General features: G+C 45.8%; 3 protein-coding genes across 3 annotated transcripts; all 3 read left to right on the top strand.

The window, feature by feature from the left end:
• The first annotated feature begins 623 nt into the window (after positions 1-623).
• LOC142558082 (uncharacterized) lies at positions 624-6,450 on the top strand. The gene is made up of 4 exons (XM_075670242.1): positions 624-735; positions 2,391-2,743; positions 3,774-3,976; positions 6,138-6,450. The coding sequence occupies exons 1-4, from the start codon at positions 654-656 to the stop codon at positions 6,412-6,414; spliced, it is 915 nt and encodes a 304-aa protein (XP_075526357.1). The 5' UTR covers positions 624-653; the 3' UTR covers positions 6,415-6,450.
• A 16,470-nt stretch (positions 6,451-22,920) lies between these two features.
• LOC142558081 (uncharacterized) lies at positions 22,921-49,707 on the top strand. The gene is made up of 4 exons (XM_075670241.1): positions 22,921-23,099; positions 42,141-42,325; positions 45,713-45,909; positions 49,242-49,707. The coding sequence occupies exons 1-4, from the start codon at positions 22,964-22,966 to the stop codon at positions 49,558-49,560; spliced, it is 837 nt and encodes a 278-aa protein (XP_075526356.1). The 5' UTR covers positions 22,921-22,963; the 3' UTR covers positions 49,561-49,707.
• Positions 49,708-64,406: 14,699 nt separating this feature from the next.
• Positions 64,407-82,689, top strand: LOC142558080 (uncharacterized). Its single transcript, XM_075670240.1, has 4 exons — positions 64,407-64,862; positions 66,274-66,353; positions 75,082-75,278; positions 82,301-82,689. Exons 1-4 carry the CDS (start codon positions 64,640-64,642, stop codon positions 82,617-82,619), a joined length of 819 nt encoding a protein of 272 aa, XP_075526355.1. The 5' UTR covers positions 64,407-64,639; the 3' UTR covers positions 82,620-82,689.
• Positions 82,690-121,896: the final 39,207 nt, after the last annotated feature.

Below are 121,896 nucleotides of genomic sequence, written 5' to 3'. Positions count from 1 at the left end.
CCGCGAGACCCACGCTGTCAGACAGAGTTCGACGCAGTGGTAAGGTAGCAATTAAAGCTTATGCGGGAAACTAGCGGTCGTGCTCATTAGAGATATAACGAAGTTGCACCGTTCTGGTAGCCGTAAATCCATCTAAGGTTTTGTCCTATCCGATGATAAACACAGGAGATACGACACAGAACTTCCGTTTGTTGCCCGCTTTACTTCAACAACTCTTGAAGGCCGATTTGTCCCGCCTAGTGTTTTGTTCGAAAGTTTGACCCCGCCGGCCTAAGCCGAACGCTACTATAACGAGAACTGTATACGGACAACACAACGAACAGTGATGTTCAGAGGCGGAGCAGTACAGCAGTTGAATGCTTTCGATGTTCTAACTGTCTGAACCTTGGGCTTCAGTTCTTCGCCCGATTGCACCGAACTATTGACAATGGGCCATTCGAAGGCGGCTCAGGTACGTCCCAGTTCGCTCTGCCGCAACCACCGTCGCTCATTTTCTTTCCTTTTTTCTTTTGTAAGAAATACAAGAAACGGGATGTAAAGAGTGGGTGGAAAGAAGGTTATGAAGCGGAGAGACAAGAAAGAAGAGGAAAGAAAGCGAAAGAATCCCGCATTCCCAACCGCGCTAGTAAAATTCACACTCTTGAGCCACAAGCATGCCGGTGCCAGGACTTCCAACATGGCTGTCTACTCTGACTTTCTGTGGTGCTGTTGCCATTTTGCAATCCCAAGTATCTGGTAAGAGTTTATCGACGCAAAGAAGGCTGACAGCTTTCGAACAGCAGAACTATAATCGCCTGAACCGCTCAGTGCGTTGTTTCAGCACTTGTCCGCAGGGGCAATTTGTTGCTGTATTAAAACGGTAGCCCCCATGTTGTCATTATAGAATAGTAATGCGTCCGTTGCATTTGCAAGAATAACAATAATAATTTATTAGTCTGGATTTATTCATGCGTTCCTCGAAGTAATGTATTTGTGGTCAAGATACTTCGTTCCTTTCTCACTTGCTCCTTTCTTTTGCTCATGAAAACTGACAAGGGGTGCCCATAACGTAAAGCTATTCCAAACTTTTCGATTACAATTCTGCAATCAGAGCTCCGCGATTGGTCAAAAACTTTTTTGAACCACCCCTACTTCGCCTCTCTCTCAAGCGACGTCACAAAAACAGCGATGACTCCTCATCTGATATGACGCGTACACACTGACTATGCATCATTGGACCGAACTAAAAAAATATAGTTATTTCTGATTCGAGGGCTTTTTCGTAATTAGCCCTCGGCTATTGGTCAAAAGTTTTCGGGCTGCAACCACTTCACCTGCCTGTCAAATCGCGAAAACTCACGCGTCAAAGTGACGTGTACGCGTTAAAGATGCATTAATATGCCGAACAAAACTGAATTTTTCTCTGATGGCCGCAGGCTGCCTGGTTCCGAAAGGAATAAAAGATGGCTGCTGCCGATCGCCCAGGCACTGTCTACTCGCATCTGCCGGAGAACATGGGTTTATTTGCGTACAATAAAACTTTTTGCGTGGCCATGTAACGTTTTCGAGCACTTTCGGCACGTTTACGACATCGTTCTGCCAACTCTAGTTTGCCGAGGATCCGGTTTAGCATCATTCCTAAGCTTCCTTTGGATGCCGTCGCGATTTGCAACCAGCCACCGCAAGCTCAGTAAGGGAAAGCGTAGCAACCGCAGACGCCGGCACCACCCTCGTCATCCGCTTATCGATTTTCACTGCCCTGGCTCGGCCCCATCGAATTCCTCTCCACTTAAGTATGCTCCTCGCCTCTTGTGAGCCAATTAGATGAGACCAGCTGCTCACTGCAGGCAATGTTAGTCGCTTTTAAAGTAATGAAAAATGACCGCCTTTAAACAAAGGAGTGCGTTTGAATGGTCTGTTAGGACAACCCTGCGGGTAACCACCTGATGCTTGCGTCGGCGGTTACACAAATTTGGCGTCCGGAGATTGGAATAAAATCATCTTGGAATAGTTTTGCGTTGTAGGGCCCTAGGACCGTCTATAGAATTTGAACAAACAAGGGGCTAAGGAACAGATGTGCCTAGTAGCTCAGCGCTTTCCCGAAACATAATGCACCTTTCGTAGTTCACAATTTGTCTTGATTTTAAATACAGATCCTGGCAACTCGTTGAATACAATCCGGATGTAACGCTGTCTTAGTGCCTTGGCCGTTGCAAGTGCGAAATCTTGGACGATCGTAACACGGTATTTGTCGTAAGGACACATATTTCATGGTATGAATTCTGTAATCCTTATTCTTAAACTATTAAAAACCATGTTGTTTGTAGAGGGCGTCAAAGAAAGAGCTAAACCGGAACCTGAAAATAGGCTTTCGGACGTAAGATGTAGCGAATATATTTTCTGTCTTTCAGCCAACAGCGTGCGGCTCCCCATCAGCTCCTCTGCCAGCGCGAACGACAAATCATCAGATGGACAACTGAAGCAAAGAAACCTGGCTATCAAGACAACCTTCGGCAACACGGGATCATCTATTATAAGTATAGGCAGCGCACCACGGGAATTCCCGTTACTGCCAGGCTCGGGCATTAAACCATCTGTATACGGCACGGGTTCTACTGTAATACAAACGGGTGGGCTACCGCAAGGGCCAGTTATTCCCACCGGGATCAAAGGAGATCAAACCATTATACAATCGGATGCCTTTCGAAAGATATTCTGGCAACAGCCTGGCATCAGCCCCATCGGCACCAACATAGGAATGCAGGTATATCCTCACGTTTCATTACTTTCCATACTCTCGTTCTTAAGATACGGAAAACATGCGAAGCTTCAAAATTATAGCTTCGGCTTTAATGACCTGTACTGTAACATGCCAGTCATGGTGCTCTCTTTGAGACATCTAAGTTACGAGCTTTGCAGGCTAACCACCGTTGTAAACGATAATTCAGCAAATTATCTTGCGGTACTTTATCCTGTCACCGTTCGGACTCCAAGCCTCTTCACACATATGTATGTCACTTCCTTCGGTACGTGGGATGCGTCATGCGTTGTAACTCGTTTTCCTTTTTGGTTTTCGTCTTCCGTTGCAATCGTTGAATCACTTGACGTCACAAGTGCTTACGTACGACTCTTACACTTACTTCTTACGTCGTCGCTTTGGTTTACTTACTTGGTTAACGAATTGCGAAGTACTTCCAAAATGCGCATTTTGTAGTCGATCAATTTGGCACAAGGAATCGTTTGCTGTCACTGTCGCCTACAAAACATGAAGCCTGTGCTTCCACCCCTACTACGAATGAGTTCACGAATCAATTATTCAATGAAGCAATCAATCAATTATTCAAACAATCATTCACTCTCTCAGCAATACCTTACTACACGGCGTAAAATAATATCTAACGCCATTGGCCAAAGTCAGCACGGATATAAGGCGAATGCTTGAAGATGAGCCCAGGTTAGTCTACTAGCACGCAAAAAACACAAGGACAGTAGAAAAGACGCCGACAAAGCGCTTTGTCTGCGTTTTTTTCAACCGTCTCTGTGTTTTTATGCACTGATGGGCTAACATGGGGCGCGCCAAGAAACCCAAACTAAGATTAATTCAAATGAGCCCAAATTCACCACTAACCCTACCAGGCCTCTATCTCGCATTTTAGCGGTTTTGCCAAAGAATTGTTGAACAGTTAAACCGCTTATCTAGTCGCCTGGCTGAATGCCTTGCTTGAGCTCGTGGAATAACGCATTTGAAGTACGTTCCGGTAATCTGTGTGACCAATCGGCGATCTGAGCGACAGATACTGCGCGGAGAGGCTCCGATGATCCGCATCATCGAGACGAAGATTAACGAAGGACGTGAGATGGAGCGAAACCTGACGGCCATCCGCATCGCCATCCTCCGAGAGCTGTCGGACGCCAAGGGCATTGGAGTCATCCGGCGCTACCAGATCAAGAGGCGACTGCGAGAGCTCGACATGCGCCTCAACGAACTACACAGAAAGTGAGTCTCAATGGGAAGCCTAAGGCTGGCGCGCAATCATTACCCTCGTTCAGGATTTGAAACTACGGGAAAAAAATATTGGTGAATCTCACGCATATGTTGGAATCGGTGACAAGGGAAGCCTTATTTGATGTTTACTGAATGATGTGACTTCTATTTCTTCAATTTCAATGTAGCTCAACCCTCCTCGCTCAATGAAAGCTCTTGTGAGATTTTGTTCACTTAACTTCTTTCATCACACTGGCCTACTTACATAGCCCACTTATTTTTCACTTCTTTGTGTACGACTTTAACTTCTTCAGACTTATGGAGCTCGTTGCTCCTCGCTTAATGCATGCTCTAGTGAAATGTTGTGCCTCTTATTCTTTTCTACCTACTCCGGTTTTGTTGTCCCCTCCTCCACTTGCCTCTTGTTCTACTTGTCTATTCGTGCAGACGCTCAGGGGTCGAAGTTGTTGCATAATGGGCAAGAAAGCTGCAGGCAGCTTCCGCAACGCATGGGGAGAGGAGAAAAAGAAAGTTTCGCTTTAAAAGACAGGCAGAGAGAAGGAAAGGCAGCGACGTCAGCGTGAGGCCTTGACCTGTTGGATACAGATACTCACATGGGCTAGGTCCCATGGAGTTAAGTTCAGACTCCGGGGCCGAATTCAGAAAGCTTTTCGTACGTGAGCTTTCCGCGCAATTGGCAGGCCACCAGTGCTAACGTTGGGCGTGTCCCAATTCTGGCCAGCATCGGAGACAGTCTACGCACACAGCCATGGGGACAGCTTCGAGCCCTAGTAATGGAACGCGTCTGGGACCGTTTGGAAGGCGATGAAGAAAAATAAAGCCCTCTGAGACGTGACGTCAACTCGCGGCGACAAGAAAAAGTTAAGAAAAATGTGCATCGTTTATTTTATTTAAATTATTTTGTGCAAAACGGGACGTTACCTACGTTAAGCGCACAAAAAAGCGTGGCAATGTTTTCTTGTACGCAGACAACCTCCCCGTCGAGTTTGTAAGCTTCTGTCTCAGCCGCCATCTTGTTTGGGCAGCAACGTAGTCTGCATCGTTTTTGACTTCAATGCCAGTTTCGCGAAGCTGTCTTCTTTCAGAATCAGAAGGAGATTTAGGATGACCGCTGTCCGCTAATGCGTCTGCATTACCGTCCACGGCGAGCATAGGAACACAGGCATTATGTCAAACGTCGCGATAAGCTGGCATCTGTTCGTAAGAAGAGCTTTAGTGTAAGGACGTTATCGTGAGTACAGATTCTGGTGTTTTCTCGAGTTTGTAATCTACATTTAACTCTTATATTGCTTTATATAGACGCACTTACTCAGTTATGAAGGAAATGACTTAGTATTGCGTCCTTCATTGCGCTATCGCAAGTGACAGCATTCTTAGAATCTCTCCAGTAAATACTTCTGCATCACCTCGATCACTGCACTTCACCGAGCTCGTATTCCCCCAAAAAATCACTCAGGCTAGAGTTGTTCGTAAGACCGAATTCCACCCAACCCTGAAGCTGGAGATATGATTATCGAACACGGCTGCCCAATGGAAAGAGCACTTACCGAAGAAAAGCTTTGTGAATTTGGCGCCTGATTCCAGACTGACGCCACCCTACATGAGGTCAGGATGCTCCATTCCCCCCAAAATAAATAAATAAATGAATAAATAAATAAATAGTGCCTGTCACTACTGTGATTTCAGCAAGTCATACTAGTGGTGTTACTTGTTCGTATATAACAGCTAGTACAATGTATACTAATTCCCCATAATATTAACTGCTTATTATCTGCTAAGACTGTTAACAGGAGCTACTATTACCAGTTACCACCGCTGCTCTTAATGCGAACACTGACAGAAGCGGCAAATTATATTGACTTCTATCGCTTGTGCCATTAAGTCTTTCTACTCCCTGTACTGCCAGCACTCCTATACTTATACCTATGCTGCCCACTAGTTGTGATTGGATACTTAATTAGTTTCAGCTCGCCTATGCTTCTCAGAAAGGAGGGGACAGGAACAGAGAGATCGAGGATAGCGTTTTTCTTTTTATACAGAAACACGAGCTATTCAGCGGTCAGGCAAAATTTACCAATGTTGAGGCGAAGGCCACGCAGTTCGTTCGGTTTGTCATTCGGAGACACGGAAACGCAAATCTCTTCCGGCGCAGGAACCAGGAGGCCGAGCAGAAGTTCCGGGCGTTCATCGGCGGCGTCGCATCGGGCAAGATTCGCGACAGACGGCAAGCGCGATCCATCCTGGACAACATCTACCACTTCTGCGGAACGGTGGTCGCAAAGCTCGTCTTCGTCTGCCGGGGACTCGCCGGAGGACTCATCAACCTGTGCAAGGGCATCATCTTGGGCCTGGCCAACGTGATCCACGGAATTCTGGGCCTGAAGCTGCGTCCTCTAGAAGCCGGCGTCAACGTGGTCGCTGGAATCTAGTCAGCCCCGTCGTGGTAGCAATAAACTTACGTTCGTCGCAAGTAAGCGCGGTTGCTCTGTGTCGTTGTACGTTGCTTCGCTTCCTTTCCAGGTACTGGAAATCACGTCGAATCGACTTACAGACATTTCAATTTGAAAATCATGTAAACCCGATGTGCAAGCGCCTGCATTAAGTCTGTGTGTCGGCTCTGGCACGTATACAGGTCTCCTCGTAGGAAAAGCTACGCATATATTGGGGAAGTATATCCAATGCGGTAGCTCCGATTTCGAGCGTCAGGTCGATGGCACATCCGCGTTTGTGCTGGCGCCAAAGCCCTTGCCTAGTGCACAGGAAAGTATGCCACCTGCCACAAGCCCCATTGTTTAGGAAATTATGTAACACTTTAAAAGAGTTTGTTAGACCTGACTTCGGCAGATTAGAAGTCTTTGTGGAGAGAAGAGTGCGTTAGGCTTGTTTCTATCGCTGTATTGAAGATGGCTAATACACTCGACGTGCGCTGCCGATCAGGCAATGATCAGTATCCAGAGCGATCGATCGATCGATCAATCAATCAATCAATCAATCAATCAATCAATCAATCAATCAATCAATCAATCAATCAATCAATCAATCAATCAATCAATCAATCAATCAATCAACTATTTGTCGTTAGACCTATAAAATTCTTGAGGACACCTCCGTGAGGAAATAAAAGAAAAGTGCATAATGCTTGGATGAGATGATCAGATTATGAGTACATAGTACGTGCCATGTCCTGCGATTTATTCTATCAATTTCAAAAGAAAACATTCAACTCATCGTTCATTTATTGTCGGATCTCGTCACAAGGTCGCAATTTATGGTCCACATCATTCAATAAGAATTGGCCATCTTCTCTTGCCTCGTTATTCAGAAAACAAAAAAGAGAGGACAAATAAAAACACGCATCGAATGCCCAGTTAGTTATTAATTAAGCTAAGTGCATGCAAGTGATTCGTGGAATATTTTTGCTCCCTGTCACTGATGCCTGTCAGTCCCTCTCAGCCGCTGAGTCACTGTGGCATTACCGGCAAACGACTAGTGCTTATGACGTGGCTAGTAAATTCACAGGCATAAGGTGCCGTCGCCCTACTCAAACATATATAACTTGTTATCACTGCCTATGCGTTTCGCCCTGCGGTGGACATGAAATAGGCGGACGTTAACGATGATATTGATGACAACATTGATTAAGTAATAATTATGACGTTATCTACGACTAAGAGACTCCACGCATGGTATTTTCAAGCATTAACGAATGATGGCTACTTTGACGATCACCTTATTTGACGTTAAATATTAAAAAAAAAAGATCAAGCAAAACCGAAGAGTAAATTTGTGCTCTACATGCTGCAATCGACAACCCCCAGAGAAGTGAAGTTAAACAATTTGTTTACAGTTCTGAAAATGCATGAGTCATCAGAATTTTCATGGCACTGGAGCTAAAGGCGAAATATCGTAAGCCTAAAATCTAATTAAAAATTTAAATATCGGGGTTTTACGTGCCGAAACTACGATCTGATTATGAGGCACGCCGTAGCGGGGAACTCCGACAACCTGGGGTTCTTTAACGTGCACCTAAATCTAAGTACACGGGTGTTTTCACTTTTCGGCACCATCGAAATGAGGCCGACGTGGCCGGGATTCGATCCCGCGACCTTGTGCTTTACAGCGCAACGCGATAGCCACTAAGCAACCACGGTGGGTACGGCTAAAATCTTCAGCATAATACTAAAGCTCGTATCTCTCTATCATGCGCCTGTTCGGGCTCTTATAGCAAACACGAGCATTACGGTAGAACACCTGAATCTTCGATTATGTTTAAGTGCTGAGAAAAACAGAACTCCTTTCTCCTATGCCTAAAGGTCAACATGGCGTTCAATATTGAGAAAGAGGAGATAGACGACGACGACGACGACGACGACGACGACGACGACGACAACAACAACAACAACAACAACAACAACAACAACAACAACAACAACAACAACAACAACAACAACAACAACAACAACAACAACAACAACAACAACAACAGGCAGCGCCCCGGGATTCGGTTTACACGAAGATTTGCAACGACGTTGCAGCACAGTGCTTATGACCCCATCCGCTGCGTACTTAGCGTGATCTAACCAGAGCAAGTGTCTCAGCCTTTCTTTTTCATTTACCGAGAATCCTGAGATGGGAACCGGTAAGCGGATGAAAAAAGGAAAGCACGAAGAGAAAGCGACCAGTCTAAGTGTTTGCCAGAAAGGAAAGCCTTTCTTTTTCAGTCGCATTGTTTGCTTGCGTCATTCTGCGCTTTGGATGTCGGCGGCGCGAACTTGGCGGCTGACGAAGTATCGAAGAGGCCGATCAAGCGAGCACGTAACGAACTGGAGCTCACGCGCGACGTGCCCCTTTGTCATCTGAAAGCTCTACCCAGACTGATACCGTTGCGCGCGTTGTTAGCGTGGCAGCTACAGAAACACAGCGCGCGCACCATCACTCATGTCCCGCACTCGGGCATTTCCCAAAAATACGCTGCGACGCGTTACGTCTAACAAGCTGCCAGATTCCGGACACTTACTGTCACTGATTATTGTGCGAACTTGGATAAAGCTGTAGGCTGGACGTGAATAAAGCAATGCGTCGAGTGCGAACGATATGCCACATTACTTATCGTTAGGACATTGAAAATGTCCGCAAAAAAGTCATTGACTTCGAACACAGATCATTATTGATCATTACAGTAAGGAAGCGATATGCAATGATTGCAAACGTTAGAAATAAGTAAACTACTTTTAAAACAATAAAGTGTTTCATGAATACAAGGAGTAAGAATGTGCGATGTATGAAAACGTTCGCGAGGAGTCACTGACTTCTAAAGCAATAAATTTTTAAGGGATACAAGAAGGAAGGGATATGTAATAAATTTGTACAGAAAAAAATAAGCGGTTGGGAAAACAATCCTGGAACAATTGGTTTTCCTTTGATAACATGTTGACAACGAAGCAGTCAGATCACTACCTTCGAGAGAGAGACAGATGGTTACCACGGTGACCGCGCACTACGTCAGCTGAGAATCGCTGATTGCTGTAGTCAGGAAATAAAGGTAGGATAAAATTTAATTGTATATTTAAACGACCTCCTATGAAAATGTGGCTGCTGTGGCCGGGACTCGAACCTTCGACCACGTGCTCAGCTGCGGGACGTCATAGCAACTGAACCTGGCTGAGCCACCGCGACGCGAACAGGAAGGAAAAGTCCTGTTAGCATTCAAGCATTTCTAAAATGGCAATGTACACGAATCCATTGTGGAATGCGTGACGACTTGCGTGAAGTTAGGAACGCTGACGTATGGGCTCCGTATTAACTTGAACCACGCGTGATTCTTTTAAAGCGCTGTCCACGACACAGTACGCGATGTACTCTTCAAGTCCTCCTATCAAAATGTGGCTGCTGTGGCCGGGACTCAAACCCTCGACCACGTGCTCAGCTGCGGGACGTCATAGCAACTGAGCCTGGCTGAGCCACCACGACGCGAACAGGAAGGAAAAGTCCTGTTAGCGTTCAAGCATTTCTAAAATGGCAGTGTACACGAATTCATCGTGGAATGCAAAAAAAAGGCACGCTCTCATGTGGTGGTGCTCCTTAAATGTTTACTAGGTCCACTTGCGATGATTTAGAAAACAGCTAACATTTAATTTAATATATTTCCTGTAGTAGGGGCAATTTTCGTGAAATGGAACGTGCCGGAAGTGAAGATGTTCAGTAAAATGTTTTCGCTTTAAACCAATCATTAGCAGTGCCGTAATAATTCTTGAATAGGCAAATGGAGATGTTGTACGGCTCCGAGGATAGAAAAGTCTAGAAAAACTGTACCTGTAGTGTTCAGCGCAACACAGGTACCGGTTTCCTTGAGCATTCATTCTTTGTTTAACTCAGAGGTGCTCGCCTAACAGACACGGTAGCATTTGGCTGTGGTCATTCAATTTTAAATGTTTGTGAAGCAACGCAAAGAGACAGTTCGTTTGTGGTATCTTATCGTGTTTCCTCAAAAAAGCTTCCTCAGCAGATGGCACACTAATATTTTTGGTCGAGTTAACCCAGTTTTTGTATATCTAGTCTCTTTCTCGCAGAAGCTCTAAAAGAAAGAAACTGCGGTTTGTGTAGTCATCGTACATAAGTTCTGTGCGAAAAAAAATTTAAAGTTTTGAGCTATGGTACATGACTTCTGCCCGAGTCAATATTAAGAGCTTTTTTGCCCAGAAAGAAAGTTCTGGCCGCAAAGAACTGTGTAAATAACCACGACATCGTTGTGCCTCTTGAGAAGCTGCTTTCCATCAAAGGGCAGGCAACCTTGCTCTGTAAATTTGTGGTCACGCGTACAACAGTGCAAGAGTCCCCTAGACTGAGGTGACGCTCAGCTCTGGCGGCACCCAGAGCGCTCTAGATACGTTGTACTGGCTTCACCATAGGCGTCTGCGGATTTATAGAGGCACACGTACCCAGTGCCACTGGGTATGTTCTCTTGGGTCCCTGGGTATGTGCCCATATATATTTCCGGGCGTGTTGTTTTAATGTTGCTGGGATTTTTCGAAATCGGCTGTGGCATCTAGCGCAGATCTACTTATTGAGCTGGAATACTCGAAGAGGTATACATTACGTACACTGGAAATTAGCACGCACAAGTACTATTTAAAAAAATTCACTATTTAAATGTTTTACAAATTACTGCAGCGAACATATTGCGAACACGAACTGAAGGCAGTGATTTCACAACGCACATTCACTTGGAAAGAATTGCTGAACTAGCTCCACTTTTGAGATGAGCGCAGTCGAAGTCACTGCAAAGATGAGCTGTTGATCCGCTTACATTTTCACCAAAACGTGTCTTTATTCTTTCAGGCTCAAAAGTTATTGGAGCACTAATGCACTTCGTTGCAAGCTTTGGGAACGCTTATCTCGAAACTGGTGTCAGCCTCAGAATTTGTTCCAAGTGAATATGACTTTCAACGCCACCGGCTACAATTAATGAATTGCAATATGTGGCGTAAAGTTAGCAGTCAGATATCCACCACATTTCTTTTGCGAAAATAGTGACTCTGAAGTAATGTGATTCATCAAGTGGAATTCTGCTTCTTGTCGAGGGCGGTTTTTAAAAATTCTGTTAATGACATAAAACACACCTTGCAGATGGCGCAATTGTTGCAAACGTGTCCTCTCAAGCTGGGGATCGGGCAGAAGGACCAGTGTGCCTAGGGTAAGTTGGATAATTGAAGCAGCAATAGAAGCCGAATTCCCCGTGAAATGACGAACACAAGAGGGAAATTCGTTGACGGCACTGAGTTTGCAAGCGTCAGTTAAAATTCGGTCTTTGGACACCACGTGTCCAAGTATTGTTGCTATTGTCCAAATATTGCTTGGCTCAAAACCATTTCGAACCTCGGTCTGGGTAGTCACTTTCACCAATATGTCGAAGCCTTTCTCAGTGGAAGAATGGCCAGGCTCAAGGCTGGGGACCTAACATCAAATACAATGAAGCTAGGTAACCGAGGCACACCCCAAGGAGCGGTCATCTCGCCCACTCTTTTCTATATCTCCGTGATAGGTGTCGCCAGAAGACTCGAAGACATCGAAGGCATAGTATACACCATTTAGGCGGATGACGTCACGATATGGTGTACTGCAGGCAGCGACGGAGAGACCGAACAAAGATTGAAGAGTACTTCATCCAAATGGGGACTCAGATGCTCGCCGAAGAAATCAGAGCGCCTACTATACCGACCTAAGAGACGAGGCCGCAAACCCAGGGGATTGCTTCCTGCTGGGGAGAACGACATAACGCTCTATACCAGGAGCGGAAGCGTCATCCCAAGGGTGGACTCCATGCGTGTCCTGGGCTTGGTGATAGAAGTCAACGGGTCCAATAATCAAACGATTCCACGTATCGCTAGGAAAGTAGACAACGCAATCAGGCTCATCAAAAGAGTAACTAACCGCCGACATAGGCTTGGAGAAGACAACGTCGTCAGACTAGTTCACGCCTATTGTGCTATGCCACTTCGCCTACGTAGCAGCCATGCATGAGTGGCTGAGATCCGAAAGAAACAAACTCAATGCATTGTTAAGGAAGGTAATCAAGGTAGCTTATGGGCTACCTAGGTACACGGAAACTGAAATACTCATGCAACTAGGGCTGCGCAGTACACTGGAGGAAATAGCCGAGGCACAAGAAAGAGCCCAGTTCTTCAGACTCACCATCACGCGATCAGGAAGAAGATTCTCAAAAGGATTGGTATACCAATTACAGCACTGCATAATAACTATACAGAAATTCCCATAGATCTGCGGAAGAATACCAGAGTCATGTCTGTTCCAAGGAATGTTCACCCCATTCATAATGTGGGCAGAAGGCAAGCCAGAACCAAAGACCTACTAGAGAAAGCTAAAATCAGCCTAAAGAAAGCTCGTTCGCCGACGCGGCTTTCATGTCAAATAGACGATCTTTTACAGTGGTTCTTCTGAACGGCAAAGGTGAAGTCGTCAACTCGTCTTCCACGTACACCACACAATCACTTTAATAATAATAATCACAATCGCACAATCAATAATAATAATAATAATAATAATAATAATAATAATAATAATAATAATAATAATAATAATAATAATAATAATAATAATAATAATAATAATACAAAATACCTCCCACATCAACACTGATGGTGCTAATGGGGGAGGTAGAGAGAAAAAAAACCTAGGGTCTGCTTGACTAACTCTCTCCTCCCCGAACGAAAACACATTTTGTTTCTTTGATTTTCTGCATCAGCGAAACATACATAAACAAAGATAAAAGATAAAAAAGCAAAAAATCACATAGCAAATAAGAAATGAATACACTTCAGGGGATAATGTTGCTGTTGGAATACGTAATTTGAGAGGGCATAGATTGAGATACACAAATCAATGAAAGCAATGCGTGAATAGCACATATAGCATAGCCATCCGTAATACAAACGTCCATACGTGTAGAATAACTACTGAGGATTACAGTAAGGAGAAGAAATAATGAAAACAAAGGCTTGAGGATTTTCAGTAATACTCGAGATGAAACATCGTATCTCTTTTTTGTCATGTGAACCGGGTCTAGGTTATTATAGAGGCATAAATGTAGCAGTACAGGTGAAGTGCGCTTTATCATTCGTTCCCCATATGTTGTTCTGGAAGAGTACATGTACCACGCGTCAGAGTTTCTGGTTATGTGTGTGTTTTATTTTTTTTGCGTAGAAGTGCTACTTCTTTAAGATCAGATGCATTTTTTTCTTCAATTCAATACTGGGACATTATGCGGTAATTGTAACTGCAAAATACCTGTATTACGTGTGTTCTTTTCAAGAGTGATGATGAAGGGTGGTCATTTGTGGCATTGTATATATTTTGTAACATTTTTTCTGAAGTATATGAAGCTTCTTTACATTTGACAGCGTCGTATTGCCCCATATAAAGTGACAGCAACTTAAATGAAGATAAAAAATCTATTATATAGAACAAGCTTAACTTTAGTGGGCAACATGTGCCTGTTGGTGTAATTTAAACCAATGATGCTAGATAATTTCTTTGTTATGTGCTCAATATGTAAATCCTATGTCACGTTTTCCCTGAAGAAGACATAATGTCTTAAAAGAGCTTACGATCTCCGTTTTTTTTTCATCGTGAAGCATGATCGCGTGATTGATGCGCAACATTTTTATTTTTAGGACGATGAACAGCAGCCTTCGTTTTACTCGTGTTACTATTTAAAGCGTTCTACTGGGACTGTATATGAAGGCGCATAAGTGTGGTGTTACGTGTGGTAATTAGCTCTGAGGCAGTTGGCGCTGAAAATAATGATTTCGTATCATCTGCACATATAACACTTTGGTTCAGTTTCAGTATGCATAAGATCATATAAGTAGATATTAAAGAGAAAACACCGAGAATGCTCTCCTGGCGCACTCCAGATAGAACTTATATAATATTTGAGGAATGTCCATGTATATCCACATATTGCTGCCCGCTACCTAGATACCTGTAGTTTTGTAAGAGTGTCAAGCTATTCCCTCGGAACCTATAAGTCTCAAGTTTTATAAAAGCAATATGTGGTTGAGTAGGTCAAAAGCCTTTCTAAAATTGCTCATCCTTCTTTGTTGTTATATCACTTTTGCTAGCGATATCAAATGTACCCGATTCCCTTTGACAACCCTTAATCCATAAGTCTTCCTTTCGGTGTTGCATCTTGTGTGCCTTCATCGTGAATAAAATATGGCCTCTGGTGTGGTATCGCATTTTATAGCAGGCATGATTACTGGCCGAATTTCATGAAGAGAGGCGGTCACGCACTTGAGTTCCATGTGCATTTTCGGGTGGATGCACAGCTCTGCGGATTTATGGATGGATGGATGTTGAGTGTCCCCTTTGGAACGGGGCGGGGGGTTGCGGCACCAAGCTCTTGCTATTATTTTGCCTATTGTCCAACCTAGGTTAAAAAAGAGAAAAATAAAGGTACTATAAACTCCCCACAACCAAATTTTCTGACCCCCTATTGCGAACTTTGCTTTTGTACGTCTCCGTTTTTTTTGTCGTTTCCCTACTTTTCTTCAACCAAGCTTCCAATCGCCTCTTATAACTAATATCTATTGCAGACATGTTTACTTTTCCCCTGCTCTCGCTGAACGCAAGGGCTTCAAGGAGGCCAGTGGTGCTTAGGCTTCGGCTACTGCAGCGCCTCACGCGGCAGAAGTGGCGGAATTTGGTGCTTAAGACGTCAGCAGCAGCGCCATTTCTGTACCAGTCGAGGTGGTTGATGTCTCTACAGGTGCAGCAGCGTGGGATGGCCTGAACCTGTTGTGTGCTGTCGCTGAAGTCCACGTAGAAGCTAGATCAGTGATTGAACTTTATAAGAAAATGACCATTAGCAGAAACACCTGACTACATTTTGTCAGCAGAAAATTTTCAAGTAAAGCTTTCTTTGCCTCTTTCTGAGATTTGACATGAGCCTACGGTTTCTTGCCTGATATGTTCGTGGATGTATGTATGAAGCTTACATTTGCCCTGAATGGTAGTACTAGTTAACGGGCTTATATAAACTGTATGTTAACCTACAAGATAGTGCGAGGAAGTGGATGTCTGTTCTCTGTAATAAAACATTGTTTCGTGCATAACACATTAACATGTAATGTAGGCCTGTAGGCATATCTAAAGGACACTAATTTTAATAAAGTAACGCATTGTATTCAAAGACTTCCTCCAGGTCCTCTATTTTCGAGGATTTAGCAATTCGGTATGCGCCCATTCTTGGCTAGTTGTCCAGGATGAGTATGTGCCACTGTTACACAAGTGGTATAAAAACCTTAAATGTATTTAAAATTAAGTGGCAACGTGGCACAAGAGATATATAAATTGTGTTGTTTGTGGCGCATAAATATAACTGTTGCACGATATCAAACATTGCATAGGATGAAAGTAAACAATCGCACGCAATGCCATTAGTTCTACAGCATTTATTAACCACTCCGTTAAAGGTTCACTTCATATATACTCCAGCATTTGCATTTCGATATGCATTAGTCTTTCAGAATCTTTGTTTAAGGTTCTAATTTCTGTCATATCTAAAAATATAGAGTCGATTACTCCGATAGTGATTTTAGTACCTTGCTGACTACTTGAACTGTGAAGCGCATTTCAACACAATGAGGGTACCTTGTTAACTACTTAATCTTCTGAATTGTCCTTGTATATAAACAGAAGCAATTCGCAGTCTTTGTAGAAGCTGAAAAAGAATTACGATCATGACACTAAAACGCATCTTCTGCATACGAAAGCTATGGCTCTATGACTAGAATACAACGATATAGGAATAGTACATGAACCGTTGGACTGAAAATTTTTTACCCTAGTTACCCTTGCAAGATTTGACACATAACTAATATTTTTACTACATGTCAAAGTCTATAGTACTCCAGTTGCCACTAAGTGTTATAGTTATGACAGCAGCAGTTCCCTAACACAACATGAAATTCCTCTTAGGAAATTCAAACAACGAAGACGAGCAGTGCAACCACAAGCTGTCGCCTGTCAACGCGGAGAACCCACCACGAGACACGTGACTGCAAGGTGCAACACACTGTTAACGTCGCCAGTAAGCACCGTGGTCCAGACCATCGGGCAAGCTATTTTGCGGGTCACGAAAGCGTTTCAAGGTGTACTACTGTTCTTGAGGACTTATGTAATGTAAGTAAGGTGGTGTTCGCCTTGCTCTTGAGTGTGTTTCCGGTCTCGACTGAGCGCAAATGGGACTTGCCTAAAAAAGACCGGCTGCAGCTGTTCCTCATGAAATTAAAACTTGGCATCAACTACTCATCTCGGCCTACTCTGTTCATCATTAGTGAAATGTCAGCCTCATAGCATTTCAAAATTGTCCTCAGAACCTTGGCATTTGCTACAGAGCAATGCACTTTTTGTCCTCCACTCAAGAGTTATTCTGGCTACCATGCCTATCTGTATTAGGGCACATTATTCGGACAGCACAATGACAAGCGACTGCACAGAAATCTGCACTGAGCAGCCACCAACTGTTCAGCAGCAGAGGACTATTTACTTGTAATACAAAGGCGGGTATACTTTGACATTCATTGTTGGGGTTGCACTCGGTGGGATGATTTGTTTGCACTCAGATGCATATGGGGGAAGGGTATCCTACACAGACGTTACTGTCGATACTGGTTTCCTTGATGTCGATGAGGCTGGTGATGAAATACTTAAGACGGGATTTCCCGGAATCCGCAGAGTTATGGGTGGACGAAATGCAGTGCTTGTCATGCCCCTATTTTCGCAAGACCCCCAGTTCAGTGCTCAAGATATCAGGGACACATGCAATATTGCGCAAGTGCGAATTCATGTGGAGAGAATAATCCAGGGAATTAAAGTTCATAACATCTTAAACAGCAGGGTGCCAACTGAAATGATACCACTCATGACGAACGTGGTTCACATGTGCTCTGTGCTGACGAGCCTTCAACCTCCAATCATTAAATTCAAGTAAATCGCTGAGAATCGGATGATTTAGCGTAGCAACTGCCTCTTTCAGCAAATCATTTTTGTCGATATCTGCAAGGTGGGGGAAGGTTAACAATAGAGAAAATTTTTAATCCGCCAGGTAGTAGCATGACACAAAATTGAAGAGTCATGGGGGTTTCTCAGAAAGAGCTTTCCATAACGAAAAATTCTTCCTAGTCTGGGGATCGAATTCACAACGCCTTTCTCAAGCAGTCAATTTTTTATCAGCTGAATAAGAAGCCAACAGATTGTAGAGAACAGCCGAATTAATAGACAAATCAAAACACAGGTACATTGAATATGGCCCACTTCATGTCGACAGAATATACTCATGGTGAGGCCTATTAAATGAAAAAAGTTCAGTCGCGAAACCACAACCATTTTCCTTTAACTGCTAAGCTTTCTAAAAAAACTATGTGGTTTTTTTCTATAGCTTTCTGTACTGTTGGGTGGCCGGCAGTTTTCTACTTTCAACCATGATCAATAACCTAGTTTTATATCTACTGCAGTACGAAGGCCTCTCCCAGCTATCTTCAATTATCCCTCTCTTGCACTAGTTGATTCGAAGTTGTCCATGCAAATTTTAAATCTTCTCCCCACCTCCTAACTCTCCGCCGTCCTCGTCTGCGCTGTAACTCTAATTTCTGCAACTCTTACAGTCCACCGCATATCGGTCCTATGCACTACTTGGCCAGCACACATTCATTTTTTTCTGTCTCTTTGCGGTATGCCTGGCATTTTTTTTTGTTCCATCACTAGCCATCACTTCAGTTGTTGTGGGTTGTTTCTGTACTGTCATCCTCGTGCGTAGCTTTACAGCGTAGGCTGTCATTGGATCATTCCAATAGCCGTTTCGGTTGGCGGCGGTGTACGCCACCACCGGCGTCCGTCGTAGCTATTGACAGGAATGACAGAAAAACAAATTGGCCGACGATTACGCTTCTTGGTAATGCGATATTTGAGCGCAGCTGCTGCCTTACTACAACAACAGGCAACCGCATACAGAACACGCCGTGCCAAAAGGAGGCGGTTCTGCGTTTCGGATTGGGAGCACACACCGCAATCCGCAGCTATGGAGCCGCCGCTCCGGCGACGCGCTATCGCGCCATATCTAAGTGGGTCACCACCGCGGAGAGGGGGGGGAGATTAGCAATAATTATTTAATGTTTCTTCCGAGATAGGATGAGGAAACGGGTGGAGAACAGGGGTACTGAGTAAAGGTCACACACTCATTCACTCACAAACTGGCCTCAATGTGGCCGCACAAGGTTGCAGTGGGAAGTAGAAGTAAGGGGACAAAACTCTATGTCTTTCGAGTCCCCAAAGCGCACTGCGCCAGGTAAGGCGAGGTATAGGGCAAGAGTGGAGGCGGGAGGAGGACAGCCAGGTGCAAGCACTGCCAGAGGCGACAAATGCCACTGAGGGACGCACCCTGCAAACGGGGAAGTGAGAGACACGGCTGAGAGCCATACAGCCACGCGACGGGGAGATGGAGGAGCGGAGAGCTGTGGATCACGCGCGAGGCGGCAAGAAGCGCCCGCCGCCGGCACCGCGGCAGTGCCGCAACAGCGGGAGAAGGGACGGCGAGGGCGGAGTGGACGGTAGCGGCGAGAGTCACCGCAACGACGGCGCTGCGTGGAGGAAGGGGGCGAGAGGATAGGCGAGAACACGTGATCCGGCTTTGGAGGACAAGGGGAGAGCAAGACTCACGGCGCGCGCGAGAGATGGAAGCAGGAGCGCGCGCAGCTAGAGCAGCTCGCGAATGATGACCTTGGTTACGGCGAGGCCGACGGCGACGCGAAACGCGGGAACGGGCGCCAAAGAGCTGCTCTCTAAAATTACCCACTTCCCGCCGGGATCGAACACGGGCACTCTGCGTTGGAGTCAGCTACTCTATCATCACGCGGCGCCAGCGCTTACTAGCTGCCGCGAAAACATTCCCTATACATGCGTCCTAACGCACGAGGAGCCACACAATGTGAGATGCGCACTGCGTCGCGTCAATACACGCGCACTTTGCATTGCAGTTGGATATTATTGTACCAAGTGGCATGCCATGTAGCAGTTCCATAGTCAGCGGTACAAGGTAGACAGGGAAGTTATGAGAAAGAAAAACAAGTTTAAGGAGACGTATACAACAATGCTAGAGGGAAAAGTGTGTACATCATACCTGATAAACGCATGTAGGCTGGGTGACTATTTGTCACCTCCCGGTTTCAAGAGTGAAGCGATAATAATAATAATAATAATAATAATAATAATAATAATAATAATAATAATAATAATAATAATAATAATAATAATAATAATAATAATAATAATAATAATCAAAAGAAGCAGCAGCGTCGTATGGGACGTCTGCCCCACGTAGTCTCGATAGCCGGATTTACTCTTCGGTACACGTTATGGTGCCTCCTCGCAAGGTACGAACCGCTGCTGAGGAAGCGAATCGTCGAGCTACGCGTGCGGCTGCAACCAGGAAACGCTGGGCTCAGCAGACCGCTGTGCACAGAGCAGAGCAAAGCCTCAGCTCGGCGTCAATGCCGGGCGCACAGTTCATGCGCTTGGAACTGACGCAAGGGGACTTCGCCTGCGAAGACCATCTGGCGCATGCTGCCAGAAATAGAGCTTCTATGGAGCCGCTCCTCCAGCTTAGGCTGTGACTGTGCTGCACGCGCCACGCAGGCTTGTGCCCCCTTTTTTCCCTAGTCACTGAAGCGCCAATGGTGATTTTAACCGTAGGAATTAGGTCTGAGTTACAGTATCCGGATGTGCGTCTGAAGACGCCCATGAAAGGTCCCTGTTGTGCACTGTTGAATGAGCGGCTAGAGACCATCAGCCACGGTGGTTTGACGGAGTGATATGGAAGGGCATAGCCTGATGTTATGTGGGGTAGATGGCAGCGGAATGCACTTGTGAAACTGTTGTCCGGCCGCTCATGTAGAACCGACGTCAATGGATGGCAATGGTGTCGTGTCAGTAAGCGTAAATACACACGAAGTGGTTCGTGGGACAGGTATATCGATAATGGATATACACGGGCTTCCTCAATTGTGCCTTTGTTGGAGGCACGCCGTGGCAACCCGAGGCATATTTTGAGTGCCTGCGCTTGAACGCTCTGTAATGTCCGTAAGCAGGAAATGGTCAAGTTTGAGAGTATCGGAAGGCTGTATCAAATGTAGCCTACGAAAAGAGACTGATAAAGTATTAGTAATGAGCCTTCCGTGGGGCCCCATTTCATGCCTGCCACGAAGCGAAGAACATGGCAAAACAGATTAAGTTTTTGCTTCAACATATTAACATGCCTCGACCATGACATGATATGACCATGACCTACGAGAACACAATTTTGAATGTATGAGTGACACTAGCACAAAAAAGAATCGAGTCACTATGCCTAAATGCTCACAGATTAATCGTTGTTTATCTCGACAACCACTGAAGAATTATTACGCTAAAAGAAGACTGAAATTTAGGCGATTTGGTATAGGTTATACTAACAACGGCTATTTTGTAGCACTTTTCCTTGTTTACTGCTTGGTGCCTAAGACACCATGATGAATTCCTACCCCCATGAGTGGACGTAAACATTTAGCTTATTGGACAGGGAATCAACTCTTTAGTATTGGTAGAGTTCTAGTTTCTAAACGTGTGTAGTTAACGTGAATGTAAGTCAAGGCTCTGAATCTGGTAATGCATTCTTGAATAACGTTCATTACAGCGACGTGCTTCATATTATTTGCAAGATGAAGAAAACGGTATTGAATAAACAGTATGGTTTAAAGCGCCTGCATTATCTTCGTTGTCTTTTTATTTTGTTCTCCTGCCATCGATGGAAGAAAGCATGTATTTGTTAAATATACTAAGACCCATGCACCCGTCGTCACAACTCTTGCTACGCTATGGTTCTGAACGACGTTTCTGAAACCCCGGAGCGCAAGGGAGATGAAACTTGTTCCTTTTTCTGTGAGCTGTGAAAAGCAACTGTAATATAGTAGGAGTTCGCGCTTAGCAGCGAAACTATATGTCACGTTTTCTTGCCCTGTTTACGGCCAATGCGTCGACTCTTCTTTCTCATGCTACCCACATGGAATGTACTCGCTCGCGTGGCCACGTCAAGTGACAGCCAGACTGAACACAACTCGACCCTGACTGACACGTATGCGCAATTTGGCGTGGAAGGAGACTGCCGACGCGGTGGCGAAAATAATTACGGAAAATATGCTACGCAGGACAGTAGTTTTGCGTAATCTGACGTCAGGCTAAGTCGCAAGCTATGCAGCTTGTATACTGTCGGTAAGCGTAGCACAGATGGTTTTAGTAGTCGTCAGACGTCGCATGCTCTCGAGCCCCTAAAACAGTGTGAGTCTCAGGGAAAATACGTGTAGCGCGCGACCAAGTTGTTCAATCGGACCTCAAGCCCGAAGTTGCTGGGTTCTTTACAAACTGCAGATTTCTGCCGTACCCAACTTAACGTACCGCGCCTTCGAGAAAGATTAAGGGGGCTGCGTGGATCTGGGAAATCCGCAGAAGCTGGAGGAGAAACGGAAGTTTATTGCGCTGTTGTCGTATCGCAAGGAATTCCGCATACTCGTGAGTTTCGGAAAAGCACGCTTGTTCGCGAACTGGAAACTTTATTTAGTTGCTGCGGCTGTGTCATGAAATGGTCCTGAGGGGTGTCACAACTCACTGACACAACAGCGTCACGACATGATAAAGGTGCGTGCGGAAGGCGCAGCTAGCCAGCAAAACACCGGGAACCTCGTCATCAATCTGACTGCCGATGGCAACATTTGTCTTATCGTATGGGGCGTTGTCTACAAACCCCGTGTGTGCTCGTTTGCTGGAGTCTCAAGCTGACGCTCTTGAATCTCGATGCTGCCCGTGTCGTAGCCACGGTGCGTGAGTAGGCGTCAATGATTTTCCGCGGCCAAACGTAGTTCCTTGGCGATTTATATCTGAGTAGATCAGAAACAAAGACGTCTATATATCTCGTGCGTGACCCGATTGCGCAACGTTGACGGAAAGGGGGAGGGGGGAGGGCAGAGTGGACCTTTAGTGTTTTCTGGGCTCCTGTGGCTCGCGGTGTGAAAACGTGAAAATTTGGTGAGATGAACGGCGCAGGAAGGTAACGAGGTCGACGGTCCACAGTTTCGTGATTGGACCCCGCAGAAAGCCCCCGAACCTTTCTGCTTGCTGATGAAGGGCAGACGCGTTAACCGCCTCGTTTCCCTCTTCGACTACGTACACTGAAAAAAAAGAAAATAGGTAAGAGTGCACGGTTAAACTCATTTTTCAGTCTCCTGCCAATCGATTCCTAACTGAATGCAGCACAAGAACAGAACATGATCAGGCAAAAAAAATATAAGCTCGGCGGAAGTACAATACGGACGTCACGAAGGGAGCAACGGGCAGACGCGTTCAGCCGGGTGGTTCCCTAGACAGCTGACGATGCATTCGCCGCGTGGATGGCTGTTGCTACTTGTGCTGCTGTTGTCAATATGCTTCAGCCTCAGCGAAGCACGCTCCTACCCACTTCAATCCGCGGAGACCGAAGACGAACCAGACGACTTCGGCCTGGAGGACGGTACGCATGCTTAGGAATGCTAGGCTTGATGCTGCATGGAGAGTTATGCTCGAACAGCATGATTGCCTCATCAGGTTAGGGCTGTGATACTTCTCTGTGAGGAATCAGTATGTGAAATTTGAAGTTTGAAAATAGGTTGGCACAAAAGAAACAGTCCCATCAGTAGGGCGAGCGCGTGCCGGAAGGGTCGGTGCTGCCACTGTTCGAACCTAATGGGAAGTTGCTTGATCTACTTGTTGGTTCGACTGTTTGTACTACATTTCGAGTGCTTTTTACGGACATGTGTTTCGTACTTTATCTTGGCGACTGTACTGAAGCCCATCCCAGCAGTGCTTCCAGAAGGCCGACACATCAAAGGGACTGCCAAATTTCTTTAAAGAAGAATAAATATAAATAACAAATATTAGGTTAGTCCTTTCAGACAAAACAATATAAATTTGACTAGTTAGACTATACTAAATTAAATTTTTGAAATCTAGAACAGCAGAGACGTGCCAGGGGCGCATGTTTGGCATTCGAAAATGAAAGGACGAAGTACGTATAGCGACGCCAATTTGATGTTCTCGCACCACTGCTCAGTAATTCTAAGAGAAGCCATTGGTTCATTATTCTAATGACATTGCATTGTTTTGGAAAAGAAACCAATCAGGCAACTGATTCTTTTGGCGTTGGGATTTTCCCGACAGTAAAGAACAGCAGTTTTGTGAGCTCTACGAAATCACCGTGCCCTCTCTGTGCAATTATTTGGGAGAGAAATTAGAATAAAAGATAACTTTCTATTGACGTTTCTTCAACAATAAGCAGTTCTTCTATGTTAAAGGTAACGACAAACAGCTTTCAAACAGAAATAACCCAATTGAAGTCCGTTTCATGAAGAGATTGGCGAAGACCTGGACTAAAGTCGAGTATTAAGAACACACATTCATTGCTAAGGAAGTAGGAAACATGCTATCTTGAATTTCGCCTGCTGAGAAAATTCATTGTGAAGCACCTCAGCGCAATGTCTCCCAGTACGTAGTCCCTGTGTAATACCCGTAAGAGAACTGACATCACCAGTTCCAGGCGTGCAAATGAGAACTAAAGCTAAAAACATATCTTCCCTAGACCTGGAGTGAGCTCAAGTAGTGTATGCATGCTGCACTATTCCCGCACTGTAGAAAACTAAGGCAGTTGCGTCAACTAATTAATCTTTTCTGGCTTGCGTTTTAACCATGCCAGTTGTGAAATTACGTGTCCTGGTTTTTTGGGGGATGACATTGCTCGCTCTTGTAGTATCGGACATACTCTTGTCTTCGTGAGAGTTTTCATTTGAGAGAACCTTTAGATGGCAGCAAATTGTAGTTTAGAGGTAAGTAGCACTACAACCAATGAAGTCAACACCATTGAAGTGTTGGTATGTAAGCGTTCGCAACATTCCACCTACCAGAATATTTGGCGACAGCTTGGTGTAATGCTAGGTATATCTACATTTAAAACGAACCCTCTGATTTCGGCATTTGGCGAGACGAGATAAGAGCTCTATGATAGAATGTGGGCAGCGTAGATACGTTCTTTATAGCAAGATGAAACGAGAAAAAAAAGTGCCAACGTCAGGAGCCGAAACTTGTAAAATAGCATGGAATCATGACAAGAGGCTAAGCACTCCAGAACCAGCAATGCAACGAAAATGACAGACGTTACGTCAAGAGAGAAAGGAAAAGGAGACAGTTGGTAAGAGAAAATGCGCAAGTATATATTAAGAGAAATAAGAGTAGCTTATTCATGTGATGCACAGGATAAATGAACAGTGAATGCCCTCGCACACCTTCTTCAGTATTACAGATTTTCCTAACCTGATTCGTTACACATGTTTTATGCCCTAAGTAGCCCACTGTCTCGCGTTTGGAGAAGCCGCTCTAGAATATTTCCTTTTTACCGCGAAGCATTCTGCAAGTCAAACCAACTTTTGGGGTGTATCTCGCTGCTTTCATGGGTCAACGAACAGGCAACTACCGCCATCTGCAGTTAAAGATGGGAAGTTGCTGATGCTTCGGTTGGCGGCCGCTCGTGAAACGATGGGTAGAGAACCAGCCAAGTGCGTTGTACGAGCGGTGTCACGCACCACCTTCACGCGTGGCACGACGTGAACTGTAATGTTTGCTTTGGCGGCATCGCATTCGTCGCGTGCTACTGCGCGTGAACTATGGTATGTCTGAAGGTTTAGATGGGTTAGTCGATCACTCGGCAAGGAAAAAATTTCGTTCGTTCTTTCGTTCGTGCATCCGTCAGTTTGTTCATTCGTTCGTTCGTTCGCGTCCTAAGACGCTATTGGTGCCAAGCTAAGAATTACAAAGAAGTTTCACCCGCAAAACACAGTGCACCTTACTTTCACTTCTGAAATAGAGCCGATCCAGCTGGGGGCCGCTCACCAGCTTAATCCCCTTACTCTGAAATTGAAAATTGTGGGATAATTGTACTATAAAAGTTCGTTGTTCCAAGCTAAAATATTATCTTTGGTTCCGCGATATTAGGATCACCCGTAAAATTTGCACTAAGCAATCATGTTTCGTACCAAAACCAGTGACACAGAGAAATTTGTACCAAAAAGAAAGCAGCTGTATTAAACATACCACTTGGAGTCACGGAAATAAGATAACCTTATTGTTGTATATAATTTTTGTCTAATGGTGAATGGGCTCGTGCTCGCTAGGCTATATTTCAGACGTGAAAAATAGGTGCACTGCGCTTTTGAGGATGGAGCTTGTTTCTAATTCTTATGTTGTTACTGACTAACCGTCATTATGAAAACGACAAAGTGCCTGTCGGGCCGCTAGGGCCCGACCAGCTCGATCTGAGTTGGCGTCTCGTAAATAACGATTCGCACAATACTTCGCATTCATCATCGTCAGCCTAATTTATGTGCCCTCAGGACGTAGGCCTCTCCCTGCAATCTCCAAGTACCTCTGTCCTGCTCCAACCGATTCCGAATTGTGCCTGCGAATTTCCTAATTTCATAAGAACACCGAGTATTCTGCCATCCTCGACTGCGCTTCTCTTTTCTTGACCCCCATTCTGTAACACTAATGGTCCACCAGTTATCTAACCTACGCATTACATGATCTGCCCAGCTCCATTTTTTTCTCTTTATGTCAGTTATAATATTGGCTATTCCCGTTTGCTCTCTGAGCCACGCCACTCTCTGCTGTCTCTTAACGTTATGCCTAGCATTCTTCGTTCCATCGCTCTTTGCGCGGTCCTTAACTTGTTCTCGAGCTTCTTTGTCAATCTCTAAGTTTACCCCATATGTTAGCACCGGTAGAATGCATTGATAGTACACCTTTCTTTTCAATGATAGTGGTAAGCTTCCAGTAACGATCTGACAAAGTATGCATATTCACTCCAACCCATTCTTATTCTGTAAATTTCCTTATGATCAGGGTCCCCTGTGAGTAATTAACCTAGGTAAATGTAATCCTTCACAGACTCTAGAGGCTGACTGGCGATCCTGAACTCTTGTTTCCTTGCCAGTCTATTGATCATTATCTTTGTCTTTTGCATATTAATCTTGAAATATACTGTTACACTCTCTCTGGTGAGGTCCTCACTCATTTGTGGTAACCCGTTTCCAGTGTTGCTGAACAGGACAATGCCATCTGAAAACCGAAGGTTGCTGAGATATTCGGCGTCGATCCTTACTTCTAAGCCTTTCCAGTTTAATAGTTTGAATAGTTCCAAGCACGCAGTGAGCAGCATTGAAGAGATTGTGTCTCTTTGCTAACCCCTTTCTTTATAGGCATCTTCCTATTTTTCTTGCGTAGAATTAAAGCAGCTGTGGAATCTCTGTAGATGTTTTCCAATATATGTACATAAACCTTCTCTACTCTTTGATTACGTAATCTCTCCATGACTACTGGGATCTCTACTTAAACAAATGTATTTTCGTATTCTGTGAAAGCCATACAGAGAGGCTGATTGGACTCTGCAGATTTCGGTATTACCTAGTTGATGATATGGATGTGAGCCATTATACAGTATCCCTTCTTGAAGCTACCCTGTTATCTTGATTGACTGAAGTCAATTGTTGCCCTTATTCTAGCGGAATTTATCTTGGTGAATAATTTATACAATACTGGAAGGAAGATAATGGGTCTATAATTTTTCAATTCTTTGACGTCTTTCTTTTTGTGTACTAGTATAATGTTGGAATTCTTCAATTTCTTTGGGACGCTTGAAGTCAGGAGACATTTTGTATAAAGGGCTGCCAACTTTTAAAGCATGATGTCCCATTCATCTTTGATTAGATAGACTATTACTCCATTTTCTCCTGCCGCTATTCCCTGTTTCATGTCCTGTCGTACCCTCCTAATTTTATACATAGTTATAGAAGTCCCTGTAACCTGTTCATTACTGCTTCGAAAGGAGGTATCGTGGCTGCTCTGGATACTGTACAGGTCAGTATAGATTAGATAGGATTCGATACCCTGTTTCGATGGCGCGTACCCATTGCAGGGAATCGGCCAAGAGTTGGATGGTATTAGGAAGATGTTGGTATTACAAAAACTGGTAAAAGTGTCAGGAAACGGCTAAAAATAATGTTTGAAGAACTTAAGAAAAACGTCTTGAAACAACTATGAATTCCTCCACGGATGAGCAGACATCCCTGTGGTAGTTGTCAAAAGAGGAGGCTCCTAGAGGAAGTACATTTAAAATGGAGAAATTTGAACCAAGTTGTGTGAACGTTGGTTCTAAGATGATTTTGCTTAAAGCGGGAAAACGGCGACATAATAAGAAAAAAAAACGCTCGATGGTTTCATCTACTGCACAGAATGGGCACAATGGGCAGGGTGCCAGACCAGACCTGTGACGATAACAGTTTAATAATGGTGTTCTGCAGCGTAACCGGGTAAAAAAATACTTCAGTTGTTCTGGTGTGAAAGGAATTTTTGTGCCTAAGGAATAGTAGGTGCCGATATTCTGAAAAAATTTCTATCACTGCATTCAAAAAGCCTAGAGCAATTGCATATCTCCTGAATCTAGTATAGTTAGGTAAGCTGATACCGGAAGTAATGATAGTATAGAGCCACTGAGGGCCGCTCTCGCGAGACTGTCAGCCATCTCGTTCATGTATAATCCCCTATGGCCAGCCACCGAAAGTAATCTGATTGAATTTATGTGGTGAGGCACAAGAAATTTAAGTGTACGTAAAAGGCTTGCACCATTATTTGTTGTGAGCGATGTACATAAAGATAAAGAATGGGTTATTATGAGAACCGTCGGTATTGATGTATTTAGCCTACGTAAGGCTAACACTTTAGCTAGAAATTGGGCCAGAAATACGGATAAGTAGTCCGAAATCCTAATTGAGAATGACCAGTCTAGAGCAGGAGCGAAAACGCAAATTCCACATTTTTCGCCACGCTGTGAGGCGTCTGTTGCGATGACCGTATTTAGACCTAAACTCAATAAATGATCTGGCAATAGTCCATTTATTATATCTTGAGAGAGAAATTTTGCATTGTTAGGGCAGATGTCATCATAGATGGTTTGTAGACTGTCTGGAACATCACAAGTAGGTGGCACTTCCCAAATACATACATTTAATGGGTTAATCAATGTTTGTACAAATACCACCTGTGGCGTATGAAACCGAGGCCAGTGTACTCAGAAAAACAATGTAGGCTTCGAAATTAATATGTTTCACAATCTTCTAGTAAGGCGTTCGTGCCTATTTACGAATGTTTGCACCGTCAGCAACCGAAATCTGCAGAATATTGAGGGCAAAGTGTAACTTCTTGATGCAACACATCATTAATCACAAGTTTCGGTAATCTGCAGCACAATCGCAGGTCTTCCCACTCAATCACAACATGGGGGCGTAATTTATAAGCTGGCGCAGCAAGAAAGAGCACACATTCAAATTCTAAAATGGGCCGCACATACATTTTATAAATCATTAGTAGTGGGTCTCTCGACATCTCCTACCGACTGTTGCATAGCTTACGTAGCATGCCAACTGCTCTCGCTCCTTTTTTAACTATATGGTCAATATGGGGCCAAGCCAACTTAGGAAGCCGTCATAAACTACACCTAAGTACTTCACTGACTCCACTTGAGGTATAGTCTCGAGAGGGCAGGATAGCGATATACTAACGCGATTGTTAAGGGGGCAAACAAATATCGAGTAGTTTCTCAGGTTAAGTGAAGGGCGAATATTGTTTATCCAGCTTTCTATGGCGTGGAGATAGCCCTGTAGTCGATAATATAGGGAGTGAATATCACTGTCTGAACCATAGAGAGCAATATCGTCTGCGTATACACATATGTTTGTACATCTGGATGCCGAGGAATGGAACTCTTTAGAACGTTAAATAATAATAGAGAAGTGACAGCTCCTTCAGGAACACGTCGTGATTGATTATGTATGCTCGAAGAAAAGCCTCTTAGAGAAGAGTAGAATTACCTCCCATTTAAAAATTCACATATCTAATCTACAAGGTAATTTGGAAACTCTAGATTTAATAATACTTATTTTTTTATAGACACTGCAATCGCATATTTTGGAATTTTAGCAGGGTGGGAAAAACAATCAAATACGCAATACAACAAAGCAAAGTGCAAGTAAAAGAAAGCAGTGCCAGGTCGAAGCAAAGAATATTCAGAGCAAACACTTATTTAAGAAGGGAAGCAAACTAAGAGTGCGATGGTTACAAAACGTCATTGTCACTAAGGTTATTCCAATCAATCACTGTTCTAGGAAAAAGTAAAACTTAAAACAGTTGTTGCTCGGCAGAAATGGAGTTAGTGCTAAAGCATGCTTCTGCCTAGTCGAATATCTGGGTTGAGAAGGTGATTATTTCGGAAAGATCGGTTTTAAAGCGTCTTTTAATTAGTTGAGATAACAACTTCAGTTGGCTGAGGTGATTTCTTTGACTGATTGATGGCACGCTAGCTCTTGTTATTAAATCAGTAACTGAAGTTCTGTTAAAGCAGTTATGTATAAACCTTACCCCCCTTGTCTGCCTTATTAGTATTAGATTTAGTGTAAGGGTGCCGGATAATAGCAGCGCAATCTAGAGTACGAAGAACAATTGATTTGTAGGCAAGAAGACGAACTAAGAAAATCGAAAGTTTCAGAGCACGCCTGAGAAAGAACAGCTTGAAGTTTGCAGTTGCAGTTACGCAGCCAATGTGTTTAGTCCAGCTCAGGTCGCTGGTAATCAAGAATCCGAGGTATTTATAAGCATTCACGTCAGATAGATGGGTACCATTAAGACTGTATACACATTTCAAAGGATTTAGTAAATGTGTGGTTGTCATGGAAACGGTTTTCTGAGAGAGCGAGAGAGAGAATCAACTTTTATACTGAGCCCTTAGTAAAGGTTGGTGCGCGCTGGCACCAGATGGGGTGGAACCTTCTTCTCAGGTCCCATATGCGTCCAACAGTTCCTGGCCCCTAGCCGCCAAGTGAATTGACATTTGCAAAGATGCACACCAAGCAGTAATATTTTGAAGAGCCCTGTTTAAGAGACATCGATCGGTTCTGTTATCAACCCCAGAATAAATCACAGAATCGTCAGCATAAAGGTTGATTTTACCAGGAATATTGCTAACAATATCATTAATTAATATCAGGAAAAGGAGAGGACCAAACACCGACCCCTGGGGAATACCAGAATCTACAGTTAAAGTGTCAGAACAGTGTTCGTTGTAGATTGCGTAGCGTTTCCTATTGGTAAGATACTCTCTGAAACCTTTATATATATATATATATATATATATATATATATATATATATATATATATATATATATATATATATATATATATATAGGCTTTGCAGATGTCTAGTATGACAATAGCACCTATCTGTCTTTGACGCCGTGCTAATTTTATTCTATTTTCTAAGTCCACGTGAGCATGCCAGTTTCAACATGATCTTCGGAATCCAATTTGGCAGGAATTAAGCAAGTCTTTGGTCTCTTCAAATTTAAGGATAGTGGTATATAGTATCTTTCAATTAATTTCACCAAGTTTGAGGTCAGCGCGATTGATCTATTGTTATCTATTGTACATCCTTCCCCATGATTTTTAAGAACAGGAATTATTTTAGCAATTTTCTATGCAGACGGAATCCATGAAAATCTGATTCAGTGATTTATAATAGCTAAAAGGACCCCAGGAGCTTCCTTAAATAAAATTTTGATCACGGGAGAAGTTACGCCATCTGCGCCGCGAGCTGAATCTGGCAGTCGCTCCACGATTTAAGCCAATTCTAACATGGTAATTTCTATAAAATCATCTGATGTCCTTCGTAAGCTGGAGCAATGTGGTAGAACTGAAGAAACTCTAATTTCTAATCCCTTCGCGATTCCTTCTAGCGAATGTTTCATTTCATTAGTACTTAAAACTATGGAGTCTATATTAATTGGATGCGGAAGAGCTTTCCTACTGCGGAAGAAACTGAACAAAGCGCGTTTATTCTTATTGTTAGATAGGAAGTCAAAATGCTTGCAGTTGTATTCGTCTTTGGCTGTTGAAACTGTATGTTTTAAGACGGCTCGAAAGAACTTATAATCGCTCCAATTTCTGTGGTTCTAGTTATGTTATAATTTTTTACAAGCGGCTTTTCTCTTTCGATAATCACGAGCGCATTCTTCATTCCACCAAGGGCTGTATGAGTTACTGTTATTTAGACGAATGTCAAATTAAGACTTGTTGCGAGAACTTTCCAAAGCGGAACAGATAATCAGTTTTTTTTTTCAGTGTACGCGTCAGCATAAAATTCTTCCACTTCTTTTACTATATCTTCGAAATTGTGATATTACCCTGCTTGTTTTTAGTACATCTATCTTGGCTTGTCTTATGCCAAGGTTTCTTCTCACAGATTTCATGCTGCGTCCGTTTTTTCCTGCTTCCCCAGTCGCACTCACGCTATAATTTCGAATACCCCTCTTACATATACCTAATTCGAAGATGGAAAGTACAGTTTAGTTTGCCCCTTTCTTCTTCTTTGTTTGTTCAGCTACCTTTACATCACTTTAACCAATTTCCAGAATACATGGTAGCCAGCCATTGGCCTCGGTGACCGACCACCTAATTTCTTCCTATATCTCCCCCCTTATTAAGCATATATTGGCAGAACCAGTCTACGCACAGAACGAAATCCCGCAGCGTCAACATTAGTTCAAAGTTCAATGGCCGCACGACCAAATGAGATTATTGTATCCCACGAAATAAGAGCGCTTTAGAACATGGTCATGCTTACAAAACAGCATCGTCGTTTTCCAGTGAGGCATACTTAATTCCAATATCGGTTTGTGTGCCTTTCAGTACAAGCTATTCAATTTCTCTGCTTTCATTATTAAGGCGAAAGCTTTAAGTGGCTAATACCCCCGATTGTCTGGAAAACGTGGCCTGCGGTACGGAAAGTCGTGTGGGCTCGCCTCGTGAAGACACGTGCTCGCGCCACTGAGCGCGCGTTCGTCGGTCGTCGTGTTCTTCCACAGCTGACACCGATGCCGCTAATCATGCAAAAATAAAGAAAAGGCAACATAGATAAAGGTAATTCAGGCACTCGAGCCACTACCTAGGTGGCAGTCGCACCCTCGAGCTCATGTGGAAGTCGAACCCACGACCTTTGGTGTTAAGGCGTAGTTAAGGCAGATAATTTATATAGACTTCATTAAGGCACTTTAACCCTCGACCTTTGGTGGGAGTCGAACCCATGACCTTTGGTGTTAATTAGGGCGAAGTTTATCAGAGCACAATCAATAAGAGTAGCTTCAAGTAAGACATTCGAAACCGCGAGCTGTGGTGGGACAAGAGAAGTAGTAAGTAACAAGGCCTTCTCGCTATGCACGAGGTAGCGGGATCGAATCTGGCCCATGGCGGCAGCACTTCAATGGGGCCGAAATGCGAAACCTCCGTGCACTTAGACTTAGGTGCCTTAAAGAACTCCATGTGGTCCTAATTCCCGGCATCCTCCATTTCCCCATTATGGCGTGCCTCATAATCAGATCGTAGTTTTGACACATAAAACCCCATGAGTTAATTTTTTAAAGCTTAACAACAACGCATTTGAATGAAAATGTCACGAAATTTAATGAATGTCTTTTGAGCGTGGAGGCTTTCGCCTTCACCCTCTTTGGCGTATGCAAATGTGGCTGATTTTTTTCCCTTTACGCAGCAACAGCTTCTATTCTAGTGTTCAGATTCGGCTTGTTTGGCTCGGCACATTTAGAAGCTTTAACAGCAGAAGCGATGGCGCTCGCTATTCTGCTCCACCGTATCTCTTTCGCATTTAACTTGAAAACAGTTGTCTCGTTACGTAAACGCACGCAGCCAACCCCCGTTTATTCAGCACTGTTGCTAGGTAAAAAATTTATTTGAATTATCCGGCGTTTGAAAAACTCATGAGCCATTCCACTCTGTGAAGGTGGATGACCAGCGAAGCTGTTTAGCACACGGCTCAGAGGCGACATTGAATGTTGAACAAAGGTGCGAACTTATTTATTGTCCTGATCGGTGGTCATCGTTACGATAGGTTTGCACACACGTTCTCACATCACCTCTGTTTTTAAGTGCGTCCGTCACGTAAGACAGTGAATGGCTCATACCCCTTTAAGCAATGCTTCATGCCACCGTAAATATATAAACACTCAGTGCCCTCCCACTCTGTGAAGAAGGATGAGTAGCGAAGCTGTGTATGTGGGCCCCTTAATGACGAACTGCACCTCCGCCGCGGGTCGGCCCGACATTGCGCTATCTTCGGGATCGGTCCACGTATGGGGAGCTTTTTGGGCCTACCGGCTCTCCCGTAATTGAGAGTAGATGTAACCGTGAAATAACAACCGACAAAGCAGAGTGGTTGGAGGTGACACTAGCCACATTCTTAAAATGGGTGTTGTGCATGTTCGCAACAGCACGCCATACTGTGCACTCGTCTATACGGACGCTGCCCTGCTAGAACAATAATACTGGCTGAAGGCAACATGACAGGCAGCGAAAGACACCAGACAGACCGTGCGCATTGCCCAGCTAGAGGCGCCTGAAAGAGGCGCACCCAAACGTCTCAGCAAATCTCGATTCCTGCTTCGTGATCTGGACGCCAGAGGTCACATGTTGGGCCGCCTCTGAGCAAACAGCCGACTATACGGAGCGTTCGTTGGCCAAGGCAGCTGCGTGACGTAATGTTATTAACATTTTCCCCTCCTCCACGAAAACTAAGCAGTCACAGACGCTTCCAGCGCCACGCCGTACCGCACGTCGGCGAGCGCAGTAGATCCGTAGCAAATTGCATTGCCCAGAATTGATCTGTACGGTGCCCTGTATGTCTTTAAAACGCCGCCCTATTGGTAATTGCAAATAAAGCTTCAGCGCACTAGATGTTACAGCTTCAATGATATTGTCACGAAAGATTAGAAAGAACGCGGAAGCAATATTTTTTTTTGTAACTTGTTGGAGTGTAGCTAGGGTATGCAATATGGTCCTGTACAAAGGGTGAGAGGATCTTGTTTGTCCTCGACGAGGATGCGCAAGCCGTTGCGGGGATTAACTGATGATGATGATAGCATAGAGAAAGTCAACGAGCGGACTCTCCCAAAGAGCCCATATGTCGGAATGACTGTAGCGCACCAAGCGGAAGGAATTAACACTTTCCGGTTTCGGTTCTCGGCGTGTGCGTTTTGAACGCCAGCGAGTACATGCCACGGCGGCTCCGCTGATCGGCGCGGCATTTTTATGCGAAGCATATTAACGTAGGTTTCGGGCCTTCGCGCGACGCCCGGCGGTGGCCACCATTGACCCTGAAGTGGGGTCACGTGGCATGACGTCCCGTGATGACGTCACACAGGCTGCAGATGGGGCCTCATATCGCGCTGTCGGTCGCCTCCCGGCGGTGGCCACCATTGACCTTCAAGTGACCTTCAAGTAGGTCACGTGACATGACGTCACGTGATGACGTCACACCGGCTGCAGATGGGGCCTCATATCGCGCCGTCGATCGCCTCCCGGCGGTGGCCACCATTGACCCTGAAGTGAGATCACATGATGTGACGTCACGTGATGACGTCACACCGGCTGCAGATGGGGCCTCATATTGCGCCGTCGGACGTCGCCCGGCGGAGGCCTCCACGCTTCGGTTCGCGCCGCGGCGGCGCCACCATCGCTGCATCACGTGATATGTGACGTCACGCCAGGGATGAAGCGGCACGCGCCCGCCGTCGCGTCAGTCTCTGTGCCCGCAACCGCGCCAGCGTCTTTGCGCCGGGCGTGTATGCGGTCAAGATGCCTCCAAACGCTAAGGATACGCTAAGGTTAAGCCCAGTGGATGGTTCGCATCCACTGGGCTTAACCTCGATAAGCCTCCAATTTTTTTTTTCGCTTCTACTGCTGAACCACGTGCGGCCTTGGCGCGGAATCGCTTCGTTTAGTAAAAATGATTGCGAACGATTTTACAAGCCTCCACTGAATCTGTCACGTGCAATTTCACAAAGTAAACGCAAGGCGTTTTCTGGAATGAAATGTTTATTTTGCTCTGTATAAATGCTCGTTCCGGGCTTGTGCATTCATCTAAAGTTGTGGCACAAGGTAAGCAGCAGTCGTTGCTGTACGAAGCTACATCGGATGCCAGCAACTGAAAAAAAAAGTAAATTACAAACAAGCATGTATGATTTTGGTATATTGATGAAACTGGAATATTGCGTGTAGTGGCGAAACATGAGTAAGTGGGGAATGAGCGGCATTACAGATGAATTCATTTTTACATACATTTCGTAGCATATAGACTCCTCCCAAACAATGCCATCAAATATAAAGGAAACATCCAATTTTCAAGCATCCCTCCCTTCGCGTGAACACTTCAAGAGAACAAATACACGGGTGACTGCGCCTTTCCAAAACAACTTGGCCGCAGTCGACGCGATGGTACGCCAAGTACACAGAGGTGGCTACAACACAGGCTCTCAGCCAGTCCATGTTACATGCTCGCAGAATGCCTTCGAGTCGCACTCAAGATAAATTAGTGGGTGCAAAGCCTGTTTTCAGTCGCTCAGAAAACGGAGATGTCAAGTTCTTGAGCTCCTCGGCGTTATCTTATACGCGTCCTGCTGGCGCAAGCAAGACACTCCCGTGTTATCACTCTCGGCAAATCGCTCGTCGCGTGTACGACAAGCGTGAGTACCGAAATAAGGTATATGTTGTTGCGGGGCCATAAAAAAGCGTCACAAACTTGTCCCACTAAAATTCAGTACACGCAAAACTCACCCCGGACGGTTTGCTTTTTTGCGAACAGCTTCACAACCCCAGTCGCGGCTAGCATGCCTCGAAAGTATCCCAAAAAGTGACGGAATGAATTTCGATAATTTTTGAAGTCAGAAAATGCGTCACGAACTTGTCCCAGTAAGATTCTGCGCACGTGAAACTGCGGCACACAGCCGAGCTGCCTTTCGCTAAATGTATCACTACGCCGAGCACGTAGGCCACTTTGCTTGAAAAGTACCCCAAAAAGTAACGAAATCAGTAACAATAATGTCCGGGGTCAGAGAAAGCGCCAAAAATTGTCCGCCTAAGATTCAGAACACGCGAAACTGCGTCACACGGCCTAAGCGCTTTTCGTCACAAAGCCAGGCGCGGCGAGCGTGCCCCAAAACTACCTATATAAGTTATAATAATGCTTGGGCTCAGAGAATGCGTCGCAAACATCTCCCAGTACGAGTCCTTAACTCGAGTTACCTAGGCCCGAACGCCGGAGTTGTTTTTCGATAACTGCGTGACTAAATAGGTTCAGTTTTGTGCAGTAAGCCTAAATGTGCTTGAAGTGCGTCGCAGACTGCCGAATGAAATTCCTTACCTTGCTGTAGTCCAGTAGTGCAGCGGTGCCGTGTCGAAATGCAGACGGAACGCAAGAGAACGCCGGGAGCCCGACAAACGGCCTACACCCAAAAGGGACTGGTCGCCGAGCAGGCGAGATTCCCATGCGCAGCCGGCCTCGATCGCTTTGGTTGCATGTGTGGCGAATGACGCACGCATATGGCGCGTCTGGCGCCAGCTTCTTCCTAGGTGACGCAAGAAAAATAGGTGGCGAAGTATAAGTTCATTTACACGCAAAACGTTTTAGTTTTAGCGGGAAAGAATAAAAAATAGAAAACGTTGTCTATAAGTTCATTTCACATTCTTTTTTTTTTCCGATGTTCGCGTCACCTAACGGATAGGGTTCACACTAGGCGTGACGTGTTTCCTGTTGCCAGTTTTCGCCGAGTGTCCCCTCTTGTTGACTTTCTTTCTCTATGACGATAGTTCCCTCTTGGCTGCTCTAGGTACTGTATAGGTCAGCATAAAAGTCATCCGCTTCTTTTACGACATCTTAGAAATTGCTGATGATATTATTACCCTGCGTGTTTTTCAGTGCACCCATCTTGGCTTGTCTTATGCCAAGTTTTCTCCTCACTGATTTCATGCTGCGTCCATTTTTTACTGTTTCCTCAGTCTTTCTCACGTTATAATTTCGGATATCCCTTTTACATAACCTTAAGCAATGAGCGGCCACTGAGCCAGCTGTGGAAGGAGACGACGAGGACGAACGCGTGAGCCGTGGCACAAGCGCGTCCGCGCAGTTGCTCTGAGGTGCGCCAATGAGCTAGTTCACGGGTTGTTCCTGGAATAAACAAATGTCGTAACCATATACAGCTTCGCTGTTATGTGTTAAATGATTTCACTATTACTCGGCAGCAGGTGAGCCTCCAGCATCAGTAGCATGATTCCCCCAACTTCAACAGCAGACACCTACACTGCACCGTGAGCAAAAATCGTGCATCTTATGTGAGAATTCTTAAACTTCGAGCGATGGCAGTAGCAAAACAGTTACTACCGAATATTGATTGCAATTATCTCTAACACTTAAGACATGCTTGCGTGCCGTCCTTGATTTGTTGTGAGTGTCTAACCGCCTTCATGGGCCGATCCCGGATATGGTACAGTCTAAGACAGCGGTACAAACGGTACAGTGGTACCGTACCATTTTGAGGGGGTACTAGTGGCAGCGGTGGTGCCAGTAGTACCAGTGCTAAGGGAAGCGTCGTTCTCCTGTTATAGCTAGCGTTTTGAGACACCGCGCCTCTGACCGCAGACGCTACACGAGGTTCTGAACTGGGCCTTGAGCAAGATCAAGGTACCATTTGGCCCCTGCGTACGGGTAAGGTAAGGTGTTAAGGGTAGCGCCTCGCATACCACACAGTGCAACGTAGTCCCGCAAAAAAGAAAAATATACCTCCCAAGGCATATTCTAAACGAATTTTTACATATCACCTGTGGTTGGTTCTCCATTGATCTATAATTGAATCACGAATATGTATCTCTTCCTTCTATCCTTGTTGATTACATTTTTCTTTTGTATTCTGCTATTTATGGTTTTGTCTTATTTAAGCGTGAGAAGCTTTCTTGAGATTCTTTATTCGTCAGTCCTTTATGCATGTACAAGGTGGTTTTTTTAGTTGGAAAGTAATTTTGATAACTGAACAATCCTTCCCCGACCGGAAAACGGGGGTAAGTGAAGCTTGTCCTGCGTGCACCAGACCTTCGCCATGGTTAAGTAACCCACAGGTTACGGTGCCGGATTGCTTCGGCCTCCCCTGTCTCAGCTTGGGATCTTCTCATTGGTGTCGGATTGCCTGTGCTCGGGCGGATCTAACGCGTGGATCGGCGCTCCTACGGCGAGCCCTTTCACGGACGAGTTCTCGCCGCCACTCGCCTAAGGCTTTTCGTTCCTCGAGGGAACGCACAACGCGTGGCAGTCCCATCCGTTTTGCGAGACTGAACGAAAATGAAGTCGGAGGCAGCGCGCGCGGAACCCTATCCTGCCCTTTCCCTCCCCGGCGGAAGCGAAACGGTTCTGATTGGTTGCGCGTGTGGCGTGAGCGCGCGCCTATGCAGCTGGAATCCTTGCTACTGATTCACGCTCCGGCGTCGGCACAGCTGTCAACTCATCAAACCGCGCTTTCCCGCAGGTGCTTTGCTCCTGGAACAACTGTTTTTTTGCGTGACCAGACAACGCCACTTGTGAGCCAATACAAGCTTCTATTGAGAATTCGCATGGAACAAATAGCGGAATCTGACCTGTTAGGGACGTTAGCGAAAGAGGAGGACATCACGTGCATAGCATAACTCAATGAACAGATGGGTAATTAGGAAGTGTTATTAATATCTTAATGGCTCATCTTAGGGCACAAATTGAAACTCGAAAATTGGAGCCGAAGAGTAGAGAATTGCCGCCTGATTACAAAAAATCCCCATAGAAGCTCCAGTTTCGAGATACCTATCGGCAAAATCTGCTGTAAAACACATTAACATCCAAAGAGGGCTCTTCCAAAATACTAAATGGACGTTTTTCAGCAACTGCAAACTCAAACACAAACTCATCATAAAATACGCTTATAGGACGGATAAATAGAAAGATGTTGCTAGTTTTAAGATATATGTTGAACAGCTGTTACTGCATTATTGTTCGGCTTTATGGTGGAACTGAAAAATCCGTCCTAAAGCGAACAAATAATATTTTCGCGACTCCTTACTTACCTCTGTGGACGTCGGCGTTCAGGTAATTTCTTGCTCTAAGAAATCAACCTTAAACGGCGGAACGACGATTTCAGTCCAATGCGAATAAAAAAATTAATAATTGTTTGAGCAAGAAGAATTCGAAATCCCGAAGGTAACGCCGGAAGAAGTAAAGAAAGCCTTAGGAGATATGCAAAGGGGGAAGGAAGCTGGGGAGGATCAGGTAACAGCAGATTTGTTGAAGGATGGTGGACAGATTGTTCTAGAGAAACTGGCCACCCTGTATACGCAATGCCTCATGACCTCGAGCGTACCGGAATCTTGGAAGAACGCTAACCTAATACTAATCCATAAGAAAGGGGACGCCAAAGACTTGAAAAATTATAGACCGATCAGCTTACTGTCCGTTGTCTACAAAGTATTTACTAAGGTAATTGCAAATAGAATCAGGAACACCTTAGACTTCTGTCAACCAAAGGACCAGGCAGGATTCCGTAAAGGCTACTCAACAATAGACCATATTCACACTATCAATCAAGTGATAGAGAAATGTGCAGAATATAACCAACCCTTATATATAGCTTTCATTGATTACGAGAAAGCGTTTGATTTAGTCGAAACCTCAGCAGTCATGGAGGCATTACGAAATCAGGGTGTAGATGAGCCATATGTAAAAATACTGGAAGATATCTGTAGCGGCTCCACAGCCACCGTAGTCCTCCATAAAGCAAGCAACAAAATCACAATAAAGAAAGGCGTCAGGCAGGGAGATATGATATCTCCAATGCTATTCACAGCGTGTTTACAGGAGGTATTCAGAGACCTGGATTGGGAAGAATTGGGGATAAAAGTTAATGGAGAATACGTTAGTAACTTGCGATTCGCTGATGATATTGCCTTGCTTAGTAACTCAGGGGACCAATTGCAATGCATGCTCACTGACCTGGAGAGGCAAAGCAGAAGAGTGGGTCTAAAAATTAATATGCAGAAAACTAAAGTAATGCTTAACAGTCTCGGGAGAGAACAGCAATTTACAATAGGCAGCAAGGCACTGGAAGTCGTAAGGGAATACATCTACTTAGGGCAGGTAGTGACGGCGGATCCGGATCATGCGACGGAAATAATCAGAAGAATAAGAATGGGCTGGAGTGCGTTTGGCAGGCATTTCCAAATCATGAACAGCAGGTTGCCGTTATCCCTCAAGAGAAAAGTATATAATAGCTGTGTGTTACCAGTACTCACCTACGGGGCAGAAACCTGGAGGCTTACGAAAAGGGTTCTACTCAAATTGAGGACGACACAACGAGCTATGGAAAGAAGAATGATAGGTGTAACGTTAAGGGATAAGAAAAGAGCAGATTGGGTGAGGGAACAAACGCGAGTTAATAACATCTTAGTTGAAATCAAGAAAAAGAAATGGGCATGGGCAGGACTTGTAATGAGGAGGGAAGATAACCGATGGTCATTAAGGGTTACGGACTGGATCCCAAGGGAAGGGAAGCGTAGCAGGGGGCGGCAGAAAGTTAGGTGGGCGGATGAGATTAAGAAGTTTGCAGGGACGGCATGGCCACAACTAGTACATGACCGGGGTTGTTGGAGAAGTATGGGAGAGGCCTTTGCCCTGCAGTGGGCGTAACCAGGCTGATGATGATGATGATGATGATGATGATGATGAGCAAGAAAAGCACAGCAGCTGACGTAGTAGACATGTGCATATCCCTACTGTGTTCATTGTGCTTGCACTTTGTAGAGCACACACTAACGTTGATAAGATGGACACCGACTAGGAAGGAAAACAAAGTGACACGAACAATTGCAAACTACCAACTGGTGGTTCGTAGTTGGTAGTAATTGTGCTTCTTCGTGCCAATTTGTGCCTTCCTTCCTAGTCAGTGTCCCTCTTGTTCCCGTTAGTGTGTGCTATACATAGTGCCTGCACTATGAACGTACACAGAGTAGCCCAATTTATTGCTTTTCGTGTTTCGCGATATTGCCATTGTTTTAGTTTGTTTTGAGTGTTGTACCAAGCGTGCGAGCATAAAGACCCTCGAGATCGTTCGTGGGTGCCTCAATAAACACAATGATGAATCATTGTCTTATCAATGACATATGTATAGAGATACAGAAGCATAGATAAAGGAACAACGGGAAGGGACGGGCTGGCACTTGCCGCCAGAAGGGGCACATGGGATGCTTGCTTCTTTAAAAGGATGGCATAGTGGTTTAAAAAGAGAGGCGGAAAGGAGCGATAAGGTAGAAAAAAAAAGAGGGCATGCCTTCAACAACAAAAAAATGAGACTGACAGAGATGCAGGGTGACGTGTTGAACATTCCAGCAAACAATCCATTCATTCATTCATAATGTAATAGTAGACGATTTCCTGCTTATTTGGAATTAGCCCATGTTTGACGTCCCACATTCTGTGACGATAGGTATTTATGCATAGCCTATGCGGACGCCACTCGCATCATAGTAGTGTTATTTCAACTGAACTTTACTACTTTAAATTTACAGAGGTCGACGAACCATCAGAGGAAACAGTAGAGCCGAGGATGGATGAGGAAGAAACGGAAGAAAATGGAATCGAAGAAGATGAAGTGGAAGATGACGGAACAGACGAAGAGAAAAGGGAGGAGAGAACGGGAGAAAAGGCTCACGGGAGAGCTCGGGGGCGACTAACCGTTCGACGTGGTGAGACGGTGCGTGTAGGCTAGGCTGCCTCGGTGCCATCTGATCGGGTCACACTTGCCATAACGATTTTACGAACTAAACAGCTTATCAAGTCAAATGAAACAATGCCTGGTTTATGTGCAGTGCGGCAAAACTATACACGACCTCATTAGATGCAAAAGCTAGTGATGAAACTTGTAGCACGTCTTCCGCGAGACTTCTTCAGCGTGAATGAAGTCGTGTAGGGCATAATTTATTTTGCGTAGGTTCAAGCAATCCAAAATCGATACATTGAGGACGGGAGTATAAGAAAAACAGTGCAAATAGAGACATGTGCAGCTTTGTCAAAGACAAGTGCACAGCTTTGTAAAAGGCGATGTGGGCCATACTTGATGTGTAAGTTTTAGGAGGTCAATAGGCTTTCGGTGCGTAATGTTGACGGTGGTGGCACGACTATTTCAAAAATGAGTCGCTGATAAGAAAGTGAGTGTTGAATCGTTGTCACATCACGAATTGCATTCACTCAGCATTGAGTCAATGCAAGTCTCGGGATACGCCGGTGCGTGCAAGGACTCACTTCTTCGAGGACTGAAAAATAGACGCACACGTTACTATGTGTAAAACTGCAATATCAGCATAAACGTGACAAAACAGAAAGAAAGAAGGTATTAACACCTGCAAAAGTGTGTTGTCGCACTTGAGCAGGAGGCGCACATTTCTTCAAATGTGGCCGGCACACCCTTGACGAAAGTTTGTAGCGGTTTTTTCTTTTGGGTGCGGCGAGTTTCCATTTATGGGAATATACAGTATGGATCGCAGCCCCGACGTGGGAATTTGCATTCTAGATGAGATTAAGTGTCAGAAAAAGTGCAATTTGAGCAAGCTATGTACGGTAGAGCAGATGACTCAATAGAACGGGTGCCAATGGAAGGACAACTTGGTTGATGGCAGCGTAGGATTAAGTGGAGGGGCAGAATTGTGAAACTTGCAGGCACAGGATGGAAAAGAGTCAGCTAACGCAAGGCAAGGATGATTAGAGATCGCCTTCGACTTGCAAGCGGACGTAACGAGCTGATGCAGCTGATGCTGCTATTTTGGTTGATTCGGGTGTCACCGAAAAACTTAGAGACAGAAAGAGATGGAGAGAGCTTTTAGTAGAAAAAATTGTGTTGGTGCATCGCTGCCTACACGCCACTTCTACAGTAGAATGGTCAATAAGGAAACAACAACAACAATAACAACAACAACAACAACAACTATATGTGTTGAACTTGCGATCTTGTCGCTACTGCTAGCTAGGAAGGCACATATTTACTACAGAACCTGTAGTGCTGGACGTTAATATCAGAAAAATATTTTTGATAAGTAGTTCAACCACTACATTGAGAGGGGGCGAGAGAGAAAGCCCATTTTCTCAAGGGAGGAAAACAAGAAATTCAAATATTCGCACAGTTTCGATAATCAACGCCAGGACCCATCAAGTGTAGCAACATTGGTCGAGCTTCTCCCTGCTCAATGCGGACATCGTATTCGGTCGGTCGTTTAGAGAAGACACACATTCAAGAAATAATTGCTAAAGCCATTAGAGAGCACCGATATCGTCGGAGGCGGGATATACAGTTTATGTGCACCAGCATGCGAGAAAGAGAGAGTGGTATTCTGTAATGAATGTTGGAAATACTTGAAGGGTTATGTGTTGATCATGCTACTGCTGATGAAAAAGGGTAACACGTGGGCTGGCACAGAAACACCGTGCTCTGGTGCCCACACAGTGGCAGCAAACTAGAGAGTTTGGTCGAGTACAGTACTGCGGTGGAAGGCTAAGAGCACCACCATCGCACGCGAAGCACTTCCGGCGTTACTCCCGCACCGGACCTCCGTAGCGAAACCTTCGTGATCTAACCTGGTCTAAAGCAGATTTTAGATCAATTCTCGAAGCCGCAAAGGGCGCGCAAATATAGATAACATGGTCTAGATCGCTAAACTGGTTGAAGACAGTAACCCGTGGTGATTGCGTCGATTGTAGTTTGAACCAGTAGCATGTGTAGTTATTTTGTATAAGCGGTACTCTATCAAGTACGAGCAAGGGTGCAAGCAAGACGTACGTCCTCCTAACACCGCAAGACATATCAATGACACCTTTAAAAGTTGGTTTTTTACTATCGACTACTATGCTATAAATATGAAAATAATGTTTTGTTTATTACTCTATTTAAATGTTAAAGGCAACATCTTTATATACGTGGATAAAATTACGATATACCGTGTGTCTCAGCTAACGCTTATGAAGCTGTTCAACGCATGAAAAATATCTAAAAAGTGCAGTGGAATTTGCAATTAAAGGACCTACGGTGTTCGGTTTTCAGAAGTGCGTTGACGGAACACCGTAGGTATTAAAATCGTGTATAGCACTGTGTGTTCTAAATATAATTGCGATATAAATTATGACACTCCAGACTCGCGGCGAGAACACATCGCCGCGAGCCGCGTGCTGTATCTGCGAGTGAAAGCACGCGAGGGGAGCCGTCAACCACGGCTCAGTCAGGCGCGCGCGAGGAAGGAAGGCGGAGAGGAAATGAGCCGTCTTCCGTCGCGCCAGAGGCCGTGGGGAGATGGGCGGGTAGAAGAAGGAGGGGGGAGGGGCGACGTTGTGCTCCAGCAGGAGCTGCGTATTTCGCGACCGTGGGGAAGGGGAACTGACGATCGCGACTGAACTTCGCGCGCGAAAAAGGAAGGAAAGCGGGGAGGCAGCGCGAGAGGGAGGAGGTGGGACGGCTTATGCTCTGCCACGAACAGCGAACTTTGCGCGGGCGCACGGTCGCGCGCGCCATATCTTGAAAGCGATTTGCAGACGTCTCATACCCTTGTGCGTGCTGTGTTCTAGCCGCTCAGTTTGCGTTGAAATGATAGACAGCACGATAGAGAGAACACTAATAACCTCTTCGAACCACAGAGCATCCTAAAAGGTTACTCGAGGAAACTCTGGCACTGGTGTTTAGGATAGCTAAAGGTGTGGCTGTTGAGCCACCATGGCAATGATGAAGAATGCATGGAATGCACTTCGTCCGTCTAACTTCAAATGGCTTTGTGACATTGCAAATTGATATGTTTCAACAGAATATTACGTTACAAATGAAACAATTACGCGTGTGTGCGGAGATTAATTGCATTTGCTGCGTCTAGCAAACTATGACAGCTCGGAAATTTAGAAAGAGAGAGCGTAATAAATAATGACACAAGAACGGTTGAACCGACAAGAACGACGAATGGACAAATGCATGCACTAACCATAATTTCCATGGTAGCTGAAGTTTCGCAGCGCCAGAGTCCTCTATTGCATTTTTTTCTAGCAACTTTATATAGCTTGAACCACGCGCACGAGCAGTAACAGATGTAATGCGGCGCGGCCGGCGCAGATATTGCGTGCGCAGCGTCACCTGATCCACGAGTTCGAGGTTCACATCCAGCTGGGTCGACAGTTCGAGCAAAACCTGACCAGCATGCGAGAGCTGATCACCACCGAGATGGAGAAGAGCCACACCCGACGCGAGATGCTCGACTTCCAAAAGAAGATCGCCAAGATTGACAAAATTCTCACTGAAGTGAAAACCAGGTATTATTGTTGTTTATTAGCTGCAGCAGTAGAGGAAGTCTGGCTACTGAAAAAAAGTCGGCTATCTCTAAACTAGGTGACAAAAAAAGCAAGACTAAAGAAGAGAGTAGTGCCGATAAATATTTGAAAATCGTTCACAAGGAATTTACATTACCTGCTAAGAGCATGACATAAAGCTGCAAATATATTCATATCGTGCGTGATGGAGAGTAAGCGCACGACCAATATTTAGGGGCTACTCATGGTGAAAATTGGATATCACAGCAAAGCTCACGAGAAGTCGAAAGGTTAAATGCAACAAAATTAGATAACGAAGAAAGATCACATGCAGCCCAGCACTAGTGTGGCCTTTTCCTTTCCCTATCTCTCTTTTTGATGTGATCGTTGTAGTGTGAGCAACGCCGTCCCAGGCAACCAAAATCAATGTAAGACTCTCGATTGCTTGCTATACATTCTAAAACCGAGCCTTAATTTCCAGCAGAGGCCATGGCTTGAGCGGTTGTAGCGGTTAGCGCTTGCACGCGACTTGCTGCTCCGTTTCAAGGCCCGTACAGCTCGCTACTGAGCTACCAAACGAATTGAATGCCTTCCGTATTAAGAAATATGGGAGAAAGTGTGTTTGCAGCTGTACGTGAAGGGTGCATTGCCGCGTAGATTTGGGCCATTGTCGCAGTTGTGGCTGCGGATGGGCCAGCCGAATCCGCGTTTGCAGCGCCCAGTGAGACTAAAGACTTAAAGGGGGATGGTAGGCAATATTTCTGAAAAAAAAGCACTCTTCTTCAAGCGTACTTGAAACTTGCAAAAGGTTATGTTGCTTTAGCAATTGAGCAACAGGCTTCGCAATAGAGTTTAGCTTTTCAGGGTTGTGAATATTCGCCGGAAATGACATTGCATTGACAGTGATTTCGTTTCTTGCCGTTCAAATTACCAAACGTTTTCAATACTAACAATACTTTCATGTACGTGTGCTACACTCACAAGGCACAGGTGCATCGTTTTCATCAAATATGAAAAAACAAGAAATGAGCACATTCTCCGTCAATAACATGGTCAGCCAGTGCACATGAGGCCGAGACCCATGAAGGCCGTGGAAGTCTCACTCGATTGCTCAAACGCAAACAACGAAACGAAAAAAAAAGAAGCTTGAATTAATTGCCAGGAAGAATATTAAATGAAGTGTCAGGAAAGAAATTCAGGAAATTATGTCCATGAAGTAATTTAAGATATATGGTTCACACCGAAGGCATAAACTTAGTTTACGAAAATCACTGTTCACAAATTGAACAGCATCTCCAGAACTAAAGCTTTTGAGTGCCAGATTTTTCTAAATTATTGTAATGTGTTTATTGCATCTACAAAGCTAAAACAATCATATTACTTACAGAACATTCTTATGAACATAAATTCGCTTGGCATATTGCTGTCATATTGAGACGTAAATGCTGAAAAATTTCTTTTGAAAAACATTCCAAAGTGAATGTCGTAACCCTATAGTTCAGTCAAAAGCCCCCATACTGCAAAATATCTCACAGAATTTTAAACGCTCTCATTGCATTATGTTTTGTTTAACTGTTCCTTAACCGAAGTGTACAGACAGAAATACACATAAAGGCTTACAATTTCAAATCGTCAAAATACTGTCGATAACAGAGGCGAAGACAAAGACGTTGTAGTGGGGCTGGGTCAGAGTCTCTACTGTCAGACTGAAAGACCTGCTAAAACCTGTGTGCCCATTGCAGTCTTGCCTAGTCAAGTGCTAGCCATTTACTGCTGAGTAAATACTTCCCGTAACACTATGTTTAAGCAAAAATTATCGATAAAGCGAAATTCTGTTACTAAACAAATAAATATCTTGAGAACTTTCCAACGAGAGGAAGCTGAGCAAATTACAAAAATATCTTGATGCACAGTATGTCTCTACCATCCATCCTGAAGGATTACAAAAAGTCACGCATTCACTAATGATTTAGAAAGCCCCTTCAGTGGCGAATTATGATGCACTGCTGATATATGTGCTAATGTTACACATCTTCTCCCCTAAGATGGGAGAAATTCCATTGAGAAAGACTCAATCTGATGAACTCAATGCATCGTTCTCGCCGGCGATTTTTTCTTTGGAAATCGAAGGGATCGTAGGTGCCTCGGCTTAGGTTACATCCAACCGCAAAATTTTGTGGAACACGAGACCTCAGAAAAAGCTGTATATCTTCGCAGCCTCACAACGCAACCTAGTATTCGCATTTACAGCCTCTACCACTACATGTGAACAACATTGTGATGTTCACTTTTACTGACTATACTGTCACTGGCTTCTCCGAGATTGAACGTTTTTTGAGATCCCGTGGTCCGAAAACTTTCATGGTTGACTGTACAAAATGTGTCCAGTGCTTTGTAAAACACATTATTCGGTGGGAAGCTGCTGCGTTCTTATTTACTCTCCCGAAATGAGTTCCTAAAAGCAGAGAATACAATTACGCTAGCTTACTGCCACATCTCTTACAATTTATTAGAAACACCCTGCAGACATGAGAATACAGCGAACTATTCTTTTTCAAGATCTGTGCGCTCTGTGCCAGAATTGTCATCATATATGATTTGGTTTTTTAACTTTATGGCCATCGCATAAATTTACCCACCCGGGCGTAATCAGGACAACCGCCTAGCACGATACAACGTACATTCCACCGTCGTGCGGGATCGAACTGGAACGATGAAAGGGCTTTAAAGGAGGCCAAAAAGTGAGAAATACCTTTCCTACTCGGCACTGATAAAGGTGGCGACAAATGCAGTGCGAACATCTGTCATCTATACTACAATTAGAATAGTAATCTTACTGCTACTGGCTTTCGGTTCACATATGAACCACCCGCTGTTGTGGCGACTGCCTTTAGGTCTTAGTACAAGCGGTAGTGGAAAAGTTGATGAAGTAGCTCAAACGTATTGACAATGTCCAGATGCGAAGCAACCACAACTGAAAAGAACCGATGCGATGTGCATTCACATATGCCCGACTTTACATGTACGGGAAAAGATAGGCCAGCCGGGATGGCCTCAAAGTGGTTTCTTCGGCTCTCAAAGGAATGTCTGAGCTATGCAGACTTGTGAAGGTTTCAGCCTTTTGCCGAAATGTGTGTGCTGTAAAACTTGAGTTCACCTTATACTGCCTTACGCTGTGGTTGTGGTTCGTAAAAACACCTTGCCTCTCGGGGAAGCACAATTTTATACGCACAGGGACAGACAGGTCATGACCCTATCAGCTGTAAACAGAGCTCCACAATCATTTGCAGCAAGTAACTCTAATAATGAGTTTCTCTTTTTTTTCTGTGTGAAAGGACGGACGAGTCGGAAATGCGGTTCCGGAAGCTCCTGAAGCGAATCCTGTCCGGTGACATCCGTTCCGAGCGAAGGTGTCACAGCCTGCTTCACGGCCTGTCGTCGGCATATCGCACGTCACTGCATGGCCTGGCCCGCAAGTCGGCCAGTTCACTACGTAGCATCGTGCGCGGGATGTCCGGTGCACTGGCCCGCCTGGGCGTGGGTATACTCGACGTCTTCAAGCTCAAGTTCGAGCCGTTCAAGTTAGCCATCGACACAATTACAAATCGAAGGCGGCTCCGGAGACCCTTCGGCAGTGTTGTGTTCGGTCGCTGAAGAAGAAAGTAAAGGTCGAAAGCGAGAATAACAAAAGAAAAAGAGTACACTTCTTCGCACCGGGCACCTGTGCACGAGCATAAATAAAAAAATACGCATTTGCAGGTGCGCCCGTGCTGTTTATGTGTTCTCCCCCTCTGTCCCCGTCTTTATAAGTGGTCGATATGATATGCAGTAAACACCAACTAGGCCAAAGTGAAGTTATTCTGGTGCGGGTTTATATTTCTGCACTTCCGGTGGAAACATCCCCGCTCATGTGCATAAATCGAACCTGGCATACTACTACTCGGATGCTGAGCTTGCGTAACGAAAGAACAAAAATGTAAGAACTAAAAGTAGAAGTAGCGCTGGTTTATCACTTCGTTGTTGAGAAAATAAATGAAACAAAAAATACAATCGAAAATAGGCGTACTCATAAATTTTATGAGTTTCGACAAACATATATGAAAGTGCTCATCCAGAGAACCGACTTGTCCTCACATTTTGAGTAAGAGCCCACGAAATAGTGATCAAGTGAACTCGAAACGAACGACAACTATCACTGCCTAAATGACGTCAGTGAACAAGATATCGGGTCGAGATGGTCTTTGCTAATGGTGACTTGACATCTTGCACACCTGCATTCGTTGTTTCAGCTAAGTTTCTGCGGCTTCTGCCAATTATATTTTTCTGAACTCTGAGCAACGTTGAGAACTTGCACTAGCAAAGACAAAAGATTGTCTCGTCACTGTATGTTTTATTTTAACATACCCTCGCTACAGTAAAAGCCTGTAGAGAACTGCACAGGCCTGACTTTTTGGCTCGGACCCGGCTCGGGCCCGTCGTCTGAGGCCCGAACTCAAGATGGAACCGCGGGTCCACGCCCAGGCCCGCATCGGCACCGCGCTTGCACGACCGGGCCCGGCTCGACCTGATCTGATGCGTCAAAAAGACTCAGTGTGGGCAATGACAAACATGTAATAGCTTACGTAGTATATTACACTAAATATGCAGTGAGAATAAGGTATCGTAAATTAAAACTTCGTTTCAACCGAGCAAGTGCGCAGCAAGCATGAAAAAGCTGGTGAAAGCGAAAGCTAGGGTGAACATCTCTTGTAGGGCATCTTGTACAAAACTGCTGTGTGAACTTTACGCTGGAAACACAATGCTTTTTATACACATTTGGGTAAGGTTTTTTTTTTCATTGATATATATTTATAACAAAGAGCTTAAGATGATGCTGTGAACGAGAAGAAGAGAAACCGAGGGGCCTGTTTTTTTGTTGATAACAACCACACGAAGCCAACGGACAATGAAGACTAGAAAAGCAAAGGGTGAGTTATTTGTATTTTTAATTGAAGTATAGAAACTTAAAATTAAAGGGAAATGAAAGTGGAAGATGAAGCAACTTGGCACCGGTGATAGCCGAACCCACAGCCTCCACATCACGCATGTGTTGCACGACAAATAGTGCTGTGGCAGGGGCTGTAAATACAATATTCTGTTTTTATATATCTTTAACCCTGGGGAGTTTCAGCCATCGCCACTCAAGCCTTTGTTGTGTTACCTGTACACCAAACGAGAGGATCGGAAATTTCAAAAGCCTATATTACAAATTAACCCCAAAAATGATAAAGAAGGCCATGATCGTGAACAGTATGATCGAGCTATCACAATGTGATCTGGGAATCGCAGCTAACAGCATTTTCTCCTTTTATATTTGAAATTAAAAACAGCAAATTTCGTAAGCATCACACAGGGTTACACGCGCGTGGGTGGGGAATAAGCTTCCACACCGAACCTGCCCAGTCGACAACGAACGTTTCCTGAATAAATTTGAGGACCACGGGGAATACTGCGAAAGCGGTTAGGATGCTGGCTATCAATGTGCACAGCAACGACAACTAAGAAATATTCAAAGTGCACATTCAGGAAAATTACTCACTCGAGGGTGGATTGTGAGTCGGAGCACACTTTTTCCCCCCTTACTTTTACCGAAGATTGTGAACAGGTGTGCATTCGTTCTCAGAACACGTTTAGTTGAACGTTTCAATAATTTTGTGGTGCTAAAAGGACGTTTTGTGCGAAACACAGGTTGCAGAAGTTAAGGGCTCTTGGACACTTCATCTCAAGCAAGTAAAAAAAACTATCAGTACCTTTCTCACCGGTTTGCGCCAAGTCATTGAGCGCGTCATGTGGTTCACAGTGGGCTATGGAAGTCAACGTGCTACTATATGCACATGGTGACACCAGTGGTGAAGTTGAATTGGAATGACATATCTTTTACAGCGTAAGCTGTTATGGGCTATGCGCTTATTCAATAGCCTTTTCAATTGGCGATGGCGTCTGTCGCCACCGTTGCCATTGTCTGTTGACCGTAGCAGCTATCGTTGGGAAAGAGAAAAAAGGCACAGTTACCGCCGGGATCGAAGCCAGAACGGCTGCACGGGATTCAGCTACTCTACTACATTAAGCCACGCCAGCGCTTGCTAGCCTGCAGCTGGAAAATGTACTATGAACGCGTCCTGGCGCGCGAGAAGACAATGTGACATGCGCAGCACGTAGTGTCGATACGTGCACATTTGGTGGCGCGTTTTGCATATTATTAGATCAGGTAGAACTCTACGTAGCAGATGTACAGGCAGCGACACAAAGTAAATACGTAGTTAGACAAGATTTGAGGAAGAAAAAAAAAAGTTTAGGGAGATGTATACAAGAATGATAAAATACATTAAGGTGTACCTAGTTATATCAAGCTGGCTTTGAAACGCGGTGGTGACACCACCGCGTTTCAAAGGGGATGCCAATAAATGATCATTATTCATTGCCATCGCACCGTGCCAATTGTCTTACGATGCGAGATGCGTGCTGCGCAGCGTCGATATGTGCACACTTTGCATTGCAGTTGTACATTATTACAGGATGTGGTACGCCATGCAGCAGATGCATAGGCAGCGGTGCAAGGTAGAGAAGTCTTGGGAAAGAGAGAGTTAACATTGTGAGCACCAGCAGTTTAGTCGGCTGGGCCTAGGCCTCCCACAACGGGACGTCGAGGTCTTGCCTCTTCGTAGGCCTGCTGGGTCGCCCAGAGTTGGTCGTCGAGATGGGAGCTGCGCAGGGCGGCGTGCCATCTCTACGAGAGGGTCGCGGGATTAAGGTCTGGGTATTGATGTTTGCACTCCCATAGCATGCGGGGGAGTGTTACTGATTTTTACAGACCTTGCACGTCTGGCTCGGGTAGATGTCGGGGTATATGGTGTCACAGCGTGTGAGGAAGGGGTATGTATTGGTCTGTCACAGGCGAAAGGTGGTTGCCTGTGCTCTGTTTAACTTGCGGTGAGGGGTGGGGAAGGTTCTTCTCGCGAGGTAAAATGACTTCACAAGGTCACTGTATCTTGTAAAGCGGTCGCGTCCTGCGGGTGCGCCTGCACCGTCTCCGGAACGGTTGACTAGTCCTCGTGCTACGGAGTGTGTAAGAGGAAAAAAAGATTATGAATATGTATATATAGCGTTGTAATTAAAAGCATCTATGGCATACCTTGACTAATTCAAGCAGGCTAGGTGACTGTTCGTCACCGACCCGTTTCAAAGGGAATGCCATTAAATAATAATCCTCAGCATAACAATCGCATCGTGCCCTTTGACACGTGATGTGACATGCGCGCTAAGTAACGTTGATACGTACAAACTTTACATTGCAGTTCTGTTACATTCCACCAGATGTCCCGACGTGTAGCAGTTGCAGGTAGCAGGTGCATGCTGCATGTAGCGGCACCTGGTTAACTCAAGCAGGCTAGGCGACTGTTTCCATTCCGTTTCAAAGCAGATGCCAATAAACAATCATCATCATCATCATAATCATCATCGTCATCATCAGCATTAACAACAACATCAACATACCGTGCCACGGGTCAAGGGATGTGACATGTGCGCCACTTAGTCTGCATACCTGTCTTTATTCTTCCCCACACGTTACGGCGCCTCCTTTTTCGCAAGATATGAACCGCTGCTGGGGAAGCGAATCGTAGACCTACGCGTGCGGCTGCAACCAGGCAACATCGGGTTCAGTAGGCCGCTGTGCAGAGAGCAGCACAAGCCGCAGCCCACCGTCGAAGCCGGGCGGACAGATCAGATTGTTCTTGTGAAAACTACGGGAAGAGACCCTGTGGGGCGTGGTGCCGAAAATGCAGCTCCTACGGAGCCGCTCCCCAGCTTACGCTGTGACTATGATGCATGCACCACGCAGTCCTGTAACTTTCGTTTTATTTCCTACCCTGGCTTTCGCTTTCTATCGCGCGCTTCGTTTAAGTTGTTTGAGCTATTGGTAGTTTTATAGAGCAGCTGCCAATCTACAGTGAATCATAGTGCTTCAGCCAGTCATAGTTCTTCAGTCGATTGTTCTTTGCAGCGTTGCATCAGGGGATCGGCGCAATATTATAGGCAACATGTCTTGCGCTGTTTCATGCCATATCGGAAGGAACAAAGATTTGCAGGTGCATGGGGAGCAATGACAATAACAACAAAGCATTTATTGGGGGGACGGCGTGCGCCACTCATGAAGTGAAAAGAGACAACTACTTTGTCCTCTTCTCTTCTTTCTGCCTTTCACATCTTACTACTAGCTTCGCTCACATTGTTTAACCTTTGTGCGGATTTGCATATAAACTGAAACACTGGAGAGCTTGGCGTCAACATGTAATAGCAGCTAGAGGCCGTGATGTCCTCCAATGATGCTCAATTATTCCCACTGGATGTGTTGGTGGAGTGGTCAACTCGAATGTGTACCGGAGTGGCTATACAGGGTTGAAACTCTCTGGACTAAAAGAATTTTAAATGACGCCACGCCTGTGGGGTAGACGCTCGCAATGTACAATGTCATTCATTTAACATCTTCCTTTGTGTTTCACACCGGATATATAATGGAAGTGTAAGAAGTCAAAAACCGGCAATAAAGAAAAACAGAAGTAGAATGGTCGAGAGCTGACAGTTCTGACTCGAAATCAGTAAGTCCACGATTCTAATCTAGGCTGGGCGGCTTTCTTTTTCTTAGCTTTATCTTTTAGAAATGTCACGGGAAACACTTCGGTATTCCTTCGGTTGACGTCCGAATGACTAGGACAGTGATAGAATAAAATATACCGCTGTAAAAATAAAACGTAGTGTATATTTAGGCAAGAAACACATTGAGAGAATGATGCAGTTATAAAAAAATCACCCTTTCAAGTGGGTGTATTAGTTCGCCTGAACACGCTTTTCTGTAGGTGTAAGGGGGTTTGTAAACATGAGAAAACATCCTTAGGGTGCAATGTTCTTTAGTGCGAGGTGCAATGAAGAAAAAGCGGAAAAACGGCGTCATTGCAATAAAGTAAAGAGGTGACTTGCGTTCCGTCCAGACGAAACAGTTTGGTGCAGGTTGCATTTCACCGGGACGTAATCAAACTGCCTACTTAGCGTTTCCGTCCTGACGGAAGGTGGTTGTCGTTCCGTCCGAACACGTAATAGACGTCAACAGCTGATATAGTTCCGTCTACAGGGGACTTCAAGAAACTTCACGGGTTATCTTTCAAGTTGAACACCTGCCTCACATCCAAGTTGTGCGCCAACGCTCTCCCCACCACGGTGAAGTCCTCTATACAACGCCACCTCGGCTCCTTCGCGTACGATTGCCAACGGCCGCGCACTTTCCACTGAGCGTTGTGCTCTCAGTGGAAGCATGTGACGTGATTCGAGTGCACTTCGCCCGGCATCCATGTCGCTAATTTTTCACTCGATCGGGAGCCTATACAGAGGTCAATCAGCAGCCATGAACCCATGCGTTGGCAACGGTCAAAACTCACTAGAATCAGCTATGTAATTTTTCTTCTTTAACGATATGTTTTATTGAATTTCCCCTTTATATTCTATTACTCTGCATCTTTCCCATGGTTGCAAGGCTGTTCAATTGTCCGCATAGTTGCAATGCCAGCTGTCTTCATTTTCTCACTTCACCTTTTTTAAACCACTGCAGTCACTCTCGCCATCATTAGGACAATGGTAAACAGGCGAACAAAGTAGGCATTGAACAATAAAAATCGTAACGACTGGCAGGTATGTTGCAGTTTAACTATTTTCTAGTGACTGAAGAGTTGGCCACCAAGCGCCACTGAATATCTTGCGCTTTGCAATACCCCCATGCATGCCAAGTGGAAAGCCTTTTCTTTCTTTCTTCGCAGTGATGTTGGCCTGATAGCTTAGATGTCTACTCGGACTGCCCAATGACAACTCTTTGCCGACAAAAGCGAACTGGAAATCATGCCCATGTGATAAAATGTGGGCTGACAAACACTTTTTGAGAATTCCATTTCGCACCATGTGGTTCTTCTATCTGCAACATGCATGAGCGGGGAATCAATTATCACAATTGCCTATCACAATTACATTTTTTTTCCTGTGGTATGCATTGTCATGTAGCAGCTATGAACATGAGTCGAAATTTCGGTGAAGCACAGGTGCAATATGCTGCAATTTGGCTCGGGGAGCACGCTTAATTGTGAGTCATAGATGCATCCGAGGGCAGCAAGAAAAGCATGATGACAGACGGCAGGAAGATGAAATCACCAAAAATTTTAATGACACATTTGCATGTTACAATGGACACTCAATGGATATCATGCAAAACAGAAGCATACAGCTGATCATATGAAGGAGAGCTATACGGGACAGCATTAAGAGAAACATGCCGCTGTGAAAGTCTTATGGCGCGCACTTAAAAGCTATTTCAATATTTTTTTATATAGTTCCTTACTACTATCGCAGCTTACTTTATCATGACAACTGTGGCATAAAATTGATTCAAATATGTTTGAATGCAAGGACTCTTTTGTATAATTATGAGCATGATCAAGTTATTAGGTAGGTCTAATAAAAGAATGACTGTACTGTGGCCATTTTCACCAATTACAAAGTAGAAAACACGCACTTCAAACAAATATTTTAATGAAATAGTTGAATTGAGTATCATACACAAGGTAAACCACCCGTTGCAAGCATTAAAAGAGGTAATCATAGTAATAATAGCAACTCACATGCAGCACCTTCAGAGCAAAATGTCACTGGAGTAATCGAACACTGCTGCAATTAAACAAAGCGAGACTGGGCATACCCTATAGCCCCATATCACGTCAAATTTCTTAATTTTCTTACAACTGTTATATTATGCCTGCCTATGCACAATGTACAACACATGCATGCCATCACAAATATCGCACTGGAATGCCGACCCTTTTACTTCAATGCCAACAAAAATATCGATTGCAGTGTCTTCAGTTTTAAAGGTATTGCGCAATCATATAAAGCCAACACACAATGAAGCCAAGGAAAATATAGGGGAAGCTGACGATGCTTGAGATTGAAATGGAAAAAATAGCGAGGAAAATGGAAATGATCGGCAAAAATATAACTTGCCGGCGGTTGTCGGCTCGCTCCCACTGGTAGCAAGTTAACTTTTTGTCCACTCTCATTTCCCTTTTTCCTCATTATTATCTACACTTCGATGTCAAACACAGATTCACCTATACTTTCTTTGGCTTCACTGTCTGTCAGCTTCATAGAGTTGTGAGTAAAAGCATGAACTCTCTGGTATCCATTCTTATGCTTTGCATAGGCATCCAAGTACTCCAGAGTACAAAGTGTTGCCTATGACTAGGAGTGTTTGCATGTGTTTTCTACAGTGATTCAAACCATCCAGAGTTCGAAATATCATATATTGCTTAGAGTGATCACATATTCTGTACAGTCATTCAAACACTCCAGACTGCAAAATATCACATTGCAAGGAGTGTGTGCACATGCTTTGCACGGACATTGAATCACTCCACCTTGCAAAATATCACATATGACGGAGTATGCGCACGTTTTACACAATCATTCATGCATTCCAGAGTGAAAAATATCACATATGGCTAGGACTAAGAACATATATTTTTTCAGTCATTCTAACACGCCAAAATGCAAAATTGAGTTATCAACCACAACGAAATTTCAGGTTATGAATGACAACTATCACGAAATATCGGTACACAGCAACATGCACTAGAAACAAAGCACTTATCAGCAAGAAAGTGAATATCACTGACGGAGGAGCTGCGGCACCATAGGATGGTTCACTCTGTTATGGCTTATGGGAAGACATGTAGGTGACATTTGTTTTTCTTTAAACTAATTTTTGTTACTTCACTAATGATCCATCACATGTACGGATATGAAATGCGGACTTGAAAGATACCAGACTTCTGTCCATATTGGGTTTTGAAAAATATTGATAGTAGTGACATGCACTAGGTCTATTTCTGACGTGCCTTGCTGTTTCCAAGAAAATTTCATGTGAGATAGTCAACATTGTTCCCGAACTGCATATATTAGAGTTCAGGCACGAAGTCAATGATTTTGGGCAAGAAAAACAAGCAGAAAAGAAACTAGAAAAAGACAAAATGCACTCAAGCTGTCTGCTTGCAATTCGATTCGCCTTTTGCAGAACCACATATCGGTACTTTTACATGCACTTGCTTTACCATTCTAACAGGCCTGGTTGTATCATCAAAGACACGCCTCAAAGATAACTTCAGGGGCGCCAATCGAGTAGTTTTTGCACGTGTTGCATTTCCCCTTTATGCTGTTATTTTCAGTCTGATAACATGTTCTACGTCTGACCAACCATCTGCGGTAAAGAGTTCCCTCACAACTTTAATGTCCTCATGGCTCTGCACTATAGATTCTGGAAGCCTCAGTTGAATTGCTTTCACTTTGTCTTCGCCTGAAAACACTACAATATTATCACCATAGTAACCAGCAGGTAAAAAAGTAACAAACTGGACACAGAATGTGTGAATAATCAACAGACGACAGTTACGAGTTCATAAGAGGAGGGGGGGGTAGTCCATGAAAAAACTGGAGCCTTTTTTTCTTGACCAACTTGAACCTTTAACTTGCAAGTAAGAAGTTCTTTAAAGAAAATTAAGCAAAAATAAAATTTCAGTCAGTCAGTGCGATTTCTTTGTCGAAGGCAGATTTCCCCTTTCTGTCTACAATTAGCCATACCAGCATCATCCTCTGTTTCTCTTACATACCCACATCAACAAAAGATTTCGGAACCCTCTTCTTTCATGGACCTTGCAAGGTGGCCGCGTCATCTTATGCTATTTGGAAGGATGATGCTGTGAAGGCTCAACTGTGTCGTGGTTGTTAATGAAGGACAATTGACTGCTGAGACTGTCGAAACAGGGTTTACTGTGACTATCATGGTCTCTTCTGCGGCCTTTGGCGATGACGGCACCTGACTGGAAACCATTTCCAAGAGCAACTGGCGGCAACTGTTCATGCAGCTTGGAGATTACGGGCTTTTTGCGAATAGGCTCTACCACTTCAGCGTACTCTAAGGTAATTTGTTTTACGTCACTCATCCGTGCATCCACACTTGTGAGATGTCAAGTGCGGAGACAGTCATTTCATTACTGCTTTGCAGTCTTCGACAATTTTTCTGTGCATTGCCAACACACTTATCACCTTTCTATTTCTTGATCGTCGCTTTTAAAGTTTCCGCACGATCGAACCATCCGCCATTCGTATCCTTCGACGCTAGCTTGGTCAAATACTTGCATAATAAAAATTCAGGCTTATATTTCCGCTATTGGGTCAGAGGCCTAGGCTATTTAGTAGCTGTTATCCCTGACATCGCTGGCATGTCTCTTCTAGGCTCCTGTGCTGCAAACAATCGGTGGTTACTGTGATAGTAGCCTCTGCTCCATCTCTGGCTGTATAATCATTCTTCACAAAGGTGAACGTTTTCAGGTCTTCGCACAGCTAGAATGTGCCGGCAGGGCAGCAGCGTAGAGATCCAGAAAGAGCATGTGCAACTCGACATAGTTTTAGCTGTTTCGTCAGAGCTCGCCTGGCATTTTCGAAGACCTGGGCTGTCTCCTTTGATGAATGCTGACCTTGAAAGCTCGTCTAGCTTTTTACGCGTGAATATGTATAAGCAATCAGGCAGCGTTGGTAAAACTACAGAGGTTCCTTCACTTCCAAATCTGCGAGGCGTTTGTAGACTAAATTGGCTGCCAAGTGGTCCCGCTCTTGTGTGTAAAATGCTGAGCACACTGAACTGTGCTGGCAGAAACTGCTCAAGGCAGCAGTAACGTTGGACAACATTCTTGAGTTTTGCATTCAGGTTCACAATGTGGCTTTTTGTTGCTTTATTAAAGCTATCAAACATGAACTGCGGCCCCTTGTGCCAATAATTCCCAGTGTATCGCCAGTTTTTGATATAGTATCCCACTAGACGACCAGGCGCTGCGGGATCAAGCTGTTATTCTACATTATTAAAGTCTTCCTCCGACTCTACACATATACTCCTTTGGAGATATTGTAGAGTTTGCTCACGCTGTGCTGCAGAGATTGCATTTCGAGGAAGTGATTTCACACCAGAATATTGTTAACTTGTTAAAAACACATCATTATACATTTGCCTGAGGGCTTTCTTTAGCACAAATCTTTCCAGCAAGTCATTATGAGCCATGATACATCTAGTTTCCGTCCAAGATGGATTGAGGTCGTGGAACTTCTGTATCAATCACTCCAAGCGGTTTTCACATTCTATTACGAGAATGGTGATGCATCCAACTTCTGTCGAGCCATTTTTGTCTTCATGCTGCACAGCGTACACAGCTGGTGGAAAGTCCAGAAGCCTGTATGTATCATCGGATCTCCAGAATTCTGGATAAGCAGCTACTATATTCCTCAATTACTGACTACAAACTAAGAGGCCCTAGAACTTGTTCTCGTCGTCCACAAGGATGTGGCAGTCAGAACCTGCACTTAAATTCAACAAATAGCTTTACGGCACATTAAACGCTATGCCATTTAAATATAAGACCTTATTTTCCAATTAATATAAGCATAATAAATCACTTTACACCTAACGAAGTAAGTTATATTTGACGCTGTTAAACAAGTGATAAGCACGTCTATCTTTTTGAATATATTTCCACTCTTCTCTGCAGATAATTTTCGGTTGCTACTTTGAAGGAAATGGCCACATTGCTTAGGTCCTTGAGCAGCATAATCATCCCATCCTCTGTCTGAATCTATCGTTTGACATGTTTTTTCTTCATTTTCATCTCCAGAAGTTTCTTGATCTCATAATTTTCATTACCGGGCAGTGCAAAGCCGAGAGTTATTCATATGAGGCCTGGAAAATATATAAGATCTAGTGAATTCACACCTTGAAACCAGAATGAGGGTCTTCTGTAAGCTTGTGCAGATCCATGAATTTGTGTGATTGTCATCACTTATAATTGATCCTGAAGGCTGACTAACTAATATTAATGATCGGAAACATAAAGCAAGACTTTTTTGTGGGCTAATACGCACCTGTAACACGGGGTCATTGTGCTCTGTTTGGCTGGACATAACCTCCATATGATTTGCATCAGCAGAAACGCAATAGTTGAAATAGGTCGAACATCTAGCAGCAAGGGTCCTACAGCATAATGAAGTAAGAGTTTGTAACCAACTCGCATAGCAACACATTTACTTAAGAGTTTCCAGTGCTATGAGCAGAACATCCATTATCAATATCAGCTCTGAAAGGGGCACCCAATCCCCAAATATTTCTTACGGGCCATCATTTCAACTCCTCATAACACCATGGGACTTCCAAGTGATGGTGTGCCCTCTTGCACTGCAAAGAAAAATGACTCATGCTCTGTCACCCCCTAAAAGGAAAGAAAGAACCCGAATTGAAGTTGCAATGAATAAATAAGAAACAGCCTGTAGAGAATTAGTTGCGTATTTCGGGCAAACTGTTCAACGCTAAAGCAGATTTATCACAGTGCCCTGCTGATCTACCATTAGTTAGCTTTCGCGCCCCCAAAGTTAAGAGACACAAACCATCGGGCGTAGAAGAGAACGCGAAAGACCTACAAAAGAGTTCTGGTTTTTGGATCTGCGAACCGGCTTGGGGATATTGTTTCTAAAATTCCATATTAGCGTCTCTGCCCCCTTCCAGCTAAGACGCGCAAGGTACAGCGCGACACGATGTGAAAAGCTGGCACGTGGCCAAGAACAACCCGACTAGCGCTGCGATTTCTACAATAATGGGAGAAAATAAATACGATACTTACTTGCCTTCTCGTTCGCCTTCATGGCGACCGTTAAAGGTCCGGCCGCTTTTGATGCAGTGGTAATGTACCTTGTAAACAGCGATGTTTTCATTGACGTAGCGCTTTATGCAGTCACCAAACATGCCTGTCAATTGCAGTGTGCTACGGAATGCTAGCCACGTCGATAAAACAACCGTATCAAACACGGGAAGGTTCAAATTGTATCAACAGCGTATTTTACTATCACTTTCTTACTTTTTGGAAAGAGTTTGCAAACGAAAAAGAACTGAAACGTCAAACGACCCTTATTTCGTGTCTTGGATTTCTCACTTAAGCTTCTCACCGAATGCCTTGCATCTACGCTCAAGGCTCGCAGATGTTAGAAGGTCCGACCTAGGCCCCTCAATGGACGGGTCTGTGCCCGACACGGACCCACAACTGCTATCCTGGATTTATCCCGAGCCTGCCGAAAAGCGCTTTTCCAGTCCCAGCTCATCCGGGGTTCTAGTACGATGCACCATTTACAAGAAAATTGGAAAGAAAAATATTGAAAGTGATAGCAAGATTTAGCTTTGTGCAAAAACTTCTTACACAGTGTTCTAAGAATATGCGGTGGCACCTTTACAACAAAAAATATTTAATGCTGGTAGATACTTGCATCATCGAAGCTAGCACGTCGCCAGCCGCTTATGAGAGGTTTGCTTCGACATTCATATGCAGAAGTTTCGCAATCAGGAAAGAACATACAGAAATAAAATAGAAAGACAACGTAGGCCAGTTCCACTGGCCATAGCAACAAAACACAACCTCTGGCCGCACAACCTCTGACTACATATGCGAGTTGAAGGATCCTAAACCATGCAACCATATTTAAGGACGGATTTTAAGAAACGGACGGCTTTGGGAAGAGGCTAATGTTCCCGCTCAAGAAACCCAACAGTTCGACCCTTTTTCCCTCACATATCGCGTAAAGATTCCCATCTAAGAGAACCTTAGATTTAGATGCACGTTAAAGAGCCCCAAGTGGGCCAAATTTCTGGAGTCCCTCACTACGGCACCTCTCATAGTCATATAGTGGTTTTGGCATGGAAAATTCCTTAATTTACTTCTTAAGCTTACTGACTATGAATGGTCGCGGTGCGCAGTAGGACTGAATGGTGTTAAAGTGAACAAGATTTCAAAAACGTCTTGTAGGTGATAACTGTTTCGCAGCAATGACCTACGTCTGATGTCCTTTCTGAAGCCATATTTTAACGAAAAATTAGTAGGATTTGTTACATGCCGAAGGGAAATGAAATTTAACAAGTTATTGTTTCCATTGAAGTGTTTTACGAGCTTTATAAACGCGAACAATTATTTTCAATGGAAAGACAAATTTTTGCCAAATTGCTTTGTACTGAGGTAGATCCGGATTTTGAGGCGCATGTACATGGCAATTTTTGACTTTATTGCACTGGAAACTGCGTAATATGATCATCTTGTTATGAAAAATAAACTAAATTTTCGTAAAAGACACTTTGATTGAATATTGGTGTCACTTAACTTTTGTCTTGTCGTGCAGCAAAAAGAAAGTAAGTAGTCGATGTATCTTCGACCTCGATGTCGCCAAGGAACCAATTTATCCCGTAATAAGAAAGAAGATATAGGTAGAAGAAGCACAATTTTAACATAATTGCGAACAAGCCAGAGCTGCGTTCTAGCCATAGTTAGACTGATCTACTATGCATTCTCATTATGTCGTATGTTCTAAACGCCTTGTAGTCATGTACGTGGGAAAGCTTCCTTAAGTATGTCGTAATTTTACGCACACGTGAAAACAGCCAAAGTTTTATAATGTAACAATAGTCCATCTTGCAAAGTGCTCATGTACCAGTCATATGAAGAGAAACTTTAATAAAAAAGATGATTTTTGTTTGATGAAAGGGCGTTCTCATTCACGAAGTATAAAAGTGATCTGCGAAAGCAGTATAACACTTACGCGGTTAGGCAGCAAGTGTAGTTGTGCAAGAACGTGGTGTATGCATACTTTGACATATGCAGGTCTTCATCTTTATCTTTTTTTTGTTGAACACCCGTACGTTTGATGCAACTGCCACATTAGAAGAACCATTACTCATTCTTAAAGCTAGAGTTGTGCAATGACGCCCCGGAATAGTCTATCGACAGAAGGCGACCTGACACGTAAATGAGTTTGGTTCCATTATCGCCCACTTGCTTCGTTTCGCTTCATAGAGACCCCCGAAGCGAGCGCCTCGGCGCACACAATACAGCGCGTGCAGTCTAACTGAGTCTGCATGCCTAACCCATAAACCACGCGCAGAAGCTCTTTCAGGCGACAAGCGGCAGATTCATGGCGTGAGTCGCCTGTCAAGCGCCGATCCCCTTCGCCCACGGCTAACCACCATCGTCGGCACTACCCTTGGAGTCGGAGTCTCTCATGCAGGGTTTCGCAATTACCCAGATTGTGCGTTTGTATGGCCGCCTTATTTGCGTTCTGAGGAGGCCGCTTCCAGAGTTCGGGCGGCTCTGCAAGACGTGAACAGGAAGTGTCGGTAACCTTCCGCTATAAGATGCAGTCCATTGTCGCGCAAATTGCCGTTGACGCGAGCGGAATCAACACGCCAGTCATGAGGGGTCGCACGACCATACTTTGCCGTCTCATTTATTCGCGTTTCGTCGGTTATATAGGGCAGCCGCCCATTCTGAAAGTGGACAAAATGGAGCGCGAGCTGTTTTCGGAGAACCACGCCCGACTATACCGCCTCGAATCTGCTGATTGAACAATGCGGATGTTGTGCTTCTTTGTGAGTGTTTGTGCATGCGCCGGTGCTTGAACACTGCTCCTTCGATGACAAAATAGCGCGGTGCTTGGCGAACGAAGCTCTTATCATTGTGTCCATCCCATTGGTTTGCTCACATCAGTCAGCCCAACATGAAGTTAGCACGCCAAGAAAATAGGAAAAAGAATGCGTTTACCAGAATTACAGCACCATCGTTGCCAAGGAACAGTGCGGCGACAGTCCGAACCTGAAACTGTGTACGCGCACCGCGTGGCTTCCGCCTTGGACAAGAAAGAAATGGACTCCTGGTCCATCTGGACGCTGCTGCTTCTGTTGGCTCTTTTCTGCGACATCAACAACGCTTTCTTCCTTCCTTTCTTCGGCGGCCCTCTCACTTCTCCGAATAATGGTAGGCAAACGCTGGAGTGACGTTGAAACATGTTGCCATTTACCAACAGCCACTGACTTTGCTACAAAAAACATTGAATGGAACCGGGTTAGTTGTAGCCATATGAAGGAAACAGCTAGTCAATGAAGCCTACAAAAGCATGAAAGAAATTGACTGTTGACTTTAATTGAAAGGAAACACTATTTATTGGCTTATGTTTATTAAACTGAAGAAATAACAGTAATCTTTCTTGTGCTAAGTTTACAAAAATGAAAAAAAATAAGAATGATTGGCGCAACCATTTTTGTAGAGATGATTGGCGACGTTATTGCGATTAGCAATTTATCTTACGATTGATGTGTAATTAGTGATGATACGTTTTATATGTTTTGGTGATTATTAAGAGGAGCGGCACCTATTCAGCCGCAAATACCCAATGACCCAAGTTGGCGTCAAAGACGATAACTGAAGAGCGGAAGATACCGAGGGGCCTATGCTGGCGTGAAGGGAAAATGGTTTGATCAGGAGGAGATAGATACCGCAAAAAGTGCATGAAGTATTCCGAGAGTGGTATTCGCATTCATATTTCTTCAATTCAATTACACACAACATGTATATTCTCTCTTGGGACTCGTTGTCTGCCTGCTTTAAATGAATATATCTAACAAAGAAACCGAGAGCACTATGGTCCACCTAATCTGGTCAGAGTACCTGGACCAGAGAGAACTCTGGCGCAACGATCACTCAACTGACGTGAAAATGATGGTTAGTACATTGAATTGTGCTTATCTTCGTGTTCGTGGCTTCGGACATTCTTGTGGCGTTGCCCGTTACGCTTCATCTCTCTGAATTTCCAAGCAAAGATACCTTTTTTTTTGCTAAACACAGCAAGCCAATTAGTCTCGGCATACACGCGCAATCATTGTGAATTGTGCTGTTTATAACGCGATATATTGTTTAAAATTAGCAATAAGAAAGTCACAAAGCCGTTTGATACCAAAAAGAGGACGCATAGGAAAATTCACGTGCTTTCCAGCAATTCTGTGCGGGCGGAAGGGCGGACAGTTAGTAGACGATAGAGTCAGAGTTCCCTCTAATAATTGCTTGCGTGAAAAAGTTATCAGAAGGCAGGTCGGCGGCTCTGTGAAGTACTAGAGACTCTTGCTGTTCAATCAAATGTACAATAACGTAAAAGTAATTTTAGACAAGAAGTTTACGTAAGTAACGTAATTTTCTAACTAAAACTTAGGCAACCTGATTGCGGGCAGGTTGCTAAATGGTGAAGAATGTGCACGGTTCTGTTGTCCCTTATTCATTCAACAGTTGGCATAAAGTCGTTTGTACACGTATATCCGATTTCTTTCCTTGTGCACTCTCTCGTCGCACCTTACAAAAGAATGTGCCACCTCACCGCAAAGCCTTCAAATTGCAGGAGACGATGAAGGTTTTTACCCGGTGGAGATAGGAGATTCGCCAACGTATCCTGACGTGACTCTGCCGCCTGGCGTGGAGGTAGGTTAACGCTTTTTAATCTGGATACTTTCCAATTACCGATGGTCGTGAGTATCAGAAGTTTAAAGGACAGCAACGATTACTGCTTTAATTATAGCTCCGTTACTTCAAAACCTCTTTTAAGGCGCGCGAACCTCTGCGAACGTGACGACGGAACAAATCACAGCAGAACGCAATGAACTGACTGCATTCTGTCGCGAAGCGAAAGACACAAGCGCAGGCACATTCGCGGGTATCGTTCACGTACTTTAGATGTACCCACTTACAAATACACCCTTAGTTTTTCTTCGAATAAAGCCGAGTTACTAGGACATAGTATTTCGGTTTTTTTTCCTGAAGATCTCCAATAATCTTATAATTGAGTATCATTTGCAGCCTAAATATATAAATAACTTATGATCTGCCTATTTCTTCTTGGTTTCTTTTGTCCACTGCACGATGAAGGCCTCTCCCAGCGATTACTAAGCTCCCCTGTTTTGCGCTAGCTGATTACAGTTTGCGCCTGCAAATTTTTTAATTTCAACACCCCACCTAGTTTTCCGCCGTCCTGGATTGTGCTTCGCTTGCCTTGAAACCCATTATATAACTTTAATGGTCCAATAGTTATCTACCGTACGTACTACACGGGCTGCCCAGCTCTAGTTTTCTTTCTCTGTCACCTAAAACTGTCAACTATAATATTGGCTATCCATTTTTGCTCTTTGTTCCACACCGCTCTCTTCGTGTGTGTCAACGTTACGGCTAACACGTTTCGTTAAATCGGTCTTTGCATGGTCGTTAATTTGTTCTCGAGTTTTTTTTTTAACCTCCAAGGCTCTACCCCATATGTTAACATCCGTAGAATGCAGTCATTGTACACTTTTCCTTGCAAGGGCAGTGGTAAGTTCCCACTCAAGCCTTTACAATGCCTGCCGTATGGACTACGACTCATTTTTATTCTTCTGTAAATTTTCTTCACATGGTCCGGGTCACCTGTGAGTTATTTGCCTAGATAAACGTACACCTGTAAAGGATATACAGTCTGACTGGCGATCACGAATTCTAGTTTTATTGCCAGCCTGTTGAACATTATATTTGTCGTCTGCATATTAATCTTCGAACCCCACTCTTCCACTTTCTCGGTTAAGGTCCTCAATCATTGATGAAAACTGCAGAACACGAGGAGTTTTAGAACGCGGAAGGCAAGGGCTCGTGCCAGTGCTATCTTTGGCAGTTGAATTAATAAATTCCATCCGACAGGCGTCAGCCTCTGTGTACAACATAATTTTGGTGCCTTGAAACCCGGGAGAAGGCTGGCATCCTATACCGACGATGGATCTACTGCGACGCCGCAAAGACGTACTTCGAGCGACTGCTACAAGACTCATCTTGTTCGTCACCGAAGCGCTACAAGCCAAGCATCCTTCGCCGTCCGACCTTAAAGTTATTTTGAGTGACTTGCAGGACAAGAACTCGCCGTTTGCAGCGCTTAACGAAAAGATTGTCAGCCTCATGAAGGAAGGGGGCGAGTATGAGGCGGAAGCCACCGTAGCCCGAGCACCACGGCAAGATCCGCGATAACATGAGCCTGGTCTGCTTCCTTTTGAATTCTTATGCAAGGGCTGCAGATAGCGAGACGCATACCGTTGTGCGCGAATGTTGTGCGCGAGCCTTGGAGACCCAAGGTGTCTTCACTCAAGGAAGTTGCCGAAAACCGACACGCGAGTTGCTCCACCGAAACTACAGGTACCCTTGTTTGCTGAGTTTCGTATGTGGTAGGGTTCCGGGAAACATTTTGAGGCCACCATCCATGATAACCGCGAGCTGTGGGACATAGAGACGTTATCGTATTTAAGCTCAAACTTAACCGGAACAGACAAACGTGCAACTCAAGGTGTGCGCCTGGCGGAAGTGAACTACGCGTTAGCGGTGAAAATGCCCTTGGATCGTCCTAGTCCGATCACTGACAACCAATCCACAGTTTGCTTGCCATAGCGCCCGTGGTCGCCCTTCTTATCGCAGCTGCGAGAACTCTACGAAAAGGCGCCCTTTCGCACGAGCTGCCTCGATCAATCAATCAATCAATCAATCAATAATTCAATCAATCAATCAATCAATCAATCAATCAATCAATCAATCAATCAATCAATCAATCAATCAAAAGAACGTTTGTTATTTACAAAGGTGGTAATGCGGTGTTGAATATACAAAAGGAGGTCCCATAGCTCAAGGCTGTAAGGGGACCTCCTGTTTTGAGGTGCCTACCTTACCTAGCATAAGTGCCTCGGTGCCTGGCCTAGCTGCGTGGCCTAAGTCTCTAGCCTAGCGTCAGAATTCGCGGTTCTCGAAGATATCAGCATTCTCTACCGTCAACGCATGGAGGAAACTGAGACCAACGACTAGGCTACTCCGAGGTTGCGGCGGCATGAGGAAGTGGAAAGGTGATGAATTTCTTGCAGGGGTAAGTCAAGAGCAGAGAAGAGAACCGGGCCTCCCGTTCAAGCTTCCGTTCAAGAAAGTGCCACGCGCAACACAGCATGGCTTAAGTGCAAGTACTGCTCGAAATGTCATCTTTCAGCACTTTGCGCGATATGAAAACAAGACAGCCAGCACCCATCTACCGAGAGCAGTGATACATTTGTGAACCACGACATAACAAAAAGTGACAAGTTGCCAGTGACAAGTGCTCCAGCCAGCAGTTCTACACGTCTGCACTTGTCCTGATGTAAACGGCCACAGCGTGGGCTTCTGAAAACCGCAATTTTGAGTTTGTTCGATAATTGCTTGACATCGGCAGGGAGCAAATATTCATTCGACGCAACCTGGGCACAAGGTTCGACCTTTCTTCCTTCCGGACAGAAGATCTCTCTGTGCGGACGTTTGGAAGTTCTAAGTGTTCCCGCTATTACAATTGTCGAAGTGTGAGGCTCGAACTACACAGTCTGTTCGATTCCCCCGACATCATGGTAGATGAGTTTCAGGTACCGGAAGTCTGCGCCATGATGACTCCGGCCATCGGACACGATCTCCTCGCATAGTTGCGGGAACGCAAGATGCTTATCGCAGGTATGCATCGGCCGGGCGATGGGCCGGTACCGACAATCAGTGCGCTTATAGGATCAGGCTACTATTGGCGTAATGTTACTGGAAGAAAAGATTGATTAAGCAGCGACCTATGCGCAGTCGAGACGATCTTCGGTTGGCTGCTGCAAAGCGTCTATGCATTAAGGCCTGCCAATGACTTGCCTAATTGGAACGACTCCAGTACGTCTGCCCTATTCATACCGTGTGAGCTGAACGGGCAAGACGCATATGATAGTGCTGACCCGACGGAGATGTGGCGGCTCGGTGCAATACGGATCACCGACTCTCAGGATACCGCCAATGTTTGTGGCGCAGTTCACACAGTATGTGCACAAGTAACCTGGATGTACGTGGTTCATGCTATGATAAGACACCAGGGTCGATTGACTAGCACAAACAGAAGTGTCGCCGAAAACCGGCTCAGACGCCTTCTTCAGCGCTTCGAAGGACAGCGGGTGCTTCCGCCGCAGGTACGATCGCACCATCAGTCAGTGCTTCAAAGCAGGTCACGCAGAACGGGAGACACCTCTCTAGAGCCCGGAGCGACGGTTCGACCTTCGCACCATGCAGTCGTTCGTCGAGAAGCTATTACTTCGAAGATACGCGCAGTGTTTGACGCCTCCTCTCACGAGCGTGGCGAGTCATCGTTCAACGCTATGTTGGACAAAGGGGTGAAACTTGGTGCCGAGTAATTGCAATTGCTTGCACAGTTCAGGATGAACACAATTATTCTGACAGCAGATATCCGGAAGGCTTTCTTTCACATTTATATTTGACAAGAAGATCGCGACACTCTCCGCGATACCAACTAGCTGACGAAGAGGGTACAATACCTTCTGTCGTGGAATGGCGAATGACTCGTGTGCCCAGCGTCATCTAGTCCTTTCCTTCTATGTGTTACTGTGCAGCATCGCTTCGGAATGTGGAAAAAGACTCAGCCAATAATAGTTACAGGCCTAGAGACGTCATTCTACGTGGACGACTTCGTCATATGTGTTTCCGCGGAAAAACAGCCCCTCGAAATCTACCACGCTGCAGTGGTTACTTTAGCAGATGGAAGTATGGAGGTGAGAATGTAGTTCTCCAACGCCAGCCTTCTTCATCGTCAGTTCCTGAAAGACAACACTTCTCTCGAAAACACTGGGGATGTCAGAGCAACAACAAAGTTGCTTGGCTTAGTATGGGGCCGCAACGCTGACAACATCGTGCTTACTACCAAAGCCGTTTCCGCGTACGTCTCTGCACAGTAAGCCACGAAACGCACCATTCTGCAGTCATTTGCATGACTTACGATCCGTTAGGCCTCATGGCTCCGTACGCCATTCAAGAGGAATTATTCTTCCAGCAACTGTGGCGAATGAACTCACCGTGGGACGAGCCATTACAGAAAGACGTCGAGAAACAGTGGACATCCGAACGGTAGTTCGGATGTCCACTGTTCACGTAGCGTCATTTGTTCCACTCTGCAAGGGATTACACCGTTTGAACTTCACCTGCTCTGCGATGCAAGCCCACTGGTATACGTGTGCCACCGTCTACAGGCCTTACTAGATCAAAGGAGAAAAGCTTAAGTTTCAGATGCTCATGAGCAAGTGGAGGGTCCCACCGCCGAAAACTACCTCCACAACTAGAGCTGCTTGCGTGCTTGTTGGCTGCAGATTATGGAAATACCTAGGAGGAATTCCAGAAATATCCAGCAGTTGCGGTGTTTTAGAGCGACTCATTGATAGCCCTACATTGGATTGCTGCTGACCTTAAACGATCCGATACTTTGGTGAGAAACTGTTCTCGAAACACAACGTGTTACTTCGGAGTATTCTTGGAAGCACTGTGTAGGCAACAACAATCCAGCAGACTTGCTCATGCGTGCAGCAGCATCCATGTCATTCACGCGCAAGCCACTGTGGTGCACCCCTCCTACATGGTTGTCAGACTCTCATTTGCAATGGTCTGCGAAGATTTGTTCTGATCTTTGACCAGAGGCAGCTCCTTCACCGGATGTCCTTTCAAGCGAGACTAGTAAAGTGTACTGTAGTGGAAGTAGTGGCCTCCCGCTGTAGTATCACCCACTGTGCCCCCACACGAGCTAATACTTGAGGTTGAAAGCTTTGGGCGCACCTCTCAATTACACCGATTACACTTGGATCATTAGGTTTCGTCGGAAATCTTCGCAGAACAAGCAGTCTTTTACAGGACCACTGATAGCGTCAGAGGTGCACCAGGCGGAGGTGCATTGGTTGAGACTTGTCCAACCAATGGAAGGACAACCAGTTTCCAACACATCCAGTGTGTGACGTTACAAGCGTTTCTCGACCGTGACAGACTACTTTGTGTAGGAGGGTCAACTGCAGCAGCTTCACGGCCGATACGAATTGAAACATGCGATCTTGCGTCCTGCAGATCACCCATGCACCGACCTCTTGGCTGATGTAGTCCACGTGCGACTATTACGTGGAGGAGTTTAACTCACCCTCCTGGATCTTCGGAAATGCTTTTGAATTCTCAAGGGACGTCCTACAGTGAAGCGCGTTCTAAAAGCGTGCTTAGCATGCCGCTGACGGCGCCTACTCTCGCGGTTGATACTGTAGCACCCCAGTCAAAGGAAAGAATCACTGAAGCAACATCGTATGAAGTGGTGAAAATTGACTTCTGTGGCTCACTCTATTGCCGTGCTGAATTACCCACGACTGTAAAAGTACACAATGTTGCTTGTGCTGTGACGAGGGCAGTATGCGTGGAGTTGACCGCATATTTGACAGCTCAAGAATTTTTACTCGCCTTCAGGCGCTTTTCAATAGGACGTGGAATTCCTGTCATCGTGCAATCCGACAACGCGAAAGCATACCGTTGCAGAGCCAAGTATTTTTATGCTCTGCTTTGGAAGACAACGTTCAGGACTGTGCCATCTCTCGGCGAATCCAATGGCGCTTCATTGTTGAATGCGACCCTGGTGAGGAGGCTTTTGGGAGCGCGTAACCGGCACAATTGGATGCACCAAAGCATTGCCTGGGAGGGAGCAGCTTACGTTACAACGAGCTATTCACCATGCTTGCTTAAGCTGAAGTGGCAGTTAAGGGTCGTGCACTGGCTTGCTTGGAGGATGACGTCATATCCACAGACGTTCTTACTCCCTCGCCCTTCATAGTCGGCAAGCGTCTCGCCACTTTGCCAGCAGAACGGGAAAACCTTGACCTTTGTGCCGCTGCTCCTGACATTCGACGACGAGTTCGGCATCGGTGACAGCTGCTTCGGAGGCTTTGGAAGAGGTGGAAGAAAGAATACCTTCTGTTCTTTCGTGCTGCTCACCACAGCAAGCCTATGCCATTATAGGAGTTAAAGCCAGAGGACCTTCTCATCATCGATGACATAAACGCACCGCCTCTGACCTAGAAAATGTACGGTGTCGTTAGGCGTTTCCAAGAAGATACAGTATTGCACGGTTCTTCTTCGTACTGCTGTCAAACGGCCAGCAAGTCCGGCGCCCTATACAAAGGCTCTACCGCCTGGAGCGCACACATGCAACTCGGCCGCGGGTTGTGACAAAAACTGAAGAAGACGAAGAGGTTGAAAACGCGGGAGGCGATGGCTAGTGCCAACGCCTTCTTGGGCAGTTCAATTAATACTATACCGCATGTGGCGGATGTCAGTCCTTGTCCTTGCCAGTTGTTGTAATTCGTCCCCAGTGTTGCGAAACCGGACAATGTGATCTGCAAACCAAAGGTTGCTGAGATAGTCATCACTGTTGATCCTCACTCCTAAGCCTTCCCGGTCTAATAGATTGAATACTTGTAAGCACGCACTGCTTACAAGTATTCAATCTTAAATGTTCAATGCTTACAAGGCAAGTGTAAGCATTGGAGAGATTATGTCTACTTGCCCCACCCCTTTCTCGATAGGCGATTTTCAACTTTCCTTGTGGAGAATGAAGGTAGCTGTGGAATCTTTGTACATATTTCCCAAGATATCCACGTATGCCTCCTGTACTCCTTGATTACGCAATACGTCTATGACTGCTGGTATCGCTACTGAAATAAATGCCTTTTCATAGTCTATAAAAACCATATGGAGAGGGTGATTGTATTCCACAGATTTATCAATTAGCTGATTGATGATGCCAGTGTGGTCCATTGTAGAAAATCCCTTCCTGAAGCCATCCTGTTTTCTTGATTGATTGAAGTCAAGTGTTGCCCTGTTTCTATAGGAAATTATTTTGGTGAAAATGTACAATGCTAAAAGCAAGCTAATGGACTTATAATTCTTCCCTTCTTTACCTTTTTCCTTCTTATGAATTGGTATAATGTTTACATCCTACCAGCTTTCTGGTACACTTGAAGCCGCAGTCGAGTATAAAACTTCACAAGTACGCTGCGTCAACTCTTTATTGTCGCGCTCTCAATACGCCTCCCCCTTCTCTTCCTATTCCCCATTATAGGCCTTCGCGCCATCCCTTAATAAATACATTTTGTCATCATCATTGTCATCATCATCATCATCAGCCTGGTTACGCCCACTGCAGGGCAAAGGCCTCTCCCATACTTCTCCAACTACCCCGGTCATGTACCATCATTGTCGCGATGTCGCAAAAAACTTACTATAAACTTGCCACCACTTATCTTTCACTTTTACGTGGTCATCTGGACTGTCATGGGTGTGCTTTATGTTCAGGGAATTCTGTCTAAGTAGGAGCACCAGGACTTGTACACTGAAACTTCTAGTACGCTCGCATGACATTTCGCATAGAGGTAAAATTGTGAATTCATTTATTTAAGTAGCACGTGTGCATGCAGTAATAGCAGTTTCGTCTGCAAAAAATCTTGCGTGCGTATTGTCCGGAGCGAGGTCACTCAGAAAATGCAGATTTTGCTGCAATGGAACAGTGGTGCCATCTCTTGATGCCACGGTAGCGAAGACAGATGGCAGCATCGTGCCTTTGAAGTGAAATCGACATTTTTAAAGAGACGTCGTCGTAGACGACTAGCTGTTCAAATCTATCGCGGACAAACCATGAAATTGATGCACGCCAACGGGGTATATATCGGGGTATATATATATCTACCGCAAAATTTTAAACGCTCTGCATAACTGGAGCGGCAACGAGCGTGAAAAGGCAATTCGAAAAGTAATGTATACGTGGCACTCCTGTTTAGGCAAAATTCGGTAGAACAACAATACTTGGCATCTTTTGTACTGTTACAGAGTTCGAGCGACAGTTTATTTTGATACTTTTTAGGAATATTATTGCGCACGTTGCGTACGTGAACGGGAGGCGGAGGGTTATGTTTATGGGTATTTGTGTGCATAATTCAGTATACTTATTCCTTTTTTACCGGTAGCCGCGGCTCTGTAACACGTAATAATAAATGTGTTGTAACACAAAACGTCGCACGTGCGAAAAATAAAGATAGAAGTAGTCTAAATATAATAAACGACGTCTGAATATAGTTTCAAACACGCTAGAGCACGGAGACGGAAAAAGGCTAGGACAAGGTGCACCTACATGCTCCATCGAGTCCCAAACAACTGTGCTTTCTTTAAGACAGTACAATTCGACAAAATTACAACGGATTTAATGGAAGTGGGTGTTACTGTTTTAATATGTCTTGTTTTTCACTGCTTGAACTGGTGACGTGGCTATAACAGAGACACGTGCCCGCTGTCGACGCAGATTCTGCGACTACAGCGACCCCTCATCCATAAGATTGAGGTGGAGATCACCACTGGCCGGGAGATTCAGCGTAACCTGACGAGCATGCGCGAGCTCCTGGTTGTGGAGCTGGAGAGAACAAGCAGCATGCCAGAACGGATAGAAATCCAGCACAGGATCAGCAGGATCGACCTACTTCTCACTCAAGTGCGCACCAGGTACGGAATTTTTTTTTGTGGAAACGCGCGAAAACACGCCATAAATATAGGACAATGAAAGTGTATGTTTACTGGAAATTTTGATACACCCATCGATCCATCTGTCCTATCTATCTATCTATCAGTCCTATCTATCTATCTATCTATCTATCTATCTATCTATCTATCTATCTATCTATCTATCTATCTATCTATCTATCTATCTATCTATCTATCTATCTATCTATCTATCTATCTATCAGTCCTATCTATCTATCTATCAGTCCTATCTATCTATCTATCTATCTATCTATCTATCTATCTATCTATCTATCTATCTATCTATCTATCTATCTATCTATCTATCTATCTATCTATCTATCAGTCCTATCTATCTATCTATCTATCTATCTATCTATCTATCTATCTATCTATCTATCTGTCTGTCTGTCTGTCTGTCTGTCTGTCTGTCTGTCTGTCTGTCTGTCTGTCTGTCTGTCTGTCTGTCTGTATCTATCTATCTATCTATCTATCTATCTATCTATCTATCTATCTATCTATCTATCTATCTATCTATCTATCTATCTATCTATCTATCTATCTATCTATCTACACACACACACACACACACACACCCACACCCACACCCACAAACACACACACACACACACACACACACACACACACACACACACACACACACACACACACACACACACACACACACACACACACACACACACACACACACGCAAACAGGAAACCCCATTTGTGATGACGCAAAAAAGTGCAATAATCTGCCGTCGTCAAAACGAAGAGATCGAGGTAAATCGGAAATGTTTCAAGTCGAAAAAGAGCGACAACAAGTTTTGTTCGCTAGAAAGAGAATATGGCATTTATGAGGGCCCTTGAGAAGACACTTAAATAGGACCGACTGGCGCTGCGTTGTCATAAGGAAGCTCACTCGACTGCATGCCATGAGCAATCTCTGACGTAAAGCCTGACATATGGTAGAAGGAAAGGTTTGTTGACGGGAGACGTCATGCTCACGACGCGAATTTCTAACGTGCGTCGGGAGGTTGTTCGTGCTTGTGTCCAACAGAATGGCGCATAGCGTAGGGTTGCTCGGATATTTATCGAAGCTGCCCTGTCCTGCTTTGCATCTCGGTTCGAAGCAATAAAGCCAAGCCAGTGGCGGGAGTCAGGGTAAAGCACATGCGCAAACAATAGAACACGCTGGGGTTGACATAGCCGTGATTCGAGTAGGCGCAGAAAACGGGAAGGTGGGGTAAAATAAGGATGCGTTTTGCTCGCCAAGTCGCATCACACACACGCCATAAGTCTAGTAGGGTTTGACACAATGACGCAGGTTACACAGCGAGTTTTTCGTCGCTCGTTCACACTCGCCGTGTACCTCACCGCAGAGGGAAAACATTGAGATGTTTTCTTTCATGGAACACAGGTGCTTGATTGTCAGCCGGCCTGGCATGCCCCTTCAGGTGCTGGTTGAAAAGTAGGATATGACAAGGCGATCACAGGAACAGACGGCACCCACAGTCTACTCTCCCTCCCCTTTCCATCCTCACATAAACTGATAATGAAGTTGCATATGGCCAGTGCTTTTCAAGAATATTAGCACTTCTGTGGATTCCGTCAGAGCAAGCCACGTGCCCAGTTCCTGATTTTGCTCCGCGACTAGGCCACCTTGACGACGCCATGACCAGCTGTGGAAATTTGTAGGCGCCCTTCCTAAGGACGGCGGGGTTGGTTCATGTGGTTAGTACGGAATAGTCACTCAGTGTGCTTTGTTCGCGTCTGAAGGAGACTCGCGTAAAGCCGTCAACCCTGCGATGCAATCAGGCGATATTTGTTTTCGGCCGCCACTGTAAGCCACAGATAATGGTTGGCTCTAGTAGCTGGGGGCCTGAGCTATTGATTTATTTATTTTGGATTGCGAATACTGGCAACAAGTAAACTTCATTAACAACGTTAACAACGTTAGCTTCCCAAAGTATGAAAATAAGTTAAGTGTGCCGTTTTAGCTTAGTTGTCCCCAAGTGTAGTATAAATATAAGTATAAATAAATCAAATAAGTGTATGCGGGGCAGGCACTTGCAGATAGTTAAAGAAAGGCATAAATAAAATGTATCACATTCCTCATAGCGCGACGGATGGGCTTCAGAAAACAGTCTAAGTTTTCAAGTGTATCTAACAAACACTTCACAGATACTCACTTGACAGAAGATGAGAAAAAGAAATAAAAAAGCGGCCGCAAAGCTTTGAAATGCCACACGTGGAACATGGCACATAGAGACAAGCACACATGCAAACGCAAAATCGCACTCGAGGTCTATACGTCAATGTTTACAAGTCCACCTTAGTGACAACAGGCGCACATAGAAACAGATGCGCTCTTATGAGAAATGGGAGCCTTCCATTTTCAGATCTCGTGTGAGCAAAAGGGCGCTGACGTCAGCGCTGAAGCCGCCGTGACGTCTCTATGGGCAATGCGTAAATTTTTACTGCTAATCACGCAGAAGAGCGTTGAAATTCCGAATACGCTCGATATTTATTTGGCACATATCACTAACTGGTGCCATTGCTGTAAAATTAAATGAAAGCGTTCTCCGCAAGGTAGCGTAGAAACGCTTGCATAACAGGTAATCACCTTTTGACGGCCACTAGCGGGTCACCAAACATGGCGATCGAGCATGTCAAACCACACTTGTCGAAAAATGGCAACTTTCGTGTATACCTTGGCGGAGAAAGCACCTCACTACACAAGTCATATGTACCAACAGTTGCATCGGATCATCGCACCTACCGCGTTCCCATCGGGTTACTGCGCGTTTTTATTGCGTTAAATTGTAAATAATGTGTGACAAGTAGCTAATCGGCCCGTTCCTTCTGTTCTCTTCAGCGTACAATTTTCATTTATTAATGTGGACAAGCGGGCACACTCATGCTTTTTTTAGGCCTACATCAGAGCATTGCGAGAACTACATGCCATGTCTTCTGTCTTGTGCAAGCCCTATTAGAAACCCGTCCATGTCCTGCCCTCCGTCCAACTAAGAAAATTTTACGCCAGTGTATTTCCTAATCGCTTCACACCACTTACATTCCTTATGTTCCTGAGCACATCTCGCTGCCTTTGGCGCCTACCTTGTTACTGTAAGAGACCAACAACTTCCAGCCCTATGAATGACACAGCTGGCGTAGATATCTAAACCAATTAATTTTCATCAACTAAGAGCATAGCTGGATAGACGCCGTAAAAATAGAGGAGAAGCCGCCGCACTTCTTCCACGTCTCCATTTCGCTTCGCTCTTGCCTTCGAGGAATTTATGACGCCCCATAATCCGGTGTCGGCGTTTTCGATCGACCTTGTCATTTAGAGTGCTAAAACTTGAACTATGCCTGTCCTTTTCATGGTATTTTCTAGAGGACATAGAGTGGCAGGCAATGCCATCGAGAAAGCTCCCTCCTACTTCAGCGGAGCCACTGAAGATGACGGAGCCATTTCGGTGATGACGTCAGCCTTCGCGAGAAGAACCTTCAGAGCAGTTCCTTGTGCTCATTGGCCCCAACTTGAAAGCTTCGCGAAAGAATGTTTTCATAACTACGTTTAGCGTGAACAAATCACAGGTACAAAAAAAAGAGACGAACACAAGTGCTTTTGTGTTCTGTTTTTCTTGACCTTGCTTGCTTTCCTTGCTTCCGCTAAACACAGACTATGAAGTTGTATCAAGCGGTTCATTCACAATACTTACAATGCTTGCGATTGTGGCCGCGTTTCATTATCGGAGACAATATTGGTGACGCACATGGAAGGACCATGGTGTGAGTGGTTATATTATACGAACTGCAGTGCTTCCGGGACTGCGACATGGAACTTGAGAAAGAGGGGTGTTTCAGCACCAAATACACGTAGTAAGATACACGAAACTCTCAAAATTCACCGTGAAGCATAAAAAGATTATGTACACCAACAATGTCATGAGAAAAGAAAGTTGGTGGACGCTTAAGCTTCGTCTCTAAGAGTGGAACGCGATAGCAATAAATGATATCTATCTGCTTCTCATGCTTCCCGCTAACTGCAGCTTATGTAACGATAATGTTTGCCAGATAACGGTGGCGGCGAACGCTGTGCAGTAGGGCGAGCTTTCTGGTAGAAACGCGGCCTCTTGCGTGGGCCTATCCCGGAGGTGGTGCACAGCCGCACCAAAAATAAAAAAAAATAATTTTCAGCTTTCCGTTATTGTTTCTCACTTTTAATATTGCAGTGTGACAAATTTACCACACAAGGCATGCGCTGTCGGTGTTTCGTTTCGTGACATTTGTTTGTGGGCTATCATTCTCAAAATTCCGATGACTAACTTTGTAAAGAATGTAAGACAAGGTATGATCGACTTGAGTGATAGAATGGTGTGGCAATAGAACTCGCCTACACCACATATCATATAGTGAGGCGTAGCATATACCTGTACCTAAATATATATGGAAATTTTCGCTCACGGACAACTCCGCCGACGACGAAGCCAACACCGAATTTTCTGCGACACGGGCCCCTTAACGCTAGCGCGTTAAAAAGAACGGAATAGTAATCGTCATTATCATGATATTCTTATGTCCACTGTTAGGCGAAGGCCTGTCCCAGCGATATACAATTACACGTGTCTTGCGCTGATTCCAACTTGCACCTGCAAAGTCCATAATTGCATCACCCCACCTGAATTTCTGCCATCTTCAACTGCGCTTCCCTCCTCTTGGCACTCATTATGTAACTCTAATGGTCCATCGGTTATCTGCTTTACGCATTACAAGGCACGCCCGGCCCCACCATATACTCCTAATGTCAATTAGAATGTCGACGCCGGCAGTTTGCTATTGCGTATATTTATAGTATTACAACTAAGCAAGCGAAGCTGCTCGCCGTATAGGCCCAGTGTCGCACTCACTCAGGGAATTGGTCCATGCGATATTGGAGCAGTGTCCACGACAGCTCCAGCTACGGTTGGCACGTGTTCACATCTTTGTGTTCAAGGCCCGTAAGATTCTGGAACCGTGCTTTGGTTTCGCGCCTTTGGAGTGCGCGGCAGAGGCAGCAGAAGGGAACACAAACGGGGCACTGGCTCCCAGACTTGAACATGCTGCGTCATGAATTCCGTCCTTGCGTGCCCCTCTTTACATGGCATTAAACGTAATAAAGATTTAAAGACTTGCATACCGTTGCGCGCAGTTTCCAAAGCAGTATGTATGGTTCCGTAGTGATGTACATAGTTGTACGACGTTCAATATAGTTGCATTAGTTCTCATAAATGCCCAGCGTCTACCAGCTTCGCCAACATAACTCGTTTAGGAGAGCGTGAGGAAACAGGCGTGATTTAAAGATAACTTTTTATGGCATGGTTCTTTTTCCCTTTGATTATAATTTATTTTAAGTACTCATTCCGAATCGATATATTTCTTCAAAGGAACCCTTTGTATCACTCGTGTTCAATGGAACCCTTTGCATCACTCGTGTGTGTTCTTTTCTTTCGCGTTGTTGTTTCTCTTCATATGGCATATATCTTTGCATAACGACTTCTCGTTCTTTTCCTCTCATACCGATTACGTGTTGTTACTTATGAATGGATCACGTTTCATTTGCTGTTTAATTTTATCAAAGAGAAAGATTGTTAGAGCTGGCTTTGCAAATTAAGCTTGTGCAATACCAAAACGCCATTATTGCCGCAAGGCTCTTGGTTAGCCAGCAAGGTACAAAATACGATTGACGAAAGGGGACATTGCTCGGAAGTTCCCGCAGCAGTCTGTCACGACGTCATAAATTTTGACGTCTGCTTCGAAGTTCAGAATTTTTTATCGGTAAATATGGACTACGTAACATATTCATTGAGCCAAGGACTTAAATTAGGAAGTTTCGCGAACATTATGTAGCCACGACAGCCGAAGTGCCGGAAAAAAAGAGAAAATAATTTGAAATTTGTGACGCTACAGTGACGTAGCAGCTCTAAAGGTTAGGCCGCGAAATTCGAAAAATGTGAACTTTGACTTTTTTCTTCTGATAACCAACAACCGCGAAATCAATGAAATTCGTCTAGAATAATTTATAATTCTAAACTAATTTAGTGCTTCTCTTTACCGTCCCTTTAGGCGATGGAATCTCGTCAAGTTTTTTTCCCGTACTTAACGCGTTTATATTTATTTTCGATTGGCCACAACATGAAGCTGAGGTACTAGACGTTGCATTGGTAGCTGGCACTGGTAGCTTGTAATGCCGTCAGGTCATACTGACAGGACGGGGGAATATTAACCGACCTTTGGTCTGACCACTACGAAGTGGTATACCACAGCCACTTGCATAAAGTTCACGCCGTGAAGTCATTAAATCTTCCCATGGGCCACTCCAAAGAACCGTCTGCCATAAATGTTATGCGCCGGGCTGCAGTGGCGGAGAGATTTTTGCTAAGGAGATGCGAAGGTGTTCTTCAGTTAAGAGAACGAAAGCGTTTCATTTATATCGGATTGATTGAAAGGAAACACAGCTCGTGGCGCACAGACAAGTTTCACCCTTGCAAGTTCAACACTGATAGACAAGTATGACCAACTTGCTCCGAGAAATTACAGATTGCGTTTACCGTGAGGTTTCGGACGCCTGCCTTTTTGTCCTGATCACTCGGTACGCAATTCACTCGGTACTCACTGATCCTTCACTCACTGATTCACTCGGTACTCCTGATCACTCGGTACGTAACTGCCCGGCTATATAACAAGACAGGAGCATTGTTTAGTTTCTTCCGGCGACCGTTTTTTACCGCCTAACCACTGTCGCAAAGTTATCGCTCAGCGCTCGACTTGAGGTACGACTTACAGTTCTGGCATCGTCTGGTTTACCACGTCACTACGACGTCACAATATCGTCAGTACTGGAGGCATAATATTCCAACGACTGTGAGGGCACGCACATACCGTTACGTGTGCCACATTTACGCACACCTGAAAAATTTAGGAACCACTCGTAATTTATCTCAATCCCGTTCAAGGACGGACGAGACGGAGCTGCGGTTCCGGGAGTTCTTGCAACGGGTTTCGACCGGCCAGATACGAACCGAGGGCGAGAGCCAGACCCTGCTGCAGGCCATCTGGTCCGGCTACCACAAGTCTTTGCGCAACCTGGTCCGCCATGCGGCTGGATATCTGAGGAGCATCGTTCATGGTGTGACAGGCGCCCTGGCCAACCTGGGCATGGGCATCATCGACTACTACCGCCTCAAGTTCCAGCCACTTGAGCTCGCTGTCGACGCCCTGACGGGTCAAGGCTCCTTCCGGAAACCCATCGTTGGCATTATTGGCCGCCGATGAATGAGATACTGTATAGTTGGCATTTAATAAAAATAAAGGCATCCTCGTACTCACGGGACGGAGGCTTGGATTGTCATATGCGCAGAAAATTGCCCAGAGCCATTATTTGGTCTTAACCTAACTTCTATACAGTGCAGAAAAATAAATTGGTAGATTTGGCGATTTGGCTATTCACCAAATTTGGCTTAAAGGATAAAAAATAGCATGCGGAACATTACATGAATTTAACCTGACGCACGAGACTTGCCTTCAACCTAGGTGGTAGAATTGGTGATTCTTTTTCTGGGAAACCAGCGTGAAAGGACTGTGACGCAGTCTTTGAACAGGCAAAACATTTCACTACAACAAATTTCTTTTTCATTCCTTGTCGCTAGCCATGCGCAAGTGGCAAATTCAGGCACAAGAGGCTGCGTGGTGTCATTCATTGTAATCTCGAATGGGGAACAGAATAATACCCCTGTCACACGGGAAGATTTAATGCCATTCGAATCGAATGGCATTCGCATGTAATCCCACTAATCGGGATCTACACGGAAAAATTTAATGTCATTCGAATGGAATGACATTTGCCATCGAATGAGTTAGGGGAACTCATTCGCATTCGATTTCGAACCGAATGTGTACTCTTGACACCAGATAGACAGCAGCGACATGCAACGCGAAAAAATAATGCGTGCATCAGCAAAGTCAGAAAATATTTTTTAGGCTTATAAAAAGTAATAATTATTTTTGCAGTGATGATATTTGCACCACGGGTTGTGCTCAAGCGCTATTACTCTTTGCATCAGGAGTCTGTTGCGGCGGTCGGCCATTTTGGATGTGTTGATCGAAGTGCTTTTAGTTGTAAATAATTGGCGAAAAAAATGTTTTCGTTCATTTTAAAGGTACTCGCAAAAGTTCTTAAACGCGTTTAATAGGCACAAAATTTCTTTGAATTTCAAAAATTTTGTTCCAAATCGTCATTGGTATCATTTGCTAATGCCGTTATATTTTACTGTGTAGCACCGCAAGAGACCGTATGGCATTCGATGCATCGAATGCCATTCGATTCGAATGCCATTAGATCTTCCCGTGTGGCAGGGGTATAAGAAAAAAAAAACGAAAGGAACAGTTGCGAAACACGGTTCAAGAGGACGTGCACAAGACTGGTATAACATAAGAATCCTTTTATTTCACTCATTTTCCTTTTTATTCTCCCTCAGTGGTTGGAATGGATCCTCACATGCATTCTTAGCAAGATCGGAATGTCGAGGTCAGTGGATGATAAAATACAATTGAGTGAAATAAAGAACTCACTTTGCATTTGCCGTTTATTGGAACTATTTTACAAGAAGACATGTTACTATTAGTTACTTTGGAGAGTATAGCTTCTGTTTGAGAGGTTACAGGACGCTGAGCTACAGCATGCCTGCCAACTTCCGAACACTAATGCACGTGCCTGGAATAAACACGTGCCTGGAAATCTAGTTTTAATTGACTGTTAATGATGCTGAATAGCATTTTTAGGCGGTGCAACTTTCGCCGTGATTCGAGTGTGCAAAAACCGGACCGCGTCTAAGGATCAGATATGGACACGTGCCTACCATAAGCGTTGTAAGCGAAGCGAAGCGCTTTTTTTTAAATACGTTCTATGCGGTTAGCCTCTGTTTTGGTGAGTGGATCCCACACTACATCTGCGTACTCAAGCAACGGGCGTGTGAGGGACGTGTATGCAAATAATTTTGTTTTACTGTTACAGTGTTTTAAGTGAAGTGGGGCTTTTTTACGAGTTATTTGCATTTGAGCACATTTTGAAGCATTCAGTCATCTCCCACACGTGGCACCAGTTAGTAGTGGCCTTCAGGTAGCTGTTTAGTGCGGCTTGATCCTCGCTTGCTTCAATGGTGTAGTAGACAATGCAGCCGTCTGCAAAAAGACTGCTCCATTAGGAGAGTTGATGACCAGGTCATTGAGATATATAAGAAAAAGAATGGCCCAAGGACGCCGGTTTGAGGGAACCCAGAAAGCACTGGTGCTGTATGAGATTACATGATTTTGGGTTCTAGCGCGAAGTGAAACACGGACACAGAAAGGAAGCAGACAGGACAAGCGCTATCTCACAACTAAATTTTTATTGAAACGAAGAACATATATAAGGGCGATTGCAAAAACCGTAGCATGAGAACATGACAAAGTAAAAAGCATCAGTTAAACATATCAGGGGGTATGGAAGTCAAAGAACAAAATTATTTCAGATTAGTACACGTATTGCGAAGGAACTCAAATTCGCAATCTAACAGAGACAACGAAGCATGACTGACGCAAGTGTCTCCTAATCTTTTTATGTCGAAAGCCTCGATAATTTCCCGCGTGGTTTGGCATCTATGTCTAGAAAGAATTTTCGTGTCTTCAAAGAAAGGATTGCAACCACAATCGAAACAATGTGCCGCTAAATGTGATGCGTTAGGGTTGTTTAGTGAATGTTTGTGTTCTTTTAGTCTAATGTTAATGCACCTACCACTCTGTCCAATGTAAGCTTTCCCACTAGAACTAGAACCCAAAATCACGTTAACGTACCAACTCGCCCAAATGTCTATCCTTTTGCTGTATGAGATTAGTTTAGTAATTTGTACGTATTGATGGCGGTTAGAAAGGTAAGAGTTAAGTGTAATATTCTGTTCGGTTTCGAATGGTTATGACCACTGGCGCCACTCCGCGCCTAACGCAGTATGTGTGCCCTGATGTATTTCCCCTCACCGGAATAGACGTATTCTTTGTGCGGTCTCCGACTGGAGCGGTCCGGCTCCTCATTGCGGCGCTTCGCGCCAGGTCGTTAGGCCTCATGCCGTAGGTCCCGCTTCCGGCCGCCCGGTCGAAGCTACTACAAACTGGCAACGAGGTAAACCTCGTTGCCAGGCAGAGGCAAGTACTACTTGCCTCTGCCGTTCTATTTCTGCTTCCGGCATGCAAGACACTGCAACTACGTCTGCTTCTCCGGCAACCTCAACTCCCCCCGCCTTTGCTCTCGGTGCCCAGCATGGCGCTCGCACTCCCCGTGCCGCCTTTCCTTGCATAGCCCGGTACTCCTTCGGTACCGTGGCACACGTGTAAAAGTTCCTTCTGCAGGTTTCTCCAAGCGACCGGATGCGAGGCACTACAACACGTTAGGAAGACAATTTTACTCAGTAACTTTGGCTTCGAGGGGCAGCGTCTCTACTACGACCTGGCGTCGCAAACAGACCTGACAATGCAACTTTCGAAGGCCCATTCTTCGCCTCTTCGACCGACATTATGAAGAAAGCACGAATCCCCTGGTGCATCGTATTATCTTCAGAGACAGAATGCAACGACCAGGGGAAACCTTTCAGGACTTTGTCACCAGGTTACAAAGGATAGCGCTTGCTTGTGCGTTCGGCGCTTGGCACGACGAGTCCCTTCGCGACCAAATCTTGCAAGGCATCGCATCAGCAAGAATACAAGAAAGGTTACTCTACGAAGGATTGTCCCTCATGATCAAGAAAGCTGAGGAAATCGGACGAAGCCTGGAGCAAGGTGACAAGGAACTTCAAGTCTTCAACAGCTCGTCTGTCCAGCGCGTCTCGACGCAACGACAAGATGGCGTGACAGCCGTCACCTTCCTCGCCCGGGCGCGCAAGATGGCGGTCCCCGCCCCCCTTCTCCCTCGACCCGGCGGGTTCAAGGTGGCGCTCAACTGCATGGTAGAAAGTCGTGACCTGGGGAGGCCGGCCAACATGGCGCCCTGCCTGAACGGCGCAAAGCTAGTCAAGGCGTCGCAGTCCATTCCTGCGGATGTGGTTGGTTCACCTCACCACATCGCATCCGATCTAGGCTGTCTGGCGAAGCACGTTACCTACCGTGCGTGCGGAAAAGTGGGACATTACGCTTCAGTTTGCCGTTCGAGGAACCGAACGCATCGACAGTCCCCTGTTCGAACGCAACTTGTTTCCGCTAACGCCGATACAGAATCGGCCACTACGTCCCGTCTGTGTTTACAATTCCAGCACTGAATTTTCGTCCAGCAAGAATTTACGCCGAAGTCCTCATTACGAATACTACGCTCAAGTTACTCGTTACAGGAACTACGGGGTCGCTGATGAACCCGTACGAAGAACATCCAAAGGTTTTCTCCTTATCTCCTTCAAGTCTTCGGCTCAAGAATTATTCTGAGCAAGAAATTTTGCATACCGGACATTTCTCCGTGCTCATCAAGTATAGCAAGAAGGCTGCAGTAGTGACATTTCACGTCACGAACCAATTGAGGCAATTCTCTTCTGGCTTAGACGCCATTCAAGCTTTGGGCACTGACATTCAATGGTCTTCACTCACATGTCAGCAAGTATCAGAAGTTCCAGCGGACCCAAGCGTTCAGCATTCGTCTCTACTGCACAACGCTCCAACAGAGTTCGCCCATCAGTTCTCAGGACAATTGGGACTTATAAAGGGCTTCATCCACGACGTTCGTCTTCGAGCTTCAGTGCAACCAGTATAAGCGAAACTGCGCCCTTTACCCGTGGTTCTCTGCGAATAAGTAAGTCTCCGCCAAACTGCAATGGAAGGAATCAGCTGATATTGAACGAGTCTCAGCGTCCGAGTGGATTTCTCCGCTCGTCATGGTTCGGAAGAATAACAATTCCATTCGCATTTGCGTCGATCTTAGAGAATCCAACAAGGCTATCGTCATCGGCGCCTTCCCACTACCGAGGGCTGACAAACTGTTGCATCGACTCGCTGATGCTACTGTCTTCAGTAAGTTGGACTTACAGTCCGCTTATCATCAGGCTTTATTGTCCGAGAAAAGCCGTGAGCTTACTACATTCATCAATCACGACGGTATCTTTCGCTTTAAGCGTGTGTGTTGTGGAGTGGCATGTGCACCTTCAGCTTTTCAGCAAATAATGTCTGTTTTAAAAGGCTGTCCAGGGTCCTTGTGCTACCTTGATGATATTCTTGCGTGGGGTCACACTCAACGTGACCCCGATAGAAACTTGCAGGCTGTCCTGTCATGAATAAGTAATGCAGCTTAGCCACCAGTGCGCATTCAGTGTCCAAGAATTAACTTTCCTAGGACGGAAAATTTCCGCAAACTTCATTTCGCCGATGAATATTAAAATCCAGGCAATCGTGTAGGCACCCCAGACTAAGGACGAAAAGGCTCTACATTAATTCCTGGGGCCCACGGGATATTACGCTTAATTCATCCCGCAGTATGCCGACTTAGTGGAATCGCTAACGAAACTCCTAAGGCAAGGACAAGCCTTTGTCCGGGATCGAGATACTGAACACAGCTTTCAGGCAATTAAAGACGTATTCGCATCAGCCCGGTGATACGCATGTTTTAACGGAATCTTCCTATTGTCGTAACGGTTGATGCTTCTGACGTTGGCCTCGGAGCCGTCCTCCAGCAAAAATGTGGAAATGAAGTCTTTACAGTAGCTTTTGCATCTCGTACGTTATCTCCCGCAGAACGATGGTACTCAGTGGTCGGAAGGAAAGCATTGGCATGTCTGTTTGCATGTGAATGTTGGCATATTTACTTGTGGGGTAAACAGTTCACACTACGAACTGATCACCAAGTTCTGGACAGCGTTCATTAAAGATTTCAAGGTGGAGTGCAAGATTACTATATTACAATTTCACCATTGAGTACTCTAAAGGTGACCAACATGTCATTGCAGACGCATTATCGCGCCTACCTGTTCCTCCCGAATCTGAACCAGCATTAGATGAGGAAATAGTGTCTTTGGTTTCGGCATGTATTACAAAGGAAGAGCTCCAAGCAGCTACACAGGCAGATCCATTTTGCCAAGCATTAGAAGAAAAAAAATAGTCAAGGGATGGAGAAATTCTGTGGATCTTCCGCCAGAATTACAGGCATATGCTGCCGTACAGTCCGAATTGCCCTATGGGGATAATCTGCTTCTCCGTGGTGAATGTATCGCTCCTCCTGCTTCCTTGCGGCAGAAACTCCCGTCTATTGCTCATGAGGGTCATCTAAGCTTCACTGAAACAACACTCCAACTAGGCATATGCTGGTGTCCTCAGATGGATAGACAAGTTTGGGAACTTGTGGGAAACTACTTTGTGTGTCAACAAGCATATAAATCTGCCAAACCGTCTTTTGCGCCATCACAACCTGCCGAATGGCCATTAAGACCATGGGAAAAATTAGCCATATACATAATAGGCCCTCTTGATCGTGCTCCACAGTACGCACGTTTTGCTTTGGTCATGCTTGACTATCATTCCAAGTGGCCCGAAGTTGCTTTTATGCCTTCAGCCACATCCGAAGCAATCATGCGCAGTCTTATGTCCATATTCAGTAGTGAAGGATTTCCTGAAACTGTACTGTCTGACAATGGACCACAATTTGTTTCTGCAGATTTTCAGAACTTCCTGAAGGAGAGAGGAGGAGGAGGAATAAACTTTTATTGTAGAACCAGCACTTTATGATGGCCGGGCCTAAGCCTCCCACGAAGGGACGTCGAGGGCTTGCCTCGCCGCCGCCTCGCGGGCGTGCTGGGTCGCCCAGGTTTGGTCGTCGAGGGCGGAGCTAAGCAGAGCCTCATGCAACCTCGACGAGAGAGTCGTGGTGTTAGTCTGGGTGTACTGTGCTGGGCACTCCCATAGCATATGCGGAAGCGTAGCCGGGTGAATTCCACAGCACCGGCAGTTGGGGGTAGTGTAGACGTCCGGAAATATAAGGTGGAGGCGGGCGGGTGAAGGGTACGTGTTTGTTTGTAGTAGACGCAGGGTGGTAGCCTGCGCCCGGCTGAACTTTGGTTGAGGCGGGGGGAAGATTCGGCGACTGAGGTGAAAGGCCTTAACGAGATCGTTATAAGTTGTCAGACTGTCCCTGGTGTCCAACTCATCTCCAGTGACTCCGGCGCGGTTGACTAGACCTCGCGCAATGGAGTGGGTGACCTCGTTGAGATTGGGGAGGTGTGGGTGGACAGGGCCCGCATGGGCCGGGATCCATGTTAGGGAGATTATGCTGCCTTTAGAGTGTGGTGCCTGGCAGAGGATGCGAAGAGCTTGGGGAGAAATACGGCCTTTGCTGAAGTTAGTAACGGCTGAGCGAGAGTCACACACTATGGTGTGACAGGTGGGATCTAAAGTGGCCAGGGCGATGGCCACTTCTTCAGCCGTCTCGGAAGTGGGGGTAGTGACGCTGCAGGCGTGGTGTAGGGCTCCATCGCTTGTGGCGACGGCCACAAATTGTGTGCCATGGGAGTATTGGGCTGCATCAACAAATGTGACGCCAGGTACGTGGGCAAGGGCTTTTAGGATAGCTCTGGCCCGAGCTTGGCGCCGGGCCCTGTTATATTCAGGGTGCATATTTCTAGGGATAGGGTCTATGTAGATCCAGCTACGGATGTCGGTCGGGATCGGTTGTTTGGGGCCCTGTTGCTGATGGTAGGTGAAGCCAAGCGTGGACAGAATAAAGCGCCCCGTTTCAGTAAGGGTGAGCCGTTCAAGCTGAGAGCGTTGTAGGGCTTCAATGAGTTCGGAAAGGTTGTTGTGAACTCCCAGTTGGTTGAAGAGTTCAGTGCTGGTGCAATGCGGGAGCCCAAGTGCTTGCTTGTAGACCCTTCGTATGAGGGTGTCGAGCTTGTTTTGCTCAGCCCGGTACCAGTTGAGGTACGCAGCAACGTACGTAACGTGGCATATGACAAAGGATTGGACGAGTCGGAGAAGGCTTTCTTCTTTGAGTCCTCCTCTTCGGTTAGATATACGTTTAAGAAGTCGTAGAGAGAGACATTAAGCATTTCTTGTCTTCTCTTTACTAGCCACAGGTCAATGGCCAGGTAGAAAGATTGAACTATGTGCTTAGAGAGTTCATACAGATAGCTGTTTTGGAATAGCGAGACCTCAGGTTGGCGGTCCTAAAATACTTGGTGATTTACAGTTTTACTCCACACATGACTATCGGTGTGTCTCCAGCTATGCTGCTCCATAGTCGTCAACCACGAATTCGTCCGCACGTCGCAAACATGCCTCCGATTCATCCTGAATTTGCTTCTTCGAAGCTACGCCAGGAAGTGCAGAGTACGTCAAAAACAGGAAAATACCAAAAAGTATGTTGATCGTCATCGCGCAACCAAATTTCCTCAGTTTCAGCAGGAGATCTGGTTAGAGTGGGTACCTCCACGGAAATGTGGTCTTGAATACTCCGGTCAGTTCAAGATTTATCGTAAAGTAGGTAGAGTACTTTCCAGCTTGAAAATAGCAAGCTTTGGAATGCTTCTAAACTAGTTAAGCACGGTACACGTTACGTCAGGATGAAACAATAAATGAAAGGAGTAATTTCAATGCCGACACATCCCTTGGTGATAGTTTTCTACCTTCCAGTTCCTACTGGTACCGGTTTTCCTGCTGCATCCACATTACAATCTACAGTTTCACCTCCGCGACCTGGTTCACCTCAGGCAGAAGCTCCGCTACCTCCCTCCCAAGACACAGCTCCTGAAGGCAGTCAGGGCAGCGACACAACTTCCAGTTCCTGTACGAGTAACAATTCTTCTAATCCTCCTTTACAACCGGAACGAGTCCTCCGTAGGTCTACACTTCACAGAGAACCCCCGGTACAGTTTAAGGATTATGTTTGCAGGTAGCTTTCTGCCTTGGTTTATTGTCTACAGAAGTTTCAACCCTCCCATGCGAATTCGACTCTTACGCCAAAAATGTCTTTGCTTTCATGTCTGTAGGCAAACGGTACACAAGTTGTATCCTTCAAAAGGGGGGACTTCCGGCATCATAGAGGTACAATGCGCACGTCTCCAAGTTACTCTGCGTTTACTGCTATATTGCGTATTACTTGCAACTTAAACAGTGCATCCTAGTGGTAGAAACATATTAAAAAGAAGCTTGTCGAGTCCGTAGCATCCTCACCTAAGGGATACCTCACATCTCTTGTAACTTGCATTTCTTGCAGCGCAAACGTGCAGTACGCACATCTTCTCTACGATAAGGGCCATCATAGGAATTTGTCTTTTTATGCCAAAAAGTATTTGAGAATTACTCAGGTCTTATAGTATCCTCACGGGGGGACTTCCCGACATTCTTGCAGTGTAAAGTGCCCTGTACGCATAGTCTTCAATCCACGACAGCCACAGAGCTGTCTCGAGTCAGGCTCAGAGCGAATGAGCCACCCATCAGCCACGAGGCACACGGATGTTTGCATTTGCTTGTATTCAGTGAAGTTTTATCATGTATGACGCGTATTGGCAAACGTGCATCTCATCGTTGTCCTCCCAAGACGGGTACTCTTCAGAACTGCAGTGCAATTATGTTCATGAACGTGTGATCATTTTCAGTGTCGTTCTATGTTTCTTTCTTTTAAAGATGGGAATGCCATAAATGTCTGCCCCCCCCCCCAAAAAAAAAAGATGTCTGTGATAGGTACATGCACCTCAATTTTCTATCGTGTAAAGATGCCATCGCCAAACACTTGTGTTACGGTGCTTACATGTGAATCTCCGGTCTCAACTCATTTCAAGTTAATACCACATAGCAAGTAGTGTGCCACATTTCCATTGCATTTATTTTTTCTGTTTGGCCAACGCCAACAAAAATGTATTAAATGGTACGTGCTCATAAGTCAAACCTTAGTCATTGTACATTTGCTTACACTTCTGTATTCTTCCGAAAGCCATGACTCTTGCTTCTTACGCGAGGAGAGAGTGGCGCATTTTTCTCTCAAGGGGGAAGTGATGTAATATCCGGTTTCGGTTGCGGTTTCGAATGGTTCTCACCACTGGCATCACTTCGCGCCTAACGCTGTAGGCGGGCCGTGATGTATTTCCCCTCAGCGGAATAAACGTGTTCTTTGTCTGGTCCCCGACTCGAGCAGTCCGACTCTTCCATGCGGCGTTTCGCGCCAGGTCGTTAGGCCTCAAGCCGTAAGTCTCGCGTCCGGCCTGCCCGTCGAAGCTACTACATGAAGCCACACTTCAAGTTGGTTCTTGTTTAAGCGGCTTCTAAGTGTTGTCATTAAGTTCAAACGTCATGCGCGGTCGAACACTTTCTGGAAATCGAGAAAGATTTCGTCTATTTGACCACCTTTTTCTAGCGTCACGAAGAATACATTCGTGATATGAATGAGTTACCTGACCGTCGATAGGCCATGCCGAAAACCATGCTGGCTGTTCGAGAAAAAGTTGCCGCTACCCAAAAATTTGCTCACGCGTTTAAAAATGAAGTGTTCGATAACCTCGCTGGCGGCGCACAACAGAGAAATGGGCCTATAATTTGCTACGGAGTAGTTATCGCCGGATTTGCAGATTGGTATGACCTTTGTCGTTTTCCAATTTTTAGGAACTTCACTTTTATGCAGACTTCTGCTGAGGATAAGAAATAAATATTTCGTGCACCATTCAGCGTATCTGTACAGAAAACAGTTTGGAATACCGTCCGATCCGGATGACTCATTTGTGTCAAGGTGAAGAAGTGCTGAAAAAATTCCCGGTTCACTTATGACAAGCTTAGGTATATCTGGATTTTTGCCTCTAAATTCGGCAACCGTGTCTCTTCCACGCGGAAATACGCTGGAGAATTGGTCATTAAAGGCTGCCGCCATTGTACATGTGTCCGTAACGGCAGAGTTGTTCAGAAAAAATTTGCTTACAGGGTCTTTCTTATCTGTTAGGTGCTTCCAAAACTTTTGGGGATCACTAGTAAGGAAATTGTGCATTCTGATGTTAAAAAGCTGGTACTTTGACAACCTAATCTTCTTACGCAACTCCTCTCGAACAACCTGAAAGTTGTATCGTTTCTGTGAATGAGCACTTGACAAGCGCTTAACGCGACGTTTCAGTTGAAGGATTTCACGTGTAATCCAAGGGTTAGAGCTGTTCACTTTCCTAAGTTTAAGAGGGACAAACTTCTGCATACGCTCATGTACCGTGTCCTTGAAATTCAGTCATAAATAATCAGCGCTAGAAGTACCATCCGCAGCCATTTTATTTATCATGTCATATTTCAGTTCGAGAAGATCTAAAATACTGTTGTCAGCGTGATGAAAGTCAAGAAACGTGGTTTTTGTCCCTAGCATTTTGGGCCGTCTGAGGTTGCTTGTAAAGGTTACCATGTTATGGTGAGACATTCCAAGTAGAATCTCGATTGTGAAACCAAGCCGACTAACCGTATCAGAAACAAAAACAAGATCGAGGCATGACAGCAAAGGCATGAGGCATGATATCAAAGCTTTTTCAGTATTACACGCATGGCATCACTTCACCGGTAAGAGTAACGTCGATGTCAAATACTAATAAAACTGTAATTTTTCTTGCTCTACTAGATTTATTTTGGAAATCTCCATTGCTGCGTTTTTGTAGTCATTATTCCACCTAATTACGAACGAAATAGCTGAGATTAAAATGGTTAAGCAGCGTATGCAGGTTGTGTTATCAATCACCCCAAAAGATGCGTATAGAGGTATGCATTCTTATTTTTCGCAATTAAGCTGCACTTTTTATACCAAATAATGAAAACAGCAGGGCACGCTGGTGCGTTTTCGGTATACTGCGTTAGGTACGGAGGATCCACGTTATTAAAACTTGCAGGGGCAATAATGATTTGACTTCGGAGCCATCCGGTGCCTCACTTACGTATTTTTTGCTCTAATGTATGTTACTACTGCAGATGTACCCTTAAAGGTCTCAGATTACGCCTGGCATCATATTCGCTCTAAAAGGACAAATTGCACTAGTGCGAAGAGTGTTCACTGACCTATAGAAATGTGAAAATACGCAAGTTAACAAACGTTTGAGGCTCACAGTGTAAGGAAGCAAAGGTTATTCAGCGACATTAGAAATTATTCGTTTTTTGTGTGCCATTAGAATGCGCGACAAGAAAGCGATCAACAGTTTGATATTAACGAGTGATCATGCGTGAGCCAGGCGCTGACTGAAAGAGGGCGAGAGAATGAATTGATAAAAGAAAGGCAGAGAAGTGAAGCCGGCTGAGCCCGGTTGGGTACAGTGCACTGGGGAAGGCAAACAGTAGACTATAATATGATAAGGATCGACAGGACTGTAACGACTTCTGTAGCTTTGCGCAACGCTGATGCACGACGCCATGGCCCAAGAAGTTCACTTCTGTGAAAGACCTGCCATCGAATTACCCTGTAGCGACCCCCGTCGCTTCGTTGTAAGCGTCGTGGGAGTCATTGCCCCTTGCTTCAGAAATCCAGTCATTGCCCCCTGCTCTTTCTTGGGACGACTGCCACTCGGCAAACCTGCTTTTACTTTTGAGTAAAGCCAGTCGACTCTGCGTTCTCAACCTGTCAAGACGTGCATTCCTTGCCAACGCTAAGCCGAGCTTCCAACAAGTATTGACCCAGGACAATTACGTTTTCTTTTTCGAACACTAGCCATAGACGACGCTGTTCCTACTCCTGCTGACAGCGACGACGCCATGATTGCGTCTCCTGTCATCGCCGCAGAGCTTCACCTTTCCAGCTTTTGGTTCAAGAATCCCCGAGTTTGGTTTTTGCAAGTAGGGGCCCGTTTCCGACTCCGGCGCATCACTTCACAGATAGCAAAGTGCCTGCAAATCGTCGCCGCGCTAGCCTCCGACATCGCCGATGCCATAGAGGACTTGCTAGCTGGTACACCTTCGGCCACCGGATACGATGACCCGAAACGCATGGTAGTGCAGCGCTTCGAGCTGTTGCAATAGAGTACGCTCCAATAGCTCCCCTCCGAGTCACTGGGTGAGCAACGACCGTCACAACTGCCGCACCGTTTGCGTCCGTTACCGGGTGAACACTAAGCAAACGAGAGGCAGTTTCCAATTTTGCGCGAGCTGTCCTTGCGACGACTCCCACAGTACGCATGCATCGTACTCGCGGGTTCCGATGAGATTAATCTCGACCGGCTAGTGTACTCGTTCACGGCAAATTGCGAATGCGCGTCTTCGGCACAGCTTCTTATCACCGCTGCGAGTGACTCGAGCCAGGACACCGACACCCGTTCCTAGAAGAAACAGTCGACCGCCTTAACAGTGCACTGCTGAAGCTAACGACAGACGGCAATACTGGCGACCAACTTCGGAGCAACCATTCGGCTTCATAGTCTCGTAGTGCACCTAGAGACTCGCCGCGGCAGTTGTGCTGGTACCACCGTCGCTTTCGCGAACAAAGACGACGAGAAACGCACCGGCCAGTCGCTAACGGCGGCATGCGACGTCGGCCCTCGAGCAAGCCGCCTACTGACAGTCGACCGCATCACCGGCACCCGCCTCCTCGTCGACCCAGGAGCCGAGCTGTCTATTGTTCCCGACACCACTGCAGATCGCAAACACGGCAAGTCCACACCCACGCTTCACGCAGTGAACAACACTCTTGCCGTGTCGTATGGATTTCGGTAAATAAAGCCAGACATAGGATTCTGGCGCTTGAACAGATGGGTGTTTGTGATCGTCGACGTCAGCTTTGCCTTACTAGGAGCGGACTTCCTCAGCCATTTCAACCCAGATGTGAGTGTTCGCGATCGGCGACTAAAGGATAACGTCACATCTCTCGATTTACTTGACCTGCAGTCCACCTCATCTGGCATCCGTACGTTTCGGTCGGCTTCAACGTTCGACAAGATACTTGCTGACTACCCCCAACTCACGAAACCCAGAAACAATACGCAGCCTGTGAAACACAAGGTGACGCGTCATATCACCACCACCAACCCACTTGTCGCCGCACAGTCACGGAGGCTCGCTGGACGGAGGTAGGTAGTTGCCCACCGTGAGTTCGAACACATGCGTAAGCACGGCATTATTCGTCCTTCCTCCAGGAATTTGTCTTCATCCCTCTATTTGGTTCGACAGCAAGAGAGTGGCGACTGGCGGCCTTGCGATGATTACCGAGCTTTGAATTCCGTCACTACTTCGGATCCCCTTCCTCACAACCTATGACTTTGGTGCCAGTCTCGCAGGAACCAAAATATGCAGAAAGATCGATTTGATCAGTGAGTACCACCAAACTCCTGTCAAACCTAGCGACACTCCGAAGACAGTAATCACTAGTCAATTTGACCCGTTTGAGTTTGTCCGTATGACTTACGGTTTGAAGAATGCGGCGCGAACTTTTCAAAAGTTCATGAACGAGGTTACGCGCGTATACCCGTTCATATTCGTCTGCCTTTACGACATTCTCGTTGCAAGGCAAACAGACGAAGAGCGTAAAGAGGATCTTCACTTCCTATTTGAACGAGTAGATAAACACGGCCTGGTCCTAAAGCCCCAGAAAGGCATTTTCGGAGTTGAAGCCCTGGCTTTTCTCGGCCATCGCTCTTAATCCTAAGCCATCAATCTATTGGAATCACGAGTGCGGGCAATTCAGGACTTCCCCTCTCAAACCTCCTTCCGAAGGTTGCGCGAGTTTCTGAGGCTCATATACTTTCACGGGCGCTTCATACTATACTGTTCGCATGTCCTTCAGCAGCTTACCGACCTGCTGCGTCACGTCTGAAAAAAAAAAGGTCAACCTTCCACTGGTCGCCGCAGCACGAACACTCCTTCCAGGAAGCCAAAATGCGATTGCGACTGTAGTATTGCTGATTCATCCGTTGCCCGACGCGCCAACTCTCCTTATGATAGAAGCGTCGACCACGGCAGTGGGTTCAGTTCGGCAGCAGCACGATTGGACAAACTAGAGGTCGCTTGGCTTCTTCTCAAAGCGCCTAAAACCTACAGAAACTCGCAAGAGCATCTGGGGAAGGAGATGTTGGGCATTTATTGCGCTCTCAAGCATTTCCGTTTATTTCGTGAGGGCTGTAGATTTTCATTTCTGGAATCAGGCAGTTGGCGCACTGTCGCGGATCGTCGCTGTGCCTGCTGGCTTAGTGGATTTCTAAGATCTAGTTTACCCTCAGCAAAATGACCCCGAGCTGCGCCATTTGTGGGAAAAAGGCTCGTCGCTCCAGCTCGCAGAGGTGCCACTTCCCTACGCAACAACACTGGTCACGCACGACCCATCGCAGGCAGCTTCTTGCCAGTTCGTGGCCCATCAGTTTTGGTTGGCAATATTTGATTCACTGCAGAGGCTAAGCCATCCCGGCACCAGAGCGAGACAGAGGCTTACCACAGACCATTTCGTCTGGCCACAGATCAACGAAGATGTTCGAAGCTGGGCAAGGAGCTACTAAGCCTGTCAGGCCGTGAAAGTGACCCGTCCACGCGTTCAGCGGTGCAGCCTTTCGATCACGTGCATTTAGACTTGGCGGGGCCTCTTCCGCCCTGCCAACGTTTCAGGAACCTCCTCAGGTATTGACCGGTACTCAAGGTGACCTGAAGTGACGCCTCTACAAGACATCACGGCCGAAACAATAGCGGAACCATCTGTTGCTACATCGGTGTCACAGCGCGGTTGCCCTTTGCGAGTAACTACTTGCCAGTAACTACTAACGGAGGCCGGCAATTCCAAAGCTCGTTTTTTTTCTGTCCTGGCGAGACTGCTCGGCACGCGCCTTCATAACATTACGGCTTACCACCCACAGTGTAGCGGCATGGTCGAGCATCTCCACCGACAGCTGACGGTATCATTGACCGCCACTCTCGACAGACAGCACTGGGTGGAAAGGCTACCCCCATTACTACTGGGGCTGCGAACAATTATCCAAGATGATCTGAGTCAGCGCATCCGACATGCTCTATAGGTCAGCCATTCGCGCTCCAGGCCGGATCACGGCAACCAGCGTGGCACTACGCCAGCGGCCGCGCAGCACTAAGAAAGGCTACATTATTGGCTCGAACAGCTTCGACCTACAGCCCCCACATATCGCCCGCGGGCAGTCTGTGTTTAGTTTCCCGACAATGGACACAACCACACACTTCTTCCTGGGGCGCGACTCCATCAAGCCACCATTGAGTCTTTCCTATGAAGGCCCCTTTCGTGTTGTTTCGCCTTCAGAGAAAATCTTGAAGATTGACGCCCGCGGCAAAGAAGAGAGTGTCGTGTGACCGCGTGAAGCCATCCTACCTGAAATATTAACTCTTCTTTCCTTCCGCCATTCTGACCTAAGCCTCCGGCATTCTACGGGGAGCCCTTGTAGCGACTGTTCGTCACTTCATTGTATCCACCCCGGGGGTCATTGTCCCCTGCTCTTTCTTAGGACCTCTGCCATTCGGCAAACGTGCCTTTACCTTTAAGTAAGACCAGTCAACTCTCCTTTCTCAAACTCTCAAGACGTCGATTCCTTGCCTCCGCTAAACGAACATCACAAGAACCCTGAAGCTGTGCAAAGGACAGGCCTCTGACCTTCCTATGATGGGCGGTCATACAGTAGGCTTTCTTTACTGCTGTAGTAATATATGGTCAGCGCAAGCGAATTTGCATTCTCGTCGTCGGCGTTGCCGTAAGTCTCCGCATATATTTAGGTATACGTTTGCTGTGTGCTTATCAGTACCGTACATGCAGATTGCCGTGCCACACTGTGCTATCCCTAAAGTTGCTAATACCAGGTCTTGCGTTCTTCACTAAATTATCCCCAGGATTCATAGAATGGTAGCTCACAAAGAAATGTCATCAAGTACAGTATTCACAGCGCACATGTCTCTCGTAGTAAATGTTCACATACTACGTAAAAATAACAATTAATTAGAAAAGTACCAAACAGTATAAGTGCTAAAACCTGAAAGTGATGTAATCTTACAGAGAGAGAGAGAGAATAAACATTTTTATTGGCTGATTGCAGCTTTGGAGAGGTGTCCTCATTCCAGAATGCCTTGAGCTCGGGCCGCGTCCTGGGCCCTCGCAATCAGCCGTTGCTGATCCTCGAGGTCGGAGCTGGCCAAGGCTCTCTCCCAAAGCTCGTTAGTGGGGTAAGGGTTCGGAGGATTTAATGGTGCCGCTCAGCAACCCACTACTATGTGCATGAGGGACCCGGGCTCTCCGCAGAAGCGGCATTGCGCAGAGAATTGTGTAGGGTCTATGAGGCGATTTCTGGTTGGGTGGGGGAATGTATACAAGAATGGCTCCTTACGGACAGCGTAGTGGCGCCTGTGCAATGACATTACTAGACATACATTTCAGGCCATGTACGTGTCACAGGCCATTAAAGGCCGTACGTGGTAAAGTTGCTCAGGGTGCGAGCCGCCTTCGCGCATCCCCGTAAATCGCATCCGCGTTAGTCGGAGCCGCGTATTGTTAGAACAGCGTCCGATAAGTTCAAGAACAGCACTCAACCTGTCAGTGCTTTGCTCTTTGGGTGCCGCTGCTGACTTACTTAAACGTGAGGAAGGTTCTATTTTGGACAAGAACGTACGCCGCGCAATAGCTAAGGCCCGGCAACATGAGTGACAATGCCATGGCGAACGCGCGAACACGTGCTAAAATTGAACTCTTAACAGGAATGCTACACGCATCTGGGGACAGTGGTTGAACCATTATAGCAGCAAAGGTATAACGAAAGCTAAATACAGGGAAATACGCAAAGAAAATAAATGTGAAGTGCATCGATATTTCAGACAAAAGGCCCCAAAACAAAACAAAAGGGGAATCGAGGTAGATCAATTAGTAGTTCAGACCACGAGCTGGTGCATAGCTTTTGAGGAATATGGTGGAAAAGGTAAATATAAAAGCACATTTATTAATTTGTTCTTCTTTCATATTACTTGCTTATTATAGATTGGGGAGTTCTGCAGGGATATTTACCCTTGAGGACTTACGCAGAACGCATTTGTCAGGTTCACTCTTCATACGCTTCCATTTGCCGATTAATTCGCCCTTGCCTCGCAACGTACTATACTTCTCGTTAGTTCAGATGGTAGACGGACTGCCAAGGAAAAGCGTTGGTACCGGGTTTGGTGTCCGGAGCAGGAATTTTTGTTTGTTCCACGGCCAAGTTTTCAACCTGGAAAAGCCACAGTGTTGTTATTTTTATGGCGATCACAATTATATGGACACTCCAGGCGCATTTCCGCCGTCGTAGCCATCGCAGTAGGGCTCGCTGTCGGCTTCGGCGTCGTTTGGCACCAAGCCTAAGCGCGATGACACCGTGACTGCTTGCCGTATGCTGTAGGGGCGAGCGAAAGCGTGCGAGTGTAAGGCGAGGATGGCGGCTTGATCTCGCGCGCACAAGGGCAGAAGGCTGGGAACTAAGCAGGCTGGCTTACATCAAGCGCAAGGCAATAGCGGAGGGGAAGCGTTCTACTCCGGAGGCGCCTGCTGTTGCGTTTCGCCTGCGACACGCGGTTTTGCCGGCGCGACTGCGGCGGGGCGGCAGACATTTTGGCCCGTTCGGCGTCGCCGCAACGCTCCCCGCCAGGCGTTTCCAGGCGTTTCCAGGCATGTTCCGATGCCACGTGTCTTCATGTGCGTGTGTGAGTGTATGTGCCATTGTGCCCGAACCAGGCGATGCGACAGCAGGGGTCACCCTCTCCTTCCAGTCATTATGCCCGAACCAGGCGATGCGAAAGCAAGGGGTCACCCTCTCCTTCCAGTCATTGTGCCCGAACCAGGCGATGCGAAAGCAAGGGGTCACCCTCTCCTTCCAGTCTTTGTGCCCGACCGGCGGCAGTGTGCGTCACCTTAGCCCATTGTACAATCACGTGCTCGTCTATTGAGGGGTTCCTTCTTGCCCTCAACTGCGAGAGTATAAAAACAGCTGCCCCCGGACGCCAGAAGGAGGGGCTCCGATTTCTTCTGTTGAGTAAAGTGCTCTCCCGTCTCTCTACTTCGGTCAACCTGACCGCCAACTCTTTGCGATGTTAAAATAAACAAGTTGTTTTGTTGTTACCAGTCGACTCATGCTTTGCCGGGACCTTCGGATGCTTCCAGTTGTACCCCAGGCCGCCAGGCCAACGCTACCCTTGGGGCTTGCGACCCAGGTACAACCACGGGCGTCAGCGCTGAGTTCCCAACAACCGATGCCATCGGTGGGACCCAAAACATCTGGTTGGCAGCGGTGAGATCGCCTCCGACTTCAAACAACTGTCTGCCAGCGGTGAGATCGCGACAACGGAGGCCAGCAGCGAAGATATGCAGTTGACTGTATGCTGAGCAGCTCAACGACGATCCGGGAGCAGTGCAACGAGCCCTGTGTGATGACTGGTTGCCTGCAGCGGAACGACTGCGCTGGACTCTTGGCTGCGAGGTTTGGTGAGTGCGGGACTTTCTTCTTCTGAGCTTTGCCAGGCTTTTGTTAGTGTCAGAAACAGAGCTGGTAATTGTGGTTGTCGTTGCTGCCGGGTTAGTTTGCGGCAAGACAATAGTAAGCAGTAGAGAAAGCAGCATTCAGAGCAGCCATGGATTTGAAGTCGTTGCGCAAACCGAAATTGTTGTAGCTTGCAAGAGAGTTGGGTCTGGATGTCTCAGACAAACTAAGAAAACCAGAACTGCTAAAGGCTATTCTTGAGTTAGAGGCTGAGGATGACGAGCTGTCGGAATGCCTTGAGACTATTGAGGAGAGGTCAAAAAGACAGGAGCGCGAACTTAAAGAGCAATAAGAGAAACAGGAGCGCGAACTTAAAGAGCAGAAAGAAAAAGAAGAGCGCGAACACGCTTTGGAAATGAAGCGTCTCGAGATAGAGATGGAACGCGCTCGTAATGGAAGTCAGGCACACGGTGCAGGAGAACGAGTATTGTTCAAAATGACTGACCTGATGCGGCCGTTTAAGCTTGGAGAGGACATTGGTTTGTTCCTGGTTAACTTTGAGCGAACGTGCGAGAAGCAGGGGTTCTCTCGGGAAACGTGGCCACAGCGCTTGCTCACTTTGTTACCCGGCGAGGCGGCCGACGTAGTCGCTCGCTTGGATAGAGAGGAGGCAGAGGATTTCGACACAGTGAAATCGAGTCTTCTAAAAAAGTACCGGCTGTCTGCGGAGGCGTTCCGTCGGAAGTTTCGGGAAAATGAGAAAGGCAAAAGTGAGTCATATACAGAGTTTGCGTATAGGCTTATGTCAAACATGCAGGAGTGGCTCAAAGAAGAGAGAGCGTTTGGTGACCACGATAAAGTTCTGCAGTGCTTCGGGCTAGAACAGTTTTATAGTCGGTTACCGGAGAACGTGCGATACTGGGTCTTGGATAGGCCAGACGTTTGTACGGTGGCTAAAGCCGCTGAGCTAGCCGAGGAGTTTGTGACGCGTCGGGCTCGCGGAGCTAAGGACGGTCAAAAGGGTGAATTTGGCTCGAAGTTTGAGAGGCCGAGGTTCACGCCCATGAGATTAAAGGGGGACACGCGTAGTGAGGATGCGAGTGAAAGCAGTCCGACCAAACGTAAAGAGACGGCGGCAGCCAAACGCAGAAAGCGGTTCGAGATGAGGCGAGCGCGCGTGTGTTATACGTGCCAGAAGCCGGGTCACTTTTCGGCGCAGTGTCCGGAAACAACACCAAAAGTTGTGTTTTTTTCAATAGGCAGCACTGACGAGAACATGAAGCTTCTCGAGCCTTACATGCGAGACCTCCTCGTGAACGGGAAAGAGTGCCGAGTGCTTCGCGATTCCGCAGCTACGATGGATGTAGTTCACCCGTCTTACGTAGAACCCCATATGTTCACGGGCGAGTGCGCGTGGATCAAGCAAGCCGTGGAAGCTCATAGCGTGTGTCTGCCGGTAGCAAAAGTGCTTATTGAAGGACCTTTCGGAGCACTTGAAACGGAGGCGGCAGTGTCATCTATGCTGCCCCCCCAGTACCCGTACCTATTTTCAAACAGGTCCGATCACCTCCTGCGCGAGAAGGGGCTTTTGTTTGGTGAAGCTAGTGTTCAGGCCTTAACCAGATCGAAGGTTCGGGAGCTCGCTGCAAAGGCGGTAGTTGCGGGGCCGACGTTATCAAACAACGAAAAAGGGTCAGAGGCGCAGCAAGCTAATATTCAGAGCACGCCCGAACTGAATAAACTTGAGTCTGTAACGTTAAAGGCGCCAGATACTGGAGAGGAAACGCCCGACACGGGAAAGTTAGAAGAGCTATCTACTGATTTGCTCATCGCGCCTACGTCAGACGGACTTGATAGGTTGCTAAAAGTCAGCCGGTCGGCTTTGATAGCCGAGCAAAAGAAGGATGGTAGCCTAGAAAACATACGCTGCAATGTGAAAGAAGGTATCGCCAGGAAAACTGCGCGTTTTGTGGAAAGAGGTTGAGTCCTGTACCGGAAGTATCTAGACCGCCGAGGAGTGGAGTTCGATCAGCTGATCGTGCCTCAATGCTATCGTCAGGATCTGTTGCGCTTGTCACACGGGGGTTCTTCGTGGTCCGGACACCTAGGCGTTAAGAAAACTAAGGACCGTCTCTTGCAAGAGTACTATTGGCCAGGGTGTTTTCGGGACGCAGACCACTTCGTGAGGTCATGTGACACCTGTCAGCGGGTGGGCAAACCAGGGGACAAATCGAGGGCGCCGTTGAAATTGGTACCTATCATTACGGAGCCTTTTAGACGGCTCGTTATTGATACAGTGGGACCTCTGCCGGTAACAGCCACGGGGTACAGACACATTTTGACTGTGATCTGCCCAGCGACAAAGTTCCCTGAAGCAGTGCCGCTTAAAGAACTCAGCTCAGTTGAGATAGTCAATGCACTACTGTCCATATTTGCGCGAGTTGGTTTTCCTGCAGAAATCCAATCAGATCAGGGCACAGTGTTTACTAGCGCTTTGACGACAACTTTTCTCGAAAGGTGTGGGGTAAAGCTGCTACACAGCTCAGTGTACCACCCACAGTCGAATTCCGTTGAGAAGCTCCACTCCGTCATGAAGCGCGTGTTGAGAGCCTTGTGTTTTGAACATCAAACTGACTGGGAGCTGTGTCTGCCTGGGGTGATGTTTGCATTAAGAACCGCGCCGCATGCGGCTACGGGGTTTTCGCCAGCTGAACTGGTGTACGGTCGCTCGCTTCGATCTCCGCTTCGCATGCTTCGAGAATCATGGGAAGGCAGGGGCGACGACCCAGTCGTGGTGGAATACGTGCTTAAGCTCCTCGAACGTTTAAGAAGGGCACAGGAGTTGTCAGGTGAAGCAATGGCAAAGGCCCAGCAGAGGGCCAAGGTTTATTATGGTCGGACCGCCAGGGCCCGTCGTTTTGAGGTGGGCGATGAGGTCATGATATTGCGCACATCGCTAAACAACAAACTAGACGTGCAGTGGGAGGGCCCAGCACGAATTGTTCAGAAACTGTCGGACGTTAACTACGTGGTAAGTCTGCCAGGAAAGCGGAAAGCACAGCAAGTTTACCACTGTAATCTGCTCAAACCTTATAGACAAAGGGAAGCAGTGGTGTGCATGTTGGTAAACGTTCCTGAAGAGCTTCCGGTCGAGCTTCCGGGACTAGGCTCAGTGACGAACAGGGAAGACACCGGTCAAGTCATTAGTGACCTTATCAGTAAAGCACCGCTGTCGCCCGAGCAGAAAACCGAACTACACCAGCTATTACAAGAGTTTCAAGGTCTGTTCTCTGAGAGGCCTGGTAGGACTTCTGTACTTACTCATGATATAGAACTTACCTCCCCAGAGCCAGTACGATCCAAGGCGTATCGGGTGTCACCCCGCCAGAGCGATATTATGGAGGCTGAGGTAAAGAAAATGCTACAGCTCGGTGTTATTGAGGCAGGTGAGAGTGATTATACCTCCCCTTTGATTTTAGTTGAGGTACCGGGCAAGCAACCTCGTCCTTGCGTCGACTACCGCAGGCTTAATTCCATCACTAAGGATCAAATTTATCCGATCCCTAACATCGAGGAGCGCCTTGAGAAAGTTAGTAGCGCTCAGTTTATTTCCACCCTAGATCTTGTCAGGGGTTATTGGCAGGTTCCACTCACAGAAGAGGCTAGTAGGTATGCGGCGTTCATTTCACCAATGGGAACATTCCGTCCTAAAGTGTTGAGTTTTGGTTTGAAGAACGCGCCATACTGCTTTTCAAGCCTCATGGATAAAGTGTTGCGGGGACAGCAAGAATTCGCTTTACCGTATCTAGACGACGTAGCGATATTCTCCGCATCCTGGTCTGAGCATATGGCACACTTGCGGGCAGTGCTAACCCGCCTGCGCGAAGCGGGCTTGACAGTCAAGGCTCCTAAGTGCCAGTTAGCACAGGCCGAGGTTGTCTACCTCGGTCACGTGATTGGTCAGGGTCGTCGCCGCCCCTCTGAAATAAAAGTGGCCGCTGTGCGAGACTTTCCGCAACCGCGCACCAAGACCGATATTCGGTCGTTCTTGGGTGTCGCCGGCTACTATCAGAGGTACATCCCTAGGTACTCTGATATCGCGGCTCCCCTGACGGATGCTCTAAGAAAGACAGAGCCTCAAACAGTCGTCTGGGACGAGACAAAGGAAAGAGCTTTTAGCGCCCTAAAGAGTGCCCTAACAAACCAGCCTGTGCTACGATCGCCAGACTATACAAAAGGGTTCATTGTTCAGTGCGATGCTAGTGAGCGAGGCATGGGCGTTGTACTGTGCCAACGGGAAAAGGGAGAAGTAGAACACCCCGTCCTGTATGCTAGTCGTAAGCTGACCAGTCGTGAGCAGGCGTATAGCGCCACCGAGAAAGAGTGTGCATGTCTCGTGTGGGCCGTTCAGAAATTGTCATGCTATCTAGCCGGCTCGAGGTTTATCATTGAGACGGATCACTGCCCTCTCCAATGGCTGCAGACCATCTCTCCCAAAAATGGCCGCCTCCTGCGCTGGAGCCTCGCTTTACAACAATATTCCTTTGAGGTGCGTTACAAAAAGGGGAGTCTCAACGGTAACGCCGATGGCTTAAGTCGAAGCCCCTAACGTAGGAATCAGCCTCAAAATTGGTGGTTACTGATGTTTTTCTTCCTGAGGCAGGATTTTTTTTAACATATTGCTTTTGTTTAGTGTTTCAAAGTGATGATATGCTTTCTAGTGCAATTTTCCAATTTGTGGACGCGTTCTGAGTGATGCTAGACTACTGTAAGGAACTAGGCAGTGGTATAAAAAGGGGAAAGAGCCTGGCAGGGCTTAGTGAGGGTTGTGCCGTGCTTGCTGACTGAGCGGTTGAGTTTCAGCGTAGTTCTAACGCTTGCCGGGAACGAGAACAAAAATGTGAACTCTCCCGAAGTCACTTTGCAGTGTCCCGTGCGAACCTGAATGAGAGAACGAGGCCTTCTCTGTGCGCTGCGCTCAAGAAACGTCGAGGGACGCCCGACTTCGGTTATGAGCATCATCGAGCGACATTCCTCCGGACAGCGGATGCAGTCCCCTGTCCATCGGGATCTCCTTCCCCCGGCGGGGCGGTCTGTTGCGTTTCGCCTGCGACACGCGGTTTTGCCGGCGCGACTGCGGCGGGGCGGCAGACATTTTGGATCGTTCGGCGTCGCCGCAACGCTCCCCGCCAGGCGTTTCCAGGCGTTTCCAGGCATGTTCGGATGCCACGTGTCTTCATGTGCGTGTGTGAGTGTATGTGCCATTGTGCCCGAACCAGGCGATGCGACAGCAGGGGTCACCCTCTCCTTCCAGTCATTATGCCCGAACCAGGCGATGCGAAAGCAAGGGGTCACCCTCTCCTTCCAGTCATTGTGCCCGAACCAGGCGATGCGAAAGCAAGGGGTCACCCTCTCCTTCCAGTCTTTGTGCCCGACCGGCGGCAGTGTGCGTCACCTTAGCCCATTGTACAATCACGTGCTCGTCTATTGAGGGGTTCCTTCTTGCCCTCAACTGCGAGAGTATAAAAACAGCTGCCCCCGGACGCCAAAAGGAGGGGCTCCGATTTCTTCTGTTGAGTAAAGTGCTCTCCCGTCTCTCTACTTCGGTCAACCTGACCGCCAACTCTTTGCGATGTTAAAATAAACAAGTTGTTTTGTTGTTACCAGTCGACTCATGCTTTGCCGGGACCTTCGGATGCTTCCAGTTGTACCCCAGGCCGCCAGGCCAACGCTACCCTTGGGGCTTGCGACCCAGGTACAACCACGGGCGTCAGCGCCGAGTTCCCAACAACCGATGCCATCGGTGGGACCCAAAACACTGCGTACAATGCGGCTGAACGCGACCACGCCACCGGCCCTATAAGGAAAGCGATCTGCGCACGGTCTATGTGCGCAGGCAGCTGATAGCTTCGCCGCTTTGTTCGCATCGAAGCGAAAGGCAGAGCGAAGGTCAATTCGCTCGATGCTGGTGCCGCTCTTCCTCATTTTAGTTGTTTGACAGCGATAGTTTGCGCCCATTGTGTAATGCAAGTTTTTGGAGTTTTTGTTTCCTTTCTTTAGCTTAGTGGTACTATCGGGCGGATGACAACTTTCCGTTTTTCTGAAACTTCTGGCGTATTTACGCATTTGCTGTAATTCTCCCGACTACAATTTAAAAAGCGGCTGCTTCTATTCAGAATTACATGAACTATATCTTATAGTACATCTGCAGTAACTTTAAGGGTATCCATAGTCAATGAAAAGTGGGTTAATTCTTGGGAATTTGCGAATTCTATGTGGAGGCGCCGTACAATAATTTGTCTGTTGATTGCCACAGTTGACTGACTTGGTTAAATGACTTTGAAGTCATATAGGACATGCATGAGAAAACGTTAAAGAAAACAACTATTAGTGTGTTGGTTTAAACAGTTGACTGGCTTGGCTAAGTGACTCTGAAATCATCTTGGGCACGCATCAAGGAAGCATTCACGAAAACGATTATTAGTGTTTTTTTTTCCACAGTTTACTGACGTAGTTAAGTGACTTTGAAATCTTATAGGGCACGCATCAAAGAAACATTCAAGCAAACAATTTTTGTACGCGAACGATCGACACCGTGATATACGAAACGCCACGTCTGACATTTCCGTCGTTGGAATGACGTAGCCAGTGAGAGAAAGTTTAGATTGTGTTCTCAGCTGATAAACAACCGTCTGACGTCAGACTGTACGCCACTGCATAGAGGTCGGAACTTGAGGCTTGTCTCTCGCGATGCCAGGAATACATCTGAAGCCTTTGGTATCCTCGTTGACAGAATGTTTTCTTATGCCCTTAAAAAAATAAGAACAACTTTGGGTCAAGTTAAGCGTCAATGTTTTGAAGCAGATGCTTAAAGGGCAACGGCAACTCCCGGCGATTTTTTTATGCCAACGGATGTCGATGGGTGCATTCTTCTAAAAATTTCCGTCATGTCCTCAGAAAACTCCGTTTGAGAGTTGTACAGATTTTTTACAAATTAATTTAACAATTGCCTCGAATACCCTACCGTGCCTCCTCTTCAGTTACAAGCGACATTGTGCATGACGTCAGGATTGTTGCATGCAAAGCATGCCGGGATTATGCAGACAACAGTGACAAGAGCGTCGAGGAATCGACGATCGTGAGCTGGTGCATGGCGTAAGAAGATGCTGTCTCGAGAAGATGTGTTACCTGTAGTCGTAGGCTGCACGAACTTCAAGCCTCGCCATCCTCACACACAGTTTTAGCCGATGCCGATCGCGTGCGGCCGAAGTTAGGCCTATACGTCACAGTCGCGTAGTTCGTGCGTCTGCTGCTGGTGGGCTTGAGTGACTGACATGAAGCTAATGAAGTCATCAGGATGAAGAAAACTACTTCTACAGTTCAGTTTTGAGCATACGGATTTAAAACAAACTATTCCTCATTCCGTACATTGCATACACAAAAAGCGAGAAGCGACGCGGTGTAGTATCGACATCGGTACGTTGCCGTTTTCGACGGAAAACTGCCCGCCGCACTCACCGGCACTTCCCTAAATTAAATGCAACTACAAACATGGGTGTATTTCTGCGTATTGTCATGCCACCTCACTGTTCAGCTTCCGAGGTACACTGCTTGCCTCTCATACCAAATGGGCAGTGAGCGTAGGCCCCGTCGATACAGCAGCGTAAACTACCGCTTCGTTCAGCTGCCAACGGTGTCTATACTGGCATCAACCTTTCCGCGAGAAAACTACGTGTTCTCGCAATGTCCTCATCTATGTCTATTTTACGGAGCATATGTGGGCATAAAGAGAACACGAATAATGACAAGTAGGCAGCATAACAACGATCCCGTATTACGGTGTGCCGCTCGCTGTTTTCGAAGATGTGTCGTCGCTTATATCAGTGCGATTCAGAGTGATGCACCGGTGCTTACATGCACAAGACCTGCCTGTTTTGATATGTTCTGATATTAATTGATGTCACCGATGAGCGTCTACAGCATCATGTCTCAAGCGAACAAGGAGTGGTCTCTGTACCTACTGATGTAAACCAATGCACCATTTGGTGCTTTGGACCGTCAGCGGCCTTCGTGCGGGATACAAATTCGGAAAGTAGTGCTCCACATCTTACAGTGTGCATGCGAAGCGCTTCCCTGAAAAGGGCTAAACGCCTAAAATAGCAAGCAGAGCGTATCAAAACAGTGGCTACAGGGATACCCTTGGTGTTCATGTTGCAGCATGACATGTAGCGCATGGGTGCTGGCTCTCGTGGCGGCGGATCGAATGCGAACGACGATTCGTGACTATTGAATTCGTCAGAATCATAACTGTGAATATTTGCACAGATCCGAAGAGCTGTTGTAGCTGACATATTGACGCCCAAAGGTCCGGCACGGTCACGATTCAGCCGAGCGTCTGCTCTTCGCTGCCAGCGGGCGGGACCGGCATGCCTTGCGCGCTTTTTCCCGGTGGAGATGCTCGTGACGTCACACGAAGAGGTTCGCTTGGCTGCTTGGTCACGTTCGGGTTTTGCTTTTGCGCTTTCTCGCTTATTTTAAAAAAAATTCCGAATTTGCGTAACAATTATACTGTGAGACGCCTGACAGGGAGGTCTTGGGACCTAAATATTTGATTACCTTGACATCGTCAACAAATCGCCATAGTTGCACTTTAACGGGAAGTTCGGAACGAATATAGTGACGCAAAGATTTGTCACGATTTCATGATAAGTAGTGAAAAATCGTGTGTGTTTCCATATAGCCCAGTGGCGAAGAGAGAGAACGTAGGTGAAGAAAAATATAAGTGCTCAAACTTGAAAGTAACGTATTTCCACTAGGACGGCTCTTTGCGGGCAGCGTAGTGGCGCCGTGGTAAAGCGTGGGGCGTACGTGGTAAAGTTTCTCAGGGTTCCAGCAATCTTGGCGCATCTCTGTATGTCGTTAGTCGGAGCCGCGTATTGTTAGAACACCGTCCGATAAGTTTAAGCACAGCGCTAAACCTTCCTATCGATGTCAGTGTTTAGCACTTTGGGCGCCACTGCCCATTTATTTAGCCATGAGGAAGATTCTATTTTGGACACGAACGTCCACCGCGCAACAGATAAGGCCCGGCGGCTTGAGTGACAATGCAGTGCCGAACGCGCAAACATGTCCTAAGATTGAAATCATAACTGGAATGCTACATGCGTCGGGGCACAGTCCTTGATCTCTTATATCAACACTAGGTATAACGGAGGTTAAATAGAGGGAAATATGCAAGCAAAGTGACTGCGAAGTGCATTAATGTATCAGAATAAAGGGTCAGAGGATGAGGAATCGAGAAAGATCAATTTGGAGTTCAAACTAGCAGCTGGTGCATAGCCGTTGAGGAATATGATGCAAAAGGTAAATAAAAACCGTATTTTTAATAATTTGTTTTTTCATATTACGTGTTTCATAAAAATATGAGCAGTTCTGCGGGCATATTTACCCTTGTGGATTTACGCAGAACGCATTTATCATATGCACTGTCCATACGCTCCGAGTTGCCGATTAATTCGCGCTGGTCCTACAGCGCACTAGCGTTCTCGTTAATTCAGACGGTGGAGCGAGTGCCAAGGAAAAACGTTGCTATCGGGTTCGGTGTGCAGAGCAGGACAAATTTCTCTTCAACTGCGAAGCTTTCAACCTGGACAAGCCTCAGTGTTTTTTTTTTTATTGCGATCGCAATTGTATGGAAACTCCAGGCGCATTTCCACCGTCGTCGTCATCACCGTGGGCTTCGCTGTCGTCTTCGGTGTTAGCTTTCGCATAAAGTCCAAGCGCGATAACACTATGGCCGCGCGCCGTATGCCGCAGGGGCAAGTGAAAGCTTGCGAGGGTGAGCCGAGGATCGCTGCTTGATCTCGCGCGCGCGCGAGCGGAAGGCGGGGAACTAAGCAAGCCGCCTTTTATCGCGCGCAAGGCAATAGTGGAGGGGATGCGTTCTACTCCGGAGGCGCGTGCGTATGACGCGGCTGAGCGAGGCCGCGCTCGATCGCTATCTTGAAAGCGATCTGCGATTAGCACAGCGTTAGGGTGCGCCGATATCTCATAGCTTCGCCGCTTGGTTCGCAGCGACGCGAAAGGCAGAAGGAAGGTCAATTCGTTCGGTTCTGCTGCCGCTCTTCCACATGCCTGCGTTTTGACAGCGAGAGTGAGACCTGTTTTAGGACTGTTTCCTGTTTTTCAGCTTAGTGCTACTATCGGGTGATGACGATTTTTCGTTTTTCTTGAAGTACATCCATTGGAGTATTTCCGCATTTGCCTAATTCTCCAAAGTACAATTTAAAAAGGAGCTTTTTCCATTCACAATGCCATGAATTATATTTCATAGTACATCTGCAGCCATCTTAAATGAATCTTTATTTCAGCCAATGCAAAGTGGGTGAATTCTTGGGAATTTGCTCAATTCAATGTGAAGGCGCCATCCCATTATTTGTGTGTTTGTTTACACACTTGACTGATGTGGTTCAATATACTTTGAAATCATTTAGGAAAACATTCAAAGAAACGTCTGTAGTGCGCAAACGATTGGTACCGCAAGATATGTCACGTCACGCCTGACATTTCCGTCCTTCTAGCGACATAGCCAATGATAGAAAGCTTGGACTGCGTTCTGAGCTGATAAGCAACCTTGTGACGTCAAACTGCATGCCATTCCATAGAGGTCAGATTTTGAGGCATTGGTGCCACGATCTCAGGAGTATAGCTGAAACCCTCGTTATCATCGATGACAAAATGTTTTCTCTTTACTTGAAAAAGTAAGAACAGCTTTGGGTTAACCTAAACGTCAGTGGTTTAAAGCAGACCCTTAACAAGAGTTTCGCAACGAACATACAACCGCAAAGATTTGCCACGATTTTATACTTCAGTAACCAGAAGTAGTGTGTGTTTTCATATCGCCCAGTGGAGAATAGAATAGCGTTGATGAAAAAACAGGATAGTTGAATTTCTGGTTGGTAAACACGTAAAGAATGAAAGAGAAACAAACGTGAAAAAGAAGCCTGGGTCAATACCGGAGCCACTGCGATGCAGCTGCACAGGCGGCTCTAGGTGTCAGCTCAAGTGCCATAACAAAGCATGAGCAATTCCGTTGGCAGTGCAATTCGCCTTACAAACCAACTTTCATCGTAATGCTTTCAAGGAAGTCGGCCGTATTGGTGTCACATATAAGATGAGGCAGCACTGCTAGCAATTCAAGCATTGCGAACAAAACAATCGCTACAAATTCTAAGCTGGGTTACTCTTCTATAGTTAAAGCAAGAAAATAAAGATCACCACCAATCCACTCCTGTGAAGGGGGTTGGTCAACGAAGCTGTAGATACGTTGCGCGACATATAGGGCAATTGTCAAACACTGATCCCATGCCGGGTGCCGATTTGGCACATTGCTCTTCAGAGTGATATATGACACAAACAGACGTTTCAATGCAGTTTACAAAACAATTATTTTGTTTATTACTTAGAAATTACTGCTATACGCCCTTTGCGATCACTATGTTACATCTGCTTTCCGTTCTTATGCAATAAATGTTTTTCGGCAAAGTTATAAGGATGTTTAACTCGCGTACGGTAGTTTGTCGAATCGGATAGTTGGAGTAATCAAGGCCCAACTCTTCCATGAAGTGGGTGAATCACTGATTTGTTTACAATTTTGAGACCACCGGCGAGACGTTGGCGGCAGCGTATGTTGATCAACGACAAATTGAACGCGCGCCTCGTTGGTCATCAATCATGTAGTTCGATAGCTTTTTTTGTATTCGTACATTACGTATCGAAACGAAAGCTATGCTGTACGTTCACTTCACGCCTCAGCCTTACGGGGGTATGAGCCACTGCACCTGCCTCTGCAGTGCTACCGGAATCGGCCCACTGGGTTCTCTGTCGACATGAGGGACGCGACATGAGGGACGCTCTAGAAAATGGGTTCGTAGCAGCTACGACCTCCAGGTGGAGGCCGTGCTACAAGTAGCCTGGCCAAATCACATGTAAGGTGTCCGTTTGAGTTAGAAAGTAGCTTATTCTCTACTGATTGAAAAGTAAAAAGGGGCTCATTGCTCAGAAAAAATGCTGGGTGTAACGGTATGTGTTGGAGATAAGCAGACGGAAAGTACTTTTTTCTTTCTCCCACTATTCCAGTGCATTGGATAAGAACATGGATAACTGTAAGCCTCTTGCCACATTTGGTACATGTCGGAGGTTCGCTTCCCGTCAAAAGGTAGGAGTGAGTGGCATAAGTATGTCCTATTCTTAACCTACAACGAAGCACTTCCTTATGTCTTGCTGTTCTTTCAGATATCCAGTTCCCTAATTTTGGTTTGATAACGTGTAGCCTATTCTCTACTGCATTATCCCATTGGTCCTGCCAGTGTTTCCTCAGTTTGTGGCGTAAGAAGGGCTTAAGTTCTGTGGCTCGTATGGGTATATTCACATCCGTTTGATTAAAGGCGACTGACGTTGCACTTTCGTCAGCAGCTACATTACCTTTTATGCCCCTATGGCCAGGTACCAAACACAAGACTATGTTTTGGTTGTATGTTAAGGCTAAGCATAGTTCTGTGTATAGTTTATCAAAAACATGGTTTTTATGTTTTCGAAAACTCATTAAGGCCCTTACTACGCTTAATGAATCTATGAAGATCATCGCCTTATTCAGATTTGTATGTCTGATGTGCTTTACAGCTGAAAGTATTGCGTACGCTTCAGCCGTAAAAATACTTGTGTTGGGATTTAGAGTACCGGAGGTGGAAAAAAATGGCCTAAGAGCTGCATACGCGACACCTGCAGATGACTTGGAAGCATCTGTATAAAACTCGGCACAGCAGTACTTCACTTGCAGTTCGAAGAAGTGTGACCGTAAGTGTGCCTCTGGTGCATGTTTTGTTATTTCGACAAAAGAGATATCGCACTGCATGTTCTGCCATTCCCAAGGAGGTGGAAGGCTAGTGGGAGGCATAAGGATATTTTCTGGGATATGGATGTCTGTTTCTTCTGCCACTGCTTCCAAGCGTAGGCTCAAGGAGTTCTAATACGTGGGCGGTTAGTGTAAAGTCTGGAAGCGGACAGGTCGCTAACTATGGAATGACATGGATGCTCGGTGTCTGGTTTTACCTTAGTGTAGTATGAAAAACTTAGGAATGTTCTGCATTGGTGTAAGGACCATTCGTTGGCCTCAACGTACAGACTTTCAACAGGGCTACTTCTAAAGGCGCCTGTTGCCAGTCGTATACCGAGGTTGTGGACTGGGTCGAGAATCTTTAGCGCACGCTCAGTTGCCGAATAGTACACCACGGCTCCGTAGTCGAGGCGTGATTGTACGAGACTCTTATACAGGCTAAGCAGACACTTCCTGTCACTGCCCCAGGTTGTTCGAGAGAGCAGCTTCAGGAGGTTCATGGTCTTCAGGCACTTTTCTTTAAGATATTTTAGGTGGGGAATGGAAGTTAAGTTTTGTGTCCAGGATAACACCTAAGAATTTGTGTTCAGGGCTGAAAGTTAGTCTTTCTCCATTAAGGTTAATATCCGGTCGTGGTAGTACACTTCTCTTGTTTGAAAACAGGACACATGTGCTCTTTTGGGGGTTCAATTTGAAACCATTCTCGTCCGCCCACCTTGAGAATCTATTCAAGCCAAGTTGTAGCTGCCTCTCGCAAATGCTAAGATTGCATGACCTGAACCCTATCTGTACATCGTCCACATAGACGGAATAGAAGAGTGTGCGAGGTAATACGGTGTGGAGGGAATTCATTTTAACAATAAATAACGTACAGCTCAGTACTCCACCCTGCGGTGCATCTGTCTCCTGTATGAACGGTCGAGATTGCACGTTGCCAACTCTAACACGAAATGTCCTGTCAGAGAGATAACTTTCAACTATTCTCAGCAAGTTGCCGCGAATGCCCATTGTAGAAATATCCCGAAGGATCCCGAAGCGCCACGTAGTATCATACGCCTTCTCCATGTCAAGAAATACTGATAATACAAGCTGTTTGTGGATAAAGGCATCCGTGATATACATTTCCATGCGAACAAGTTGATCTGTCGTCGATCTGCCTTCTCTGAAACCACATTGATATGGGTCTAATTTCTTGTTTATTTCTAGGTAGTGAACCAGGCGACTGTTTACCATCTTTTCAAAAACTTTGCATAAGCAGCTCGTCAATGCTATAGGCCTATAACTATTTGGCAAAGAAGGGTCCTTACCCTGTTTCAAAATAGGAATTATGATGGCCTCTTTCCAAGCAGAGGGAATGTGGCCGGAAGACCATATAGAATTGTAGAGACAAAGAAGAGTTTTTTTGTGATTCAGACGGCAGGTGTTTTAGCATTTCATATAGGATGCGGTCAGAACCTGGGGCAGATTTGTTGCAGCTGTTTAGGGCTGCCTGAAGCTCTGCCATGCAAAAAGGTCTATTTTATGCCTCGCATTTTGTACTTTTCCGTTCTAATGGTTGTCCTTCTATTTGCCTTCTGTATCTTTGGAATGTTTCAGAGTAGTGCGACGAGCTGGATATCAGTTCGAAATGTGCGCCAAGAAAGTTCGCCTGATCTTCCATGCTGTCGCCTTGAGTATTCACTAAAGGCAGAGAGTAAGACTGTCGACCCTTTATTCTATTCACTCTGTTCCAAACCTTTGTTTCGTCAGCCTAAGAGCTAATGCCCGATATATACTTTCTCCAACTCTCTCTTCTAGCTTGTCGCCGCGTTCTTCGACCCTGGGATTTGACCTGCTTGAAATTGACTAGATTTTTTGCAGTCGCAGAATCCCGAAGTAAACCCCATGCCTTGTTCTGCTTTTTACGCGCTATTCGACACTCATCATTCCACCACGGAAGGAGTTTTGTGGACAATCCACTTGTTACAGCGATACATTTGGTGCAGGTGTCCAGGAGAAAAACCGTAAAATATTTAACCACAGCATCTATGCTTAAAGCACTCATGTCTTCCCAGGATAGAGAAGCAAGTTTTTTGCACTTTTCCCAGTCAGCTGAGTCAGTTTGCCAGCGAGGTAATTGTGGGGGACATTCATTAGACATTGGTGTGCATAGAGCTACCGGGAAATGGTCACTCCCATAAGGGTTTTTAATAACTTTCCATTTAAAGTAAGGTAGAAGAGTAGGAGACGCAATGCTAAGATCTATTGAGGAGTATGTTTTGTTTGCCATGTTATAATACGTGGGCTCCTTCCCATTCAAAAGACATGCAGCTGAAGAAAAAAGGAACTGTTCAATCAAGCGTCCTCTCGCGTCGCAGCGCGAGTCGTACCATAGGTTGCTGTGCGCATTTAAATCTCCAAGCACAAGATATGGTTCAGGTAACTGAGCTAATAATGTTCGGAATTCTTGTTCGTGAAGCTGAAAATGCGGTGGTATATATAAAGAGCAGACAGTTATCAGTTTATTTAAAAGTACAGCACGAATGGCGACTGCCTCAAGGGGTGTTTGTAGCTGTAAGTGTTGACAGGCTATAGATTTGTCAGCTATGATGGCTACACCGCCTGATGATGCGAGGGCACCATCGCGATCCTTCCGAAAGATAACATAGTGACGAAGGAAGTGTTTATGTTTAGATTTCAAATGGGTCTCTTGGACACACAGCACTTTTGGAATTAGTTCATTAAGGAGTTCTTGGACATCATCGAGGTTGCAAAGCAGGCCTCTGACATTCCACTGAATAATCAGTGTATCCATATTAAAATAAATGTTGTGCTATGTGTCAAAGAGAATGAACTTGGTTTAGCGCACAGTGCCCTTTTGGGGCCCTGTGATTGGAGTTTTGTCTTTTCTGGAGCGGTCGACAAAATCGCGCCGCTCCTTAGGCGTCAACTGCGCCTTTTGACTGGGTGTGGTGTCCATGGCCTCTTGAGAGGCACTGGACACGCGCTCTTGGGAGCGGTGTGTTTTAAGCGAAGGCCTTGTCTCTGAAGACAAGGCCTTGGAGCCCACCGTCCTGGTGGTTGGTGGGCTAGTCTTGACCTCGGAGCTGGGCTGACTGGTGCCAGCACCAGCAGAGGCCTCCACTGTGGACAAATTCAGGAGAGGTAGGGCAGCCTTCGCTGCTCCCACCATAGGGGTGCGTGGCGTTGCCGCACGATCGCTACGCGTGGTGCTGGCGTCCGCCAAGTGCCGTTCTGGTACTGCCCCCGACGTACCACTTCGGCGAAAGATGCGGTCTGTACAAATGTTTGTGAGATGCGTTGCCTTGCTTCTCTGAAAGTTATGTTTTCTTTTACCTTTATTGTAATTATTTCTTTTTCTTTCTTCTAGACTGCGCATGATCGGGAATATGCTGAGTGACCACCATTACAATTGCTACAACGGGGCTCAGCCTTACAGTCATCTGCAGAGTGGTCATTGATGCCACATTTCGTGCATGTTAGCCGCCCTCGGCAGTTCTGGGAAGCATGACCAAACCTCTGGCATTTAAAACAACGTCGAGGGTTTGGGATGTACGGTCGTACACTGATTTTGGTATATCCAGTCTCTAATGTCTCTGGTAACGTGCTAGAGCCAAAGGTAGTGATCAGGTGCTTAGTTGGCAGTTCCTTGTTGTCACGTGTAATCTTTATTCTTTGTACACTTATTACGTTTTCATCCTTCCATCCTTCCAGGAATTCTTCTTCAGTCAAGTCCAACAAGTCTATGTCAGAGATTACGCCTTTGGCCGTATTCATGGTTCGGTGTGCTGTCGCACTGACAGGGATGTCTCCAAGTTGTACAAGCTTTGTTAGCTTGTCGTGTTGTGCTTTGTCTTTTAGTTCTAGTAATAGGTCCCCACTGGCCAGCTTGGTGATTTTATAGCCGCCTCCAATGGTCTCTGCGAGATGCTTCGCGACAACGAATGGTGAAATTGTTCTTGCTTTCTTGTCAGGTTTCTCATTGTGGACAACATGAAACTTCGTGAAAGTCTGAGTGCCTTTTAAAAAAAACTGAAACGTAACATTGCTGCGCCACCTTTTAGAGGGACGATCGGTACAGAAAGGGTTCGAAGTGCCCACGAAATGTGTTTAGTATTCAGGGACCATGTCAGTCACCCACCACCGAGCCCAACAAGGGGACACGGCAGGGTATACGGTGAAGCAAACCCTACCATGCCAACTGTACATCGTCGCTATAACCACATATGTTATAACCAAGGTAGGTCATAGCACACCAGGTTAACCCTCGCCGCCAGGAATGTTGGAAGTTATCATAAGAAAAAGAAAACAGGAAAGACTAAAAGTGAGAGGGAAAGACGAAGATGTGCGAAGAGAGAGACAGGAAAAGGCGACTGCCGATTTCCCCCGGGTGGGTCAGCCCGTGGGTGCCGTCTACGCGAAGCCGAGTCTAAAGAGGTGTGTTGCCTCCGCCGGGGGGCCTTAAAGGTCCAAACACCCGGCATCGGCTCAACCTCCAGGATCCCCTTTTCCCCGGACACGGCTAAGCCGCGCACGGCTACACGCGGGAGGGTCCAACCCCCATGTGCTCGGGTACGTGGTGTCGCAACACACCAAACGCCTGCTGACGCAGACGCCCCTGCGGGGAGTAAATAGAAGAGGAAGACGCTTTGCTCGGATCTCTAGAACTTGCCTATTGTCTTTTATCGACCTTCAAGCCTGGTCAACGGGGCAATGAAACCTTTACTTATGGAGCAAAAAAAAAGACAAATCAAGCACGGGCACAAGCGCAAACGTTCATGCATTCTTTCTGCCGTTCTTGTTTTTTGTTCTCGGAAAACACGCCTATGAAAACTATTTTGGTGACACCTGCAAGTTCATGGAAAGAAACATGCGGAACTGCCCTGAATGTTCTGTCGTCACGGCTGCATTGTCAGTGTCCGTGATGATGCCCAGGCGACCGGGAGCTTTCGCGAAAGCGCCTGCAGAGCAGCAGCGGCTGCCACTTTGCGTCCGTTTGAAAATGTCACGAAAAAAAGAAAAGGGAAGAACCTCGAGAGCTCGAAATAGACTGCCCTTAATGCCAAGGTCAACTGCAGACGAGCGCAGCGGAGTCACAAGATTCTCAAAGTCAAGAACGACTGCGAAAGAAGTGGGCTACGCGCTCCTGATCCGCTTAGTTTTTGCTGCATCTATTCATTGTGCCCTGAGCAGATGGTTTTCTTGCTTTCAGTTTGTGTGCGGGCAATGTATATAATAGGGCAAGTAACGAACCTTTATTACAGCAGCAAAATGACTGCCTACCAATGGTAAAGAGAGTAAAGGCTGTAGACGGCTGGGCGTTGCGATTAAATTACCAAATTTGCTGATATTTTACAGATTTAGTTGGTGCAATGAAAGGCTGGCTAACTAGAGATGGCTGAGAGGAAACTTTGTCCCAAAATTGATGTAAATTATTCTAATGATGACACTTAATTTGCATGCGACGCGAGTAACCGCCTGTGAATGTGTCAATATTCTGGTCCTGAGCCCAACTTGATGTAGTTGATCAATGTTTTTTACGGGATGCGACGCTGTAAAGGTCAACGTCATAGGAGAGTTTACCACACAGGTCCGTCGGCCACAGTTAACACGGTGTTATGCGAATAATGATCCCTAATAATTCCATCCTATTTTTCCCAGCAAATAAAAAAATGAAATGTTCAACAGCGCTATTGCGACATGATTTAGCACACGTCCTTGACTGAAGTCATTTGTTCCCCTGAGTGGCGGGGCCATCATTCTATGTGCACGTGTAAGCGCATAGAGTAATGCCTGAGTAAAAGAGACAGTTTAAGACTGCGGGTAGGAAGGAAATAAGATTCAGTTTTTATGACAAAAGTCGCGTACGCCATGGAGATTTGAAGAATTGTATAGGTTAATGTATTGGCCAGTGTCTTCACATGGCTGCAGTACCGCGCTACGGGGACGGAGTGGGAATGATGTACAGTGCATAGATCTAACATTCAGGCTTTCGGCGTTGAATAACACCATGGTCTGTTATTCTTACTATCTGCAATCGTGAGGTGGTTGAATGCAGTGTTCTTTATCTTATCTAGTAATTAACATTCGCCATCATTTTGTTTTACTAGATTACAAAAAACACACCAACTTAGAATATAAAAAGTAACAGTCACCCATTGTGAGCGGTATTGGCCAGTTGTTGGTCTAGATTCGGTTGCATTGGTAAGGACAAGGGCCGAGACTTCTCTTTGTACTGGAATTGTTACATATTTCATTGATTCAGTCAATACATTATACATCAAAATTTACGCGGGCTGCAAAGTCTCGCCACGTACTGCGAAAACTACTGCCCCGTGGCACAGGGCGACGCGAGCAATGGTGCTCGCGCTCGGAACAGCGAGCTGTCAGAGCTGGCGCGGCTTCTCTGGTGCAAGAACAAACCTTGGCTGTTATTGGTATCGGTGTGTTTCTCGGGGGTCAATCCATGAACTTCGCTGCCGTCAGACTGGCTGTAGTCGCACATTCCGTCTAACTCGGCGTGTAGCAGAATATTGGCAGCATTTTTCACTAAAGAAATATTGAAATAATTTGACCCCTTCTGTTATAACAATTCTTTTACGAATCATAATGCACTGTCAGTAGCATCTGACGTGAAAAGCAATAGAAACTCCAAAAAATATTTTAACACTTCTTGTGTAAGCAGCTATATCTAGATAATTTGCTGACTTGGTGAACCAGATAAGCTTGGTCGTCCTTATAACTCGCGAATGTCACTGGCGGCGTCACGCAGAGCTTAGGACTTCGTTCTGTATTCGAATGCTTTTGGTATCGTACAAATACTATTGAAAGTATTTGTATCAAGAAGTATTTACAACTGCAGGTCAATTAAAAAGCTAGAGTAATGTTCACTGATTACAAAGCTTTGAGTTTCTGAGAGCTTGCGTGAAAATACTCAAATATGTTGCGAAAATATTGAATTGGGAGTTTTTCTTTATTTTAGCCTACGTTTAGTTATTCAGGAGCATAAACGATAACTTTATCATTTTAGTGACAAGCTTTGGACCGGACAGGGAATAAAAACAGGTTTTCTTTTTTTGAACGGGCTGGGACAGGTCTGTCACGAGCGGTACGGTGCACGATCTTCACAGCGAAGTGACCTGTATGAGGAAAGATTTCGGCATTCCTGAGCGGATCGTTGCGTACGTGTGTGATTGTGCGATTAATCAAAACAAAACGAGGTGAAAATGCAATTATACACAATCTTAGGGTATGTAAAAACAAAAGTTTAAGACGAAAAGAGAGACACAGAGAG

This window comes from Dermacentor variabilis, chromosome 9 (genome assembly GCF_050947875.1).
Source record: "Dermacentor variabilis isolate Ectoservices chromosome 9, ASM5094787v1, whole genome shotgun sequence".
NCBI classification, from domain to species: domain Eukaryota; kingdom Metazoa; phylum Arthropoda; class Arachnida; order Ixodida; family Ixodidae; genus Dermacentor; species Dermacentor variabilis.
Note: the sequence above shows the minus strand (reverse complement) of the source record. Positions and strands in the feature narration are given on the sequence as shown.

What these genes read in the sequence shown, in the direction of transcription:
- LOC142558080 (XM_075670240.1), top strand. Translation starts at nt 64,640, where the DNA reads ATGCGTTTACCAGAATTACAGCACCATCGTTGCCAAGGAACAGTGCGG. An exon ending in CTCTGCCGCCTGGCGTGGAG is followed by an intron (nt 66,354 to 75,081) that starts GTAGGTTAACGC and finishes CTGTCGACGCAG; the next exon opens with ATTCTGCGACTACAGCGACC. An exon ending in CTCACTCAAGTGCGCACCAG is followed by an intron (nt 75,279 to 82,300) that starts GTACGGAATTTT and finishes ATCCCGTTCAAG; the next exon opens with GACGGACGAGACGGAGCTGC.
- LOC142558082 (XM_075670242.1), top strand. Translation starts at nt 654, where the DNA reads ATGCCGGTGCCAGGACTTCCAACATGGCTGTCTACTCTGACTTTCTGT. An exon ending in TTTGCAATCCCAAGTATCTG is followed by an intron (nt 736 to 2,390) that starts GTAAGAGTTTAT and finishes TCTGTCTTTCAG; the next exon opens with CCAACAGCGTGCGGCTCCCC. An exon ending in GCACCAACATAGGAATGCAG is followed by an intron (nt 2,744 to 3,773) that starts GTATATCCTCAC and finishes TCTGAGCGACAG; the next exon opens with ATACTGCGCGGAGAGGCTCC.
- LOC142558081 (XM_075670241.1), top strand. Translation starts at nt 22,964, where the DNA reads ATGCATTCGCCGCGTGGATGGCTGTTGCTACTTGTGCTGCTGTTGTCA. An exon ending in CCGTTCGACGTGGTGAGACG is followed by an intron (nt 42,326 to 45,712) that starts GTGCGTGTAGGC and finishes CGGCCGGCGCAG; the next exon opens with ATATTGCGTGCGCAGCGTCA. An exon ending in CTCACTGAAGTGAAAACCAG is followed by an intron (nt 45,910 to 49,241) that starts GTATTATTGTTG and finishes TCTGTGTGAAAG; the next exon opens with GACGGACGAGTCGGAAATGC.